This window comes from Cydia strobilella, chromosome 9, assembly GCF_947568885.1.
Source record: "Cydia strobilella chromosome 9, ilCydStro3.1, whole genome shotgun sequence".
Lineage (NCBI taxonomy): Eukaryota > Metazoa > Arthropoda > Insecta > Lepidoptera > Tortricidae > Cydia > Cydia strobilella.
The window spans coordinates 9,548,933-9,670,288 of NC_086049.1; the positions used below are offsets into that span (position 1 = coordinate 9,548,933).

The window sequence follows — 121,356 nt, forward strand, 5'->3', positions numbered from 1 at the left end:
ATATGTCGGTGTCTCACGGATGTTTTTGTTATTAAAGATAGTCTTATTGCGATTCCTATAAGAGGAAAGAGAAAATAGTGCCATGCTTTGTCCTTATTACCGACCGGGTTTTTTTTCATGGTCGGGTTACGGTAGCATAGGTAGGAGGCGATGGCGAAATACCGAAATTTATAAGAGTGAAGGAGAAAAAGGATTATGCTGCCATACATTAACCTATCAATACATGAATATGTCTTTATCTTACCCCGGGTCGCTCGGTTTCATGTTTATAACTACTATACTATGTCTATGATGACAACATACAAAAAACAACCTACGTAATTTGGTCGGGTTATTTGTTGCCACTCCTCCCACCCCATTTCATCTCTATATTATTATATATATGGTTTTTTGATGGACACTTTTCATATAGAGATTGAAATCCTTTCTATACCATCCATAGCTGAAAGCTGGTCACTTTATATTATAAAGGGTCCTCCACACTCATGCGCGAATCACGGCGCGAAGCCACGAACGTAAAGCCCGCTCCAGATTTCGCTGATTAGCGAACTAGACCCCACACTCGCGTTCGCGGCTTCGCGCCGTGGTTCGCGAATGAGTGTGGAGGCCCCTTTACGGTTTTACAACAAAACAAAATGGAAAAATAGCTAAATCACGTATAATGCCATAGATAACTAGCAGTTAAGCTCGATCAACTGATGCTTTTACGCCATTTTGGCGCGAACCAAACTGTGAAATCGCCGTGAAGTTTGCGTGTGGAGTCATACGGCGTGAACAATCTGCCAAATCGACGCCACATTTACGTTCGCGGCTTCGCGCCGTGATTCGCGCATGAGTGTGGAGGGCCCTTAAGAGATTGTCGTCCATCTGTCGTCCTTTCTATACTGTCCATAGGAAAACTTTTTAAATTGCATAGACAATATATAGGCAATTACCCGGTACCATGGAGACTATATAAAGGAGCCAAATCTCTATGTATGAAAAGTATCCATCAAAACACAGTAATTAGGCAGCGCCACCATACACCGAAATACTACCAAAAACAACCTACGTAATTTGGTCGGGTTATTTGTTGCCTTATATGGTTCATGTTATACTTATGTCCCAGAGCCAAACTAGCGCCACTGGAGAGATTAGCAACTATTATTTACAGCTGAAAGCGGTCACTTTTGCAACAATTCTGCCATAAGAAATTGGCATCCTTTCTAAACCATCCATAGTTTTACGTTTTCTGCTAAGTATTTTTTTAAGGTAAGTAATTTTGAAAACAACACTAACCTTTTTGGAACATATAAGTGAGCCTTTTAAGAAATACAACAGTTGCTTGTTCTATGGGAAATCAACCCTTTTTTCAATATAGAGAGGCAGTCTAAGAAAAAAAACGTGCCCCTTAATTTGACATCCAAAACAGATGGCGCTGTACTGCGCCCACACTGCGCCATATGTTTTGCAGTCACTCTTGACAATCAGAGTTACCGCAAAATCATGGAGACTATATAAAGGAGCCAAATCTCTATGTATGAAAAGTGTCGATCAAAAAACAGTAATTAGGCGGCGCCACCATACACCGAAATACTACCAAAAACAACCTACGTAATTTGGTCGGGTTATTTGTTGCCTGTATGTGAAACGCAGGACATCGCTTATTAAAGGTAGGTAACGAACAAGGTATATTTTGTAAATTTACTGTCTATCACTACCGCATATTGAATTACCTTTTCAACGACGCCCCTAACGTGTGAGGGGAGCAACTAAACCCCATTTACACGATTATACAAATCTAGGTACGTTCGTAGCCTAGCTAAACTGAAAGATTTGACACAAATTTGAGTCCAAATAAATAATAATATAGGTCTTCTTCGTTAACATCACACTGTGTCTGACCACTCTGGTCGTGGTCATCATTTTAGCGATTGGTGACGAGCTTCACAACACGCCTATCTAATAGAAGTAGTAATAGTATTAGTAGTATATTCAATGCCCATTATTTCGTTTCCTAGTACAGGTATAGCCATAAAAATTATACGTCCATGGTGTAGGTTCCACGTGCATCATTTCACCATAGAAAACAGTTGATTTTCATTATGGTGGCGCCGTGGCAGAGCAGCACACGAATATTATGCATAATAGTAGTTTATGTGACTGCTACATAATGAAAGGCATTAAAACTCGAGTGTGGGTTTATGAAACGAACGTAGTGAGTTTCATAATAGAATCACACGAGTGTTTTAATGCCTAATTATGTACAGTTACATACACTGCTTTATCTACACACATATTATAAAAAAAATATATTATATTTACTAACTTCATATTACAGCCGACATTGGGGCATCTTTATCGCACATTTTACACGAAACTTCAATAGTTACTTTAAAAACAACAAAACAAATTATTTTTTACTTACAAACTAATTAAAAGATAAACTGCACGTCAAATGGCGGCAAAGAAAACTTTTTTCACGCATGTCACGCATCCGTAGTTTTTTTTTTTAATTCAGAGACAAACTAGAGTGGGGGTCGATTGCCATATCGTTCGATACCAACTAACAAGCGAGATTTGTCAAATTTGTATGCAATTGACATTTCATTTCGAATAAAACGTCATCTCGACTGATATTAGAATAGAGGTCAAATCAAATTTCTTTGTTTTTCAGAGATGTTCGAAATTTGAATAAAATTATGTTATCGATATCGATGTTTTTATTTAGCAATAATAACATTTTCACTGATATAAAATTTGCTGTAACAAAACAGTTTATCTTAATGTTGGCCATTATTTACGGATTTTGAAGGCATTATAGAGGGTTTATGATATGTGTGTAGATAAAATTGTTTAACCATCTTAGCGAGAGTGGCATTCAAACTTTAACAAATCTCATTTTGAATTAGGTATATTATTATGATTATGTTATCCGGCCGGCGTACACCTCGCTCGAACAATTATTATATAATATTAGTAGAATTTAAGGCACAAGTTGTTTATGATTACTTAGAGTTTTGAATGATTCACGGTTATGATTACATACTTATTTACTAATTATAAAATTTTGTGTCAGGCAACAAGGCTCACATTACAGACGAACCTTACACCTTATAGACGAACATACATGTAAATTTTATAAACTTAAAAACTAAACACTTTTGGCGACAGAACAGCGTGGTTCCGTTGAATCGTCGGCTTTTGTTGTTATTGTCGTTGTATTGTGCTTATAGGAAAAAGGTTTTTTTAGGGTTCCGTACCTCAAAAGGAAAAAACGGAATCCTTATAGGATGACTCGTGCGTCTGTCTGTCCGTCTGTCACAGCCTATTTTCTCCGAAACTACTGGACCAATTAAGTTTAAAATTTGCTACACATATGTAAGTTTGTGACCCAAAGACAATTTTAAACATGGAGGCCACTTTTGGGGGGTAAATGAGAATTTAAAAAAATAAAATTTTCAAACTATATCGTGATATCAAAGATAGATATAACTCCGTAATAGATGGATACAGTCTAAGGAAAAAACGTGCCTCGAAAATCACGATAATTTGATTCTCGATCAGATGGCGCCACTAGTTTTGGCCAACTCTCGTATAGAGGGCGTTGACTGTCTCGTTTGTTATTTATAATTTAAACGCATACCAGTGAAAGAACATAGGTCAAAATCATATAAAAATAATTAATGCAAATAAAAAAATCATTTATCCATATTTAAATACATTTTAACGTATTTTTATAAATCTTCATTTTTAGTTTTAAAGTATGTCGATAGATGGCAGTGAATTTACAGTGGTTACAAAATTTACTATGACAGTACCGCTCTATCTTATTATATCCTCATTGGTGTTATATATCAAATGAAAGAGCTCATTGTGAAAATCTCAAATATATTTTTTTATAATTTTGAGATAAACATTTTAGAAGTTATTCAAGAAAATAGGCAAAAAATTACCATTTCCCCCCTTTATCTCCGAAACTACTGGTTCTAAAATTTTGAATAAAATACACAAAATAGATCTTTACCTATAGATTACAGGAAAACCTATTAGAAATTGCAGTCAAGCGTGAGTCGGACTTAATTACTTAGTTTTTGATCCGACCCCCACGGGTTTTTTAAAGACGTTTCACTTACATTTCACATAAAAAATACATTATTTAAATTGTGTAATGTACGGAACCCTTGGAACGCGAGTCCGACTCGCACTTGGCCGGTTTTTATGAGGCAAACGAACAGATGAAATCCCTGATGGTAAGCGATTACCGTCGCCCATGTGCACCCAACAAAACTAGAAGGGTTGTAAGTGTCTTGCCTTGCCAGCCTTTAAGATGCGAGGGAGACCGAGGTGAATTGTGACCTCTAGGAGAGTTGTGACATTGTCGATTTTTTGGAACCTCTTAAGTGTTAGCGAGCTCGCAACAGTGTGCGTTTGTTATAGCTAATAACTTGAACTATCAAACGCGCGCTATTGCGAGCTCGTTATTAGTTAATAGATTCCAAAAAATCGACGATGTCACTACTCTCCTCTGTCACAACTCACCTTGGTTTCCCCTACGCTCTGATGATGAAGTTCGGGCAATATTAACTTATTTAAGCTATGCTACATTAATAATAATGCCATAACCTACTTAGAATTAGCTCTTTGAACTCACCGCATTTCATGCACTGTTTGCTAAACGAAAAGCGCTTTCTCCACGTTTATACAATAGATAAATCGATTCACTATTCTAATATTTCTTACCCGCATAGTTTGATCGGATATTCACACTTCAACTTCAAACTCTTTTCTCATTCCGTTCACTGATTCTCACTCACACGTATCTTCCTAATCTATATTATGTTTACTTACACGAATAAAAATGAATATCTTTGAATGCAGTTTATTCTATCTCCAAAACCGGCGTCATCGTTGATAAGACCTTCATTTATTCTATAGTTTTTTATGTGCCTCAATACTCTGTTTACCTACAACATATCTACAATACGCTGTTTAAATACTTACAACTAATGCTCGTTTAATTTAATAACATATAGGGTAAGTTTGTAAATGTACCTACCTCTACACTTACTCTACATAGTATATTATGTACGACGATACATACGACTGCCAATACGCAAGCCTGATAATAGCAAGACTATTAGATAAGTGTTATTTTTGCAATCGCTTCCCCCGCACACGAGAGTTTAGTTTCCTCCCAAATAGATGCACACAAATAATAAAGATGTCGATGTCCAATTTAGTTATTTTAGAATAAGGGACTAGTCTATAGGTATAAGCGTTTGACACGCCTAAGCTCGCTAACCGAATGGAATACGGGCCAAGCCACCAAGCTAATGAACACCGGCTAACGAACTGATATTTAGCCTAAACTTGTTAGCCTCTTCATGGGTTTTCGGATAATCTGGTTATCACGTCCAATTCCCAGGTTCTACTAGTACAGATTGCAATGTTACTATCGAGGAGTCCCTACCCAGTTAGTTAAATTTCCAGGGCAAAACTTGCCGAGGCCGCATTAAGATCCGACAAAAGTAACCCGTTTCCGCTGAGGTGAGGATAATATAGGTAGTCGTTTAAAAAAATGTGGCCAAATGGAATAAAAATACAAGTAAGTAGGTACATTGCAAACTACAGGGGTCGGAAACCGGTATTTGCTCCATACAAAAATACCGGTATTATTACGTTCTTTTTCGTTCTTTTGTTTATAATTTCATTTTTAATGGGACGTTTTAATAATGCAAAATTGTTTCCTAAATACGTGATTCAGTCCTACGTAATGAGCATCAAAAAATTCAAAATATTGGGCTATTTCGGGGTTTTTTAAAAATACCGGTTCCGAGCCCTGGCAAACTACATTTTGTGACATTCCGGAACCTGCAGTGGTATGGCATTATAGTTCAATATGATTTTAGTTTCACATGCACACCGACAGGTGGAAAACTGTTTTGGGTACTACGTCGGCGGACAGTGTGGACGAACCATTAGCGAATGACGTAGTGAGTGTTGTGTGCAACCCATCATTTGACAATAATGCCGTAAACGAGGGTAGTTTATCGCCCCCCCTGCCGCCACCGGCGCCCGCGCCGAGTCATCGGGCGCGGAGGGCTGCAACCCTGCGCCGGTCCGTCACCGTCGACGCAAGCTCCTGATGACGCTTCTCGGTACGGGGTGAAACATGTCAAGCGTTTTCGACTTAAAATACGTGAGTGACCCGTTATTAATATGCTTAATATGTCGGTGTCTCACGGATGTTTTTGTTATTAAAGATAGTCTTATTGCGATTCCTATAAGAGGAAAGAGAAAATAGTGCCATGCTTTGTCCTTATTACCGACCGGGTTTTTTTTCATGGTCGGGTTACGGTAGCATAGGTAGGAGGCGATGGCGAAATACCGAAATTTATAAGAGTGAAGGAGAAAAAGGATTATGCTGCCATACATTAACCTATCAATACATGAATATGTCTTTATCTTACCCCGGGTCGCTCGGTTTCATGTTTATAACTACTATACTATGTCTATGATGACAACATACAAAAAACAACCTACGTAATTTGGTCGGGTTATTTGTTGCCACTCCTCCCACCCCATTTCATCTCTATATTATTATATATATGGTTTTTTGATGGACACTTTTCATATAGAGATTGAAATCCTTTCTATACCATCCATAGCTGAAAGCTGGTCACTTTATATTATAAAGGGTCCTCCACACTCATGCGCGAATCACGGCGCGAAGCCACGAACGTAAAGCCCGCTCCAGATTTCGCTGATTAGCGAACTAGACCCCACACTCGCGTTCGCGGCTTCGCGCCGTGGTTCGCGAATGAGTGTGGAGGCCCCTTTACGGTTTTACAACAAAACAAAATGGAAAAATAGCTAAATCACGTATAATGCCATAGATAACTAGCAGTTAAGCTCGATCAACTGATGCTTTTACGCCATTTTGGCGCGAACCAAACTGTGAAATCGCCGTGAAGTTTGCGTGTGGAGTCATACGGCGTGAACAATCTGCCAAATCGACGCCACATTTACGTTCGCGGCTTCGCGCCGTGATTCGCGCATGAGTGTGGAGGGCCCTTAAGAGATTGTCGTCCATCTGTCGTCCTTTCTATACTGTCCATAGGAAAACTTTTTAAATTGCATAGACAATATATAGGCAATTACCCGGTACCATGGAGACTATATAAAGGAGCCAAATCTCTATGTATGAAAAGTATCCATCAAAACACAGTAATTAGGCAGCGCCACCATACACCGAAATACTACCAAAAACAACCTACGTAATTTGGTCGGGTTATTTGTTGCCTTATATGGTTCATGTTATACTTATGTCCCAGAGCCAAACTAGCGCCACTGGAGAGATTAGCAACTATTATTTACAGCTGAAAGCGGTCACTTTTGCAACAATTCTGCCATAAGAAATTGGCATCCTTTCTAAACCATCCATAGTTTTACGTTTTCTGCTAAGTATTTTTTTAAGGTAAGTAATTTTGAAAACAACACTAACCTTTTTGGAACATATAAGTGAGCCTTTTAAGAAATACAACAGTTGCTTGTTCTATGGGAAATCAACCCTTTTTTCAATATAGAGAGGCAGTCTAAGAAAAAAAACGTGCCCCTTAATTTGACATCCAAAACAGATGGCGCTGTACTGCGCCCACACTGCGCCATATGTTTTGCAGTCACTCTTGACAATCAGAGTTACCGCAAAATCATGGAGACTATATAAAGGAGCCAAATCTCTATGTATGAAAAGTGTCGATCAAAAAACAGTAATTAGGCGGCGCCACCATACACCGAAATACTACCAAAAACAACCTACGTAATTTGGTCGGGTTATTTGTTGCCTTATATGGTTCCTGTTATACTCATGTCCCAGAGCCTAACTAGCGCCACCGGAGAGATTAGTAACTATTATTTAAAGCTGAAAGCGGTCACTTTTGCAACAATTCTGCCATAAGAGATTGGCATCCTTTCTATACCATCCATACGCAAAATGTATGGAGCTGTACAGCGCCATCTCGTTTACCTGTCAAATTTGAAGCACGAAATTGTCTTAGATTTTAAGCATCGTAATCAATGTCTTTGGCATTAGGTCTCTTTTACCCAATTAGGCTTCTCTAACGAATGCAGACACCTGTCGCCTATCTGATTATAATTATATGCTTTCTGAAACGACACATGAGCCTAGCGGGTGTCGACCTACTTGTTTAGTAATAGGAGAATATTACGCAAAACTCTGCGTAGAGAGCGCCACTAGCACACAATAGAAATTTCGTTATATGCCTCTCTATTCTCTATTACACTTGCATATTTGAGCGGTAGATAAGCAGATAAGCTCTTTGTAAACAATCTGCCTTGATTTATCAATGTCAAAGTGAAACTTTTCAAAAAACTGTTGAAGGCATAGTATGTAATATAAGTTACTCTAATGGTTTACAATGTGTGCTAGTGCTGCACTCTGGCGGCAGCACATTGCAGTAATACTCCCTATTCTACTTTACTGACACATATACCTTCTTTGATTATTTGGCAAAGAAAAATGAAATGAAAGTTTTCAAATTAAACAAAAATTGTTTTAATTATCTCATACAAAAGCGCAAATTCGCGCCAACTGTGCTCAAACACCCAGGATCCGGAGCCCCTTCTCTTCTTCTTAACGCGCGTTAAAAAGACGTCAAATGGAAATATGTGTATTTATTTACACGATGGCGATAGTGCTTTTTATCAAGCGTTGTTGGATTTTCAACTTTAAGCCTTGGTCTTTGAATCGAATTTAGCGTGCGGGCAGGTTCAAGCGCTTTTTTAACGCGCGTTACTCAACATAGCGTTTCCAATTGCTCCGAAACGGAGAATCCACCTTTCTTTACCCGAAAATCCGTATAATTAAAAGATTGTGGATTAAAGATACAAGGAAGGCTTTTGACTAAGAAAATCCTTTTTGACTGCAGGTATATGGTTTCCGTACATAGAGAACGACCATTCGATTCTCTCTCTCAACAACAGTGCTTACCTTTTTGTTTACCCATTTGATACTAAAAGAGGGCTTTATTAATTTTAATGTAACCTGAGTTATACGGGTCCCGTTTTGTCTCTAGCGACGGCTATTATCATAAATAATATTTTCGACTCGAGAAGTTCTCAGTAACTCGTAGTGGGAAGTGGGAACTGGGAACTGTAAAGCGCAGTCGCGTAACGTTAGCACATACCTATTTATTTATAGTATTTCTGCCGAGCTCGTGACTCACTAATGCCTATAGTTCGTTTTTTTAGCATTAGAAAAAAGGTAAACAGTCTTGACGTGTTTTTTATTGAAAAATATTGAAAAACGCTTTTAAAAAAATAGGTTATACTACTTATGAAAGCAAAAGAATGTAAAAGATCGTATATGATTTATAATTGTAACATATTTGTGACTGTGACTTATTTTTCAAAAATGATTTTTAATAAAAGGCACGGCAAGATCGCTTACCTTCTTTCTAATGCTAAAAAACGAACTATAGGTAACAGTAAGGTTGAAAGACAACTGCAAATCTCTTGCCATTAACATAGTGCTTACGTCCTCCAAAATTTAGGTATATACTTACAACTTTCGGTAGGTACACCATTACATACCTATAAAACAATCATTAATTAATTTTAAAAGAAAACGGTGTTTTTATGTCACCAATAGATATGCAGCTAGGATACTAGAGAGATAAGTAGGTACCTGTGGGAGTTTGTCAAGGGTATAATATAAATAAAAAACATTAATATTCTTGTAGACTTTAATACATACAAGCATATAGCTACACATAAAACGATATTCAGTCTTACTTTTAAATAAATTACCTAACTGTAAGATATAAATAAAATTTAAATAAGTCATGTCACAAGCAGATAATGATTGTGAGACAGCATTTATTACAAAACTGGGATCAATTAAATTCTTCGTAGAATTATTTATACGGATTGTAGTTATAGCTAGGAGGATAGCTTTGAGTAGGATAGCTTGGAGCGTGATAGGACGGCTTCGGTGCGTATCCATTGGATGGGTGGTGGTACACCGGCTGGGGGCAGTCCTCTTCCCACAACCACCAAATAGTTATCAACACTTCCAAATTTATCAAGAACAGAGAAATCACTGGAATGCTGAACTTACTGATCAAAGACTTCAGACCACCTTTAGCAGTCAGCAAAGGCTTCACTATCCCGTTAATAACAATATCCTTGAAACCTTTTAGCTCCAAATCGTTGGAGGCAGATCCTGACAGCAATGCAAGGCCCAGCTCAATCAAACCGCTGATCTTACTTGCCGCCTTCGTAGCCACTGGTTTCACTAGAAGATCTGGCTTTAACAGTGATAGTTTGGGAGATTGTTCGTGTTTGTATTGAGGCACGTAAGAAGGAGACCACGGTCCATAGTTCTGTGGGCTTGCGGGGTATCCATAAGTAGGGCGGTGATACAATCCATATTCGTCCGCCCGCTCAGCGGCACGAGACTCCTGATTTTCGTCCATCCTGTTTTCTGTCATCCTGTTCTCTGTCAACTGATTCAAAGATTCGATGATTTCGTTGATTTCAGAGTTCAAGTTTTTTCTTATGAGCGAGGTATCCGTTGGAACTTTTGGAGGAGACGGCTGTAACTGCCTAATGTTGCGCTGTTCAGGTATTTGCGGAACTTCCAGAATATTCGTAATTGGCTGATACGCTGGCGCACTTGCTTCCGGGTAGAACGAGACTCCATCGTTAGGTAACAAAGTTCCCACTTCGTATTGATATCCATTAGGGTCGACTATTAATGTACATATACTATATGGAAATAAAACTGACGTCAAGAATGCTACCGCCAGCGACATTGTGGATAACTAAACTTGTATAAAATGCATCATCGCGCTTTATAAGGTAAAAATAACAAATATCCGCAAGTTGGCACTTTTTCATGTTACAATTATGTAGGTTATGTTTAGCAATTGAGTCATGCATTTTACTTTATTAGTGTTATAAGTGTCAGCTAATATTGATTCCGGAACCGCAGTCCAGTGACATACATTGTGCAATCTTATCGCCAGCCAAAACACTGAGTAGAACCTTGGCAAATGGAGCGTCTTCCTCGATGTCGTTTATCATGGAAAAAGTAGCAGCCGCACCCAAGTGGCTTGCCCAGCCGTTCCTCGAAGCTCTCTGAATAACACAAGCGATTCTTTCCGAACAATCCATGATCATTCTTGATTTGTGACCTTTTTTCTTTTTCTTATTAAAATATTTGATCATCTTCGATATCATGGGCCACAACAGGAACGCCTTTAATCCTGCCTTGGCGATAATCATCACTGTGAGCGGTAGCAACAACATTTTACCAGCCGCCACTTTAAGGAACACTATAACAGCAGCGGACATCATTATTTTAGCGGCACTTCCTAAAACACTAGCCAACGAAGAGAGAGAATCGGACTTCGGACACGACACATGATAAGAGTATCCAGGATCAGAATATGTCTTCCGAACCTGTTCCGAGTAATAATTTGATGGTGCAGTAAACAAATCCATGAACGGTATAGGGAGCGCACTTGTGGGCGTTGCGGGACCTAACGCTTGGTTCTCCTGACCGAACACAGGAGACACAAAAACAACAAAAAGAAGTGCGTTTAATACGATCATGACTGAGAAACTGTTACGCTTCAAATACAACATTTTACTTAAAACCTCTGCCATGAAATTCAAATTTGTAGTCTTAAATGCATGAACAAACAATTAACTGTTTAACGGTATCAATGTCAACAGGTCATGTAATTTGTACAATTTTATGGATTATTTAAGGTCAATAAGCAAACAAATTAAGAACACTTTTGAAACGAAGTTTATTTTTACTTTCACTTCGGATCATGATTAGGAATACTTTTTGTCGGTCAATAATTTTAAGAAACAAAATATAGCCGGTCAAACAACTTTGTTAGTAGAAAAAGGCGCGAAATTCAAATTTTCTATGGGACGATAACCCTTCGCGCCTATTTTTTTTTTAAATTTGCCGGTTTTTCCTACTGCCGGAAATGGCATGACAGGCTATCATAAATTTGGTAGCTATGGTTGGCATTATTGTAAACAACCTTTGCCTTTTTTCTTTGAATAGTAAAGGCGGGAAAATTGTTAAGTGAGAAATATTCTTACATTTTCTTTTCATTTACGTTGCATGCCTTGCTCTCAACAGTCACCATATTCTCTTGTCATCTTATTATTAATGCCACTAAACATATTATTGCAGACATATTATTGAAATTAAATATAACTGACTAGTAAAAGCTATGGCGAGTTACACGCGTAAGATTTCAATAAATTTTGACAAAAGCGGCGCATCGTTGTTTCATAACTGTGTCGTACATTCGCGATATTCTACGGCCGGTAAGTGTCAATGTACATTTCTTAAATAATAAATATTTTGTTTTAAACCTTAGCTTTTAGCAAGGATGTTACTTCTCTAGTATGTATTAAATTATTACTAGTATTGTAAAAAACTATATTTACAGTAAGTTAATGAAAAATATCCTTAAGAGTCCGCAGCAAGCTCAGTTCTTCATACAAACGTAGTTACGCTCTCATTTTAAAACAATTTGCTAGATTGCTCTGAAATTTTTGTACTTGCGTGAGAATAACCTTCGGATTTTAGAAAGATACGTCGGGTATCGGCGGTAACACGCAATGGTGATACTTACTGCTGTTCTGCTTTCTTATTAACTCACAAAAAGTGTTAAACTTACCGCAAAAAGTTAAGGATACCTATTGTTTCAATGTAAAATAAGCCCTAATTTAATGACATTATGCTTAATATTCGGTCGATGACTATATTGCGATTTGACTTTTTGTCATAATCTAAATAAAATAGAATCAGAATTTGAAATTAGTCCGGAGGTAATTTGAAAACAGAACGTCACACCGTCATTTACTACTTCTGGCGGAAATTATATAGAGTTGTTAATACCAGTCACATATTTCAATTCATATGGCAAAATTATACAATTTTTCAAATTCGGGAGATCTTAGAATCTTAATATTTTTCTTAATGTATTTTTTGAAATTCCTGTTACTTACTTCTATCACCCGGTCTTGAATGTTATTAAAATATTTACAATTATCACTTTTCTTAAGAGTTTCCGCTTCTTTTCAAAAATATTTATAATTACCCTTTTTGAGATGAGTCCCCATTAAATTAATTGCCGAAAAATATGAAATTAAATATTTACCTACTAGTTATGGTGGTATTAACTACTCTATATAGTTTAAGGCTGAAAAGACGACTGCAGTCTAGGTGTTGAATTGTAACTAAATCAGTGAGACTGTCATTTTCTATTACGCGATTACGTCCGATTTTACCCGAAAAACGAATGTCATTCTGAGAGTTAACGGACTGTACATTAGGATAAAGTATATCTAGTCCTGTAATTAGTTTATTGTAGCTTCAATACCATAGTTAAAAAAACACAGCGAATTTAAGTTTTTTATACAAAACTTGTTTTTGTTTTATTTCGTGTTTTATAAACTTGAGCTATATAAACTAATTACAGGACTAGATATACCTCATGTTATTGTATTTGCAAAGTTTCATTACAATCCAACACGTAGTTTTAAAATGAGAACGAAACTCCGTTTGTATGGGAAGGTGAAATTCGGCCGAGCTTGCTGGGGACTCGATTACAACAACGAGCCTATTATTGGGTATCCCTCTGGGATGGGATGAAGGTTCCCAATTAGGGGTAAACAAATCTCCCTGACATAGGGGACACATGGTAAAAGTCTAGGTACAGTATGGCATTTCATTAAATAATTGTCTAATTTGTTGCACAAATCTGTTCTTATTCAAACTATTAATGGATATATAAATTCTGAATCGTATGGTCCATAAAGTTTTTCAATACTGAAAAAAATTAAGAAAATTTTGTGTAAAAAGAAAAGGGGTGATCATTGTGATCAACCATCCCTAGTTTCCCTATTACCTATTAAAGCATACCGCCCGCTTAAAGCGATAATATTGTGAGCGGGATAACCGCGCGGTCAGCGTTCCGCTCTGACCCAACTCACGCCGCGTCATCAAATAAACAAGCTGGCTAAGAATGTTTTACGACCTCCGCTTGACAACCGTCTTACGTATCTCTTATTTATGGGTACCTAATGATTCTCCGAATAATTTTTAGCAGATTATCGATTCGCAGACAACGATTCGCCGAACATCGGTTCGCAGTGATTTATTTGCAGATGTAACTTTTGGTCGACTAACGTTATACGTACTTATCTACCAAAAAAACCTTTGGTGACGGACGGGACGCGTCACTATACGGATACGGAACCCTACACTGAGCATGGCCCGACATGCTCTTGGCCGGTTTTTTGTATATTCCTATATATGTAAACTATAGACGTGTTACCGTAACAACTCAAACTACTACCTACTTTCTTTGTTGTATAAGCGAGCCTTCTAATTTTATTCATATACCTAAATCAAGTCAAGTCTTCTATCAGCATTGTGTCAAAATCGCTTAAATTTATCAAAGCAGATGAAAAAATTAAAATAGGCATTTGCCGATGCAGTTAGAGTTAGACAGGAGCTATATTAAAATATTAGTTAAGTACCTATATATATCCGTCCTAGTACTAATTTACGCGACCTGGAAACCGAATCACAGCGAGCTACATAATGCAATTGGAGCATGCCACCTGCCACTGTGAATAATAATTAAAGTAGGAAATAAATATTTGATGAAGCCATCTTAGGTACCTCACCGGTACATACCTATAGGTACTTGTTCTAATATACTAAGAGCTCGTAACCGAGAGAGAGAGAACAAAGATCGATTTGAGCCCTCAAATAAACTACATTTGTTAAAAAAAAATTAAATTAGGTAGATACACTTGACATGTCTTGATCGTTTATACTTCAAAGCGAGTAAAATATATCCCACCAAAAACATTTCATGTAAAGTGTTGCCAAGACTAGGCGCATAAAGCTTTTACACTCAAAAGCTATCAGATCCCGTAGTAGGTACCAAGACTTTTACTCTGTAAGTCCTAACTTTATTAGCTCTAACTGTATAAAGCCAACATCTTGGTCAAACGTACAGTACGGCTTGGCCGTTTCGTTGCTGTCAAATGGACAAATTGGACAATCCCTTAATGACACTCAGAATTTGAAAGACTTGTGTAACTACTTTGTACAACAAGTCCACCGAGTGAGTGTTTATGACGGACAGACGGACTAAATAAAACTGTAAGGATTCCGTTTTTGCCATTTTGGCTACTGAAGTCCGAATGCCCGGAGCGTATGACAGGTACACGCTACCCGCAACGTCTCCAAGTATCTTCATGGCGAACGGTTTGGCCGAAGGTCGAGCTCCGCGAAGATATTAAGGTCAGAAGTGACCAAGAGAGGCGCGCTTGTGCTCGCCATCGGCCTTCGCGTTCAGACAATTTAACTGCTAATCAAGTTCGGTAAAATAATTTTTGTATCAATACAGTTTTGTATTTTTTTCTAATAGGCTACACTTATTTAGGCTTTGTTCGCGAGGTTGTACAGCTCACAGAACCTCCCTTGTGCTTAAAGTTCATCATCTTCCTCGCGTTATCCCGGCATTTTTAGCTACGCCACGGCTCATGGGAGCCAGGGGTCCGCTTGGCAAGTTGGCAACTAATATCAAGGCACAATTTTTTACGAAAGCGACTGCCATTATTAGGATTAGTCCCGTTTCCTCGCGATGTTTTCCTTTCCGGAAAAGCGACTGTTAAAACCTATCTTAACAAGGTACAATAAGTAGGTATTAGTCCATACAAATACCTATTACTTACCTAATCTAGATAGATTAAGTCTCTCAATTCTATGATATAATAATTAAACTAATTAAGGTGACATCTACCGAAACTCTTGTGTACTTCCAGAAGTACTCTATGAGCTTAGTTTAGCTATGTCATTATATGTAATAGTTCATTACCAATCCGTAGTGTCATAGTGTGGCACTGCACTTAGCTATATAAGCTTCTACATGTATGTAGATACGATCACTTTTTTCAACCAGCCTTTGTTAACATTAAGCCGGGCCGGGGTTTGAACCCGCGACCTCCGGATTGAAAGTCGCACGCTCTTACCGCTAGGCCACCAGCGCTTGTGTTTGAAGTAAGGTTTTGAAAAGTTTACGACAAGAAACAGTGCCAATATAGAGGGCGCTATTTGGCTGGTTTACGTGAACCTGGTTCAAATCGGTACTTCGAAAACTTTTAGGTTTTTTTTACTGTTGTTTTTGTATTAGCATTCCGATCACTGCTACCACACAAAATTTCACGATTCTAGGACTTCAGGAACCAATGTTTTCAGGATTAGAGGTATTTTTAGGTACCCCCATTTCAAGGGGTTGCAGGGCGAAAGTTACAGATTTCTGGTCACCATATGTGTCTGAATACAGACCCATCCCTACATGCCAAATTTCAGCCTTCTAAGACTTCAGGAAGTAGTCTGTATTTTCTATGACGCGAATTTCATGTGTTTTGGACAGTGAAAATTAAGGTACTATAAAAGTATAATAGGTAGCTTAATAAAACTTGGTGTTTTTGATAAGTCTACTGAGTACATGGTATACAAAAAATTACAGCTCTCTAGAATTGTCCAAGACGAAGCTACGAGAGTTCGAAAATACGGCGAAACGTGCCGAGAAAAGATATGCACTGCCTTTTGCCCTTTGTCTCGTCTTGGCGGGGGCACGGCCGTGCCCCCAGATTCAAGCAAATTCGAAATATTTTAGCGTGGCATGGTAAAAAACCGGCCAAATGCGAGTCGGATTCGCGCACGAAGGGTTCCGTACCATTACGCTAAAAACGGCAAAAATATCACGTTTGTTGTATGGGAGCACCACTTAAATACTTCCTTTCCTACTTCATCGTAATTATCGCGACACGCATTATCTGAGATGGACTTGAGATATTAGAGTACGAAAACAGACATATAGACAACGTAAACGTTCGTGAACTATTTTGTGTGCCAATACCAATAGACCGCGAGCCAGGAACAGATTTCCATGACCAATCGCCTCCCGGGCGATAACTCGTATAGTGGTTAACGGCTATATATATTATGATGAACCCTCGTGGACGTCAGCTGCCGCTCCGTTGGTAGGTTGAGGAAAGGCAGCAACCGAAACACGTAAAAAAATTGTCATCGCCTCCCGTTTGATACTTTGTCAGATGATAGTTAAGATACTATTGTGAATTTAAAAAATCGTCAGCCGGTTGTATCGCTGTGAAAAGAACGTCAGCTGGTAGCATGAACATGTAAAAACAATAAGCGCTTTACCTTTTTATGATAGTGATAACAAAATCATTTTATTTATTTATTATTTTTATTTTATTATTCAAATTAGTTACACAGCATTACAGTATTACTACCAAGGCACTGCGAACTACAAAATAAATAAAAATACAAAGATACAATACAATTTTAGTATTTAAGATTTGGGCGACGACATAACAGCGTGGCTCCGTTGCGTCGTCTGACTTGGTGTAGAATGATGAAACTTTGCATGTAGCATTCCATCACGCGTTTCAATAAACGGATTACGCATTACGCATACTTTGCGGACAAGGTAAGGCGTATATTTTTTACATTTTTATGTGACGCTGACTTCCCACCGCAATACAACCGGCTGACGGTTTCTTTTATTTAAAAGACGGTTGTTTTTTTTTACATGTTCATGTCATCAACTGACGGTCGTTCCTCCGCGCTACAACCGGCTGACTATTTTTTTAAATTCATGATATCATCTTAACTATCATCAGACAAAGTATTAGCCGGGAGGCGATGACTGACGATATATATTCCTGGCCCGCGGTCTACAACGATCACGCTGAGCAAATCACACTACATTTTTTTTGTATTAAGTTCATATACCTATGTATTCCTTCAAACGTTAAACAAAGAGTTATTTTGTACTTAATTGTACCCGAATTACTCCCTTTATACGATTTTTGTGTGTTATTATCTAAATCTGAATTTAATATGATATTAAATGTAAATTTAAAATATCCGCCTAGTGCGTGTCGAACCACGTACCTCAGTATTGGCATACCTAATTGTTCAAAATAATTTTCGTGGAAAGTATATGTATATGTAAAATGGCTGTGACTGACGGACATGACGAAACTATAAGGTTCCGTTTTCCCTAAAAGGAATCAGTAATAAATATTTCATGTTTAATTTTCGCATTAGATGCGACGTCTACTTAGTTACATATCTGTGATTGCGACCAACCTTTCTGGCGGCACTCATTAAGCGCGAAAGCATTTCAAACGAGAAGTAAATTGCAGTGCGCGGGCAGGTAGCTCAAGTTACCGTCCGTTTGCCCATATTTTCGCCAGGCAATGTTGCCAGACTTTAACAATTTTCTTAACCTGAAGAGAAATACAAAGATCGATATTTTTCACAAATAAATGAAATAAGTGATTGAGTAAGGAAGTAAACACTTTATTGTACGAAAAAGAAAGGAATCATGGTTACATCAGATAAAAGTAGTACAAAGGCGAACATATCCCTAAGAGGGATCTCTTCAAATTAACCTAAATACTTGGTCTACTTTTGAGATACTACCTACGTACATACAGGTTTTCGGTTAAGTCAGAATTTATTCAAGATGTTGTTGTTATTTAGGACAAACCCTACTATCTTCATCATGGTCACCACTGCTTATGCCCGGTTCACATCTATTCCAGTGGCATTCCAGTCCATTGATCGTATCCAGCGCTGGAATGCGACTGGAATAATGTGAACCGGCACTGGAATATAATCATTCCAGTAAGCATTCCAGTCCAGTGACTGGAATGATGGTCTACTTTTGATTTCGACTCGCCCAATCCAGCCAGCGCCACTGGAATAATGTAGACCGTCAATCCAGTGCTGGATTAAACGTTAAATAGTGAAAACGTATTGTTTTTTGGTAACAGTCTCCATAAATTCACTGGATGTTGAAAATGACTGGAATTAATGTAAACGATCGGATCCAGTTCAGTGCTGGATTTGATCACTGGACTGGAATGCTACTGGAATAGATGTGAACGGGACATTATACTAACCGCAATATCATCTGAAGGTATAATGTCATCCCTTTCAGTCTTGCCATGTCTTAGCATGCGTGAAAGGGATATAATTCACTTCAGTTGCCAGATAGTATTGAGAGAAACGTATAAATTTATGATCTTTTTTACAAGATATAATTTAAAACAATGTAGTTTTGACGTGCTCGTGTCTTTTCTAATTTATATCCGGTAATCATACCCACAGGAAAAGTTTACGAAAGGAAGCAACCGCTAAAAGTCGCGTCGCCACGAGAAATGCGATCCGCCTATCCTTTGCGAGAAAACATCTGGGAGTATCTAAATGAAGATAAGAGCGCTGGGAACTTTAACTCCAGTTGTAAAAGGAGGAATAGAATACAGTGTAAACAAACGAACGGGAAGCCTGCTGAGCACAATATGATTTGGCTGGTTTTGATGTTTTTCTTAGTCATTTTTATTATACGTGAGTTTTTTTTAAACATTAATATAGGTAAAATAAGATCTCCTGTGATCAATTTGCGAAGTCAGTAGACAGAGGAACTCCGAAAATGTGTAATAAGGTAATAACCACTAAGAACTAAATCTTATTGACCATCATTTCATTTTAATAGCCAATCAACAAAGCAAAGAGGAGTCTTGAAATACCCAATTGTCTAAATAATACCTAACTAAAGTGTTTTGCCCCGAATTTATTACTTTACTAGTGCATGTTTCTGGTTTTACCGAGATATATAGGCTATATTCAGTATTATAATGAACGAATAGTTGGCTACATGAGCACAATTTATTAAATCCCTAAACTGTTTTCAGTGACCTACTCAAGACTGTCTAGCTTTATTGCGCAATCCAAATTTATAACCAAAGTTGTTCCGAAAACAAGGTTAATCTCTCTGTGTAAGTACCTTTTATGATATACTCTCTATTTGTTCTATATGAGTTACCTACTTATTCCTTTTTGTTACTAGGTATTTATTTGTTAAACTAGGATCTGTGTAACATACAGATTTAATTATGGATTGTCTGTAATAGTTAAAAAGATATGAAACATTTATGATTACGAAATAAAACTATGAAAACGGATTATATCGCGTATATAGTCACCCGTTGACCACGAACGCTGTAAAGGGTGCGAAACGTCGGGATGTATTATAAATTCAATATACGCGATATAATCCGTTTTCATAATTTTATTTCATGAGTAACTATCGCGGTAACCGAAGACATTTATGATTACGTTCAAATATTTACCATTTCAATTTCATTTCATACCCCTATCAGTAGGAGGTACACAGGCAGGCTGCACGTCAAAAGTACCTATCTAGTATCAATCTCTAACAGCTTAACAAAAAGAGATATGTCTCGATCATGAAGTTATACCCTAAACAGGAGCGAGCTGTCACTTTTTTTGCCATACTAAATTGAACCTTATCACCGAGCCAGAAAGGTGTTCGTAGCAGACTAGAGAAAACGGTCCACATGAGATAGCAAAAGTGGGTCTCGGTGTCCCACTCGCACATGTTGCCAATGTTAAAAAAAATACCATTTTGGTAGTATTTATATCAATAACTACTAAAATTAAATACCTTCTTATATTATTTAAGTGCTATATTCAGGGTGCGGTTCTGATATCTTTTACGTAATTTGTAAATAGTTATAATGTCAATATTATTAACTGATTTAACCAAGCATGTGCACAACAAAAAATACATTAATTTTAATATGGTAGACATTGTAGTAACTTTGAATATTAATTGGTATCCCCAACTTGATAAAGAAATTTTCAAAATACATGAATGGCAGCGCTCAAGATTTATTTGCGAAATAAAGTATAAAATGGGTAAAAGATATTGTGTGAAAGGTTGCAGAAGTGAAAGTTTTGTTGATTGTGGTATATCTTTTCACAGGTAAGCCTCAACTATTAAAGTTTACGATAAAAATAAAAGAAAACATTGTCAAACTCATTAGGGTGACTATGATGTCGGCACGATGTGAATCGGCCTTACAGAGTTCTTATTACCTACGTACTTACTTAATGTAAAAATAAGTTTACCTAAATAAGTATATCTTTATTTCGGCATGTTTAATTATTTGGTTGATAGATAGATAGATAAATGATTTATTTGTGCACGTAATGAGAGCTATATAATTGCCAAAATTTAAATCCAAAATCCTTAAATATTACAGACACATTTATACATAATATTCTATATAAGTTGAGCACACATTTCCGTCAGTACACGAAGGCGGCAAATTAAAAAAAATGGTGCAATTAACTACGATGACGCTTAAAGAATAGCTGAAGTGTGCAAAAGAGAAGCCATTACGTATATGAACATACCATGAGTGCGAAAGAGGCAGACTACAAATGAAAAAAGTGACCATTTTTAGGGTTCCGTACCCAAAGGGTAAAAACGGGACCCTATCACTAAGACTCCGCTGTCCGTCTGTCAGTCTGTCTGTCATCAGTAACAGCTTTTATAACGACTAAATTAAGTAAGGTTTTGAGAAGCGTTTTACAGAGGAGAAAAAAACTATATCCATTCTCTCTGACTTCCTATGCATGAATGAAAAAAGATCTTGGCCAAACTGTACATTCCAACTTATCCTAATATCCCACATACATATGACTTATGGTCACCCTAATTAGAAAGAGATGCAACCGCCCACTTTGACTTCTCATGTGGACACACTTTTTGGCCCGTGTACTCCATCCGGTTTATTAAAATCTAAATCCGTGGTCTCGATATGTTCAACAATTAGATGGCAACAGACAGATAGGTACTTCTGAACGCGAACTGTAAAGATTTATCTCCATTTGGAAAAGTATTCCAGGCTGGCAGATTCTTTTGGTGTGTGGTTTCATCCGCTACTGTTGATGCTGACTGTACTAGACAGTCACTTTATATGTAAAGTTTTTAACGTACCCATTTATTACGGAACTCATGATCATTATTATGGTCATAATAACTTAGTCAACCAAAAAATACAAAGCACGCAAAATTAGCTGCAGGTGTTGCACTAATGCTAATGACTCGTTAACACTAAACATTGAGAACATGACCCACATTAATGCACCTCGGCTCGTGCAAGCTACATACGTAAGTCTGATGCTAGCTCAACAAATTTTTCAGAGATTAACGGTGTAGCATTGTACAATAATGTAAGTATGTAGGTATGTACTTACATTTCGGCAGGAATGTGCAAAAGTACAGTTACTCTACTTTTGCACATTCCTGTCGATATGATATGTGGCCTGTTTACACATTGATTAGTGTTTAGTGCGAGCTAAATATGTGGTTAATAATTAATAAATTAACAAATTAAATAATTAACAATTATAATCATTCTATTATAATATTATATTATAATAATTTCTCTATTATGATGATGATGATGATATTATTTTTAATATCCACATTATTCCGATAAATTGCTCATTTGCTATCTACTTTACTAGATTTCGATATAAAATTCAACATGTGTCATTATCCCTATTGTTGCCGTATTTTCACCTGTCCAATTTCTTTGTCCAATGTGCATTGCGTCTCATTCTCTTATTAAGCAAAATGTGAGACGCAAATACATATTGGACCGTTATTTGGACAGACGGAATACGTTACCAATTACCATCCTTAATGAAAGTGACAATCTTCATTCTAGTCCGTTCAGAGACATCAGTAGAAGAAGAGTGCTACTATGTGACGAAGAGTCTCTCAGCATCTCTGTTAAGAGGGGAACAGGCACTAAGGTACTTATTTAAATTTATTTACACACATTATATCATAAACCCTCTATGATGCCTTCAAAATCCCAACAGATGCCTCCATTAAGATAAACTGTTTTGTTACAGCAAATTTCTTATCTGTGAAAATGTTGTAAAGTTAAACCAAGAAAAGTGCAACGATTTTGACAGCACATGCAGTGCAAGTGTTATTTAACGTCATAATTTCATAGAAGTTTGACGTTTAAAATAACACTTGCACTGCGTGTGCTATCAAAATCGTTGCAAACTTTTCTTGGTCTAACATATCAAAATCGATTTGGTAATGACATTCAAATTTCGGACTTCTCTGAAAAAAAAAGCAATTTGATTTGACCCCTATTCTAATATCAGTCGAGATGACGTTTAATTCGAAATGAAATGTCATACAATTTTGACAAATCTCGCATGTTGGTATCGAACAAGGGCCTGACACTCTTTGATAGAGAAAGATAGTCTTATTGCGATTCCTATAAGAGGAAAGAGAAAATAGTGCCATGCTTTGTCCTTATCACCGACCGGGTGGCATCATATGTAGGAGGCGATGGCGAAATACCGAAATTTATAAGAGTGAAAGAGAAAAAATCCTATGCTGCCCTAATTTTATATGAATATTCTTTCTCTTACCCCCGGTCGCTCGGTGGCGCTTCTATAACTACTTGTATGTCTAGGTATGGTATCGAACGATATAGCAATCGACCCTGACTAGTGTGTCTGAATAAAAAAAACTACGGATGCGTGACATGCAAGGGCCTGACACTCTTTGATAGAAAAAGATAGTCTTATTGCGATTCCTATAAGAGGAAAGAGAAAATAGTGACATGCTTTGTCCTTATTACCGACCGGGTGGCATCATAGGTAGGAGGCGATGGCTAAATACCGCAATTTAAAGAGTGAAGGAGAAAAAATCCTATGCTGCCCAAATTTAATACGAATATTCTTTCTCTTACCCCCGGTCGCTCGGTGGCGCGTCTATAACTATTTGTATAGGTATATACTATGTCTATGGTGTCATGCGTGAAAAAATTTATAATTTGCCGCCATTTGACGTACAGCGTAGTTTATCTTTTAATTAGTTTGTAACTAAAAAAAAAAATTTCTTTTGTTTTTTTTTTATAGCAAAAGTTTCGTGTAAAAATGAATAATAATCCATGAGTTCCTACAGAGAGCAACGACACCCCAATGTCGGCTGTAATAAGAGGTGGCTGGATATCATAGAAAGTTTATAATAGGTGTAGATAAAATAGAGTATTTAACTGTACATAATTAGGGATTAAAACACTCGTGTGGTCCTTTTAAGAAACTTCGCTTCGTTCGTTTCTTAAACCTACACTCGTATTTTAATGCCGTTCATTATGTAGCAGGTACATAAACTACTATTATTATATAAAAAATCCATACTAATATCCATACTATCCATACTAATACCCATACTATCCATACTACCCATACTTTAATATCATAAATGCGAAAGTCTGTCTGTCTGTCTGTCTGTCTGTGTGTTCCCTCTTCACGCTTAAACCGCTGAATCGATTTAGATGAAATTTGGCATAGAGATAGGTTGAGTCCCTGAGAAGGACATAGCATAGTTTTTATCCCGAAAATCATCCCTTAAGAAAGTAAAAAGCGGGGTGGAATTGAGATATTTAATGAAGTGTCTGCTATTTTGTGTGCATAATATGCTTAAATTGAATAATTGCTATAAGACTTTCTCCAGGCGCTATTCTTACTCTAGCTGGGGTTACTAAGTCCACGCAGACGAAGTCGCGGGCAAAAGCTTGTACTTACGATAGGAAAAAACCAGGTATTTCTAGTCCTAGAAGGATATAACCAAACGGAGTAGCCATTAACAGGCGTTCCCTGTCGAAAATAGTCGGCCAATGGTCATACACAACGTATGGACTGGCGTTTATCTGACATGGCTATTTTGACGTTACGTATACATTTGACGTTCCCCTCCCCCGCAAAAATTGGCAGACTTTTTTTGTACAGCAAATTACAGACGTGGCGTCTCCGTTTGGTTATATCCTCCTAGATCTAGTCCTGTAATTAGTTTATGTAGCTTCAGATACCATAGTTAAAAAAATACAGCGAATTTAAGTTTATCATACGATACTTTTTTTGCTCTATTTCGTTTGTTTTATAAACTAGAGCTATATAAACTAATTACAAGACTAGATATACCTCATGTCATTGTAAGTGCAAAGGAAATTCGGCTTGTATGGGAAGTGGAAATTCGGCCGAGCCTGCCGGGGACCCTTATAACTATTACAACAACGAGCCCCATTTGATTTTAACAATACCTACTAGTTACTGGTTGAAATTTTAAATATATTCCAAATACAATAAAGACATGAACAATGCTATTAAACCGTCGAAACATAGGATTTTCACTCGTCAAGGATAGCTTTTACAAAAAGGATTGAAAGACCTAGAATGCCTAAGCATTATTGCATAAATTGCTTACATGTTTGCAGAATAAATTAATTGTTTTCAGAAATACGCAGCGGCTTCGTCGGCTGATAATAAGGTCACGAACATTTAAAGCTGGTAAGCAAAAAATAACTTATAACATTTATCACTTTAGACAGAAATATCAAGTTTCGCGACAGTAGGTATATATACTTACCTATAAAAATGCATTCAAGTCAAGACCAATGAAAGTGGGTCATTTCGCTGTGCATTCTCATCCATCATCCAAATCATCATTCAAAACGGATTATGAATAAATAATAATAGAAGACTTAAGATTTCTTAGCAAGAACAAAAAACAATATGATTACAATCTATACGAGGTTTGAACTTTAAAAGTTAGTAAGTAATTCGTTTTGCACGACACCAGCTTATAAAGGCTCTCTTGATTTAATTGTTCAAAAACTGATGAGAAAGTTGCATTTTATCCACATGTGTGGCAAACTAATCAAATGCAAATTTTGAGTAGTTTCCTTATGTTGGCTGGTAGAATTGACTTTTAAATGATGATTGACTGTAAAATATGAAACAAAATGAAACCAATCAATTCAAAATTAATGATAAATATTTTTCCCCTCACTAGCTCGGAAAGCCGCCTATTATCCTTTAAAACAAGCGGGGAAAAACGCATTTTATCCACTAGTGGGGAAAGTAATTTGACCTTGGATGGAGCGAGTTTAAGTAGCTTGACAGATAACAAAACGTAAAACGCTCATGATAATGGTTCGTTCGATATTAATTATCATTAAATAAATGTTTGAGAATCTAATAAAAAATACCAAGTTTAGCTTTATTTAATAATTTTAAGTCATAAACCTTAAAATTCCATAAGAAACGTTAGATTTTTTGTAATGATGTTAAATATAATTCTGAACGCACAAGTTGAGTCGATGCAATTTCAAAACGCATCGTTGACATTTCATACGTCAGAACAGAAATGTCAACATTGTCAACAAAATTTTTACTGTTCTTCTCACCGACTCACGTAAAAATCAGAATTTCTAGTGTTTTCTGTTATAATATCGTAAAAAAATTAGTGATTCCAGTGATGACGATGATCTAACGCCTGTGGATGTTGCACTTTCCTCGCTATAGTGAGGGGAAAAGTTTTGTGTTACACACGGGTGCAAATGTATTTTACTTCTCGTGTGTTGAAACACTCGCTACGTTCAGGATTCTATTTTAGAACCACTCGCTTCGCTCGTGGTTCAACTATAGAATCCTTTCGCTTGCTCATGTTTCAATTCCACACTCGCGGGTAAAATACAACTTTGCACCCTTGTATAACAAATAACTATAATAACATTCATTTTTAATTGATTTGGTTTGATATTTTACAGTTAGTATTTTCCTTGCGTTGGTGAGGTAAAACATTTTGTGTTTCACTCGGGGGCCAAATTTGTTTAAATCGTGTCTTGAAACCCTCGCAACGCTCAAAATTCCACTTTCGAATCACGAGCGTAGCGAGTCTTTCGCTTCGCTTGCGCTCGGGTATCAATATTAGCGCGAGTTGCCCGCCCCTTAAACAAATAACTATTTCTTGCCATTCAAAATAAACAATCCAAAAAAGTATAATAAAGAGTAGTCCAACAGGAAAAGATCCTTTATAATTGGGCCAAACGACCACAGACCACCGCCATATTTCATTTCCAAAGCGAAATGTCGTGTACTGGTCGTTGTTAAAACACCCACAACGCAGAAAATTATATGCAGAAACGGTACCTACGTTATAATTAATCATTACACATGTAATTTACACCGCTGCCATTATGGGGAGAAACTTTAGACTTGTATTTACTTTGATATTTCACCAATCCGAAACTGAAAACCACACTAGCTCGTAAAGGCTCTCTTGACTGTTCAAGAAACTGATGAGAATTTTTGAAGCTTATTTCAAATTTCAATATTAGACTTTGTAAAACAAATAACTATTGTTAGCGGCCACAGGTAAAAACGAGTACTTAGCTTAGTTTGTGTAACTGTTTAGTTTCTTAGTTGGAAGTTAAAAACATCGTTTTTTTTTCTTATTAGATATACTTATTCAAATAGATGCATATAGATAGTGATATAGGTCATATAGGTAATTACCAAAATAACTCTTTCCTTCCTAAAACGTAGCTAGCTTCACTACATAGTATAAAACAAAGTCGCTTTCCGCTGTCTTCCGTCTGTCCCTATGTATATCTTTAAAACTACGCAACGGATCTTGATGCGGTTTTTTCAATTCAAGAGGAAGGTTTATATGTGTATAATTTGTAAAGGTTTTGTGTAAATTAGTTGAACTACCAGTGCGAAGCCGGGGCGGGTCGCTAGTTAAGTATAAATCCAAGTCACTGCAAAGTGTAACTACTTACCTACCTATTCCTAACCGCATGCGAAGAAAGCAAGAAAGAATCTGAACAAATCCATCCAGTATATAGTTGTGAGAAATAGCCAGGCACAATATTGCATAGAAACTTCGCCTGCTTATTACCCCCTTAGGATTCTCTTAGCCAATTGCACTGTAAAAGCCGTAACAGACTACCGCACTGCACCGCGACCCAGATGCGGTGCGGTAGTCTGTTACAGATATAAGACAAGAGGCAGTTATAATAATTTCTGATGGCTTCTATTCCTGAGAAACTGTGATGGCCCATTTTACACGTAGGTAACGCTGTTTTTACTAACAATTCTACATGGCAGCTATATACGTAGATATAGCTTGTAGGTTGGTTGTATGTATGTATGTACATTATTTATTTATTTCAAAGAAATTAATTATGTACCTACAGTAGACAGTAACTGGTGAACCCGAACTCAGTGGGGCGCAGTAAATGTCTGAGAGTACCTACAACATATTTAATTAATTTGAATCAAGTACCTAATACCTAGTTGTAGTTGTATGAAGCCCCAAGCGAAGTATCTTGGATTATGGCTACCTATAAGTGTCGGTTATTGTAAACTGAAATAGATATCATACACTAAAGAAAAATTGACCCAGTCCACCGGTGACCAAGTGTCGGTTATCGGTTCTTGTCGGTCATTGGTGCCTCTAAGTTACCTACCTACCTCCTAGCTATCGAACTTTTATGAATTCTTCTAGTATCTCAGTAAATCACGGCTCTAAATTAATTAAAGTATCTATCCTACAATCTTACTTAAAAAAATATTTTTCATTAGATACCGCTACCACCTCGCAGCTCGAAAAAGATTATATCGAGGATGCAACAGTTACTCAAGGCAGCCATACGTTGCCGTGGATGTCACGCGTCGCCCTTTGGGGGGTTCTGCCTCTGTGGCGGGCTAGCCCCCCCACAAGCATTGTGCTGGCCAAACGAAACGCCGTGCCTTCTGACTGCTGGCCTTTTAGGTAAGTAACACAGACCTTCACAACACATGATTTCGCATGTCGACGATGCAACAAACAATCACGGCAACTATAGCATCTAGTAGTAGGACATAAGCGGTAGCGGATATGTAGATGCCATCTACATCTCCGCTACCGCTTATGTCCTTGTAGTAGTAGGCAACTAGGTACCTATTACACACATAGCACAGGCTCTGACAGATTATCCTACATCGATTAAAAATGAGCAGATACGTTGGAAAACCAATGTCGTCGACATTCGACATGGCACAGAGTTGTCAGGCAGTGGCAGTGTACGAGGCAAATTGCTCGTAGAATCGACGACGCCGCTAGGGCAGAAAGGTTCGTGTCAACAACGTAACGGTTAACACAGCGTGGGAAAGCCCCCAACAAAATGGATCGGCCATTTGGTCGAGATGACAGGGAAATATTTAATTAGGATATATCGTACACGGTGCGCTATCGGTCGTTATAGGAATCACCTTTAGGGTTATCATCTCACATACACGAAACATAACATGAAACGTTTTATTTCAGTGGTTCGCGTGGAGAAATTGACATTCAGCTGAAAGATCTCACAGAAGTAAAAAACATCGGCATTGAGCACGTTCGGCCTGACACTGCGAAAAGTGCTCTGAAGAACTTCGTCCTTTTCGTAAGTTTATCTTTCGTAGGCACTATTATCTCCTAAAATTCAGTTAAACAGACAAAAACACTACATAATCCTAACTTATTGTTTATTACTGCGAGTTACCCATCTTTGTCCTAAGCTGAGAATTTAGTATATTTAGGTAGGTACTTACATACACGGGTGGGGTCCAAAAAAATGACCAATACACGAATCACTAACACACCGACAAATACTATGTACTAATAATACTACTATTCTAATACAACAAAATGCACTTGACAACCGATTTCTCATACATTTTACTTTCAGATTTTGCCAGTCGATAAAAAACAGTGTCAACATCTTTTTTTTTTTTAAAGTAGGTATATAAGGTTTCTTTCATCGAAATATGCAAAGAGGCCGCTTGTGACTTTAGGTACTACCTACCAGGTACCTACGTAGTATTTGAGGTATTTGCAGTACAAGAAAACAAAGTTTTTTTCGCTGCGGCAAGTAACGAACTCGAAATTCATGAGGTCCTTAATAACTATGATCTCTTGAGGCATTATAACTTCTCATACAACAGGGTAGTGGTATGAGAACAGTTAATGTATGTAAGTTGAAAAAATAAAAATACTGAGGAATTAGAACTCGCCTATAAAGTGACAAAGTGCTTGAAAAAACCAACTGAGCATAGTGAGTGTAATGCAGCTTTGCTCGCTGTTTTGTAGGTATCAGAAACGTATGCTTGTTTGAACAGTTCACATGAAAAAACTTTTTTAATCTTTTCAGGGTATGTTAGAAAATGGAACACGAATAAAATCCTTAGAAGCAGAATACCTTAATCAGGGACCAGCCAAGCAATTCTTCAAAGTGGCCAGTATCACTCCCCTGAAGAAGATGATTTTAAGAATATTAACAAATCAAGGCAACCCGAAATACACCTGTGTTTATAGGATTCATCTGTATAGACAGTAGACACATAAATTAAAAACTATAGAATTTCCACTTTAGCATTCCGATTTAAGGTTCAACAGATTAGACTTTCAGGATCTTCAAATATTCATCATCTTCCTCGCGTCGTCCCGGATTTTTTGCCACGGCTCATGGGAGCCTGGGGTCAGCTCGACAACTAATCCCGAGAATTGGCGTAGGCACTAGTTTTTACGAAAGCGACTGTCATGATGATCTTCCAACCCAGAGGGGTTACCTTATTGACCGAAAAGCGTCTGGTAAAATAAATATCAAACGGGTAAATCCAACTGTCAGGTTTTGCGATTTTGGTATTAAGAAAAGGTAAGGTAGGTAGGTTAGATATTTCCTAAGAGGGTGGAATGGATTTACCCGAGTTTGAAGTTAAGTTAAGCGACACATTGGCCAATGGAATTGTCATTTCATCGAGACAGACACAATAAAAACCGCTCTTTGTACCTCACTAGCAGTCCCCATAAAGTTTTAAAGCCTGACCAGGAATATATGATAACGCGCCGTGTTGCGGAATTTCACTGGAACTAATTTTTTCATACTATACTAAACTGTCACCCTATACATGAAAGAACAGCGCCCTCTTGACAATGATCATATATTACTGGTCAGGCTTTAATTTCCTCGTAAGTCTAGGCAAATTACTTCAATCACACGTCTATGCTCCATGTATGGGTTACTAGGATGCCTAGCCAAGCTGACAATAGTTTGCGCGGCTCAATTGCACTTTAGCTGACGCGGAGTTCAGGGCTCATATTGTTTTAATAGAAAGTACTCATCATAAGGGATCTCCCCACCAAGTCTTATGGTGCGGAACCCCATAGTTTTCGAGAAAAAAAAATGTTTAAGTTCCCATACAAATTTCCTTCAACACACTTTCTTTTAACCTGGATAGGTTAGTTAGGTTTCTACTGTCCCTCAGAGCGAAAGTAAAGCCCCGCGACAGCGGCGCTTCGTCGACTGGTTACCAGCTCCTAACCTATCCAGATTAAAAATAACTATCTTATGGTGTCTTAATTAAAATAAATTAAAAAGCTTTTATTTCGGATTAATTACATCCATAGAATTACATATTATTAAAATTAAAAAATTCATTCAATATTGAACTTAAAACTAACTTAAACTAAACATATTTAACAAAATTACTTTAATGCGGGGGGCTTCGCCCCTCGAGTCCCCCTCTTAGAGGCAAAGAGTATAATAGTATATGTATTTAGAGGGCTTCCCCCCCCCCCAGTCCCCCCTTTTGTCACTCTTCTTGTCCTAAACTGCATAGCTAGGAACGTATTCATCAGTTTTGACAACTGAATGCGCCAGAGCCGTGTTGAAGGAAATTTGTATGGGAACTTTAACATTTTTTTTCTCAAAAACTATGGGGTTCCGCAACATAAGACTTGGTGGGGAGATTCCTTATGATAAGTACTTTCTATAAAAAAAAATATGAGCCCTGAACTCCGCGTCAGCTAAAGTGCAGTTGAGCCAATTTGTATGGGAACTTTAATATTTTTTTTCTCGAAAACTATGGGGTTCCGCACCATAAGACATGGTGGGGAGATTCCTTATGATGAGTACTTTCTATAAAAAAAATGAGCCCTGAACTCCGCGTCAGCTAAAGTGCAGTTGAGCCAATTTGTATGGGAACTTTAATTTTTTTTTTCTCGAAAACTATGGGGTTCCGCACCATAAGACATGGTGGGGAGATTCCTTATGATGAGTACTTTCTATAAAAAAAATATGAGCCCTGAACTCCGCGTCAGCTAAAGTGCAGTCCTTCCGTTTGCGCTAGGATAACTCTTTGTCCCTCTATTACTCTTCCATCCTTATTAGTGCGCCAGTGACAGTAGTTTTGTTCACTACGGAGCGTAAACGATTGGCGTGTTGGCTACGCACCCAGATACGCACTCGGATTAGTTCAATATTTTTTCTGATTGCACTCTGTTTGAAGAATCAAAAGAAAGGCCGATTGAAAAATGTCATAATATATCGATTAGGTTTGTTTAGGCGTGTTTGTCGTATCCAAAGATAGATATAACTCCGTAATAGATGGATACAGTCTAAGGAAAAAACGTGCCTCGAAAATCACGAAAATTTAACTCTCGATCAGATGGCGCCACTAGTTTTGGCCTACACTCGTATAGAGGGCGTTGACTGTTTCGTTTGTTATTTATAATTTTAACGCATACCAGTGAAAGAACATGGGTCAAAATCATATAAAAATAATTAATGCAAATAAAATAAAAAAATATCCATATTTAAATACATTTTAACGTATTTTTTTAAATCTTCATTTTTAGTTTTAAAGTATGTCGATAGATGGCAGTGAATTTACAGTGGTTACAAAATTTACTATGACAGTACGCGCTCTATCTTATTATATCCTCATTGTCGTATCTAAGGGACCCATATGTTGGGCACGGACTTGTGGAGATAGTTCGTCGTGACCCATATATGAGGCACTGGACTGTGAAGGTGTTAAAAGAGCGTTAATTAAAATAAAAGTGTTTAGATATGTTTGAGTGAGTTTATTTAGCCGATAAACCGTTTAGGACGCGGTCCAGTCCTGGCCGGTGCCGCCCCACGACGGCGCGGCCGCCGGCGCAGGCGCAGGCGCAGGCGCCGCCGCCACCCCCGCGGGCGCCGCCCACTCGTCTTGTACCTGCAAATTACATTATACTTAATAACCAGATTCATCTTCGCTAAGCTGCATACGAAGCGCTTCCTATACGAAACCTCTACACCCCCTATTTTCGACTTATACATTTTGTATGAAACCGCGTGTGAGATACTGCATCTGTGTCATGCTGTCTGTGTGGAAATTTTACAAGACAAATCCTTTTTAACCTCACTGAATATCAAGTGCATTAGACCATAGTTTAAGTGTCCACATTAGCTGGCCAACTTCGAGCCTTGTGATTTGGCAGTGAGGTCATGCCCGTGGCGAACCAGCCCGTTGGCTTGGCGTAGAAACTTAACAGTTTGGTTAAAACTTAGAGTAAGTACCTGAGCAGCCCAGTCCTCCTGCGCGGGCGCAGCGCCGAAGGCAGGCGGCGCGGCGGCAGCAGCGGCAGCGGCGGGAGCGCCGTCGTCGGCCCACGACGCCACCGGCTCCACAGCCTCCGCCCAGTCCTCGTGCGCCGGAGCAGGCACCTCGGGCTTGGCGGCCACAACAGCCTACAAAATTATATCCACGTTTATATATCTGGCCGAAACAAGGGAACCTACCTTAAATATCCTATACAAATCATAAATACTGAAAATTAATTTAGTCTTATCTGTCCTTTTCACAAAGGAAGAAACTTAACTAAAGAATATCTATGATATGAAACATCTATAAATTGTATATACGGATATCAATCACAATGATATGATATGATGATTTATAGATTGTAATAATTTGGTACGTCCCACAATAAAAAAGGAAAAAAATATATTAAAATTTAAGTTGATATGAAACATCTACTGAGCAGGATAGAACAGGTATCTGTATGATTCTTTCCACTTGGCTTGGTGATCCCCTTCCCTCTTACTGGGCTCAACTCTATGTATAAAAACAATTTCAATGAAATAGATCTACCAACCATGTATGCCTAATGACTGCAACAATCAGTAGTCTTAGTGCAAGTTATAACAGTACTAAAAACCCACTTGTTCCTTAGCCTGTTGCTCCTCCTTGTCGGTCTCTTCAGGGTCCCTGTAGAAGAAGAGATCCACCACAACATCCCAGCGCTGGTCGCGGGCCAGCACGCCGCGGAGGCGGAGCACCTCGCGCGCAAGCAGCCACCACATCAGACCAATCGAGTGGGATGACTGTAATTGCACAAAAACACTTATTTATTTATGGAATTTACTACAAATTTTTATGTCCAAGGTACTGAAATGATGTATTGAATTACAAATATTCCAAATGAAGGGCTGCTACAATATCACTTTAGATAGTTTAAACCACTGCTTCAACTCACTGAATCTAGCAAAATTAAAATATCAAAAAATCTAAAATGTTGCATGATAAATAGAAGTAGGTCTTCACATGATTTTACTACTGAGAGGGGAAAGTATGTAAATAATTGGATGTAGTTCTGCAAATAGGAACCAACCCTTGCTAAATCTCCATTATTATTAAGGCCGCCTGTTGTTTACCTCTGTCTTCATGTATTATTTGTGTTTCCATGTACATTTATTCTGAGGTTGTACAATAAAGAGGATTTGTATTGTATTATATTGTATTATTTTTACTTCTAACACTTTCCATTTAAAAAAAAATACTGTGGGGTTAGTTACTATTTGCCAAATTATGTCCAATTTTAAACACAAATTAAAATCTACAGCTGAATGTACAAGAAGTAACTTACCTTGGTGTTGCATGGGATAGCAATGTCAACAAATCTGAGAGGAGAGTCAGTGTTGCAGAAAGCAATGACCGGAATGTTGACATATGAAGCCTCAGTGATGGGCTGGTGGTCCTGGGCAGGGTCCAGCACAATCAGGAGACGGGGCTCACGGAAAGCGGCTTGGATCTGTTAAACATCATTACTTGTTAGACAGAGTATAAGTAAATAGAAAAATACTAGATTAACATGTAGTTAAGAATATCAGATAAAGTTTAATCAACCTGCTGATAGCAGTCAGTGGTTCCTTAGTTATATTATCATCATTTAGTAATACACTTCACTCGACAATCTCATCAACATAATCACAACATAATAATGTCTTCGGTTACTGCGATAGTTACTCATGAAATAAAACTATGAAAACGGATTATATTGCGTATATTATCGCGTATTATAAATTTAATATACGCGATATAATCAGTTTTCATATTTTTATTTCATAATCACAACACATTAGCAACAGAGAAAATATAATCTTATTTCTTTATAAAATTCTACTCAGAATTAAAATCAAATACTTGTAGTTATTGGAATTCTGTTATTTTATTAAATTTCAAGTAGACATGTCCCACCGTGGGAGTTTGCCATGCAAAGAATAATATTGGTGAAAATTGGGTATCATCTCTTATATGCTCATTCTTCTGTACTTATTTATTAGCTAAGCAGTCAGTCTAAGAAACCCTCATTAACCACTGTATCCCAACTCAGCCAGCCACTTTGCAGCAAATGCTGTGTAGAACAACCCAAATAACAAATTAAATTTCAAAAATTACCTGATTGGTGAAAGCACCAGGGGTGAAACGTCCAGCAATAGGGGTGGCGCCAGTGTGTGCCGCGAACTTCAGCACAGCGCGCTGTCCGAAGGGACGGGAAGAGATGACGAACACGTCAGCGGGGTTCTCGATGGCGACGACAGCGCGAGCAGCCAGCACCAGCTTCTCCCAGGTGCGCCGCAGATTAATCACGTGGGTACCATCAGCACGGCGCTTGTACACGTATGTTTCCATCTAAAATGCACAATATATTAAGTACCGGCACGCGACATTATAATCACATGTTTGAGTGTTATATCTTCAGTTGGGAGAATAGATCGTCAGTATTCATCAGACAAGATATGGAACGGATTCTTATATCATCACGAAAAACCTTAGGATATACGAAATTATAGGTTATGTAGCGGCTTACCTGGAAGTGTACATTGTCTGCCCCAAGGTGGGTGGTAGCAGCCAACATCTTGGTGACATCCTCCTCGTTGAGGGCCAATACATCTAATCCTCCCGACATCGTTGCGTTTATTAGAGTTACGACTAAACCTGTGAAAGAAGGTTCACAACTTAAAACAAAGACACTTTTTCTTGAATTGTTCAAAAATAACACTCGACCAAAAATACAACATATAAGGGCTTATAATTTTACACACATTTTAGAATTTAAAACTAAAGATTGCTAAAATAAATATTGATTTGTAGAGAAAAATATCTTACGCGTGTAATGCCACTGGGAGCGAATGGACTTAAAAGAACTGTCAAACTTGACAGCTTGTGTATTTGGCCGGCTTCGGTCCTAATTGGACGTTCATATTTTTAAAGCTCGTAACTATATATGGATGGTATAGAAAGGATGCCAATCTCTCTTTAAATAATAGTTCCTAATCTCTCCGGTGGCGCTAGGTAGGCTCTGAGACCAAAGAGTATTGTAATATATAGGAGACTCTATGGAGGTATAATGATGTAGAGATGAAATGGAGGGGCAGCAAATAACCCGACCAAATTACGTAGGTTGTTTTTGGTATGTTGTCAGGAATGTTAAAACGTGTTTTTAATTTTATCGCATTGTGTATGTTCTGTCCCTCACGGTCGCACGGGCGCACATCTATACAAAATACTAGGTGTATGGTCTAGGTACTTCAGTGTATGGTGGCGCCGCCTATTTACTGTTTTTTACGGTCACTTTTTGATACATGAAGATTCATTTCCTTACCTCTACCTTCCATATATTATAACTATCCTCGAGTATTGCTAAGCAACGAAAACAAAATATATTTTTCTCTCTGTCTAGCACCTGCATTGTGAGAGAGACGAAACATACCAACCGATACATCGCAAGGCATCTTATCTTAAGTGATCGCTAAGCACCACACACGCCAACGATACCAAAATATATATCGCTCTCTGTCTAGCACCGCACCTACATTGTGAGAGAGACCAAATATACCAAAATATACCCGTTGCCAGGGAGATTTTGGGATTATACTGAGCAACTTTTACTATGGGATTGGTGTGAACTCATGTGAAGTCGTTTTCGCAGAACTGCGACGCTCGCTCCACACTCGCGTTCGCGAATTCCCGCCGCGATTCGCGCACGAGTGTGGAGCGGCTTATCGATATCGGCAGATACCGTAAGATACGACATCTTAATGGCATCTTACGATATATTTTACGTACTATTAGACAGAGTGCACACACGAAGCTGTAAAGTTTACTCCAGACTACGCGGCTTCGCGCCGTGAATCGCGCATGAGTGTGGAGGGCCCTTAATATATATAATAAAACTATGAAAACGGATTATATCGCGTATATTGAATTTATAAAGGGCCCTCCACACTCGTGCGCGAAACTCGAGTGTGGAGTCTAGTTTGATAATCAGCGAAATCGACTCCACACTCGCGTTCGCGGCTTCGCGCCGCGTAGTCTGGAACGGCTTAATACATCCCGACGTTTCAAACCCTTTACAGCGTTCGTGGTCAACGGGTGACGGGAGTCGGGAGTGTAAAGGGTTCGAAACGTCGGGATGTATTATAAATTCAATATACGCGATCAATACGCGATATAATCCGTTTTCATAGTTTTATTTCAACTATAATTTACTTTACTTTAAGATGTTATAGCTCGGTATATACAGAGTGGCCAAAAAATATGTGCATTCCCGTTGCCAGGGGGTTTTGGGATTATCTGACTATACTGAGCAACCTTTACTATAGGACCAACCACGAAATAGCGAAAAAAAAATTTACCCTCCCATAGAAAATGGACCAGCCAAAATGTGTGAATGTGTGTGTGCGCGAATCGAGGCGCGAAGCCGCGAACGCGATTGTGAAGTCTAGTTCGCTAATCAATTAAATCGACTCCACACTCGCGTTCGCGGCTTCATGCCGCGTAGTCTGGAGTGGTCTGGAGCGCTTAAGGTTATTTCACTGTGGTAACATTAGTTTTTGATGTGTGGCTGTGGGTGAAGATCGAACGAAAGAATAAATAAATTGTTCCAACTATTTTTACAGTATCAAATTATTTTAAATCAGTTTATAAGATAATTCATACATTATGATTACTCTACTGCCTTGACCCCAAGTACTGTGAATATAGCATAATACTTTGTGAGTTATTTTGGTAATCGGTGACATTTCAGTGAAGTGCCTAATTTGATCATGGAGGCTATAGCAAAACACGATTTCACTGCTACCGCTGATGATGAACTGAGTTTTAGGAAAAACCAGGTCCTAAAAGTAAGTTTTGAACACGATAACCTAGTTTCCGAATTGTTATGTAAAATACTGACACATATTCTATCTAGAACTTGGTTCTTTCAGATACTAAATATGGAGGAAGACATGAATTGGTACAGGGCAGAATTAGACGGCAGAGAAGGACTAATACCTAGCAACTATATTCAAATGAAAAACCACAGGTTCGTAAACAGTTCTTAAAGCTCATCCACTTAAATACTTGCACGAATTTCACTTTTTCTATTGTTACAAAATTCCCATACAATTTCTCAGCCAACTGTAACTGTAGGCTTGCTTTAGTTTCTAGAAAAATTTGCTACATAAGTGAGTACATTACTTTGTATTTGTTATGTGATCAAAAGTTGATGCTGATTATTAAAACATTAACCTTTTTATACTAGCATGATTGTGTCAACTTAAATGGTTTATTAATAAACAAACACTGTTTAACTTCTAGCCGCCCAGAAACCCAAACAGGCCTTCCATTCCATTGTATTTTTAATATTTTATTCAGAGAAATCAAAATTTATGATGTTTTCGGTCAGCCATGAACTTATTTATTTATTTATTACAGACATGGAAAACCAACATTTAAACGTTTCTATAAGCTACAATAGAATTGCAGAGCCAATTACAGGTTCTCACATAAACTTATCTTAAATTATCAACTATTTTCCTTGAAGTTGTATTCATATGAACCAATAAACACAACAGTATATTATTGGTCCTGTTGTCAATATTTTCATACTCTGATAATAGAAGTAATTTTTCTCATCTACATAGAAGTTTCTGCAAATGCTTGTATGCTTATACCGGGTGTTTCCTGTAACAGGAGCATTAAATTAAACTGGAGGCTGTACGCCTCAAACTGACCAAGTATAGTTGAAATTATTCAGATAAAAACATTTTACACAATAATTTGATACTTTAACTCTTACTACTAAATCTATCCAATTCAAATTGCCAAAACAAGCTTTAGCCAAAAATTATAACAATCCGTGTAAGTTAAAACATATAAGGAAACATTTTAATTGCTGTGCTAGCAATATAGATTGACATTTTTGTATGAGAAAGAGTAGAAAGGTAACATAAATACATCAATTTATTTATTTCCAGTTGGTATTATGGAAGGATCACAAGAGCAGATGCTGAGAGACTATTAGCAAATAAGCCAGAGGGTGGATTTCTTATAAGGATCAGTGAATCAAGTCCTGGAGACTTCTCCTTATCTGTCAAGTAAGTTCTTATTGTTGATGCTTGTGTACCAGTCAAATTGTTCTCATAGCAAGTTTTTATGCCTTCATCTGGGTTGCGTTTTTTTCTATGATTAAATTAGGCTCCCTGGGTTCCCTGGATTTGTCGTCATTGTTTGGACTCTGTTTGTTTGGAGTTTGGACTCTGTCTGGGGAGCCTCCAGTCAAGGCAGGCTTTTGTAAAGCTTTCAAGTAAAGTCTATGGCAGGCATATCATTACAAACAATTTTGTTTTTTTTTTTAAATAAAAACCATTTTTCTGGGGAAATACCCAAATTTTACTTCAGCTTAGGTAATGGTAGCCCTAATTGCAGGGTTTACTAGGTTACTTGACTAGAAGCAATTATTTTGTTTATTTGTTGTATGTATATCTTTTTTAGGGTAAAAACAGGAACTAAGACTCAGCTGTCCGTCCGTCTGTCACCAGGCTGTATCTCATGAACCGTCATAGCTAGACAGTTGAAATTTTCACAGATGATGTATTTCTGTTGCTGTTAATACAACAAATACTAAAAACAGGATAAAATAAATATTTAAGTGGGTCTCCCACAACAACAAACGTGATGTTTTGCCGTTTTTTGCGTAATGGTATGGGACCCCTTCGTGCGCGAGTCCGCCACGCACTTGGCCGGTTTTTTCTGAATATAAATATATTCAGAAAAAACGGTAAAAAAAATAAGTTCATTGACCCTAGGAACATTTGAGTTACGTAATAAATTTCCAGGAAGGCAAGCCCTTTCATCCTTTTAGGTAATGTTTTATTTTACTATCATGTTAAGGAACAATGTACTTAATTGATAACAGAAACTGTTAGTAGTTCAATGAATGAATCATGTTGACATCCATACAATTTTATGTCAACCTTATCAAGAAAGATTCTATTAAGGAACTTTAAACAAGTTATTAAACAATAACAGAGCAGAATAATAATATGGGCTTTACCAAAGTACTCAATTTTGATTACTAATTTGCTGATGAGTGTTTTATTTATCATAAGATGATTCACCACAGACCACATATGATTTACCAATGACAACTTACATTTAGCTAATTATTTGTAATATTCGACCAAAACAGTTTTTTTGCCAAATTCGATGGTTCGGTTTTGCTCTGGCCGAAACTGAACCATCGGCTAAAACATGATTTTTATGCCGAAACCAAAACTTCGGTCGCTCACTACCAAAAATACAGTTTAGGTGCGACTGAAAAGTTGGGCAGTGTTTTGGCCTAAACCGGTCGGAGACTAATTATTATTTATGTTTGTGTCTATGTCAATATGATTTACTAATGGCCAATCAAGTGTGTTGCTTTAGGACATGAATACATTATAACAGTAAATTCCTTATCGTTAATTTTGCTACTAAATGGTTTCCTTGTATAATTCCCAGTCTCAAGCATTTGTTAGTTCCTACTTCCCATGTCATCCTCATTGATGAAACCTGTTATTCCCCTAACGTAACGTAAATATCCCAGTGCTGGCCTGCTGGGCAGTGTTTGTAATAGTTGACTTACTTTCCTAGCAATAAAGGTGACAAACAGTCTGTCAACTATTGGAATAAAGCTGTCAAGCACTAGGGTTTTATACCTTTTGATATGTACGGTGTCCCGTTCGCGGCCCGCAACCAGCAACATGAGTTCAGGGCTGAGAGCTTATCGTGAACATCGAAAATTGTAACTTGTTACACCTATTATGCTTCTCTATCTTGCGAATTCGAACGATAGAGAGACGGATTAAACTAGATTTAGATTATCGACGTTCACGGTAAGCCCACAGAAAACAAGACAGAATTTTGTCCTATTTCATGATAAATATGCTTGGTGAAAATCTATTGACAATACATATGGTGCTACTTTCTCGCACTAGTGCGTAAAAGAGCACTGCGTGCATATGTCGAAAGTTTAAAGGGCCATATGTACTGTAAAACGTTGTTACGATACACGTGCGAAAAGGTAATTCGCAACTCGTGTCGATTTAAAACACTCCCTGCGGTCGTGTTTTAATTTATCGCCACTAGTTTCGAATTTCCTCTTTTCCGCACTTATATCGTAAACCAGACCACCAGAACCAACCAGACTATTCTTGACCAGAGGAAAACGTACAACGTACTATTTTTTAGGTACTGGTGACGGTAGTTAAACAAAACTACGGATCTTATATTTTTCGCATTTGTTCTCGACCTGGGCAACAACAACAGGCGCGTCCGTAGGCTACGATAATCGCTTACCATCAGGTACATCCTGGCTACGACATTGCGCGCCTGACTTCGGCTAGGGCGAAAACCATAGGTGGGAACGAAAGGTCCGATCGCTGTGTCTCGATCCAACCTATTGTTTGGTTTCAGTATCTACATATATCCACTCCTAATAAAAAGGTGTGGGTGGTGTATATACTGTTTAATTTCTTTTCTTTTAATTTATTTTGATTTAAATTGGATGATATTAAAATTGATGAACAAAATAATCCTTTTGACATTGTCTTTTCTACTGTGGAAATATGGTTCTAATTAAATTTTAACGTTTTTAAATCCTTATTTCCACCGGCGTTTCTATTTTAAGAGAGTTAAGCAGTTCCTGGTCTGTCTTAACAAAACAATAAGACTAATTACTTCGTTTTACCTACTGATAATACCTTCCTACACTCCTTTTTAGTTTAGTCTGTGCTTATTCTAATTTTGTTATGGCACCAAATATAATGACCACCAAAAAATACTTTGGTACCCTAAATAAAGAAATCTCTTTCACCAAAAAAAAATACTAAACACCAAAAAAATAAGGTCTAAAATTACAAAACTACCACCTGCTTAAATCACGACTGCACTTCAAATTGTATTCAAACACCAAAAATCATGAATGATCACCAAATATAATGAATGTCCACCAAATCTTGAAGATCAAATTAATGCGATATTTTTACCTAAATAAACCGCTATGATTATTGATTACCAAAAAATGTATACATATTACCAAATAAAGTAAAATGATGCCAAAATTACTAGCCCCTATCGCTCAACCCCCCGTACCCCGCACCGTACGTTAGAACTGCGACCCTTACAGACACGAAATGCTACTTACTATAAAAGTGGATTAGGTTAGAACTGCGACCCTTACAGAAACGAAATGCTAGAAGAAAAGTGGGTTAGATTAGGTTAGAAGTGCGACCCTTACAGAAACAAAATGTACTATAAAAGTTGGTTAGGTTAAAACTGCGACCCTGACACAAACGAAATGCTACTATAAAAGGGGGTTAGGTTAGAACTGCGACCCTTACAGAAACGAAATGCTACTAGAAAAAGGTGACGAAGTGGATTAATTAATTTAATGAAATAACGAGATGATAAATATTTGCACATTTTTAATAAAATGTGGTTAAAATTTTGGTGGTATTTATTATTTTTGGGTTTACAATTATTAATTAGGAGTCATTTGCTTTAATAGGATAGCAAAATTAAAAAAAATTGGTTATAATTTCACATTAAAATGGAGTTCTAAGTTTGGTGATGATTGACTATTTTTGGATTAATAATTATTATTTTGGTGTTATTTGTTTTAAAAGGATGAAAAAGTGGTACAAATTTGGTAATCATTTCTCATTAAATAGGAGTTCTTATTTTGGTGATCATTCATTATTTTTGGTGGTAAAAACGATTTTTTTGGTGTTAAATTTTACTAAATCTGATGATCTGTTAAATACATGCCTTTTGTTATTATCTATAGGTGAAGTTATTTATTATGAAATCTAGGATCTATTCTAGGCTATTGGATTGGACGCCGAATCCAACACGGATAACACAGTAAACATTTTCTGCCTCTGTTTGCCTTGGCACAGAAAAAAGCACGCTGTTCGAGTGAGTCATAGTTTGGATGCAAGCAATATAGTAGTTGCTGCGGCAGCTTTATATTTTATTTTTCGATATCTCTCGCTCGGCCTCTGTATTAGTCATGAATTGCTCGTGTGGTTCTATCGCTATTTTTATAATATTTTGTTTTCGATATATTGAGAAACTTGAGAAAGTACGTATCTAGATAAACTTTTCGAGTAGTTGTAAAAGATCCTTTATAAAAATCGTCAAAAAATATATATGTATAGGTATAAAAAGTATACGTTTAGCCATATGCAGAGTAATTAAGAAGCTTATATGTATCTACATAATCGCTTAATGGTTGTATCAAAATACAAAAATTCATATGGAATCTAACGAAATAACGACATAAATTTATTAATTTTGTCTGGAAGAGATCGCTTTTTAGCGATAAGACCGCCTGTTGTTTAACCTGTTCTTTTCTGTATTCTTTGTATATTTTCTGTAATTAAGGTGTGCAATAAAGAATATTTGTATTGTATTGTATTGATATTTCTTGTCCGCGGCCGGCCTACTTTTCATTAAATCCTGTGCCGCTTTTCGCGACATTCACAATCAAATTTCTACTCTTTTTCCGTCGTTTCACTTAAACCAGCCCGTCGAAAATAGTGAGTCAGCCTAAGTAGGAGATCGTACCAAACTCGTTTACTACACATTCTTAATATAGATAGGGCCTATGTCAGAATTAGTCATTGACTTATTGATCGTGTTTGTAGTTCATTAGCACTTTGACGAGTAATTTTGGCGATAATTGATCGAAACTATGATGTTTAATTTTAATGTACTTTTAGTACTGACATAATAACAGACAAGATACCTAATGCTCTAGTATTAGTATGTATGCGTGCCATAATAGAAATAATTTAAGACACGTCGAGTGTACTTGCACCCAAAAAGTGCGTGCGTGCGTGTGAATGCGTAAGATAGTAATATTGAACGTCTTTTTTCACCACACCAGCTGGTAAAATACTCTCTTGATTGTTCAAAAACTGATAAGAATGCATTTTATCCACATGTAAGGCAAATTAATCAAATGCAAATTTTGAGTTGTTTTCTTATGTTTGCTGGTAGATAACATTAATTTTGAATCGATTTGCTTTGATTTTATTTGATATTTTACAGTTAGTATTTTCCTGTGTTGGTGTGGTGAAAATTTTTGTGTTTCACTCGGTGGCAAAATTTGTTTAACCCTCGTGCTTTGAAACCCTCGCAACGCTTAACATTCATATTTTCGAACCACTCTACGTTCGTGGTTCAATTTTGGAATCTTTCGCATGCTCCGGGATCAATATTAGCACGAGAGGGTAAACAACAACTTTGCTTTGCCCTCTTAAATAACTATTGTCATTCCGGATTAAAAGCAAAATCATCAAGTATTATATATAAAATGACTTTTACATAAATTACAACCCACGAGGCTACACAATTAACGTCCAACATCAAAGACTTAACGGACAATTAACGACAACCCATAGACATATATATTACTTCGTAAAGACCGGCCTTACGAGCACACGAATGGGGCCGATACATTGGAGTCAAAATCGCATTTAGTTACACCAGCGCGCTCAGTCGTGTGGCGAATTGGAAGTGGAAATTCGTCACCATTGGTGTTAACAAAGTATTGCGTATGCATACAATTCCGACCGAACACCGACGCCTTTCCACTGCGCAATTCGCCACACGAATGAGCGCGCTGTGTAACTAAACTAACTAAATGCTATTTTGACTCCAATGTATCGGCCCCATTCGTAGTGCTCTTAAGGCCGGTCTTTACGAAGTAATCCATATATGTAATATCAAAGACTTGACGGACAATTAACGACAACCATATATGTAACATCAAAGACTTGACGGACAATTTAAAGCAAACCTATTCTCCGCTCTCCAAGGCCATAATAGAATGAATTAAAGGTGGGACTGCTGAACTGCGAATTCGAATAGGCACTTCTGTGTCGCCTCTATGTTTTCTCGAGGTTGATGAAATCCATTACAACCACGTGACGACAATCTTATTCAAATACAATATGTATTTACTAGTTCGTTCTATTTATGTTTCTCAATGAACAGACAAAGAAAGAAAGCCACACTTACGAGACTTTTTCATAAATCTAGTAAAACATGAAATTACTGTTTTGCGCATCTCTCATAATTCTCAATTGACTGCAACGGAAAAAACAATTTGTTTACTGTTTGAACACACTGGATTAAGTAAGTGTGATGTTAACGCACTGGTTTCAAACGTGACTCATTGGATATGGTCCTTGGAACTTGATTTATTTTTTATAACCGTTTATTTACTTTGATTAGCAGTCATAGTCATAGTGTAACTGATTTTAGCAAAGTCGAAGGTTTAACAGCAAACTCGTATCATGAGCTGCTCGGCAGTAGCAATGATGCTTGTTAAATGTAGGTATGAGGGAAGGAATTTCCGGACCGATACGACCTTCAAGAATAGAGCGTACTCCCATCGGCAACGCACTTACAACCCCTCTGGTGTTGTGGGTGTCCATGGGCGGCGGTAATCGCTTACCATCAGGTGATCCGTCTGCTCGTTTGCCTCCTATATCATAAAAAAGGAAATTCGTCTCATTTATTCAGGATAAAAAGTAAAACTGAGTTTTAATATAAATAATTTCCTGAAATTGGTATAATCGCTTCGATGAACTATATTTTATTGTTATCCTTTCCTGTCAGTCAGGACACAGGTTTTTTTGTTACTATTGTTCAGATTGCTGATGGAGGACGGAGAATAGGGATGATGACACATGTTGAATTTTATAACAAAATCTAGTGAAATAGATACCAAATTAGCAATTTATCATAATAATGTGGATATTAAAATAATATTTGGAAATGATAAAAAATACAGGATCTAAAAGTTTCAAAATTTAAAGATTTTTTTAACGTCCAAGTTTAAAAAAGGAATAAAGTAAAGATTCACCTTACCTATGGAAATGACTAGAGGACGGCGTAAATGTAATGTAAGAAATTCCATAAACATAACAAATATAAACTTACTTGTAAAGTTCAGGTTTCAGTTGACGTATATAATATTTGACGTAGGTACTTAACTCTGTTAGAGTATCTAATTTCTTTTTGATCCCTTATACAAATGTAGACATATGATATATTATGATAATAATTGCATCATTTAGACGTATTTGAGGTGACCGCATTCGTGTCATATGCATTTATGATTAAATCGATATTTATCCATCAATTTGTCCTGTAAAGATTGGTTACTCTGTTACATTTAACTTATTTTTTAAATGTGTGACACGGTTGACAAACGATTCCACATTTTATAACTACCATTACCTTGGATGAGAGTGCTCTTATAGCATAATGAGATTAATGACTATTTTGCTATACTAGCTAGACAATAAATGTTAATATATATTACAATAGGAACTTTGGATCCTGATAGCCGTAAAGGAAGATGGGGCATAATGGGTTATAAGTTTTCTGTTTATTCTTTTGTTACAAACGTAAAATAGAATTGCATTTAGTTTACCGTAAATGGTATATAAAACTGCAATAAGACCGGCACCACAGGTTATATAATAGTTCTTACGAACAGATACTTATCTCTCAAAGAAAACGCAAATACCTACCGTTTTGATACCTACATAAAAATACAATGGAGTGACCTTCGGCGGGCCGCTCCCCACACCGCGCGCACCGGCACAACGCTAGGGTTGCCGACGCTTAGAAATGATAAACACCTATAGGTATTTATCATGAGAATCATTAGAAATGATAAATACCAATAGGTATTTATCATTTCTAACAGCGGAGTGAAATAAAATGAAATCTAAATCTTAAATTATGTATTTTAGTCATTCATTTACAACTGTTTTACTTTGTAACTATAAATTTGCCGTAATAAACACTTAAAACACTACATGTTTAATGAAAGAAATTCAATAGTAAGTACCTACGTAGCTTGTAACTATCGTAAAAATTGCAAGTGCGGCGCGCGGTGCCGTGCGTGCGTGAGCGCGTGTGGCAACCATCTGGCTTGCTTTTCTACCGTGAACGGGAGGCGATTCGTAGGTATAAATCCGAGCTCGCGCGGAGAGTTCCATAGGCTTTCCGGCACGAACGGTATGTAAGTAAATAACAAAATATTCTTTACTGTGCACCAAAAAGTAAAAAATAAACAGAAAACGAAATACTAGTTTGCGCACGGTAAGCTTGCATACTTCCATACAATATGTGCCCGAATAAGCGCTGTAGTGTTAGTGGTACGGCAAAAAAATTGTGTTAAAAGCATGAAAATCAGTACGATTGATCTTTGGGCCATTTAAATCAATTTGACCCATAGCACCAAAAAAAAGAAGAGGAGTTATGACGTCACCTGTTATATTATAAATATATTGTGGATCAGTGCATTCCGTATTCTATCGGCGCTACAGCTCATTAAGTTTCCTCAAATTCCGTATGATATTTACTGTGTACAGCGTTTACTATGAGGGTGATCTTGTTTCTGTTAACTAGTTGTCGCTGTGCACTGTTAGGTTTTTAGGGTTCCGTACCCAAAGGGTAAAAACGGGACCCTATTACTATGACTACTGTCTGTCTGTTTGTCACCAGGCTGTATCTCATGAACCATGATAGCTAGACAGTTGAAATTTTCACAGATGATGTATTTCTGTTGCCGCTATAACAACAAATACTAAAAAGTACGGAACCCTCGGTGGGCGAGTCCGACTCGCACTTGTCCGGTTTTTTTTTTTTTTTTTCAGGATGACCGTAGGACCATTAATAAGCTTCTTGCTACACTATTAGCACTCGCGCGACGAATTAGACCCAGAACCCCTCATTGCTTTAATACGATTAACTGTTTGCACCTCAACTACAGCTAGTTTGTTTTCAACAGATGTCCGGACGGCGTCCAACACTTCAAAGTACTGCGCGATGCGTCGAGCAAATTTTTCCTCTGGGTAGTGAAGTTCAACTCCCTCAACGAACTGGTGGACTACCATCGCACAGCGTCCGTCAGTCGCCTCCAGGACGTCAAGCTCAAAGATGTCGTGCCAGAAGAGGTAAGAATATCTTACTATAGCAAAGGTTAATAAATAAATAAATAAATATAAGCACAGCTTTAACTATCGGTACTAGGTATAAAGAGTACCTACAAGTTACAGATTTCGAGATATGCATTACAAACGATAGCCCTTGTTCACGAACAAAAGTCTCTTGAGTGGAACCCATCATAATGGAAAACGCTGCGTTAACAGCAGGCTTCCAAAAACAAGGATCGGAACCGGTTTTTTTTTTTTTTTTTTTATCTGGTTTTTATGGAGGCTTTGGACACTCTAGGTGAACATGTCAGCCTCATGGGTGCTATCATAGTTCCCTACTCAAGGGAGAGGTCAATAAAGTAGTAAACACTGATTGCTTTGTCCGATATAGGCTCTGCCAACCAACAATTGATCTGTCCATTGTGCATGGAGCCCAGACTACCAAAAATTCTTTTTCTCAAGTCCGAATTCCGGACGCATTCCAACAACACGTGAAGGTTTTTTCTTCATACAAAAAAATACCGGCATTATTACCTTATTTTTCGTTCTGTCGTTTATTATTTAATTTTTAATGAGACAATCTAATAAATACGAAGTAGTTACCTAAATACTTGATTCAGTCCTACGTGAAGAGCATAAAATAATTAAAAATATTAGGCTATTTCGGGTTTTACAAAAAAAACAGTTCCGGTGACAATCCAGTCCATAGTTTTTATTAATTTATTTAATAATGTAATATATGTAAATAATGTTGATAATCATAATATTAATTCTTATATATTAATTTAGGATCATTCATATTATGAAATAATATTGTTATTTAATATAATGAGTATTAAAATCTAAATCTATCGCAATCCCAGACTGGCCGAAAAGTTTTCCGAACTGGAAAAACCACAGAATAAAACGCACTTTACGTATGTATATGTCTTCTGTCCCGTTTGTTGTTGAGGTCTTTGAAAGAGGCCTTGTCCAGTACTGGACGGCTGCACTAATATGATATGATATACTAGGTCTTATGCATCAGACAAACAAATTTGGTATAGAAATAAATTTAACGCGTCGAGGCACATAGGAATTAGTTCCCAACTCCGACGTTAGTCTACAAACTAGTTCCAGAAAGTCGTTTCAATCAATATCAGTTTGTCCATGTTAAAGGCGCGCCGATGTCAGAGTAAATAGTGCGGCGTTGACCCTGATGAAATAACGAAAATAACCCGGTCAGGACTCATTCCAATAGCCATCGAGCGCACTGCTTCAACCACACTTGTTCTCCAAAAAATGTTGGTCACCTCTCGGCCTACTTACTGTGAAGATTTCGATTCTCGTAAGCCACGGGAATTCTTAAATATGTAGGTATATAGTTGAATTGACCATTAGGTAGAGTAGGCCCTAAGGGCCCGCGCGTGCTCAAAAGCAATTGAAAACATAAAAAACTGGTGGGCATGGGAAAAAACTGGCCCAGAGAATTGCATTTACTCTGCTTCTCTGCATGCCACAAGGCTTGCGGCTGGCCGTAAACCGTTTGCCACCGTCGTGGTAAAAAAAATAATTATAACCTGTACTATAATTATAACGTTTAGCTGTGTTTAGATGTCAAGTTACGGGACGGGATGAATAGGGATGAAAATAGGAAATGACATTTACCTAATAATTTCTTAAAAACTACCCACACAAATTGTATCAAGCTAGTTAAAATAATAGTAGATTTTGCATGATACAATATGTGTACCTAGTTTTTAAGAAATTATTAGGTAAATGTCATTCTCGGGTTTTATCCCTATCCACCCAGGTTGACGGTATATGTTGTTTTGCTAGAGGCGTGACGCTCGGTAAGGACAGTAGGCAACGGGAATAATGTTCCAGTTTTATGCTATAATCTCTGGTTGCAAATAGCAGTCCGACACGAGAACACATGGGCCTCCATTATTATTTATTTATATTACGTTACGGGGAATATTTGCGTACTTAGTCTAATCAAAAACTAATGTTTTGACATTAATGCCTATGTTGTACGCACAGAAACATATAAAAAAAACAAGATTCTAACGACATTCATTTGATAACTGTAAAAATAGGACGTAGAGTCTACAAAACTTGTTCTTTAGTACACTAAGAAGAGCGTTTAGGTTATTTGATCATCAATTTATCAACTTCTTGCTTGACAGACGTTCATGAGTTGGTACCCCAGGGACGAGGAATAAATGTTACCCAGTTTGAATTTATTTCAATTATTCACTTAGTCAGGTTAAAAATATACAGTAACAGTTTGGATTAGTAATCTATTCGATGACTAATCCAAATGTACATTAGATGTGTTATAAATATTTGTTAATAAATAATGTTCAAGACACAACACCTGCTAAACTTGATTCAAGAGCGAAAATTAATTGGAATGCCGATACGTTGGATGCGCGAGAATGTTTTACGAATTTAAATAAAAATGTAGGCAGTCTTACATAAATAATTCATGAGTACCTGAGAAAGTGTTTTTGGCTGATACGGTAATTAAGTACATAATAAGTTATAAAAAGGTTCGACCACGATGGAGTTAAGGGAAGCGTCCACAACCCCACAGTTAACATCATCGGCATTGGATATAACGTATAATAACATAGTGTGTAAATTCAATACGGAAGAATATTTAAACGTGGTTAGCATAGGACCTAAGTATAATATTGAAATAGATATACAATGCTTAGATATACAATGAAAATTTTAACCATACAAAATCATTTGGCCCGCGATGTAATACACCACACAAGACACAAGTTACGGGATACGAGTTTTTTTAAGTAACTGTCAACGCTTGTTGGCAGTTACTATTAAAAAGCTCGTATCTCGTAATGTCATGTCATCTTATGTTTCTTAATGTTTGCAGTACATTGCTGCTCGGTAAATTAAAAAATAATAATAATTACGGGGTCATAATTAAGTGAAACTTAAAAAAACTTCTTAATTAATGATTAGATGGATAAATTCTATATCTGGTTTAATTTATTGCCCGTATTGGATTTACACACTGTATAATATAATAGAGCTACACTACAGAGTGGGCAAAAAAGAACCGCGGCATATTGTTTGCAAATGTAAATATGTGTCATAGAAAAAGACGGTCATAAACACAGAACTATATCAAGATAGAAGTAAAGAGCTCGGCAAATTGTAGGGAGACCGAGCGTGTAACATTTTGCGTAGGTACTTTGACGTCACGAGCGCAATTTAGTGATGAGAAACATAAGCTGCGCGAAACGATTCAAAAGCATCGATTCACAGATCGATTAGAACACGGCATCGATTCTAAAATATCGATAGGAACCGACAGAAGAAATGATAATTATTTTCGACAGAGGAAATGATAATTCACGTTGACGATTCAACGGAGCCACGACGTTCTATTGCCAAAATAGTGTTTAGTTTTTAAGATTATGAAATTTATATGTATGTTAGTCTATAAGGTATATGTAATATGGGCCTTGTTGCCCGAATTAAATTTTAAAATAAAAATCACAGAACTATATCAAGATAGAAGGAAAGAGTTCAACAATTTGTAGAGAGACCGAGCGTGTAACATTTTGCGTAGGAAACCATTTTTTACGACCAGTTGCTTAAATCCATTTATTTTTAATATTAGGATCATTCGGAAAACTAAAACAAAATTGCAATATAGAAGTAACCATAAGCTGTTTGTTAATAATATTTGCTTTGCACTACGTACATTATATAGCTGCATAATTTATAAGAACGTAATTATCATTTCGTCTGTTTTCAAAATCGATTTTAATAATCGAGTAAGAAAATCGCAGTGTACAGCACTATTCTTACTTTTGACAGAAAAAATGAGAAATCGACCTTGAACGTCACTCGACAGTGCTCGACAGTTTGAATAGCTTATTTTTACATCGCTGGTTTTAAACGCACGCCAAGTCTGGCTCGTCAAATTTAAGCCGCAATGGAAAGCTAGCGTTGGCACACAATCGCCCGCTACTGTTTTGATGAAAATAATAAAATAAATAGTTTTTTAATCAATATGGATGGAAATACCTCCATGAACAGCTCCAACTTTATTGGTAGTGATTGAACAGTTAACTATTGCGCAAGAAACCATTTTGTTTTTAAAACCTGACGTCACAAGCAGACATCGATCGGGAGCAGACTGAAGTTCGCGGCGAGCAATTGAGTCACCGGGTCGTAGTTTCGCCACGCGAGGCACATACACTCTTTTCTTCTATCTTGATATAGTTCTGTGGTCATAAAGAAGATAATTAGATTTTTTATCAAAAAAAAAGAGTTTCATTTGTTAATAGCATTTTGTGTAATTCATGTGACAGGAAAATAACATAATCATTTCTTCTTATCGTATTTTTGGGTCGTACTGATTTTGCTCAGCCCTAACGTATTTTTTGCACTTGGGTTTGAAAATTGTATATGTTAAAAACGTGACAAGGTGATTCACCGGATTCGTCACTGCATAAATGGTGCGTCAACGGATTTTTATCTTTGGTCTAATCATTATGTTTGACAACATTGCCTGAAACAAGATTAAATAATGACACGAATAGGATATTTGACTGTTTTTAATAGTAGATTGTACACCAAGGGGATAAAGCACTGTTTTATGTCACGGGCGCGACATTGAATACTGGACGTAACGAAGGACTCCCAGTTTTACTTCCGAGCGCAGCGAGGCTGAGTCCTGAGTGCAGTGAGGGATTCAAGCGCCCAAGACTGTTGGCCACGACCGCTAATTACCTGGCCGCAAGCGGGTGCAACACATTTTGCTTAACGGAATTAGACTTTATCGTCATAGCAATAAGGATTATGAAAAGTGAAAATTACGTTATTGACCGGCGGGTTATAATGAAATTCCTTACAACATCATAACCCAGCTAAAGCCAAGGGATATAATGTCTTGCTTTCGGTGAGGTTTATATGATATATAATCCGGCTTTGTCGAGCATGTGGTGTGAAAAATAAATTATTTTACACCATGCATGAAATAAAGCACCAGAAGATTAACAGAGAAACGTACACAGCAGTTATTTTAAGACAGAATTTCTATTTTATCACCCGTATAAAACTATAAAGAGTAGGTAATTTGATTGTGACGTCACATGCTAGTGTTTCATATAAACTCCATAGTAGCAAAATCGTTTTGACAGTTCGAAAAAAGAAACTGATTTGACTAGTAGTCAAATACCCTATTGCGATTTAATATTAGGTTTAGCATTCATAACTCCCTACTGCCTAACTCAATATAATGAGTTAGTCTGTTTAAATATCATCGTTGTTACGTAAACAACGTGATCTTATGTATTCAAACTGTAAACTAACAATAACTTTAAACTACGTCAAAACAATAATGATGTGATGAACTAATTTTATCCCTTGAAGGTTTAAAAAGCTTACACAAATGTAATCCCACAAATATATTGTAATTAACACCATTTTGCACAAAATAACACAATTGTAATATGTAAACATTTTGTAAATGTCAATGTCATCTTGTTACCGTGCGATTGCTACACCGCGAAAAGTCCTTTATTGGTTTAAACCACTTGACATAATTTAATAATTCAGTTAATCCAAATCCCGTACCCGCTACGTGTGTGCACGACGCGTGTTTAATTGCCATTTTACACCATGCCATTATCTATAGGTTAATTACATTCACATTTTAGCTCGACAACCGTTTGAATATATTCCTACTTTTTAAAGTAATCAAACTTTTTAGGTAAATATTGAAGCCTTTTTTTAACTTTGAAGGCTGCCGGGCGGAAAGAAGTTAACTTGCTGACTCATTCATTTGACACAATTCCAAGGTTTAAATTTCCGCTGTGGGTTGGAATTGGAAGCTCTAGGTATAAATCTATGCTGTACTCAAAATTAGAGTTAAATTACTTAAATACGAAAACACGAGTTATCTAGGGTGACTTAGTAATATTATCAATCACTAACACTGTTCATCATACGTATTGTATCATAACGTCTAGCTAGACGTGGACAGCCCACAAATCAAAATTTGCCAAGACAAATGTAATTTTGAATTGTCAAAATAAAGATTCAAAATACCATGGCAGGCCACCCGTTTGGAGGTTAAAGATATTTTCGTCAAACTACATTAGTAAAATAAATCAAAAACTAGCCCGATTGATGACCAACCTTCCTCCAGTTCCTCTTTTCTAATTACTGGACGACCAACCGTTGACCATGTCTCAGGTCTCGGGCAACTTGCGAACGGCTACGTTCTAAGAAAATGAGGACGACTGAAGCATATGTTTTTACAGTACATCTGGTGCTACTTTACCGCCCTAGTGCGGTAATTAGCACAATATGTGCCTATGTCGAAAATTTAAAGGGCCATATGTACTGTACCACTTTGTACAATACTCCCTTCAGTCGTGTTTCAATTTATCGCCACTCGTTGCGAATTTCCTACTTTTCGCACTTGTATCCTAATGTACTATTTCTCTATATATAAGTATGCCCGTAGTCCACCTACCTCGTGCTACCTAATTGACGATATCATGTTGTTACAGACGTTGGTGCAAGCGCTATACGACTTCACCCCGCAGGAAGCCGGCGAGCTAGAGTTCCGACGCGGTGACGTCATCACCGTCACGGACCGCTCCGACCAGCACTGGTGGCAGGTATGTCGACAATGTTGACACTTCAGCCAATTACCAATTTATCAGTAGGAAGGTAGTGTAGTAGTTTTTTTTAAGACTGGCAACAAATTTATCAGTAGAAAAGTAGTGTAGTAGTTTTTTGTAGACTGGCAACCAATTTATCAGTAGAAAAGGCGCGAAAATCTAAATTTGTATGGGAGCTCGACCCTTCGCACATACATTTTTAACCCCCAACGCAAAAAGAGGGGTGTAATATAATAATAAAATAAGAAAAATAATAAATAAAGAATAATAAAATTATTTATTTAAGACCATAAGAAAAATAATAAATAAAGAGAATAATAAAATTATTTATTTAAGACCATCGGGGATCATTGGGTTAGTATTGGGTTGGGTATGTTTGACGCCAATATGTCTGTGGCATCGTAGCTCTCTAACGGATGGGCCGATTTCGATGCGGTTTTTTACGTGAAAGCGAGCGAGCGAAATCGATCTAGCAGTTTGAAGTGTCAGCTGTTTTCCAAAATGATGTAAGGAATTTTTTGTATAAAATTGATTTTGTTGGCATATAGCGTAGTAGGGTTTTATTTTAATTTAATAGTTATTCAAATTTTTCTCCTTGCCAAAAAAATTTGTTTTCCAGACTATAGGTACTTACTTTTTTCATTGATTTGAGCATGTATATTTCCTTATGGTATTTTCGATTGCTCACTTCGTCATAATCTCCGGCAAACCCGCTGCGTCACATAACGCTTATCCTCGTGTTGCAGGGGGAGATCGCGCACCGCCGCGGCCTGTTCCCCGCCTCGTATGTGACCGCCTACCACTCATAGTGCACCCCCGCTCCGCCCGCGCCCGTACCGTGACACCACCACCGGTAATAGGTAATACCACTTCTACATTGCGTTCGCTTACCGTTACTGGTTATTTATATGCCAATATTTTATTGGCCGACTACTATTACGTCCTCACTGTGTTACGATAAAATTCTCCGTATAGTAAAATTCATGGAAATATGGCCATCAACATCAACTCCGATAGCCGAACTTACCGAGGGATTCTAAAACGAAGTAGAATACTGTTCTTGCATTAAACGGAAACCCCTTGTGAGACGCTCTACCAGATGTGACACCAGCCCCTAAAATCCAATTATGTCGGCGGTCTCAATAACAGGCTTTATATCGGACCGGAGTGGCCACTACTTGCTTAGGTATAATTGTAAACAGTCAAATTATGTCACGATCAAACCATAATTTACGAACTCGTAACGTTTTAAATATATTAAACCGGGTCACTCACGTAGTTTAAGTCGACGATTGCTCGTGAAGATGCATTACAGAGCGAAATCTGTCGAGCAATCGTCGACTTAAATACTTGAGTGACCCTGTTTATTATATTTAATATCTGTGTATCACAGAAGTTTTGTTATTAAAATATAACTCGTAACGTATTTAACGGTAACCGAACGCACCTCTACGGTCCGCGCGAGGGATATGCCTGGATAACTCGTGCGCGGATTGGTCTCTATCGTTTATTACGTATCTTTCCGGGCGATAGTTCTCTTATCGACCAGTGGGCATATAAAATATGACCATTTTGTCCGGTCCAATCACATAATATTGATAAGACCGTCCGTCTAGCTCTAACAAGCATTGAAATGCGAAATAGACGGATTGTTCTTACACCAATACACAATTATGTCGCCTAGCTAATGTAAAATGTAACTAAGAGACAGGCAAAGTCAAACAAGATTTTGTGCGAAATTAATGCTAACATTATATCTAATGGAAAGTAGTAATAGTTGACATTGTTGTCAATTTAAGCGCGCAAAATACCTTGTTCGGCATTGCATGTAGTCAAAGTTAGTTGATAAGTTTGACAATATATGTAAGTAGAAGGATCCATCAGTCAAATCGCGAGCATTATTTTGACAATATCTACCGATTATGACGACTAGGTTATGTCTGGTGTATTCTTTTACAAACCAATAAACCATGGCCTCGGCAATGAGCCTAAAATGTCTGAAGCGAATGACTTAACAACCGATGCTAGTATATGGTCAATATGGTGACTTTTCACTTATCAGGCAAATCATCCTAGATGCGTGGGTTCTACATACTGAAGTGACTATGGGTGACAAGGACATAATCAAATTTTCAAAACCTGATAAATACATATTTAAAATTATTTAGCATTTACAATGTAAATTGAATTTAAATTCTGATAGAAAGGCCGTGCATAAGAATAATAGTGTTAAAGCCGTCTAGAATTAAGTTAAGGGCAAGTTACGTGCATGCATATGTGGAGCACCAATCTTGGTGGATAAGTCGGTAGAAAGAGCTACGTTCTTTCTTACGTTAGCAACTGCCCTTAATTCAGCACTGCTCACTAACAACAACTAGGCAATAACTGTGACCAGGTCATTTTTGCAGGATTTATTGTAGAAACTTGGCAAATACCACAACATATCTTGGATTTTATACTTAAAGTACTTCGTACAGCGAATGTAAATAATCCGGAAGTGTTTCGGCGTGTTGTGGTCTCCGCCAGGCCAGACTCAAATATCATACAACTTTATTGTAAGGGCATTGCAAACCCCACTTTCATAACTTTATGACGTATCTCATCCTTATGTGACGCATCTCAGCTTAATAAGAAATCTATTATATGCCTTCGAATTTGGCTCATCAATTAAACCTAATTCTAGTACGACATTTGTAAATCAAAAATCTAATATACCATCTAGTTACATGCAACGTGTCACTTCTATGCAGTTTGAACTTGTAAACTAGTCTTAATACATCCTCTCCTAAACTGATTAATACACAAAGAAGAGTATCTTGTCCCTATCACATTTTACGTGACGTCTTTAAGGTTATATATCCAAAATTTGGATTCCAAATAACCGAAAGAAGTGATATTTAGTGTGTGACCTTGCCATATGCAAAAGTGACTATTGGATATGTAAGGATAGATTCTCACTGGGATATATATTCTCAGTGCAAGTGGAGTCATCTCATAGCTCGTAACGTAATTTTCTAGTGTTCCATACTAATAATAAAGGCAAGCTGTAAGTGTCGTAGCGTCGAGGTCCGTAGCGTTTGGTTTATGTAATGTTCAACATGGTGCTTCGAGTCCAGTCAGTCGGTCAATGAGTGGTTTTATATACACATAATTAATTGTCGTATTAATTGTTAACGTAACGCCGTATGTCCATGGAACTCAATAGAGTTCGCAACTGCCTTGTTTTGCAATACTATTTTGTAGTACGAATTGTCATCGGGAGTACAAAACTTCGTTTCGTGTCGTGTTTTTATCTGTGTAGTGTTCTGTGTGACGAATTTATTGACTACTTTCCATATCTTAATTATTGTGACAACTCTAAGGATGAATACCTGTTTTTTGTCCTCAAATACGTGCCAGAATGTTATTTGTAGTGTTTTTAATGCCTGTGTTTAGTGTAAAGGTAATAGGGATCAACTCTGTAATTACTGAATTCCCCCACAATATGATTATAATGATTTGGTTTTAAAATACGTTTATGACCATTATTTATCCTTTTTATTAGTATATTGCTCATTTTAAATATTTACCATTTACATGTTAAGGAATAGAGTTTAAGTTCTTTTTACATGTTTTGATCTTATGTTTATCACGCCTATACAAAAATTATATAATCTGGTACCATAGTCAAGTAGGATATACAATTGTAGCGTCCTCAAACAGCTTAGCTCTCGATCAGACTATAGTTTGTGTTGTGTAAGTTGTGTTACGCACAAATTGTAACGCCGGTACATTTTGTATTACCTAATTACCTATCCACGAATTAGTTTTATGAATCGACAATGTTTTTGATAGACGGATGTACAGCGAGGATTTTATATGAATATACAAATTGTGTAACACTACGCTTTTTACCGCTTTTGATGTGTTTATTTTAAAATTTTGTTACCCATCTTAGTCTTAATAGGGATGTGAACGAAAATTTAATATCTAAATAATTCGAATTAATAATAATAAATTATTATAAAATCTAAATAATATAGTGACATATGACTCGGCTACTGCAGTAATTACGATTCGTTTAGTTTCCTGTGAGAATAATGTGTCATTGTACTTACTTAGCGTTTAACATGACATTAGTCAAGACTTTGAAATTAATAAAACTTTGAGTGCTCGTTGATCCAATGTAGATATTTATTTTTGTTGAGATATACCCAAAATAACTATATTTATGGAAGTATACCTGGTAGACTTTTTAATGAGGCGTTCGAGCTCCATGAGCCTCCCGCTGCCTTTTTGATTTCCCCCGCATGTTTGTGTGCGAAATGCCACGCCGGTGTGACGCCGGTGAGCGCACATGTGATGTGAGCAGACGAAGCCGTGTGCACGAGATATTATTTAACGCCAATTGATAAAAACGCAGCAAAGATATAGTTTCATCAAAGTCTCGTATTCATATCTCCGCTCATCGCATACGCGCCAGCGGCATTCGCCTTAGAAGTTCCCCTTGAGCAGAGCATTTAACTGTGCGGCGTCCCTCCGCCGGGATGTGTTTGACGCTGACGCTTCCCGCTGTAGTAGTAAGTGCATGACGGAAAATTAAGAAATCAGAAGTGCTATAATCTATGATAATCAAATATTTAATTAATTAAGTTATAATTCTCCAATATTGTGGAAGATGTATAATATTTTTACTAATAAATTTAATATTGTAAATTCGTGTTTTTCTTTTATGTATAAAGGTAAATTGACGAAAGCTGACTGAAACAGAATGAATTAGAATTATGTCATTTATTTTACAAGTTCTATCATACTAACATGGTCGTTTTGATTCAATGCATAGACTTTTCTTCGCTATTTAAATGCGTTTGCGCTTGCTTTCCAAAAATTACCTGGCGCCCATTTATTGGACGGTATTAATTAGTCTAATATTATTAGTGTTGCCACGGTAACCCATACGACTAGGCAGTTCGTGGAACTAATAATATTAGTCTAAAACCGTTCGAGAAATGGACCCCTGACTGCACCCATTATTCGGAAGTCATTTTCGCTGAGTTTTGCAGGTTTTACTGGCAGACCTGCGCATGCAACCTTCTATGATCTGGGGCCCATATCTCGAACGGTATTAGACTAATATTATTAGCCCACGAACTGTCAAATCGTATAGGTTGCCATGACAACACACTAATAATATTAGACTAATATCGTTCGAGAAATGGGGCCCCTGATCTTGAGTGCGCAATCCAGGTTGTATGGGGTGCCAAATTGGCACTGCCAATTTATACATTTTTTTTAGACTGCGATGTTTATTACTTACTAAAACGGGACTTAATCGCGTACACTTAAGTCCCGTTTTAGTCATTAACGGTACTTTAGGTAGGTACTTACGTTAACAGCGAAGACAATAGAAACAATAATGATTCTCAACAATTTAATAATTTATTACACCTAAATAACATCACATTTAGTAAACGGCATTCCTATAAAATATACAAGGAAAAAAAAACATTTATGAAGGCTTATAATATTATGATGTAATAAGTACTACCAAAGATAGATATAACTCCGTAATAGATGGATACAATCTAAGGAAAAAACGTGCCTCGAAAATCACGAAAATTTGATTCTCGATCAGATGGCGCCACTAGCTTTGGCCTACTCTCGTATAGAGGGCGTTGACGGTCTCGTTTGTTATTTATAATTTTAACGCTTATCAGTGAAAGAACATAGGTCAAAATCATATTTAAATACATTTTAACGTATTTTTATAAATCTTCATTTTTAGTTTTAAAGTATGTCAATAGATGGCAGTGAATTTATAGTGGTTACAGACATGACAGTATCGCTCTATCTTATTATATCCTCTTTGGTACTACCTAAGATTTCGAAACATCTGACGATACGACTAAGTGCCAGTTGCACCATCCGCACTTGACAGACTGATCAACGTCACCCGGCACGCCGCGGCGGTTTACTATGAAACTTTTCATACAATAAAATTTAGCGACGCAACCGACCCTTAGTTTATCAGCAGTTTTGCGCAATAACGTACTTTTTACACGTGTCTGATACGTGTTTACGTCTTTTATCCATTTGAGCAGTTACATCAGATTAGATGGTGTAATATTATACGAAGTGTATTTTAAAACAGATAAAATTAAGTTAATTTTAATGACAATATTTTATATCGTACTGAAGTGTCGGAAAATCGCACATCTTTACTATTTTATAACAATTACCTATAACATAAATGTTTTAGTTACAACATTGTGAGGAGGCAATTGTGGACTCCTTATATCGAATCAGTTTCACCACGTTGTTTGTACAACAGCATTTGGTAAAACGAAAGTTGTGACGTTCTCGAGAATGTTCGAGAATAAGAACGTAACCCATACAAAATGAAATTAACTAATCCTTATTTATTTTGTTTAATTAGGTTAATTCCGGGGTAGTTGGCCATAGTTTTTTAGAACGCTATAAAAAAGATTACATGTAATTAAATAAATCTTTATTTCTTCATAAACCTTGATCAATTGACTTTCGAAAATGAAACACCAAAAAATAATTTATATTGCGATCAGCTTGAAAAATATTTAAAAAAAAATTACAATTGGCCATCTCTCCCGAGGTGTCCGGGATGATTATACCATTACAGGATTGATAAAATAAATAAGTAAAATCATTAACGGGGGGAGTACGGGAAGGCCAGTCGTCAAAGAAATCTAGATATTCGATCTGATTTACTAGTGAAATGGTCTGAAATATGATTTCTGTTTACACATATGGCTGACCCTAGATAAGAATTCTGGACTGGGATTCCATACCGTATAAGTACGCTGTGAGAAAGCCGTTTCTAATGCAGACTATGAACAAGAATTAGTATTGTAATAGTACCTACATAACAAATAGAGCATAAAATCAAACTTTGGTATGAAATTAAGTTAGTAGGGTAAACCGCCAATAACTGGCTATATGACATTTTTGGCGGTAAAATTTTGGGCCATCGTGTAGAGGAGCCATAACCATCGCATGGCCATCTCGCTGGTCTAGCGCTGGGCCATCGTGTAGAGGAGCTATAACCATCGCATGGCCATCTCGCTGGTCTAGCGCTGGGCCATCGTGTACAGGAGCCATTTAACTTGACGGCATAAGTATACGGCATTAATCAAATGGTTAATGTAATGTTCCAGTTATCAGATGTTTGCCCTTCATTACACTAGATTCAATATGATTTATACATATATACCTAACTTAAAATAGAATTATAGCACCTAATTGTCTAGTTTGCTTCATAAAAGTGTTTCAAATTAAATAATAATAAATAAATATTTGGGGACATCTTACACAGATCAACCTAGCCCTAATTGGCCCCAAACTAAGCAAAGCTTGTACTATGGGTGCTAGGCGACGATATACATACTTATATAGATAAATACATACGTATATAGATATAAATACATACTTATATACATAGAAAACACCCATGACTCAGGAACAAATATTTGTGTTCATCACACAAATAAAAGCCCTTACCGGGATTCGAACCTTGGACCATCGGCTTCACAGGCAGGGTCACTACCCACTAGGCCAGACCGGTCGTCAATTCAATTAATTCATCGTTATATGGTTCTATATTTAAGTACTATGTATTACTTATGTCTATTTTACTAAATTCACGCCTTGCGCTTAATCCTAGGGATATTTTTATGCGTGTTTTGGTGTTTTCATTGAAATATGTATTTTAACTATAAGCAGAATATCTTACGAATAAAATTGGTTGGTCGCAAAGACTCAAAGACAACACCAAAACAAACGTAAATAAACATCGGTAGAATAAATAGAGGCCTCACAATATCACTTAAACTAAAACTGTCACATTAAAATACCTATATTAATTAATAAAATAACTAATATAATAAATAAATAAAATATAAAAATTGTGCTACGCAATCAAAATAGTTTGGGTTGGCATATTTCTACACTTGATGAAATGTAAAGAGTATTTCTAAAGGAAGCTACACATTAAGCTTAGCTTCTTACATTAAGTTTAGAGTTAGGTACCTATCAGTTTTTATGGTTCTCTTCCCAAAATTCTAGTAAGCTTCTAATAAAACTGACGCCAGCCCGCAGAGTACCCTGACTTCACGTTACCTAAATCATTGCCTTGCTTATTTTTATTAACTTCAGCAACTGTTGTTCTGTTTTCTAAAATGTCTTTCCTCCTAAGGCAAGCATGATATTTTCAAAAGCCATCCAGTTAATCAGTGCCCACGGGCCTAATCGCATCCAGAGGGGCAAGAAGCCCTTATACAAGGTCAAAATGCCTTCGTTCTTCACTGATTGCTGAAGACAATCGATCATGCCACGGTACAGGACTCCCCTGGAATAGATACAAACACAGTCGATTAGGTTATCATATCAGCAATATAATTTTCACATTAACCCTTTTTTTGGCAAATTAAAAAAAAGTGAGTTACATAAAAGCCTAGCTTGTGCCTGATAGAGCAAAAAAAAGAGGAGTGGGTGTAAAATTGCTGATTACTGATTATTTTGTAAGATACGTTGCCAAGAAAAGGGTTAAAAGGCAAAGGCATGCGTATAAGTTATGCGTTCCTAGGCATGATTCGCTAGGTCAGTCATAAAAAAAGTGCTACTAGTTAACATGATAGTTACTGAAATGGGCTTTGGTAGCATACGAAAAAGTGGTAAGCACAATCAGATTAAGACATTTAAGACTAACTGCGAAATCTCTAAAACAGTCCTGAAATTTGGTATGTATATAAATTAAAGGCCCCTTTTTCATGTCCACACCATTTGACATTTAGGGACCTCGAGGAATCGCAGCCATCTTGGAAAATGTGTACCATCCTGGAGAAGTTCGCGTTTTACTCTAAATCTAAGTTATCTATGAAAATATGGTGCAAGGCAACATTAAAGCTTATTAAATTCTACACAAAGCGTCCCAGATATTTTTGCGGAAAAAATACATCTTGTTATTGAATCCAGATTTAGCGCTTATGTCCTTTCAGGGGATATTTTCTTAATTCTGTAGCTTAGGAGACTGAACGGAATTTTTTAAATGACATATCGGTAGATTCCTCTTGTCCTTCACAACCTGTTTACACTTGTTTTATTAACCCTTAAATGCATGATTTTTTGTATAACTTTTTAATAAATTGAAATAGATGTGTCATGCTGTATAAAAGTAATAAATGTGATTTTGGATAGCTGCATATTGAGCCACGGACCATCAAATATACGATGCATATATACATCATTATGCATTTAAGGGTTAAAGAAAAATCAATACAGCCGCCTGGAAAGGATACCGAAAATTAAATCATATTTTTTCTTCTAGCGCCTAAACGTATTTAACGAATTTCAATAAAATAGACATCAGTAGATACATAATTAGAGTTTTTAATGATTCACGGTTAGTTTCACTAGACTTATATTAACCGGGATATAGACCGTGATTACCTTTTGAATTGTTTATGAGCTCCCGATAGATATTTCGACGCAGTTACATGCATCTTGTTCACGGGTGACCCGTGAAGCTCAAATTTTAAGACACAATTCAAAAGTTAATCACGGTCTGTATCCCGGTCAATATAAGTCTAGTGAAACTAACCGTGAATCGTGAATCATTCAAAACTCTAATTAATGATCTACTGATGTTTATTGTATTGAAATCCGTGAAATAACTTAGGCGCTAGAAGAAAAAATATGATTTAACTTTCGGTGTCCCCTCAAGGCGGCTGTATTGTTTTTTTTTTTTTAACAAGTGTAAACAGGTTGTTAAGAACAAGAGGAATCTACCGATACCGCATTAAAAAAACCGTCCAGTATCTTAAGCTACAGGATGTACTGAATCATCAGTACTTAAACCCATAAGCCCATAACCCTACTTTTTGGTCTGGTTGGTGGTCTGGTCTGGTGGTTCGCAGTCGAGTAAAATGTTGATATTGGGGTAAGACGTGTACAAATGTATAAACAATAGTGGAATTCATATTCCTCAAAGTTTCCTATTAAGAAAATATCCTCTGAAAGGACATAGCGCAAAAAATTCGATTCAGCAAGTATTTTCTAACAAGGTGTATTTTATCCGCAAAGATATCTAGAACTTTTTTGTGTACAATTTAATAAGCTTTAATGTTGCCTTACACCATATTTTCATAGAGAACGTAGATTTAGAGTAAAACGCGAATTTCTCCATAATGGTACATATTTTCCAAGATGGCTGCAATTCCTCGAGGTTCCCAAATGTCAAATGGTGTGGACATGAAAAAGGGGCCGGTCGGGGTTTATTTATAATTAACATGAATGAATTGACAACGACGATATGTTTGGCAAAATTGGCTGACTGGGTACTTGTCGTGTTGATTTTGATGATGATTGGGTACCAATCAGTGTGGGTCCTTGTCGAAAGTTTCCATTTAGTTACGTAACTAAAGCTCTGCCCCAAGGAAGCTCGTAACTTAATTAAAGAAACCCATCTAATCAAATCTATTGGACGAAGCCGTTTAAGTTGTCAGAGAATTCATAAACTCGGACTCTCCAGTAATCGTATTTATTGTATGGGATTTACTTTTACAATGTTTACAAGTTTGTTTAGAGATAACGTTTAAAATTGAAGTGGATTGAAGTGTTGTTTGAACTATACCCACTTCAGTGTAAATCATGTTGGATTAGTTTTTGGACACTTCATTTTTAGGGTTCCGTACCCAAAAGGTAAAAACGGGACCCTATTACTTAAGACTCCACTGTCTGTCTGTCTGTCACCAGTAGGTACACACACAATATTCATTCCCAAACATACATTTTAAATTTGGGGCAACAATCTCCAAAACCTCGGTTTTATAGTAAAGTGCGTAAATTTTAACGCCTTTATCTATAACTAGCGACCCGCCCCGGCTTCGCACGGGTGCAATGCTGATGTAGCATACATCATATAAACCTTACTCTTGAATCACTCTTATCTATTTAAAAAAAAACATCAAAATCTGTTGCGTAGTTTTAAAGATCTAAGCATACATAGGGACTAGACATGTGCGCCGCGCCGGCGCGGCGCCGCCGCGCCGTAGACCCCACGCCGCCGCCGCCGCCGCGATTTTAAAAATTCGCGCCGTAAGCTAAATTTCGAAAAATTGAATTCACCGCTAGGTCGCGTACGACGGCGATCAAGGACACAGGCGGCAATTGACGCTTTCCTCGAAAAAGAGCACACCACGCGTGCAGTTTTTCTTTCGGAAATGATCAAGCGATTTGTCGACCCTACTGACATAGCTTCACCAGATCCAGTCACAATGCCAAGTACTTCAAAGACCGATACAACTTCCAGCCTTTTGAATAAACTGTCATTAAAACACAGCAGTTTCAGTTACGATGAGTACACAGATCCCGCTTTTCAGGAGTGCTAGAAATATCTGGCTACTGCGGTTTATTTGTTACTAGCTTTTGCCCGCGACTTCGTTTGCGTGGAATTAGTAATTTGGGTACCTTAATTCTTAAACAAATCTGCTTTTTAATCCGTCCTTTTTTCACCCCCAAATTGCTCCACACTATACATTTCCACCCCATTTTTTACACCCTTAAAGAAACATTTCAGAGATAAAAGTTATTCTATATCCTTTCCCACAGCTCAAAATATCCCCATACCAAGTTTCATCTAAATCGGATTCAGCGGTTATTGATTCCCCATACAAATTTCCACCCCCCTTTTCACCCCCTTGAGGGGTGAGTTCTGGGATAAAAAGTATCCTATGTCCTTCCCCGGGACTCAAACTATCTGTATACCAAATTTCAACTAAATCGGTTCAGCGGTTTAAGCGTGAAGAGCTAACACACAGACAGACAGACTTTCGCATTTTTAATATTAGTATGGATTCTCTTCCTTGGATCGCTGCACTAGCCAGAGCTGTACTGGCAACACCTGCCAGCAGTACGCCCAGTGAACGGGTGTTTTCAGTGGCAGGATTGATTCTCAACGCTAAACGATCGCGATTAGACGCGAGTAAATAAAATTCAATCGCCAATAGGGTTCGAAACGCCGGGATGTATTATATATTCAATATACGCGATATAATCCGTTTTCATAGTTTTATTTCATGAATTATGAGACCTAAAAAAGCTAAAAACTCCACTTTGTTTTTAATAAGAACCATCGAACAACACCCGACGACCTTGACGCCGGCGTGGTCCAGCCACGCCGCGAAAAATCTGCGGCGCGCCGCCGCCGCGAATTTTTATGGCGGCGCACACGTCTAATAGGGACTAGGGACAGACTTTGTTTTATACTATGTAGTGACTAAAGGTAGGTAGTACCCCTCTTACATACTTACTGCACCCCACACCATGACCGATGGTGAGCTCTGGAACCTAAGAACACTTTTCTGGTTGTACGGAATGTCTTCTATCCGTGGTGCCCATAATCGATCATATTGGGCATTATGAGGCTGTTCTAACACAAACAGTTTCTCGTCAGAAAAAACAAACTCGTCACCTGCGTGCCAAGAAAGTATCTTATGTTAGATCTGCACTCTTTTTTGTGGAAATACCATGTACTTTGCGTTTTTTATAAGCATGGCATCCAAGATCCACCCTCAAAATATTGTTAACCGATCGTCATAAAATAACAATTTGATGGCCTGTAATCCGTATGTCTTTAGAGCCAAGGTACTAAGATGTGTATTCAGACTTATTGGACACGGTGTAAGTTCCCGGAACCATTAACAACAGACCATCGTTTTCAGTTTAAACAATGCCCCATATCTAACGATATTAATTTCGTTGCCCTAAGTACTACGTAACTAGTAGCGCGGTAACCAGACAGAAAAGTTTGCATTTACCATCGATATTTTTGAATTATATGAACATTCAAAAGGTATGGGTACCTTTTGAATGTCTATAAACTATTCGGAGTGACGCCGTTAAAGAGCTAAACTCGATAAAATATATATTTTCTGATTCTGAAAGTAGTAGTATTTGAAAAGGCACGCCGATAGCGCAACGTCGGCGGCGGCGGCGCGAAAATTTTGTCGGCGGCTGCGGCGCGCCGCAGGGACCGGCCCGCTATCCCTTATCGGGGTTTTATAAGGGTATTGCATAAGGCTTAACTCACCATACCCTTTGCCAGACGAAACCCTTTGTTTTGGTTTTAAAAACCCTTATATAAAGCTACCACATTTGAGTAATCGGTAGCCCAAATACCCTTACAAAACCCTTATCATCCGTTCACCAACACCTTGCATATTGCTTATAAGGGTTAGCCTTATAAAGGGCTTCCCTTTTAGCATATAAGCGTGCTAATTTAAGTCGTCTACCTTGTTCATAAAGCACACATTAGAGGGGTGGAGTGGTGTGATGACCTCCCCGAGCGGGAGACGGGGGGAAGTTTGGGTGGGCTTCGGCCCGCCCAAAGGTCCGTCTGTCTCCTCTGGTCCACCCTGGGCAACGTCACTAGCGACTGGCATTCGTGCCTCTTTCTAGTCACGGCTAACATCCACACTGGTGTTGTCAGCAGGAGTGGGTTACTGCTGACAACCTACACACAACCCACCTGTGCTAGGACCTGCACAGTTGAGCGCCGTAAGCAAGGATGACGGGATCCTGGCGATTGAGCCATTGCCAACCCGCGTGGCAACACGTCTGCTTCGGCCCGAATTTCGGGCGAAACGGTGGCCCGGGCTACTAGCCACAGTCCGGGAAATGGTCTAGTGAGGTACCGTAGGTGGACTCACGGCAAGAAGTGGGAGGGCCGCAGAGGTAGTTTCGGCTGCTGATGTGGTGGTGAAAGGCCATGCTGAGGAGATTCGTTTAGGTGATTCTGGCGGAGGGCGTCTGACCTGGGCGACCCTACGTCCCACCTTCACAAATTTCCGATGTCGCGCAACTAGCCAACTTCTCACTTCTATACCCGAGTCGGTGTCCTAACGACTGAAAGCACCTTTTATATGTGCCGGTAAGCGTTCCCAATGTTGTGGGCCCTTGTAGGGTGGGAGCCGATGAGGATGAAGATAAAACGTACGAACTATGGATAACAGGTCGAACGAAAACCCCCAAGCTGATCCAGCAGCGTTCATCGCTAATGGTGAAGCCACACATGCGAGACAAGCTGTCCCAGAGACAGTGCGTCAAGCAAACCACCCGGCTGGTCAGCAACCTAGTTCATCTGGGGAGCAGACTGGCCCAAACACATTCCAGGACTGGCAGGTAGTGGACCGCAGGCCCAAGAAGCGACCCACTAGTGGGAAGCCTCACCCAGCCAGAGCCGGGACTTCTTCCTCTTCCAACCCACCCCCCCCTGTTCAACGTCAAGGTGGGGTGGCTAAGAAGAAGAAGAAAAATAAGAACCAGAGGCGCGCGGCTCGGCTAGCACGAGAGCAGCAACTGGGCACCACACAGACACACACACACACACAGACACACAACCCTGCAACCGAGGAGGGAGCACGGGCTTCTCAGAAGCCGGCACCCGAACCGGCGCCGAACAAGCAGGATGCTGCTGGCAAGCCTCCGCCGAAGGGGAAAGGTTCCATCCTACCCCCTAAGGCAGGAAGGTCGGCCAGTAGCCCTGCTGTTCCGACTGCAGTTCCACCCAAACGACGGCCAGGCAAGTTCGCACGAGCCACTGCTAAAAGGACGCGAGAAGAGTCCTTCTCCCCGCAAGGAGATAACAAAAAGCAGCGACTAGTGAGCCCCAGCCAACCGAAAGCGTCGTACGCACAAGCAGCGGCATCTGACCTGACGATCGTCATCACGGACGCAAAGTCGGGTAAGATCTCCGCTGAAACATCCCACGCCATTCTCCGCGGGTTGCACCAAGCAATCGTGGTGGAGGCGAGGAAGAACATCGTGGGAGCCCGGCCACCTAAATTCAAGGGTAAACCGGTTTTCGCTGAGGGGCAGCTGAGGGTCTTCGCAGAGGACGAATACTCGGCCGCCTGGTCTCAGCGATGCATCCAGTCCCTAACCTTGCCAGACATCTCCCTAACGGCAGTTCGCCAGTCGGAGATGGCAAGGAGAGTTAAGTGCGGGCTCCTTATACCCAACATCAACAACTCGTCCTGGGAAGACGTCCGTCAGGCAGCTGACGGACTGAAGTACCAGAATGAATGGGCCAAGGTCGGCACTTGGTCCATCATTGAGATACTGCGGCAAGACCAGGGGTGGTTTGTCGCCTTCACAATCCCCGAAGACCTCGTCCCCGCCTTTATGGAGAGGGGGAGATCCCTGAACTGTGGAGTGGGTAATGTCTACCTCAGGTTCAGGGGTCCCGGAGGCAAATACCTGGACCAGCCTCCCACCCTGCAGGACTCCACCCTAAGGGTAACGGGAGCACAGGTCCCTAGTCGACAGGCCCCGGGCACCCCCGGTCAGAGTAAATCTGCCTCCGGAGAGGAAGTTGCCCCCCCATCGATGCCCAAGCCAACGACAGCCGAACCCTCGGAGGATGAACTCCTTGGCACTGGTGACGAACCAGCCGGGACATCATCCGACGGTGAGTACCTGTCGGCTTGGATAGAGACGGGGCTGGCCGACATGTTGAAGGAGGGAGGGGAGATGCAAGACGGAGACCCCACCACCGACAACATGGACACCGGCTAGTGTCCTACAAGCAAACCTCCAGCACAGCGTGGCCGCTACGGCCCAACTGAGACGCTGCCTGGTAGGTTTGCCAACAGCCGTTGCCCTCCTACAAGAACCATGGGTGGGCAACGGTCACATACGCGGGCTCTCCGACACGAAAGGTAAGCTCTATTACTCCACGGTACACGCCGTCCCTAGGGCTTGTATCCTAACCACTAACAATATCATTGCACAACCGCTCACTGAGTTCTGTTCCAGAGACCTGTGTGCGATTAAACTACAAGTTCCACTGCCAACAGGCTGTCGCGACCTAGTCCTTGCCTCGGCGTACATGCCCGGAGAGGACGAGCCGCCGCCCGCCGAACTACAACGACTGGTCAGCCACTGCGAGAGAGCGGGCCTCGCATTAATCATCGGGGCCGACTCCAACGCACACCACCCGCTGTGGGGAATGGAGACCAGTAACAACAGAGGTAAGACACTTGTTGAATATCTTGTGACTACTAATCTAAACATTTTAAATGTAGGTGCCGAACCAACATTCGTAAACAAACGATGCAGGACGATTATTGACCTGACTCTGGCTTCGGAGGAGGTCAGTGAACTAGTCATGGGATGGCACGTCTCCCAGGAGGCCTCTTGCTCAGACCATAGATGGATTCGCTTCAATCTACTAGCATCTAGTGACACACCAACCGCCCGAAGGAATCCCAGGAAAACGGACCGAGCCACTTTCAGGAAGGTCCTAGGTGAAAGCCTCGACCTGCTTCCTCCGAGGGACGACTTCCGGGAACCGACTGAAATAGAACAGCAGGTAAACATCTTAACCGATGCCCTCGTAGACAGCTACCACAAGGCGTGTCCCTTAAAACCACCGGCAAGGACTGCCATAACGGGACACAAGTGGTGGGGTCCAGAACTGGAGAGACTCCGACGGAAAACCAGGAGACTCTTCAACAGGGCCATGAACACAATGGCCGAGGTAGACTGGGACAACTACTATGAAGCCAAGGCCAATTACAAAAAAAGACTGCGGTACTGGAGATCCTTATCATGGAGGAACTTCTGCAGCAGCATCGAAACACTAGACCACGCCAACCGTGTAAGGAAAACATTAGCGTACAAGACCACATCGCAATTGGGCTCACTCCGGAAACCCGATGGCACGTACACATCTTCCCCTGTAGAGACCCAACGCCTTCTCCTGGAAACTCACTTTCCAGGATGCGTAAGTCTCGCCGATGAAGATCAGCAGGATGAGGTATACAGTACAGCAGACAACAACTGGCAAATGGCGCACAGAGTCGTCACCGCTGAGAAACTCAGGTGGGCTATAAACAGTTTCCATCCCTTCAAGGCGGCTGGTCCGGATGGGATCTTCCCTGCTCTCCTACAGTGGGGTCTAGAGCCCATCCAGCAAACCCTGACCAGCATCATGGCAGCATGCCTAGCCTGGGGGTACGTGCCCAGGAGATGGAGGGATGTGAACGTGATATTCATACCAAAACCAGGTAAGAATGACTACACGGCGGCTAAATCCTTCAGGCCCATCAGTCTCACATCATTCCTGCTGAAAACACTGGAAAAACTGTGCGACAGGGATTTGAGGGATCGAACGCTAAAGAACACACCGATGCACAACAACCAGCACGCGTACAGCTCAGGTAAATCCACAGAATCGGCACTACACATGGTCGTCAGCCGCATTGAGAGAGCCATCCATGCCAAAGAACTGTGCCTTGGCACCTTCATTGACATCGAGGGCGCTTTCGACAAGACCCACTTTACCAGCATAGGGAATGCCTTGGATAGCCACGGCGCGGAACCCGGACTAACAAAGTGGATTATGAACATGCTAAACAAAAGAACTATAAGGTATGCAGGTGAACCGCAGGCCGTGGCGGCGGTGCGAGGATGCCCTCAAGGGGGAGTCCTGTCACCTCTGCTGTGGAACCTAGTAGTCAACAACCTTATAACCAAACTGAACGAGAAACACTTCTACACAATAGGCTACGCTGATGATCTGGCAATATTAATATCAGGTAAATTTGCCAGTACAGTCTGCGATCTCACCCAGGCTGCTCTTCGGATTGTAGAACGCTGGTGTAGAGAATTCGACCTATCAGTCAACCCCACCAAAACAGAAATGGTAATGTTCACCAATAAAAGAGCGCTTGGCAACTTTACCAGACCAACACTTTTCCAAACCGAGCTACAGCTGACCGATGAAGTTAAGTACTTAGGGCTAACTCTCGACAGTAAACTCAACTGGAACAATCACATCAACAAACGTATAGACAAGGCGGGAGTTGTCTTTTGGCAATGCAGAAGGATGATTGGTAAGAGGTGGGGACTCAACCCAAAAATTACTCTCTGGCTCTATAAGACCATAATCCGCCCCTTACTCTGTTACGGTGCTCTGGTTTGGTGGCCAAGAACAAACCTAGGCAACGTACGAGACAAGCTACAAAGACTCCAAAGGCTCGCATGCGCGGCCACCACTGGCTGTACGAGGTCCACACCGACTGCAGCCATGGAGGTCATGTTAAGCCTTCCACCGCTGCACCTACACATACAACAAGAGGCCAGTCTCTCAGCGGTAAGGCTGCGAGCCCTTAACATATGGTCCAACATCATAGGAGCTCTTCACACAACTTGCCTGGATAAGGTATATGACGAATTTCCAGTGCTCAATTCGGGCACGGATCGGATTCATAAACAAGCTATCTTCGACAAAAGGTACAAAATACAGTTATACGAGGACGACAATTACGAAGGACTCAATCCTCGGGAGCTCAGAATCTTCACTGATGGGTCCAAAACAGACAGCGGATCGGGCTCTGGAACCTTCTCAGAAGACCTGAACATGTCAATCACCACTCCGCTAGGAGCCCATAACTCGGTATTCCAGGCTGAGTGCATGGGCATCATAAACGCGGCGGCTGCCATTACTGCAAGGAAGGTAGTAGGATCCTCCATCCGCATACTCTCCGACAGTAGAGCAGTCTTGATGGCTCTAAAAAGCCATATAGTCACATCCAAACTTATACACGAATGCCACGAACGACTAATGGAGGTATGTCATAACAATAAGATCACCCTACAATGGATCAAAGGACACAGCGGATCCCGGGGTAACGATGCTGCGGACGAGCTTGCCAGGCAAGGATCGAGTGCGGGAGCGATTGGCCCAGAACCGATCCTCCCGATACCGTTTAGCAAGGTACGTTCAATGCTGCTGGCACGTACAGGGAAACTACACACAGAACATTGGCTAAACCAGACTGGATGCAGACAGGCCAAACAAGCCATGCCTGGCATCAACGGAAAGCTCACAAGGGTGCTCCTTCAATTAGGAAAGACCCGACTGAGCATGGTAACCAGTGTCATAACAGGTCATGGACTATTTAACAAACATCTTTTTATAACAGGTGTCACAGACAGTCCCCTATGCAGAGGATGCATGGAGACAGAAGAAACAGCCTCTCACGTGGTGCTGGAGTGCAGCGGAGTGGCCCCATACAGGGCAAAACATCTCGGATCCCCGAGAGACCTCCCCGAGGTCCTACTCAACATCAAAGGTTTGATAGGTTTCCTCGAGGAGCTGGGCTGGCAGGACTAGCCCACCCCCATGTCACGCAAAATAGGCGCCAGTCGTCGAGTTGCGGAAAATCGCCCGAACTACAATACAATACAATACAAGCACACATTACTTCGAATCCGAGCGATCGTCGGCGGCGACGGCGGCGTTCTTTGACTAGACACGTATTTTCTTTCCTTTTCATACACTACCGTAGATATATACTAATCCTGTCTCTTTCACGCAAAGGGAAACCTTTATAAAAAGCGCTTAAAGATAAGGGTAACCCTTATTAAGAGCTAGCCTTATTTTTGGTTAGCTTTTCGGTAAGGGTTAGTCAAAGGTAAGGGTATGAATGGGCTTGCAGTTCAATAGGGAAAGTCTTTCAATGTGTTAGCCGTGTTTAAGTGTCGCCCATTGAAAGGGTTTTATCGCGGAAAGGGTTGTCCGGTCCCTGGCGCGCCGGCGCGGCGCTCATATCTACACGGCGTATCTCATGAACCATGATAGCTACGACACTTGAAATTTTCACAGATAATGTATTTCTGTTGCCGCTATAACAACAAATACCTACTAAAAAGTACGGAAACCTCGGTGGGCGAATCCGACTCGCACTTGTCTGGTTTTTGTTTTCACGTATGCGCATAATATATATAAATTAATTAGTGATATCCTTTTCTATTCCGTATCATATTCTTATAATCGTAACACACATATATTATTTATACAGCACGGATACCACGTAGCATATCTCGAATCCAAGAGGGTTAGAATTACAAGCTATTAGCGAAGTGTTTGTGTTGGTACGAGTAGGATGGTGACTCACGATATACCAGTGTTGCGTGAGTCTAAAATTGCCGAGCAAAGTAAAACTTGGCTCACGGTCAAACAAAAACCCGCCTTAAGTTCTTTCCAAGACGTTTGTAAGGTCAACTATAGCCTAACAGGTACAGACTCGGAACAGTGGACAGCTGAAGCTCTATGTGACGTATGCTACCGACCAATGCGCCCAGAGATCTTCGAACTACGCCCAGACTCCAAAAACAGGAGAGCAAAACGCCATACAAATCCGGCCCGCAAAAAGGAAGCGAGAAAGCTGAAAGCTTTGCCGTGGCCATTGGGTATAAAATTTTGGAGACCCCAGACATAGTGCAACGGTGTATATTCATACCTCCCATCCGGACCGACGGGCTGATTCATCAGACGGGTCTTCATCACGTCTGCCGGCGTGCCCACAACGGCAGCTACAAAACCGGCCGCGAACGCCGCTCCGGCATGCACCAGCGCGTTGTCTGCCATGCCGAATTCCCGCATCAGGAATTGTTTGCTATAGTCATAGGCTGCCAAGTCGCCCATGTTGACTAGCGCTGCTCGTTGCACGTTTGGGACGGCTCCTAATAGACATAGACAGACACACAGCTGAGACATTTTAATGACAGAACTAACGTCTAACTTAATTATGTTTTGACACAATGAATATGCAATTTACAGGCAATTTAGCATACATCGAAAATTACCTAACCCCGGGACTCGAGGGATATTAAGTGATGTGATTTACTCTATATTCAAAAGTACCTAGGTTTAAATTCGTAATTAGGGACCTACTTTTGTATATGAAGTAGCCTGAAGTAGGTAACCCAAGAGGTTAATCAAAGAGAAGTCCTTCCCCTCATTTCATTCATTTCACCCCCTTAACCCGTGTAGCGCCCTACTGACACATGTGTCAGTAGTTAGTATAGGAATTCCATACTGCTGTGAAACTGGGGCGCTCCAGGGGTTAAAGAATGATTACCAGGATCAAACTCTCCAGAGTCCTTTCCTGTGACTTACATACCATACTATCTACTTACATACCAAATTTTTAAATTCGGTTCAGCGTTTCAAGCGTGAAGAGGAACCAGCCACACAAAGTTACTATCGCTTTAATATTAAATAAATATTGTATTTATGTTATAATTTTTATATATTAGGTATAATAAATTAGGTACCTCTCCAGAAGCCCAAAATCCCGCTCTCCCTATAGAGCAGCTTGTACGTCTGCCAGCAGCCAGTATACTTCGGCGGCTTGCCCTGCAGAACCCGCCGACCCTCGGCTTGCATCTGCACCTTCACCAGGTCCGTGGGCGACGCCACGAGCTGCGCCAGCGCGCCCGCCGCCAGCCCGCCTTCGCTTCAACAACACACGCGTTTAAACAAACAACACGTAATAAGGTAATGAGTTTTAATATAATTTTCACCACTCGCTCGGAAAACCTTAGTTTATAGCGCGAAATCTGCGTGCAAAAGTCTATTTTATCCGCTAGCAGGCAAAAGTCATTTGAATTTCGAACACGATGAATATGTGTGCTCTTGTTTATTTTGTTTTTTCTTGCTTCTCGCATTTTTCTCGCTGTAGTAAGGTGAAAAGTTGTGTGTTCCGCACGGCTGCAAAATTATTTGGCGTCTCGTGTCTTGAACGATATTTTATTTTACATGCTGTGTTATTTTTCATGCAAATCTGATTCTCAATACGCGTCAATTGTTTTCGAACACAATGCTTTTACTTGTGTTTTGTGTTCTCCGGAATTCATTGTTTGATGCTCAACAACGAAACGACAAAACGTATCGGCTTTATTTATAGTCCATTCAAAGTATGAAAATAATACAGAACTCTACCAAAGACGAACCAGTTACAGAACTTTGCAGTCGAATTTGTGCTTTAACATTCAAGAAATAAAAATTTTATTGGAAAATCTAAACCCACCCAAAGACGCGGTTTTCAGAGACGTTTTTCCATCTTCATCCTTGAACCTGTTTCTGAATTCTTCATAGACGATGAGACGGCTGCCCGAGTATATGATGTGTCGTTGGAACATGGGCATCAGGCCGCTCCATAGTTTTAGAACGCCTTCTTGTTTTGCGATGCCTACTGCTGTTTTTATCATGCCATGGTTCTCGATCTACAAGATAAAACGTTTTGTTAGGGGTCCCTTTGTTTGACATAATTATTGAAAGTCATAATGTAATGATTTTCATATTATCATTAGTCATAATTCTGAAACCGTTAACTTTTCAGGATTTTCCTCAGGTTATCCTGTAGATAGGTTGCGTTAGGTTAGGTTTCTTTTATAGCAATCCTGAAAAGTTACGCGTTTCTGAGAAAAACCAAATTATATGACTAACGATAATGTGGACAAACAAAACATTATGACTTAAAATATGGGAAACGATAGAGACCCGTTTTGTTATGGGATGCTTTTAGGGCTAAAAATGCGACGATGCGGTGAAATTGAATTTTACCACACCAGCTGGTAACGGCTCTCTTGATTGTTCAAAAACTGATGAAAAAGGTTTCATTTTATCATTTTATTCACATCGTGTATGTAGTAATCAAATGCAAATTTTGAGTTGTTTCCTTATGTTGGCTGGTAGAATTGACTTTTAAATGATTTTAAATGATATAGTACATTTCGATGCTAGTGCGGAAAGTACATATCCGCACGTGTATCGAACGACGTTTTTTAATACAGTTGCGAAAAAATAAGAAAAACAACAAATAAGGAATTCGAAACTTTTATATTATTAATTCTGTGACACTGACATCATTGACATTGACATTATGAAGGTTATATGAAGGTTTTTCTAGCTTTTATTCAACTAGAATAGATTTTGTTATTATTATTATTGAACCCACTTCAATGAAAGTTTTTTTTTTTCAAATGCATGTTCTATAAGATAGAAACAATTGTAAATATTAAAATATTGTACTATTATTACCTAAATATCGTTATTTACGATTATTGGTGTATCGTATATTTATAAAAACAATATCGAATGTTGCCTTTGGAAACTTAAAACATTCTTGCATTAAGAAAATACGACTCTTCTTTGACAGGCGTTCCGTTCCATTCAGACAACGGTTTTTCAACATTAAAAAATAAACGTGTTATAATACTTATAATGATGAAGAGGCGTAAAACCAACTTTCCGCACGCTAAACAGCCACGTAAAGTAGCACTTTTTGAGCAACTGTATTAAAAATTCATTTTGAATCAATTTAAATTTTACAGTTAGTATTTTCCTTGTGATGGTGTGGTGAAAAATTTGGTGTTTCACTCGGTGGCAAAATTTGTTTAACCCTCGTGCCTTGAAACCCCTGTGGCAACGCTCAAGATTCCATTTTTCGAATTATGGAATCTTTCGCTTGCTCGGGTATAAATATTAGCACGAGAGGTTAAATAACAACTTTGCCCCCTTGTAAAACAAATACTTAACTATTTGATAGCTAATAAATGTGTGTTAAATTATAATTATAGTACCTTATATCCGGCTTTGTTAGCAGCTGCGACTTCAGACTGAATTTGCAGCCGCGTCTTCGTCAAGTCAAAGGGGTACGTTGCTGCAAAAGACAGTATCTAAAGGACACTTTTATATTATTAAATATTATTTATTTTCTTAAAATATGGCAATCAATCGAAAATAGTTAACTGGTAGGGTATCCTACTGTTACTGTTAGATCCTACATCCTACCTATAGTACTGCTACTGGTAGAATACATTTCTTTTATCTAAGCCGGGGATGGACAGACAGACTGACTAACAAGACGGAACCACAATTTTTCCAACGTTTTAAAAATTCCCCAGCTTTTCCCGCAATTTCATTTAAATGTACATCCGAGCCGAGGCTTTGCTGATTGCATCTCTAATTATTTACCAAAAGTTCAACATCGTCATGCTTCTTTAGAAAACATATTATGACTAATATGACGTTAGCGACGTTGTCGTCTCTTGGAAACCGAGGTTTATGTACATGTCAACTCTATAAGAGACGTATTAAGGTCGCATTTAAGACGATTAATTAAAATAGGTTTGTAATGTAAAGGCAAGGTAGTCGTGCCTACTTACGTCAGTGGAATAGAACCCATCGGCGGCGGGGCGTTTAATGGAACCTACACCGGCGGCACTCAGCGGGGCGTTTCTTGCATGTCTAATAGGATTTTGAACTTGATATTCTTGATAGCAACGAGTAAAAAAGTAGAGTACTTTCGTCGTACCCGGATCGGTGACGCGTAGTAGAACCGCCTGGCATATACTTAAGATAATAGTAGTAGTAGTAGTAGTAGTAGTAAACTCTTTATTGTACAAATATACACATTAAAAATTACATGGTACAAATAATAAAATGTACAAAGGCGAACTTATCCCTTTGAGGGATCTCTTCCAGTTAACCTTTGAGTAGATGATATACGGAGGATGATTTGAGTAGATAATATACGGAGTGTTGGACTGCAGGACTGTTGACGTACTTCCATCGAGCTCAGGCTCCGAGCACGGCTACCGCGTAGCGCAGGCTCACCGAGTTCGGTCAGCGTTTTGTTCGTAGTATGTACCGACTGACATGGCTTGCTGTATGGCATAATAAAATTGGCCTAGCATATAGGAGAATATACGGTACGGAGTGTTAGACTGTTGACGTACCTCCTTCGGCGGCCCAGGCCCCCAGCACTGCAACCGCGTAGCGCAGGCTCACCGAGTCGGTGGCCTGCGACGCGGGGTGATCAGCGTTGCGTAGAACCGGCATGGCGACTTGATGTCACGTCGCCCATACCTGCCGACAAAATTAAAGTCAATAGGTACTTAATAAATCCCGAGTGCTATATACGTAATGGTAATGGTAACTACTAATTACCACACTTGACATTACTTTAAAAGTACAAAACTATAGGCCTTGGCTAAGAAGGATGCGTGACTTGGGAGAGAGCGCTCAGTCTCAGACCCTATACATAGTCTCCGGACCCAGACCACTGAACTAGGTACGTTAGTACCTATCGACTATTCGCTTTCGATTGAAGAGTAACCGGCGGTCGATATCCGCATGTTATGTAAACTAAACGACCTCGGTAACTACATACATTATACATATGACAGCTTCTATTCCAAGTATCCATTGTTTCAGTGCCCTTCTATTAGCTGTAATTTACGGAACGCTAAAACTAACAAGTTTATTGTTTTTCATCACACAGCTGGTAAATATTTTTAAAGGTTCTCTTAATTGTTCAAAAACTGATAAGTTGCATTTTATTTGTGAATAAAATAAAATGCAACTTTCTTATCAGTTTTTGGATAATCACTTGTGAGGCAAAGTAGGTAATCAAATGAAAATTTTGAGTTGTTATGTTGTGTTTTGTATCGACTATTCTCTTTCGATTGAAGAATAACCGGCGGTCGATATCCGCATGTTATGTAAACTAAACGACTTCGGTAACTACATGCATTATACATATGACAGCTTCCATTCCATGTATCCGTTGTTTCAGTGGCCTTCTATTAGCTGTAATTTACGGAACGCTAAAACTAACAACTTTATTGTTTTTCATCACTCAGCTGGTAAATATTTATAAAGGTTCTCTTGATTGTTCAAAAACTGATAAGAAAGTTGCATTTTATCTGTGAATAAAATAAAATGCAACTTTCTTATCAGTTTTTGGACAATCATTTGTGAGGCAAAGTAGGTAATCAAATGAAAATTTTGAGTTGTTTTCTTATGTTTGCTGGTAGAATTTACTTTTCAATGATGACTGAAAGATAAATGTTTAATAACTTTGCTTTGCTTTGCTTTGATTTTGTTTAATATTTTACAATTAGAATTTTCCTTGCGTTGGTGTGGTGAAAAATTTATAAGAACCTAATTTTTATCTACCTCTTAAACGAAAGAATTCGCGTATCAAGAATATCAAGATACGTAGGTAAGAGTATGTCTTATAAACTGAAATAGATTTCATGTAGGTAACTACTGTAACTAGTAAAATCGGCGTCTTCAGCTGAAACTGAAGAAGCCGGTTCAAATCCGAAAGATAAGTAAGCAGGTAAACTACATGTAATTAGTATGTATATAATTGTACTCGTAATCGTCTAATAATTAACATTACAGATGTGCAAGTTGCGGAAAGTTTCAAAAAAGTTCAGGATTTTTTTTGTAAAAATTTCATAGGAAATTAAGGAAACTTTCATTTTAAAACGGAAAATTTCGGGCCCTATAAAAAATATGAGATGTTTCCAAAATGAATCAATGCGGAACTTTCGCAATTATGGGAAATTTTCGACGGCACATCAGTACAATAACGTGTCACAAGAAGGAAAATAGAATTCAATACGGAAAAACTACAAAGTGGCTGATCACGAATGTTCTAATTCTACTTCACGAATGGCCGGTTTCACGATTTTGGGAGATGGCCAGATGTGTAGGTATCTAATGCTGGGCATCGGTACTGCGCTGTCAGATACGGCCTAACCTGACCGAAATTGGTATTTTATGCAATAGGTACCTATATACTTTCGCAACAAACGGACATACAGATGTAGGGGAAACTGTCGTACCTTGGACCTAGTTTTACCTCGGACACATGGCAATATTTCCACATTGCCACGGTTGTTAAAATATTTCATTTATATTATTTGAAACTTTATTAGTATAAAAACCGGCCAAATGCGAGTCGGACTCGCGCAAGAACGAGTTCCGTACCATTACGCAAAAAACGGCAAAATAAACCACGTTTGTTGTATGGGAGCCCCTCATAAATATTTATTTTATTCTGTTTTTAGTAGCCATTCCTAGGGGTAGCCTGATTCCCTACAGGACGCGTCCCCAGGCGGCGGAATATCTAATCTAGCGCGACTTCAAGTATGGACTCGCGTGCGAGACAGAGGTGTTGTTTCTTGGACACTTTTCCCTTTTTTTTCGTCAACGTATCCCATCAAAATAAATAACCCACTCTTTAAATTTTATATCGTATAAGATAGTTTATTAATGTATCTTATGATATTCGAATCCAGGGTGTATCGAGGGTCGGGTATCCATTCTGACCACTTCCTGGTAATGTGCCGATTAAGTGGCTTGTTTAAAGGATGGAGACAAAGACCCCGTACAGTTACTGCCGATTTAAAAAGAATAAAAGTGGAGAATTTGCAAGAAGAAGGAGTAAATGATGAGTATAGGAGTAGATTAAAAACCGAATTCAATGGTATGGATGAGATTAGTGAAACTGAACAATTGTGGAATAGTTTTAAAAATAAAGTAGTAAGTGTGGCAAGTGAAGTACGTGGAGTAAGGAAGAGGCACAAAGGAAAAAAGGAGAAGAATGTTTGGTGGGATAAAGAAGTGCAAGAAGCAGTGTGTAAGAAGAAAAAGTTGTGGTTGGATTGGTTAGCCACAAGAGCTAACCAAAGAAATCACACGGCTTCATTTGTCGAAGTCAGTGAAGCGAAAAAGGATTATAGAAGAATGAAAGTGTTAGTAAAGGAATTAGTAGACAGAAAGAAAGACGAACAGAAAGATAAAATGGAAGAAAGGCTCTCTCAAGATTTCCAAACAAATATAAAGTTTTTCTGGAAATCCGTTCGTTTAGCCAGGGGTAACACCCAGAATTCTGAGCTAAAGTCAATAAAAGACAAGAATGGAAGATTAGTGAATGAGGAAGAATGCATCTTAGAAAGACGGAAAGAGTATTTTGAAAGTTTGTTTGATAAAGAGGAGGCAAGCACGTCAATTTCGGAGTTGAATGAAAGCATTGAAAATGTGTCGTAGTATTAGCATGGATGAAATTGTGAAAGCGTTGAAAGGAATGAAATCAGGAAAGGCTGCAGGGTATGATAGAATTTCTGTCGAGATGCTGAAAGCTGGACAAGGCATTGTAGCAAGTCAGTTGTACCGCCTTTTCAATATGTGCTTCAGAACCGGTCAAGTGCCCAGGGACTGGTGCAAGGCCGTCATTGTACCTCTTTACAAAGGAAAGGGATCACAACTGGATTGCAAAAACTACAGAGGCATTAGCTTACTCAGCGTCGTCGGCAAATTGTATGCAAAGATATTGATTAAAAGAGTAGTGAAAGAAACCGATGAGAAAGTATGGGATGCACAAGCGGGATTCCGAAAGGGTATGGGATGTACGGATCAAGTCTTTTCCTTGCGATGCATAGCCGAAAAGTATTTGGCCAAAGGTCAGAAGGTCTATTGCGCTTTCGTGGATTTGGAAAAGGCTTATGACAGAGTGGTGAGGAATGAACTTTGGTCGGTACTGTCGGTGTATGGATTGAGCGGCCGTCTCATTCAGGCACTGAAATCGCTCTATGAGGATTCCAGTGCTTGTGTGAGAGTAAACGGGTCGTACACTGAGTGGTTTAGCATCGAAAAGGGTGTTAGGCAGGGATGTGTAGCGTCACCGTGGCTGTTTAATCTGTTCATGGACAGTAGTTTGCATGATTTGAGAAATGATGAATGTGGGCTGAGAATGAGTGGGCTACCCGTCAAATGTCTTCTTTACGCTGATGACCTGGTATTGCTAGCGTCATCGGGTGAAGAGTTGCAGGAGATGGTAACTAGAATGCATGGATCTTTTGAAAGGAAAGGAATGAAAATAAATGTAAGTAAGACGAAAGTTATGGTATTTGAAAAGGAGGAATATATGACAAACTGTGGAATTTTGATTGGTCAAGAAAAAGTAGAACAAGTGAGAGAGTTTGTGTATCTGGGAACATTATTCACTAGGGACGGTAAGCATGATAAAGATATTGAAAGGAGAGTGAGTGCTGGAAATCGCGTGAATGGGGCACTTAACGCTTTTATGAGCAGCCAGAAGGTGTCGCAAAAGGCACGTTTGGCTGTGCATAGAGGGGTGCTGGTGCCTACACTTATGTATGGTAGCGAAAGTTGGGTATGGCAGAAGAGGCATCAGAGCCAAGTGAATGCAGTGGAAATGAGAGCGTTGAGAAGTGTGTGTGGTGTGAGATTACAAGATAGAATTAGGAACAGTGTGATAAGGGAAAAGTGTGGACTGAGCGAAGAAGTAGTGACAAAAATTGAGAAAGGTATGTTGAGATGGTTTGGACACGTGGAAAGAATGAGTGAAAGAAGGCTAACAAAGAGAGTGTATATGGGAGAGGTAGAAACGGGAGTTGGAAGGGGCAGACCTCGGCGGACTTTCTCTGATCAGATCGGGGAAATCCTAAAGAAAGGCCAGGTCAAGAGCACCCTAAACCGGCGAGCGTGTATGAGGAATGTTATGAAAGTGAAGGAAGCGAAAGAGGTATGTCAGGATCGTAGCAAGTGGAAATCCGTGGTCTCTGCCTACCCCTCCGGGAAATAGGCGTGATTATATGTATGTATGTATGTATTCGAATAAACAATAGGTACTTAATTCTGCAGCCTTTTTTTTTTCTAAAAATCATAAAAGAAAAAACAGCTTCCGTCAGGTACTGGCTCATACACATTTTTTTATAGTATGCTTAACTCGTTCGCCTCTTCTTTGTAGACATCGCTAACTTAAGGGAATCTCAAGCAAATCTTTTGATACTTGAGACTCAAATAAGAAAAACGGGTCGTTTCGTTACCTTTAATCGTACCACAGAAGTGAACTTTTTCTAAAATGGGTTGACCTAACGAAATAATATCAAAACAGGATAATTCCCACTTTTATTTAACTAACTCTTAGAATTCGTAATGAGTGTATAAAACGACGTGATTGAGTGGGTGGTGTAGGTATAGAGCCGGAGCTATCATCCCGCCGCTGCCTTTGCTGATTGCATGAGTGATTATCAAGAATGACTTTGTCGATAATTTATCACAAATGGCCAACATTAAGAAAGGTAAGTGCTCAATAGGCAAGCCAGTAGGAATCAAGTTCTCATCTATCTCTCGGGAGTCTCGGGCAACTTAAGCATACTATTACTTATTCTGTGACTTAAGTAGGCAATTAAAAACGTGACATCAAATTCAATAAACATGTCTTATTATATTATATTATATCTTAATCAACTTATTGATAAACAGAAGTTAGTGCGTTTGTTAATGATAATGATACACAGATCCGGTCACAAAATCCTTAATATATATGTTTACCTACCTACTTAATTAACTATTAATTGTTACTAAGTAAATAAAATAGTACTATTTACTCATTTTGCATTCGACAGACAGTACTGTCGAAGGCAAAGATATCGATCTAGACAAATGGCTCTAAAATATGTGAACGCGACTTTATTGTCTAAGGTGTAAAAGCGTACACATATTTTTGAAACTTTGGGAATGTATATATATTTATGCCCTTGACTGTAACTACTAGCTACTCTCTGATCAGTCGAAACAGCGATTTCTTTTTTTATTAATTTCCGGTTGGTGTCATATTTGTTCAGTACCAATCACCTCGTGCACTATGTCAAGGGGTTGAAAAACACACCTGGATAAGCTTGCTTAGACAATAAATGTGACGTTTTCAAGTAAAAGGTACCACATTGTCGCTTACCATAAGGACGAAATTTGCTAGTATCTTTATAAGAATAACCTGTCAGAGCATCCTTATATCAAGCGACAAAGTGGTACCTTTTGCTTGAAGACGACACAAATATTGAAAAACCGGCCAAGCGTTATGGCCGGCGTTTCAAGGGTTCCGTACATTACACAATTTAAACAATTTATTTTTTCTACTCGTCGAGTATAATCTGTGTATAACGACTTCATATGCAACACTACAACCTTACTCTTTTCAACGTCGGATAGTCTATGGCACTTCCGACTTAAGCATAAGAATTTTATCGATATGGTTTAGTCAAGTATAAAATTTTTGAAAATAGAACTTCATACATTTCAGTAAAATATTTCTTGTTTAAGGAGACTCGATTCAATGCAAATTAGCCTACTTAAACACGCTGCTGCGTCGCATCTGCTTTGTGATTGGTTGGCCAACAATTGCTTCATAAGTCATAAACGCGCATGTGACACCCTTCGTATAGCAACATCCATATCCTACGAAAACCGATTAGCGTTGCTTGTTAGTCTCCATAGGCTACGGTGGCCAAAATCGAGAAAAAAACTGTCTTAAAATTGAATTTAGCGCGGAGCAGGTACCAGGGCCTCATGAGTTACGAGGAGGTGTCGTTGACCAACCCGCCGGGGGCGCCGGGCCCGGCGGCCGGTGCGCGTACGAGTATGAAGGTATCCCGGGCTGCGGCAGCTCGCGTATCTTAGCTGTATACTTTTGGTTTGTTTACCTAAGTATATGATTCTACTAGTTGAAAGTATTATTTTTTTGTCTCGTAGAAAAAGTATTGTATACAATAGTGATATAATCAAGCTTTTCAATCTCGTACCTTAACTTAAGCAACTCAGCAAGCTTCGTTGCTTAAACACGGTACTCGACTGAAAAGCTCTATTATATCACCATTGTATAAAATACTATTTTATGTGAAATGTCGTTAAAAAAACCCGTAGGGGTCGGATAAAAAACTAAGTAATTAAGTCCGACTCACGCTTGACTGCACATTTCTAATAGGTTTTCCGGTGATAAACATCTATTTTGTGTATTTTTTTCAGAATTTTTGACACAGTAGTTTCGGAGATAAAGGGGGGAATGGTCATTGTTTGCCTATTTTATTGAATAACTTCTAAACTATTTATCTTAAAATTATAAAAAAAATATATTTGAGATTGTCACAATGAGCTCTTTCATTTGATATGTAACACGATATAGTTTGACAAACTTTATTTTTTTATTTTCTCATTTACCCCCCAAAAGTGGCCCCCGTGTTTAAAATTAATATGTTTACATTACATGTCCATCTTTGGGTCACAAACTTACATGTGTACCAAATTTCAACTTAATTGGTCAAGTAGTTTCGGAGAAAATAGGCTGTGACAGACGGACAGACAGACAGACAGACGCACGAGTGATCCTATAAGGGTTCCGTTTTTTCTTTTGAGGTACGGAACCCTAAAAATAAACCAAGACCTACTGACCTATGTACCAAAATCGGAAGTTAAGTGTCATATACCTTTAACCTGAACATTTACACAACACTTAATAAATTAATTGATATTCATCAATATTAAGCAAAATAATCTACTTAATCGTTTAATGATTATGTGAGACCTGTACTTATGTACCTTACCTATGTTGAACAAATAAATGCTTTTGACTTTTTGACTTGATAATATCCTTAATCTTACAGCCCATTTTGATAACGCTTACTTACAAGCCGACTTTTCAAATATTTGAAAATATGTAAAAAAATATACAAAATAAGTACCTTGGTCGACCAGAGATTGAGATCACCACTCGTTGCGATAGCGACGCCGCTACTGATAGCGAAGTGCGTTACACCAGTAACACGCTAATTCTGTGTCACGCTTTTATATTATACATAATATGTATTATACACAGTATATTGTGTGACATCGGTTAGTAGTAATTGAGTGCGTTCTAGATCGAGCAAAGTCGGAGATGTTGTGGTAAAGTCCGTAACTGGCGTGGCGTTTAGAATGCATTTGGGTCAAACACAAAACTGTGTTTGCGTCTTTCCTGTAGACCTACCCAAAAGTTAGGGGCTATAAAGTTTAATTTTCTTATTTAACCCAGACCTTTACTACATAAAAAGGTACGTACTCCTTTTATTTGGATAAGTATAATAAAATCATTACCTACATGCCCACAAGCTATTGCCCACAGGAGAGAAAACTTGTGTGCTCGTCCGAACTGTACAGTGAGTCGCGAAATTGCATAGAGATATACCTATTATAAATGAATTCATTGATTAAGCGCTATGCACTTTTACGGCAGACGGTACATTTATCTCTCCTGTGGGTATATATTTACATAGGTAATCATTTTATCATACGAGTACTTATCCAAATAAAAGGAGTACGTACCTTTTCATGTGGATAAGGGTTAAATAAGAAAATTAACCTTTATAGTCCTTAACTTTTGGGTATGTCTACAGGAAAGACGCGAACACAGTTTGACCCATTTTTGACCAAGCTGAAAAGGAGACGCTTTACTCGCGCTTCGGGCTATTTCATATTTTGTACTCAATGGTTTGCCCCAAGGATCTGTGCTCGCTCCCCTGCTCTTGTGACTTACCTGCCACGACCTCGCGAAAGTTTGGCTACGCTGACGACCTGGCCCTAATAACTCAGACAAAGCGTCTAGAAGCAGCAGGTCATCTTGCAAAGAGACCTAGAGGTGATGGACGAATATTTCCAGCGCTGGCGCCTGTACATGCCCGAATTCCAGCAAGACAGACCTGACAGAAGTCTGGTTGTTTTCATCTGTCAAATAGGCTAGCGAAAAAGCAACTGGAAGTTAAGTTCAGAGGTACAGTCCTACGTCATAACTTCTGCCCAAAATACCTCGGCGTAACCCTTGATAGGAGCACCACCACCACCACCTTGATAAGTTGTCTGGAAAGCTGAAGACTAGGAACAACATCATCCAGAAGCTCACAGGAACGTCATGGGGCGCCAGCGCTGCCTGCCTAAAAACCACTGCTATGGCCCTCGTCCATTCGACGGCAGAATACTGTGCACCTGTATGGATGAACAGTGCACACGTGGCCAGAGTTGACGTCGAGCTCAACCATACAATGAGGATCATCTCGGGCTGCATCATGCCTACGCCTATTTGCTGGTTACCGGCTCTAAGCAGCATTACGCCACCAGGAATTCGCAGACAAAAATGCCTATCACGGGAGATCATTAAAATGTCTGGAAACTTATTGCTGCCTATCCATCAAGACCTGGAGAACCTCAAAAATAGCCGACTTAAGTCGCGAAATCCACCAGCCAAAGCCACAAGCATGGATACACATAACCTGGCATGGAATGATAAACAAGCGTGGGAAAAAGAATGGGAATCCCAGCAGCAGCATGATGTAGACAACACCATCTTAGAGTTTACCACACAGGAACGGCTCATAGGATTCAACGAAAGCCGACAAATATGGTGTGCATTAAACCGTCTAAGGACTGGTATCGGCAACTGTGCGTACCTCTGGCACAAGTGGGGGTGGAGCGAGTCGGCGGCGTGCGAGTGTGGAGATCCGAAACAGACCATACATCATATGGTATTTCAGTGCCCTGTTACCAGATATAATGGCCCAGTTGAGGATTTTAAAAATCTGACAGAGAGCGCAAGTTTGTATCTGCGGAAGTGTAAATTTTGATGTTAAGTTTAATTTAAGAAGTGTGTGTATTGATTGCCATACGATAAATAAATACTCAATACTAATTCAACTACTTCAATACTACGATACTACTACAAGTACTACAACTACCTATACAATACAACTACTACAATACTAGTTCATACTACGATTACTACGTGCCGTTAATTTAAGACTTCTAAAAACTTACAACCAAATTAACTCATACTAAACAATGACAAAAAACGGCAAACTTTTACTTTAATAAATATCTAAAGTAAACATTTGAGCACGCATTGTAATAGAGCTGAATTACTCTAATTTTTCATTTACCCAACTATACACGCTTACTCATTGTGCTAATGAGGAAGTGCTTTAACTGGTTGCTTGGACTGTGGAGTGTGGACCGTGCAGCCCGTGCAGGGGTTAAATTGAGCATAATGAACGATCAAGTGTGCATTGTGAACTATGCCACCAGGCGTTGTCACACCGGGGCCGCGATATTTTTGAAGGTACCTACATGTATCCTTTTGCCGCCAAAAACGTTTCGTGAGGTCATATTTTGAACACACCATAGTGAAATTCGTGAACCTGATCTGAACATTCGGAACTTCCGGATGTTCCGATCAGGTTCACGATGGTGTGTTGTTATAATAGGCGTGGCGTTCAAAAGATGCTAAATGTGTAGTAACTCGAGCGTCGTAGAGCTATTGGAATCGATAGAGATGATAAAAGGTTATATCATATTTTCTTTTTTAGCGAGCAGGAAAACGCCTACAGATTTTTAAAAATGTAAATAAACCACGATGTGGAGTTACTCGAGCGCGTCAGATATATATTGGTAGTGTCAGTCAGACATCATGTCTCTGATGATGTCCTCCCAGACGTATCCGTCGACGGCGACATCCCGACAAGCGTTTTATTTTTATATTATTAATGTTATTATTTTTAAAAGGGTTTTTATTAACTATTACACGCATGGGCGCGAGCGTGACTAGCAAATCCAAATTTGTTTTTGAAAGTCAGACAGCACGAAGCACAGTAGAGCTGGCCAGATGAGTTGTAGGTGTAGTTGTAGGAGGGCTTGGGCCGACTTTTTCGGAGCTGACGTTTGGCGTCAAGACCTTCATGTCTCTGATAACAAGGGTATATGATGCAAGGTATCCCCCCTATCTTAATCTGACGCGCTCGAGTAACTACAAAAATCCCCTCCAATATTCGTGGTTCTTCGTCATTGAAATTGAGGACTTTTACAAATTTAACTGCGGCCAGATCTTTTGCTTAAAAGTTTGTCGACCCCTGCATTAGATGATAGTATGTGTAGGTATCTAGAGTTATTTATAGTCAGGCAATTGATGAAGTAAAATAAATATTAGGCACCCTCTTATATCGCTGCACTTTTTAAGGTTCCGTACCCAAAGGGTAAAAACGGGACCCTATTACTAAGACTCCTGTCCGTCTGTCTGTCACCAGGCTGTATCTCAGGAACCGTGATAGCTAGACAGTTGAAATTTTCAGATGATGTATTTCTGTTGCCGCTATAACAACAAATAGGTACTAAAAAGTACGGAACCCTCGGTGGGCGAGTCCGACTCGCACTTGGCCGGTTTTTGCATTATTTTTGTACCTATCTATAATTGACTTATCACCTTAGCTTTTTCTTAGTAGCTGTACGTCTCAGTGTCCTTTTTTATGTGCGCATAAAGCCCTGTATATGACTTCAAAGATGAGACAGAAAATAATACATTTTAACACATACCTACAATACAATACAAATATTCTTTAACACATATATGTATCACACATATATGTGTGTGTGTGTGTAAGTGTGTATGTAAGTTAAGTATGTATCTTTCACTACTAATACTACTACAGTCCAGGGTTCTTCAAACTAAACTACAGCCGGCCGGAATTCCTGCCGGGGCTGCCGGATTCCCCGAATGCCTGCCAATTTGGCCCGCAAAAGGAGGCAAATTCCATACAGCATACAATCCGAACTGCAAAAAAACCAACCGGCCTGCAAAAACGAAACAAAGTCCTGGTGGTGCCCTCGGGTCAAAGAGTTTGGAGATTTCTGCTATATATCGTTATTTTCGGTGATCCAACAAAGTCGGAACAATCTACCCTAAGAACGTCCAGCCCCGGTCTCCCATAGCTTTTAGGCCCCCTAAATCCATAAACCCCAAATCGATACTGCTCATGTTATAACTTGAAATCTTGAAAAAGCTATTGTCACTATACTTATATGCTCTTGTCACATTGTGTCACGTGTCCCAAGTTTTATTAAGACCTTCGTTTGCTCCGCTATATCGAATACTGAATGTCAACAAACTTTGTTTTGTGTTATCTGATTAGAACAATATTGTTTCTCTACATATACATACCACACACATACATACGTAGCTACACCTCGATATAGGTCGATAACACTTCTGCCGTCTTCTGTGAACAAAAACAAAATTTAATGTTCTAAGAAGACTGGCCTTATTAAGCGCACGTCCCAATCGATAAGTTGGCACCGTGCGAAGTGCATGGTGGGGGTAAGTCAAACGATCGCAGCACATAAGGTAGTAAAAATTGGCAACCAATGGATATTAGCGTCTTTAACATTTCATACTTACAAGTTATATGACTCAAAATGGAACTTTACCTACCTTATTTACGATTACTTCTGAGATATTCATTAAATTGTATGGTGTATGAGACCATTGTAAACTGTAATTTGATAATTATTATTATTATTGTATCCGTGTAAATAGCTTTGTAAATACCACATACTATTATGAAATCTTTTTGTAGAAGATAAGAATGGGTATAATAAGTTATCCTTAAAAGATAGACAATATATAGACATACACTATCGCGGACTTTTTAGGGTTCCGTATTCAAATGGCAAAAAACGGAACCCTTATGGATTCGTCACGTCTGTCTGTCTGCCTGTCTGTCTGTCTGTCCGTCCGTATGTCACAGCCACTTTTTTCCGAAATCATAATAAGAACTATACTGTTGAAACTTGGTAATACGTAGATGTATTCTGTGAACCGCATTAAGATTTTCACACAAAAATAGAAAAATAAAACAATACATTTTGGGGGTTCCCCAATACTTAGAACTGAAACTAAAAAAACATTTACCCTCACTAGCTCGGAAAGCCGTCTCTTATCCCTTAAAACAAGCGGAGAAAAACGCATCTTATCCACTAGTGGGGAAAGTAATTTGACCTTGGATGGAGCGTGTTTAAGAGCTTGACAGATAACAAAACGTAAAACGCTCATAATAATGGTTCGTTCGATATTCATTATCATAAATAAATGGTTTGAGAATTTAATACAAAATACCAAATTTAGCTTTATTCAATGATTTTAAGTACCTTAAACCTTAAACCTTAAATTCCATAAGAAACATTTGTTTTTTAAAATGATTTTGAATGTAATTCTAAACGCACAAGTTGAGTCGATGCAATTTCAAAACGCATCGTCAGAAATGCCAACATTGTCAACAAAACATTTCTCATCGACTCCGACACGTAAAAATACACAACTTCCAGAGTTTTCTGTTGTAATATCGTATTATCGTAAAAAATTAGTGATTCCAGTGATGAAGATGATCTAACGCCTGTGGATGTTGCACTTTCCTTGCTATAGTGAGGGGAAAAGTTTTGTGTTACACACGGGTGCAAATGTATTTTTCAACACACTTGCTCAAAACGACGTTTTTATTCCACCGATTTTTGGCTCATAAACCTAGATATAAAACACGCGTGCTCTTTCAGTGTATTATTCCACTCGCGCTTTTTCATTATATTATCCGACTAAGTTAAGAAGGTAACTGATTGCTAATAATATGCATGGAAAGGGAGCCTTCTTTAATTGGTCGGACTGGCGGGCACCGGAGCGCCCGAGCGCCCGACCGCCTGCGCGGTGCGCGGCCCGCGGCCGCCCGCCGCGGTATTGCATAAGGCTTAACTCACCATACCCTTTGCCAGACGAAACCCTTTGTTTTGGTTTTAAAAACCCTTATATAAAGCTACCACATTTGAGTAATCGGTAGCCCAAATCAGGGACCGGCCCGCTATCCCTTATCGGGGTTTTATAAGGGTATTGCATAAGGCTTAACTCACCATACCCTTTGCCAGACGAAACCCTTTGTTTTGGTTTTAAAAACCCTTATATAAAGCTACCACATTTGAGTAATCGGTAGCCCAAATACCCTTACAAAACCCTTATCATCCGCTCACCAACACCTTGCATATTGCTTATAAGGGTTAGCCTTATAAAGGGCTTCCCTTTTAGCATATAAGCGTGCTAATTTAAGTCGTCTACCTTGTTCATAAAGCACACATTACTTCGAATCCGAGCGATCGTCGGCGGCGACGGCGGCGTTCTTTGACTAGGCACGTATTTTCTTTCCTTTTCATACACTACCGTAGATATATACTAATCCTGTCTCTTTCACGCAAAGGGAAACCTTTATAAAAAGCGCTTAAAGATAAGGGTAACCCTTATTAAGGGCTAGCCTTATTTTTGGTTAGCTTTTCGGTAAGGGTTAGTCAAAGGTAAGGGTATGAATGGGCTTGCAGTTCAAAATGGAAAGTCTTTCAATGTGTTAGCCGTGTTTAAGTGTTGCCCATTGAAAGGGTTTTATCGCGGAAAGGGTTGTCCGGTCCCTGGCCCAAATACCCTTACAAAACCCTTATCATCCGCTCACCAACACCTTGCATATTGCTTATAAGGGTTAGCCTTATAAAGGGCTTCCCTTTTAGCATATAAGTGTGCTAATTTAAGTCGTCTACCTTGTTCATAAAGCACACATTACTTCGAATCCGAGCGATCGTCGGCGGCGACGGCGGCGTTCTTTGACTAGACACGTATTTTCTTTCCTTTTCATACACTACCGTAGATATATACTAATCCTGTCTCTTTCACGCAAAGGGAAACCTTTATAAAAAGCGCTTAAAGATAAGGGTAACCCTTATTAAGAGCTAGCCTTATTTTTGGTTAGCTCTTCGGTAAGGGTTAGTCAAAGGTAAGGGTATGAATGGGCTTGCAGTTCAATAGGGAAAGTCTTTCAATGTGTTAGCCGTGTTTAAGTGTCGCCCATTGAAAGGGTTTTATCGCGGAAAGGGTTGTCCGGTCCCTGGGGCCGGCCGGCAGTATGACAGATGCAACACACAATACTAACTGTTTTAACTATTAAAATTTGATTAATATGAAAGTTTCTTTTTTTTCCGGCAAGTGTGTTAAAAAACGTCGTATGAAACGCGTGTGCATTGGTCATTACACACATCGGCTTTCTTATTGCGCGCTCGCTTACAGCTCGCGCGCACAATATCGCCTCGTGTGTAATGACCAACTTAGCACACTTGTATCATAATGTACTATTACTTCTTGTGTGTTGAAACACTCGCTACACTCAGGATTCTATTTTAGAACCACTTGCTTCGCTCGTGGTTCATCTATAGAATCCTTTCGCTTGCTCGTGTTTCAATTCCACACTCGCGGGTAAAATACAACTTTGCACCCTTCTATAACAAAATAATAAAAGTTTCCTTTTTTGCGTAATGGTACGGAACCCTTAGTGCGCGAGCCCGACTCGCACTTGGCCGGTTTTTTCTCGACTTTGGCACTAAGAAATGAATGTGCATTTCAGAGCAGTGTAGGCAAGGCACAAAGGCCATCCAGTAACAGACTTGGAGCTGTGCCATTTTTGGTTGACATGCAAAGTCGCTCCGAGTGTTGTTTACTTGGAATTCCAGGGATTGCTTCTTTTCTCACGTATTTAGATCTTATAAGTACAAAGTCAAAAGCGATATTTAACCCAAGGTTATCATATAGGTAAATATAATACCTATTAGATATTATATTTGCTTTTAATCAGTTTGTTGGTATACCTACAGATTAATCTTACAGTTGGTACGGATGAGTTTTACAAAACACATAATTCAGATGGGTAGCAAATAACAGTGTACTTACCTACACCTATCGTACATCAAAATCCGTTGCGTAGTTTTAAAGATCTAAGCAGTCATAGGGACAGCCGTCCATCCAGACAGCAGGAAGCGACTTTGTTTTATACTATGTAGTGATATGTACCTAATACCTATCAAAAATCCCCTAAGTAATATTTTTTTTAATACAGTTGCTCAAAAAGTGCTACTTTTCGTGGCTGTTTAGCGTGCGGAAATTTGGTTTTCGCAAACTAGTGCATTTTACTTTTCCAATTTTTTAAAATTTTTACTGGTTCCAATTCATGACTACTTATTGATGAGTGTTAATATTAGTTTCCTTTAAACGTCGTAATCAACATAAAAACCTACTGTTAATGTAAGAATACGAAAAATATGCATATTTCATATTTTATTACTTACCTCTTCATCATTATAAATATTACAACACGTTTATTTTTTAATGTTGAAAAACCGTTCTTAATAAGTTAATTGTCTGAATGGAACGGAACACCTGTCAAAGAAGAGGCGTTTTTTCTTACTGCAAGAATGTTTTAAGTTTCCAAAGGCAACATTCGATATGGTTTTTATAAATATAAGATACACAAATAATCGTAAATAACGATATTTAGGTAATAATAGTACAATGTTTTATATTTACAATTGTTTCTGTCTTATAGAACATGCATTTGAAAAAAAAAACTTTCATTGAAGTGGGTTCAATAATAATAACAAAATCTATTCTAGTCGAACAAAAGCAAAAAAACACCTCTTCGTAATGTCAATGTCAATGATGTCACAGAATATAAAAGTTTCGAATTCCTTACTTGTTGTTTTTCTTATTTTTTTCGCAACTGTATTAAAAAACGTCGTTCGATACACGTGCGGAAATGTCATTCTTCATTCGTCTCGAGTCTTGCCACTCACCTACGGCTCGTGCCAAGATATCTAGGTATTCGTGAAGTTATGACATACTTTTCGCACTAGCATCGAAATATAATTTTATTTACTTATTGGCAACATGCCCCTTCTCGATTGGCAAAACACAATAAAATTTGTGTAGTTATTAGTGTAAAAATATATAACAGAATACCGGTCGAATTCCGCACAATAAATATCGTTTTATTTTTATTTAAAAATAAATTACATGAATGGCAAAAACGACAAAAAAAAATTATACTGTGCGTGAATTTTTTGACACGGGATAAATTTATTAGAAATACCACTTATGTAGATAATAAGAACCAAATAATACCTGCTTACATCTATTTATTTGTTAAATATTCGTTTTTAATTACCCTTTTGCATACCAAATGAGGTTAAACATGTTAACCTTTTTTTTATTTCCCCATCCGCGACCGCAGTCGCCCGGCCCAAAGGCCCCCCTCCCGCACGCACTCAGGTGAACTCTCCCTCATTGAGAGGCCACCCTGTGCGGAACTTTTGTGTTAATTAGTTTAAAATTAAAACCTTAGACAATTTTTTAGAGACGAAATAATATAGTGTAACCCGTTCGAATTAAAAAACCGCAAATCGATGTACAGGTTAGCCGTCTGGCACACGCATACTAGAGGTCAAAATAAATTTTTTGACCCGCAGTTCCTAAAAAAAATTCCCAGGGGGGGAGTGGTAAAACATTATTATTTTTTGTATGGAAAAGAAAAATTGATGAAAAAGCGCAGTTAAAGGGTTAAAGAGGTAATTCCCGTTGGATATATGGATATTACGTATCATTTTATGATTAATATGTAGCGTATCTGCAGTACAGTTCCATAAGTCTCGTTAAATAGGTATTGAAGTAGAACTGTGTCACTTCGTAAAATTTAAAAAAAATTGTTAATGATATTATTTTCAAAATTGCTTTCTTGGGGTTGGATATGAGGATATCACGTATCATTTGTGATATATTGTACAAGAAAAAATCAGCCATATCGTATCTGGACTGGAGGAGCCCAAACTTGGTATGTTTCGAAAATTATTTGTGTTTAAATAAAAATGGCTAAAATGTAACGATGTGATATATTTTTAGAATCGCCTCAAAAAGCCCTTTCGTATGATACCACACACGATAGGTTTTGGATTTTTTTTCCATACAAAAATAAAGTTTTACCACTCCCCCCCCCCCCCCCCGGGAAATTTTTTTAGGAACTGCGGATCAAAAATTTGTTTTGACCTCTAGTATGCGTGTGCCAAACGGCTAATCTGTACATCGATTTGCGGTTTTTCTTTGTAATTGGGGTCGAGCGGCTTCCGCTAATATGTAAATTTCGTATATGTACCTAAATCTTCCACAGCAATCGAGATACGAAAAAAGCATTTTTTAAACAGTTTAAAAAAAAAAACAAATAAATATGCATTCATTTCTTTCAAAATCCTTGAGACAAAAATGGAAATAAAAGATTGAAGAACCGATAGCCGTGTGTCTTATTATAATTCTATAGGTAGGTACTGCAAATTTGCAAAAGTAGGAGATACGATTCAAAACTTGTCAAAAATCAATGAAAACCTCGGGTCCCCCTAGCCCCCTAACTGTAATACAGTAATAACAATAAGGTAAATTCTCTAAAAACTGTATGTTGAAGTTTATTATAATACTTATAGGTATTTCTGTTCTGTCTAACTGCACTAGTTTAATGAAGAAGTTAAATAACTAAATAGGTAGGTATTCGTAACTGTTCTTGATGGTACTTGAAGTAATCAAACGAGGTTTATCTTAATCGACCAACTAATTTACCCAATAGCCCAATACGTATACCTATTTAAGTTATGCAATTTAACTATAATGTGGAACTACAAGAGAAACATGGTGAATCTATCAGAACTATCAAAATATATAATAAACGTTTATTCTGCTCGAAGATTCATTAAACAGGTAGGTAAATAAGATCCAATAACATTACATAAAAATCTGTTACACAACATTAAATTTACGAAACCAATAACAACGGACGTATTTTCTGTTATCTATACGACAGTCAACGTACTTACCTCAGCATGTGGCCAATGACAGCAACGCAACGAAAATATACTCATTCCCCACAAAACCCTGTAATTTCCTAATCGATACTAGAAGATTATACCTACATAAAGCTCAGCAACCAGCAACCAGCTGAGAAATCCTTTATCAGCATTCAAAACACAATGAATTTTCATCACCTGATATTTAAATGTAAACATTGAACTGATTACATCAATGAAAGTAGCACTAGGAGAAAGGGATAGAGTTACGTTTGTGGCCAGGAAGGAAAGAGAAGCACTTGGCCTAAATCCGCGGGGAACCGGCCGCGGCGCGAAAGAGCGCGAAGGCAAGCAAAGAGCGTAGCGTCCGGCTTACATCGCTACCGACTTGTGACTAATTCGTGATTTCATTTCATGTTGAACAGAATATCTGACGCCAGAAAGAACCCAATCATCTATACTATAATCCTACATAATACAATAGCTGTAACCGTACGTAGCGTAGTGACGTCATTTCATTCAAGAAAGCATCGTGTTGGTGAAACCTTTTCATTGAGCTGAGTGGTTGCTTCCATTCCAATGATAACTATTGCAAATTAGATGAACATACTGTGTGATACTGTGCCGCGATCGATCGCGACGTGGAAATAGTTATTTGTTATACAAAGGGTGCAAAGTTGTATTTTACCCGCGAGTGTAGAATTGAAACACGAGAAGTAAAATACATTTGCGCCCGTGTGTAACACAAAACTTTTCACCTCACTATAGCGAGAAAAGTGCAACATCCACAGGCGTTAGATCATCTTCATCACTGGAATCACTCATTTCTTTACGATATTATTACAGAAAACTCTGGAAGTTGTGTATTTTTACGCGAGTCGGTGAAAAAAGGTTTTAAGTAAAAAAATTGTTGACAATGTTGACATTTCTGATGTATGAATAACATTTCTGATGTATGAAATGTCAACGATGCGTTTTGAAATTGCTTCGACTCAACTTGTGCGTTCAGAATTATATTTATCATCATTATAAAAAAAACAAACGTTTCTTATGGAATTTTTTAAGGTTTATGACTTAAAATCATTAAATAAAGCTAAATTTCGTATTTTTTATTAGATTCTCAAACCATTTATTTAATGATAATTAATATCGAACGAACCATTATCATGAGCGTTTTACGTTTTGTTATCTGTACATCTACATCTACATCTACATAAACACGCTCCATCCAAGGTCAAATTACTTTCCCCACTAGTGGATAAAACGCGTTTTTCCCCGCTTGTATTGAAGGATAAACGACAACTTTCCGAGCTAGTGAGGGGAAAATATCTTTTATAAAAACCTTACAAGTTTAATATAAGAAGAACCTACTTTACAGTTAACACTGTTAAGTGTTAACACATTCAATATTAGCTAATAATATTTTGGTAGGGAATCTATTAAAAATACCTACTAAATTCTATTCGTATTTTTGCTAGGTACTTATTGTTTTCAGAAACCCACATTTTCTCTACTAAATATGGGCTAAAGAATGTAAACTAACTACAACAATAAAAAAATCTAATTGAAGGTCATACTTATTTTGAAATAATGAACACAAATAGAACCCTATTGCTTTTGGTCACACATTTCAAGTCACCCTGTATAATTTCATACACCTGTCAACTGTCACGTGTAAAGGTTGTCGAATCCACACAGGGCGACGTTTTTCGGGCATTAGGCGCCATTTATTTATTACGTAAAACGATTTTTGCCAGATTTGGACCCCTCCCTCGCCTATGTAAGAAAAGATAAGAATAGGCCGACCCCACCCCCCTGTTTAATATTCTTACTTGCCCATTTTTGTGATCTTACGTAAGAACTATCAAGACTCCCTCATACCCCCCTGTAAGAAAAAGTAAGACACGGTCGACCCCCCTCCCCCCTAAATTGCCTTACGTAATAAATGATTGGCGCCTTAGGCATCATCGATATTTTGATTCGCATTTCCAAGCATTTCGTTTACGAGCAGCTTACAACATATTAAGACTTGCATTCTAAACGTGTGATAATTTTGAATTAAAAGACTGTTGCGAAGGACATAATTATTACACAAAATTATTACATGTTAATATATTTTTCCTTTTTTATTGTGGAACGTACCACATTATTACAATCTACAAATTGTGTATTATATACAGATGTCAATCACAATGAAAAAATCAACGATGATCAACGATGGTGGTTGTAAGCTTTAAAATGCAGATGTCGCTAGTGACGTTGTTACAGTTGCAATGACTAAAATTGACTAAATTCGCGTTGATTATTGACCAAATTGACGGATGGTCAGTTGGTGGAATTGGTAACGCATTAGACCTGCAATGGCTGCAATCCAAGGCAAGGATGTGGGTTGAGTAAGTTGAGTTCCACGTTGGCCAGTTAATTATCGTTGAATTTTTCATTGTTGACATCTGTAATATGTATACAATTTGTATAATTATGATATGCCTCAAAGAATCAATTTTCTAAGGTTGATGGTATTATTCTACCTGTACAATTTCTTGGTCCAATGTGCGTTGTGTCTCACTCTGTCACTAAGCAAAATGTCAAAAATGTGAGACGCGAATACACATTGCACAAATAAATTGGACAGTGTGGAATACCACCCTAAGGAAGAATAGTGTAACTGGTGGTGTTTTGCATTTTCATTCAAAATCATTTGAAAAACAAGAAATTCCCTCCAAATCACTTAGTACCGAATGGTACCGATCAAAGATAGATATAACTCCGTAATAGATGAATACAGTCTAAGGAAAAAACGTGCCTCGAAAATCACGAAAATTTGATTCTCGATCAGAGGGCGCCACTAGCTTTGGCCTACTGTCGTATAGATGGCGTTGACGGTTTCGTTTGTTATTCAACAATTTTAACGCATATCAGTGAAAGAACATGGGTCAAAATCATATAAAAATAATTAATGCAAATAAAAAAACATTTATCCATATTTAAATACATTTTAACGTATTTTTATACATCTTCATTTTTAGTTTTAAAGTATGTCGATAGATGGCAGTGAATTTACAGTGGTTACAAAATTTACTATGACAGTACCGCTCTATCTTATTATATCCTCTTTGGTACCGATGTACCGATGGAGGTCGCTTCGCAAGCATATCCATACCAACGATCGGCAACAGATGGCGCTAGCAGTCTGATGTAAAATTAACTCGCTTCTCCGTATCGCCCGGCCGCGCAGCCCGTAGCCGAGCCGCCTACCTACTCGATTCACTAACATTGTGTCGATTATGAACTCGTCCCACGTACACCTTGACCTCACGATTCGTAACAATGCTTTGGCTCGAAATCACATTGACACTGGTACGCCCGAGGCGACAGTGGTTAAGCGTCATGACTACTGCTCAGTCGGAACATTGTGATTAGGTAGGTACTTACCGTACTTATCGCAACTCGCCGGCCTTGGCGCAAAAGAAACGATTTTAATTCCCACTGCGATAGTGTGTTCGTTGCGTTGCTTGACATACTAATGACCTAATGAAATGAGGGGCTTTTGGAAGCATTTGGTTGTTTTTTAAACACGTCAGTATTTGTAAGGTTAGATATAGGGATGTTGTATAGCCACTCACCTTGCATAAAAATGAAGTTTTTATTGAAATTTTAAGTTTGTAAATCAGTTGAGCAAGATGTTGAGCAGTAGTTTTTTTCTTAAATGCGGAAAGTTCTTATTGTTAACAAAATAAATAGTCTACTACTTAGGATTGTACCTATAGCTATTTGTAAATCAGTGTGTGTAATTATTTTTAATTGTATAATTTACCTCCACATTGTGACATTATCTTAAACTATTTTAGCAGGTACTTATGCGACTAAAGCCCGTATCGTTACAATAAGTACATTACTTAAGTACCTAGATAGGTAGGTAAATTATCTATACGAATTATACGATACGTAGAAAATTAAAATGATTTTAACATCATATTTGATCATATTATAATTATTTATAGCCAAATCCAAATCTATAGGAATTTACAAAAAAATATCCCTTAAATCGCTTATATGTACAGTGAAACTTGGTTAAGTGGGACCTGGATTAAGTGGGAAACCTCTATATATAGTTGGGACTCATGGTGCGGTCCCGACACTTATTAGCACTAAATTACCTCTGTTAGTGAGACAAAACAAACTGGGATTGATACTTTCGATTTTACCGTCATATTTACCTCTATAATTGAGACATGAGTTGAAAAATATTTTTTTTAGAATGTTATAGGATTGATCTCTGTATCTGAGATAACGACCTCTCTTACTCGAACTTTATTTCAGATAAATTTTCGTGTTTTTTTACTAATTCTTAGTCCGCCCGCAAATTATACGCATTTGGTTAATAGTGTTTAAACTTCTTCAAGTTTTATTTATTTCGTAGTTAAAACCTTTGAAATGAAAGCTAAAATCTTGATAAGTATTAACACGAAAAACAAAAACAAAATTACCATTTATTAATACTTTAATAAATGGTAATTTTGTTTTTGTTTTTACTACTACTGTAAGGCGCAATAAAGTCTTTATCAAATTTAATGTGAGTCTATCCTTTGTAGAATTTAAAAATCACTCAATGTTTTGAATAACAAAGATTATTTTACCTTTTTTATTGTTACAGATTACGACATTTACTTACAACTTATACATAATATTTACAAAATACCTATATAAATATATAAATACCTAAATATCACCACCTCTATAACTGAAATAATCTCTAGTCTCACCTCTATTAATGGAACCCTCTGTGAATGAGACAATTTTATTTATACTTGGCTAACTGAGACACTGGGTAAGTGGAATACCTCTTTAAGCAAGACATATTTGCTGGCCTCTCGATGTCCCACTTATCTAGGTTTCACTGTATTTTTTAAAACATGAATTTGCTTATAACCAATTCCTTCCAATCAAACAGACGGTCGGCTGTTCGCTCGCATTTTCGGTCCCGCTCGCATAAAAAAATTAAACCTCACCGAAAACCGGCGAACCCTCGGCGCGTTTGTTCCCTTCGTAGATCCTTTTTTGTGTCGTCCCTCGTAACGAAACTTAACATCTTTTAGGGGCTGGGTATTGCCAGTCCGCACCCTTTTGAAGCCATAATAATTTCGTCGGAACTCGGGTTGTAAAGCGACACAAATAGTTCGTTTGCGGCACGTTATATATCTTCGAATACAGAACAAAGTGCTTTTGATAACAGGATGGGATTACAGAACCCTCACCTTGTTCTTTTGTTTCATGTTTTGTTATTGAGCAAGTTTTAAGATTCGCTGCTGAAACGGGATCCGGATGATAATTATTTAGCAAAGGAAGGGTCGACAATTTTATCCCAGAATCTATTCTCAAGGGTGCAAACACAGGTGGTCGTTTGTATGGGGGTGCGAATGCTGAGTTCTATGGTAGGTACAGGTACCTAGACAAAGGTAATTATAACAATATTGTAGTGTAGGGATAAGTATAATTTTTTTCATTTGTACTTAGTGTTTAAACGGAAATCTAGAGAGTCTTAGTTACTTATTCCGGCACTGGCCATGTTTCTTCGTTTTATCGCAGGGTGGATTTCAAAATCCGGCGAAAAATTATGTCTTGGTCTTAAAGAACTGGTACGTAGCGCGTGTTGCAACTTTCTTATTTGTATTTAAGAACAATCTGCTGATCTTAATGTTCCTTTAATTAACATCTCCAATTTTTTTTAAATAAAATGTTTCTTTTGTCTAAAAAATCGTCACCGTCTACCGGAAAAATCTCAAACTTTTTGTTTGCAAAGAAAATTATCGCGTACCTAAATATAGTACGATTGTGATTTTTCTTTTAAATAGTTATATCTTTTCCATATTGAAAGAAAGAAGAAAGATAGGACCCCCTCAGCATAGTACAGCTATATATATAGTTATATATTGTTGTTTAACACATGCAAAATATGCAATAATTCCTTCACCGAGAAAGTAAATTTAATAGTACATTGTGATACAAGTGTCAAGCTACGTTGGTCATTACACACGAGGCGATATTGTAATAAGAAAACTGATGTGTGATGTGTGTAATGACCAATGCACACGCGTTTCATACGACGTTTTTCAACACACTTGCGAGGAATAAAGGAAACTTTCATATTCATTAAATTCGCTCGGCAGGCGATTGGCGGGGCGTTACAATTAAAAAAAGTTCTTTTAGTGTTTTTAATATATATGTAAATTAGTTCACAAACCGTCTTTGCCAATTTACCATACATGCAGTATATCATTACCGTCCATAAAAAACTCATTACCATAGCTTGGTTGTCATCATCAATCCACCATCTTACGTTCTTATTTTCCGAAAGCTATAACTTCAAATTTGACACGAATGATTGTATAAATACCATAAATATATATACTCAATATACAGCCACCTATTACTTTAGATAGCTTGATTCGTTTTAAATTACACATTTAAAAAATAAAAGATTTGTATAGTGAAATTTTTAGTGATGAAATCCACCCCGGTATAAAATGGAACAGAAGAGAGCTTGGTTTCATTAATAACGTGCCCTCGTCGGAGTACGAGGGGCTACGCTACGGATTCCCGCTGCGATCCACATCTTATACTTGGTCGACTATTTATTCTTTTTTCACGAACACAGACGTGAATAGCGTGATGGATATCATCAGAAATCTTCGCCTAACTATTTCTTTTCAATAAGTAGTCAGCTTAAGAAAAAAAATTAAAACAAATATAAGTACCTACATGCCAATCAGCACAAACTAGCTGATATACCTACAGCTACAGGTAATTATATAGCTAAACTTATATAGCTTCTGCGACATAAATGCCGGATGAAATTCCAACAGAAATTCTGATAAAAAAGGCCTTATTGCACTCATGTGCAAGCATAAAGGACCCTTCTTTAATAGTTGCTTCCGCGAGTCAATAATGAGTAGATTTTATGTGTGAAAATTTATTTGGGTAATGAAACCATTTAAGGTTTAAAATGGGTATTAGAGTTACGTAGAGTAATTTATGAGCAAATACCCTAAGCTCCCAGCTATTATTAATAGATTTATTTAAGATATATGATAATGATCACTGTATTCCAGTATGCTGATTATCACTATATCTGGATGGTAATGAGTTTCGTCGGAAAATTAATGAACATAGACGGGATGCATAATGACAGAGAGTTTATTTTATTCCAAACCGTACTTATTGATCAAATAAAAAAACTTGACCCAATCGTTAGATTTAAAATATTATAAGTGATAATGGGCTGGTCATATAGCACGAAAAACCAATTCGTGGAGTAAACGACTACTGGATTGGCGACCATGGGGGGAAGAGCGTCCTCAAAGTAGACCCCGGATGCGTTGGGACGACGACATCAAAAGGACAGCGGGGAAGTGGCTCCAGGTCGAAGGGTAGAAAAGGGCTAAAGAGATAGAGAGAGAGATGTGACGTTGGTCGCTGGGATGGTAATGAAATGTTTAAGGATGCTATTAATCGCTATCTGGGTGGCAATGTGTCTCGGTAGAAAATGAATAAAATAAGACAGGATTGCGCATGTAAAAAATTGTGACTATAAAATAAAAATAATCAAAAGTGAAAAGTGATGAACACACGACAGAGTAATATTTGTTTTCATAATTTTTGAATATCTTTCTAATATGACGTAGGTCTATCCTCAATTTGATGCGGTGGAACACTAAAGAGCCAATAACCATATAGCGTAGAGCATAACTTTGGGAAAAGTTGAGCGTTTTTGTTGATATAATAGCAAAGTTTATCCGTATGATTTGGAATTAGAACAGGAGACTAAGGGCCTGGGCCCGGGCAAGCGCGGTCTGAAGGTGAAGAGGCAAAGTACGGATGAGGGTCGCTCAGAGCGTCCCCCGGCGAAGCGCCCCAACCAAGGCAAGGCAGCCGCTGACGGACCACGGAGCGCAGCTAAGGCGTACCGTGGTCTGGCAGTGGCTGTGTGCCGAGAGGATGGTGCTTCGGTGGACGAGGCTCTGGCGAAGCTCATCAGGAAGAGGCTTACGCACCTGATCGAGGTGGTCGTCCTAAAGGTAGTGAGGGGGGAGCCTGGCTTAGTAGCACCGAGATTTGCTACGTCGGGGTTGGTGTCAGAAGGGTTTTTCCTGGTGACACCAAAAACGGCGGAGTCGAGGGAGTGGCTACTAAGTCAGGACTTCGGAGAGTTGGACGGCCACCGGATCATCTCGCGTAAGCTGGAGCAGAATAGGGTGCAGGTTTGGGTTCCGGGAGATACGGACACTGAACACGTAAAGGAGTTCCTTTACGCGCAGAATCCCGATCGGCCGGAACTCAAAATTCTGGACTGGAAGGCAGTAGGTAGGGAGGCTCTAGAGCTGGGGACCAGTCTGACCTATACGGTTCCTGATGGAGTCGAGGAGAGCTGGGGGCCGGAAAAGACCAAGGTACTGGACTTTTCGGCTACCAGTGTACGAGTTCGGATTCTGAGGGCCAATACAAATCAACAACCCTCAGAATCCAAACCAGAAGGGACGACAGGAGAACCCGTGCTGAAGCAGGAGAGCGCAAAAACCGGCGATGTCTATACAGGAGGAGAGGAGAGTATGGATGTCGCCGGCGTTGAACTCTCCGAGTAGCAGCTCGGGGACAACTACACTACACACTGAATGAAAAAGAAGGGCGACACAAAAGGAACACTACACAATAACACACACACAAAGACACACACAAGAATATGCCAAGTAAACCTCCAACATTGCAAGGACGCAATGTCCGAGTTAGGACAGTATGTTAGGAGGGCCAAAGTAGACATAGCACTGCTGCAAGAACCGTATGCATGGAGGAATCAGGTGTCAGGCCTGGGACATCTGGGGGGAGCTCTCTACTATGAACATAATGGTGAGCTACCTCCTAGAGCATGCATATATGTGAGCAATAATGTGAGAAACATGGGTTGTGTCATGACCTTATGTTACAGAGACCTTGTTGCGGTGGAAACTCACTTCATAGAGGATGATGGGAGAAGATACAAGGTGGCGCTAGCGTCCTGCTACCTGCCGGGCGATGGAGTGGCACCAACAAAGGAACTAGAAGAAATGGTACTGTGGTACAGAGGTAAGGGAATTCCCCTGATTATTGGCTGCGATGCTAACGCACATGACGAGGTGTGGGGTAGCACCGACACCAATGAAAGGGGGGAATCAGTAATAGAATTTATAATCAGCAATGACCTAGAGATTATGAATACTGGTAACACACCAACGTTCGTAACGAGGGCTAGAAAAGAAGTACTTGACATCACCATGGCAACGAAAGAGATGAGCGATAAGGTAAGGGGCTGGAGGGTGGATGCGGAGGATAGCATGTCTGACCACCGCAGAATACTCTACAGCATCGAAAGCCGAGTAGAAAAGATGAAGGTAAGAAATCCACGCAAAACCGACTGGGCGAAGTATGAAGAGGAGCTAAGGGAATTGGCTGACTCGGAAGTCAGGTATGAGAATGTGGACGACCTAGAATATGGGGCGCGCAGACTGAAAGAGATTATAATAGGAGCTTACCACAAGGCATGCCCGGAGAAGCTGGTACAAACTGGCAAAGGGCAGCCATGGTGGAACAGAGAACTACAAAAGGTAAGAAAGAAGGTGCGCAGGGCAATGAGAGTAGCGACAAAGAGGGACGACTCTCAGAGCTGGGAAGCGTACAGAGAGGTCAGGAACAAATACACCAGACTGAGAGAGAAAGCTAGACAAGAGGGTTGGAGAAGGTTCACGGGAGACATAAACAGCTACTCGGAGGGGGCGCGAGTGGTAAAACTGCTGGCGGGAGACCGAGCGAGTCAACTGGGCAGCCTGAGAGTGAATGGAGACCTAGTCACAGAACCGGAAGAGATATTAAGCGTCATGTTGAAATCTCATTTTCCGGACTGCAAGGAGTCGACAGAAGGAGAGGAACAGAGTGGTCGGGGGGGGGGGGGGTCCGACTGGGCGGCGGCATTGGAGGTGGTGGAGGAGGAAAGGGTAGAATGGGCGATCGGCTCCTTTGCGTCCTTCAAGGCTGCGGGCCCGGACGGAGTCCTACCGATACTACTGCAGAAGGGTTACAGATTCATAAAAGAGGACCTGGTGAAATTATACAGGGCAAGCATAGCACTAGGGTAGATTCCGAGGGTATGGAGAGAGGTGAGGGTGGTCTTTCTGCCAAAACCGGGTAAGAAATCGTACCAAGAAGCGAAGTCATTTAGAAGCATAAGTCTATCGTCGTTTGTTCTGAAGGCTTTAGAGAAAGTGATAGATAGGCATATAAGAGAGAAAGTGGAAAGCAGTGGGGACCCACTGCACGGGAACCAGCATGCTTACATGGCAGGAAAGTCAACGGAGACCGCTCTACACAACCTAACGGTAAGGGTGGAGAGGGCACTAGAAACGAAACAATATGCATTAGGTTGTTTCTTCGACGTAGAGGGGGCCTTTGACAAGGCAACTTTCGAGGCCGTGGAGGAAAGCCTTAAGAGAGAGGGCATCCGACCGACTATAGCACAATGGATTGAGAGAATGCTCAAAGGAAGATCCATAACGGCGGAGCTAGGAGGAGTAGTAAAGACGATTAGTCCAAGGAGAGGATTCCCACAAGGGGGATGTCTGTCCCCCCTAATGTGGTGTCTTCTGCTAGACTCAATGGTGAAAGAGCTGAACAGAGGAGGTGTGTACATGCAGGCATACTCTGACGATGGAGTGCTGCTAGTGAGAGGGACGGTTATCAGCGTCATGAGAGATATAATGATAAGAGGTCTCAGACAGGTACTGGGATGGTGCAGAGAGAGAGGACTGGATCTTAATCCGTCGAAAACAAAGCTAGTGCTATTCACTAATAAAAGGGTAAAGGAGATAAGACCCATAAAGATACAAGGCACGGAATTAGAATTGGTGGAGGAGCTAAGATATCTGGGCGTTACTCTTGATAGTAAACTCAGGTATAAGACTCACATCAAGGAACAAACGGCAAAAGCTATAAGAACACTGTTTCAATGCAAAAGGGCAGTGGGAAAGAACTGGGGATTGAAGCCGGGAATGATGCACTGGATCTACAAGGCGGTAATATTACCCAGGGTGCTATATAGAGCCGTGATATGGTGGCATAGGGCACAAGTAAAAGAATACCAAAAAGAACTAACCAAAATACAGAGACTAGCGTGCCTCATGATGACGGGGGCGATGAGAACGACCCCGACACACGCGATGGAGGTAATGCTAGGTTTGAAGCCTCTATGGACTGAAGTGGAGAAAAGAGCCATGGAACAGTGGTATAGAATGAAAGCGTGCAAGGAATGGAGAGGAAGCTGCGTGGACAAGAGACACGCACTGATACAAAGAGAGGCGCTATCAAAATTCGAGATGCTGATGGCCAATAATGACCTTATAAGGAGGCAGGAGATATTTGACAAAAAATACAGAGTACATATAGGAGAGAGGGACAACTGGAAGGTGGAAGTCAGGCACCCAACGACTATCTGCTTTACGGATGGGTCAAGAAGAAGCTCGACGAAACTAGCAGGGGCGGGCATAGTTATCCCTAAACTGGGAGAGAAGGTATCGGTACCACTGGGTAGGTATGCCAGCGTGTTCCAAGCAGAGGTATGTGCTATAGCGCGCTGTGCGCGTATAGTGAATGAGAGTATACAGCAAGAGGGCGCTGTTGTAATATATACAGACAGCCAGGCAGCACTGAAAGCACTAAAGAAAATATCGGTCACCTCCTCTCTAGTGAGAGAATGTCGAGAGGAGCTGAACTCGCTAGGCAAGCATAGAAATGTCACGGTGGCATGGGTACCAGGACACCAGGGGGTGACAGGAAATGAGAAAGCGGACGAGCTAGCGAGGATAGGGGCGGAGACGGAATATATAGGTCCGGAACCGGCTCTGCCTATGTCAGCGGATGTCACAAAGGGAGTCATCGAGAAGGTAAAAGAGATGGAAGCACAGAGAGAATGGGTAGAAGAAACTGGATGCAGACAGTCGAAGATGATGATTAAAGGGATAGACCACAGGAGAACCAGGTATCTCTTGAAACTAGGTAAGAGCAGTTTGAGACTGTTAACAGGTATTATTACAGGTAATAATACTCTCAATAGACAGCTTAAGATAATGAGAATCAGTGTAGACGCCTCCTGTCCACACTGTGGTAGGGAGGAAACTAGCTTGCACTTACTAGCAGAATGTACTATGTACGCGGCACCGCGTTATAATACATTTGGTAGAGACATACTAGAAGAAAACGAACTAAAGGATATCGAAAAATCTACACTGGACTGGCCGGGCCATTGTTTTCAGGTCTTGTGTGTAATTTGTCTTCACACCTTTTAAGAATTACGATAACTCATATATTATTTTAATATTAGGTAGGTACATGGTAGGTACTGCAGTAGGTAGGTATATTAAAATTTTAGTGGACGGCAATTCTTTTAACAACCTTAGGGTGGTATTCTAACTGTCCAATATATTTCTAAGTCCAATTTGCAAAATGTGAAACGCAAATACACATTGGACCAAGTGTTTGGACAGATGGAATACCTACCATCCTTAGCTACAATACTTTGAATTAAACGGTTGGTAGGTACCGACTACCGACACCTACTTATCGTAGGTAGTAAAGGAAAACTTGAAGTTCAATTAGAAAACTAATGTATTAGTTAAGTGGGTACTCATTAAATAATTAAAACATAATTAATTATATACTGTACATGTCCGACCATTTAACAAAGTCCACACCGCTCTAATATCCAAATCTCAATAAATCGTAATCCATCTGAATTCTAAGAGGGAGTAAAGCACATGGCGATCTAGATATAAACAAAACAACAAAGCCGATTGGTGTGGTGACGTTCCACCCCGGTGATATGTACGTCCTACTACCTAAATGCCTTATGTACACGCTAGTTACTACTTCATGACTACTCGGAGCTCAGTGTGTACTGCAATGCAACGGAAAATATGCGTGTTTACCAAAGTCGTTTCGGTGGAACGGTGTCGTGTGTTGCGTCACGTTTAAGGAAATTGTGATAAAGCCCCGAGGTCGACGTGACTAAATTGTGAACACTGTGTTCATTTCTACCAGTGATTTTGATGCTTGATAATTATCTACAGTGCTGTGATTTGAAGGCAAAATGAAGTTTATTTTTTCCTATCCCGATGTTCCCTGGGGCCAGGCAAATGTCCGCTGCCACGACTTGAAGAGTAGCCGATATGACCTTGTAATGTCGAGTAAGTGTATTTTTGCACTTTGAATTAGCACTCTGGAACGCCCTACTTTATAAAGAGGACTTAATTAGGTCTTCTTTGATAAGTTATATTCATTCTGTAGAGGTTTTAATATAATGTTTTAACAAATATCTAAAAAAAGGCAATTTCAAATAATAATATTGAACGTCATAACGAGGTTCACTCGACAAGATGGCGTCGAGTGGGGAGAGGGCGCCCAGTTTGCCAGGTGCTGCCGCCGCGTCGAGTTCGGCGCTATAGCTAACTAAATAACGCAGTGTTGAGTACTGTACATTTAGAACGTTCACAATGGCTGCCGCGAAAGACACGTCTACTTTCTTTCTGGAGGCAGATGCAAAACAATTTGACACTATTTTGAAGTTATACCCACAAGCGATTAAACTAAAAGCTGAACAGAAAACAAAGAAACCAGAGGAGCTCATAAAATTAGACAACTGGTAAGTGTGTTCGTCTTTGAGAAGAGAAAATGCGGCCGTGGCGTGTCAATGAACTTGTATTGTGTGTGTATCCGTGCAAACTGATTTGATAGCTACCTCCCTCGCGGACTGCATCTCTAGTTCGCGGACCGCTCATTAGAATCACTGCGTCACGTGGGATCGATGTCAAATTGACACTATCGTTTTTCCTGAAGCAGTAGTGAGGGAAAATATCTGCGTGCTCGGGCGTTATAAAATGGTGGCTGCCTTTAATATCATGACGTGCAATTAACTCTAATGTTAAAGCATTAACTGTAAATTCTGTAAAGTCCTCTGCTAATTAGGACTTCAGATAAAGCGTATAATCATATTAATATAATAAAATATGCTAACTTTATGTTATATTCTCTATTGAGAATGCTTTGTTTGGTACGCTAACATCCGCTCAAAATGGTGACTGCCTTTTATTTTGTATCTACTTCGTCGGGATGTTATTTCAACCAAGTATTTAGTTATTTCTTTTGCAATTGGTTACTTCTAGAAGGATATCTAAATGTAGCTTAAGGTCCTTTTATGTCACAAATTTTGATTTTAAGACCACAATGAGTCATCATTTTATTAACGACTAACTTTGCAGGTTTCAAGAAACAGTTGGTTTGACGAAATTTCTTCCTATACAATGTTTGTTTTCATTGAGTTTCCTTTGTCGTTTTCTTTTCTTGCTCTTGTGGATTAAGTTCTAATTTTCAAGGTCACATTTATTAAATTTTTTAACACATGTTATAAATAAGTAACATTATACGATTTATAAGTGACTACCATGTGACTATGAGAAATAAAACAAACTTGGAAATTCTCCCAAGTAGCACAGTAGCTGTATAGCAGCCGAATAATGTCTGGGTAATATACTATTTTCTTGTACAGTTTGTTTCAGCCTTTCTGGCATAATATTATGTACCAGCACATTAATAGCTATTTGTTTTATAAGGGGGCAAAGTTGTTTAACCGCTCATGCTAATATAGTAATATTGACACCCAAGCAAGCGAAACATTCCAAAATTGAACCACAAGCGTAGCAAGTGGTACAAAAAACGGGATTTCAAGGCACGAGGGTTAAACAATTTTTGCCATTGAGTGAAACACAAACATTTTCACCACACCAACGTGACAAAAATACTACTTAACTAAAATATCAAACAAAATCAAATCCAAATCAACATTATTAAATATTTATCATTCAGGTCAGTCAATTCTACCAGCCAACATAATGAAACAACTCACAATTTGCATCTGACCCATCCCACTTGCCCCACTGATAAAATGAAACTTTCTCATCAGTTTTTAGACAAATAAGAGAGCCTTTACCAGTTGGTGTAGTGAAAAATTCATTTACCCAATGAAGGTCCCCACTATTTTATCAGTTATCACCACTGTTAGCAATTTGATTAGTTGCAATAGTTAACTTTAGCAATTTATATTACCCCGCATAGTTACACCAGTATTTTGTGTTTTATAAATTTCGTTTGGTTATATTTTAAATAATAAAATAACCCAGATATACAAAAAAATAAAATAAAAAAACAAATAAATAATATAGCTTATACAAAATTATTATGAACAAATATATATATATCTATATTTGTATTGGTTCCCCCATTTGTGAGCTGCAATATCATAGTAACTTACTTTTTCAAAGAAAGCTGAAATTTTTAGCCTGTCTTCTAATAAGCGGTTTTGCTTTAATTCCAGGTACCAGAATGAATTACCAAAGAAGATCAAGTCGAGGGGCAAGGACGCGCACATGATACATGAAGAGCTGGTGCAGCTCATGAAATGGAAACAAGCGGTGAGTGTTTGTAAACTGCTACATCATAACATGAAACTCATCATGTAGCTGAAATAAAACAGCTGGTGACCATCATATTCTCTTCAGAGCAGTCATTGTTCAATACTTCAACAGCATAAACAGGTATTATATCTACATGTAGTTTTTAAATTAAATTTCATAATAATTGCAATAATTGCACTGTGAATTCTATCAAGATGACTAGGAAATTTGTTATCCATCACTACTTAAAAGTCATAATCCATGTTTGTAATAAGAAAAAAGCACTACAAGGTATGGATATTATCAATAAGGAACTGTAACCCGCTATAATAAATTAATGTGAACTTAATATTATAATAAAATGTGCCATTTAAACAAAAGTTTACACTCGCTCATCACTTGTAATCAAGGTGCTGCTATTAAAGATGCACTTTATTAGAATTTGACCTTATTGACAACTGACAATATGGTACATTTCAGTTGAAAATATCTCAAATGTATAGCCATAGTTGATTTCAGAGGTGCAATAATGAGTGTTTAATTGGGTTTTACAGCAAAAAAGTAAAATTAATCAAAAAACCTATAGCAATTTACAAGACTTTTAATAATAAAAAAACAACACTAAATTGGTTTAGGAGCCATGTAGCATCATTTTCATATTATGTTAGAAAGTTACAAGTAGATCAATAAACATTCTACATTTTACCATTGCAGAGAGGGAGGTTTTATCCACAACTATCATATCTGATAAAAGTGAACACACCGCGAGCTGTGATGGCCGAGACAAAGAAAGCATTCCGTAAACTGCCCAACATCGAATCAGCTATGACGGCACTCAGCAACTTAAAAGGAGTAGGCACGGCCACAGCATCGGCTCTACTAGCGGCGGCGAGCCCGGAAATAGCACCTTTCATGGCCGACGAGTGCCTACAAGCTATCCCTGAGATGGAGGGAAGCGACTTCACTGCCAAGGAATACCTCAATTTTGTTACACATATACAGAGCGTCTGTGATAGGTTAAATAAGGTATGTAGTCTAATAATGTAACCTGTCTGGAAATGCATAGTATTTGTCCAAGCAAATGCTAATTAAAGTTCACTGTACACTACACTTTCTGCCGCACTATTTCAACATTGTCGATCTTATAGTAGCATCTGTGTGCCAGTATAAAGCTCCAAACACATTGGCAAGGGTAGCGGCAGCAGAGTCGTTTGTATTAAGACTCGAATCACTCGAATTCAATTGTCTCCGCGCCACTATTGTTGCCTGTATATAAAATAAAACCATTAGTTGTCATGTTCTCAAAACAAACTTATCTAACAGGAGACAAATGGCTGTGGCACAAAATGGTCCCCACACATGGTTGAGTTGGCGTTATGGACACACAACATCGTGTCAGACCTACGGCCAGAACTACTCGGAAAGTCCCCTAGCTCAACGCCTGCACCCACAAATGGAGGCTCACCACTGCCTAGCGACGAAAGTAATCTTGAACCACCCACCAATGGCAATGGTGAGTACCAAACTAAAGTGTGTTTGATTTGAGTTTAACAAGTGTACACTTGCTATTTAAGTATCTACGCTATCTTGAATGCCTGGAGTTTAGTTAAGGCGCCGTGGAGTCTGTAGATTAAAATTCTCTAGGTCAAAAATTGAGCTTATAACTACATTCAGCTTCTAGGTTTTAATATATTTTCGTAATAAAAAACTTTGTGTGCACCAAAACTTCATAATTTTGTCACGTCAAGTGCGCAGATTGCTTTGTCTCAGGATCCCGCCTGAGGGTCCCATTTCAACCAAAAAAATCGCCACTGTTGCGATTACCAACCAAACCTAGGATAGGTCAATTATAATTATATTATAATATGAATGGGCTTACTGGCGAGCATATACAAACTGTTCTCCTCAATAATGTTAAGGCGAATATCCAAGACAATTGACGACTCACAACCAAGAGAGCAGGCTGGTTTCAGGGCAGGTTTCAGCACCACTGATCACATACAAGCACTAGAACAGATAATAGAGAAGTATAAAGAGTTCAATAGGAACCTATACGTGGCCTTTATAGATTATAGCAAGGCATTTGATAGCATCAATCACAGCGCAATCTGGAATGCATTGAAACAGCTTAATGTGGACCAAAAATACATTAATATTATTAAGAATATATACGCGAAAAGCACTAGCCGAGTCAAGCTGGAGACAAGAGGGAAACAGATAATGATAGAAAGGGGAATCCGACAAGGAGATCCCTTATCACCCAAGATCTTTATTGCTGTCCTGGAAATCATATTTCGGAATCTCAAATGGGAATCAAAAGCCATCAATCTGGAGGGCCAGTTAATAAACCATTTGAGATTTGCAGACGACATAGTCATAGTAGCTGAAACTGCAACAGAACTAAGAGAGCTTATTGTATTGTAGTTCGGGCGATTTTCCGCAACTCGACGACTGGCGCCTATTTTGCGTGAAAGAGAGCTTATAAACCAACTAGACGAAGAAAGCACCAAAGCAGGCTTACAAATGAACACAAATAAAACCAAAATAATGACAAACAGCAAACAAATACAAATAAATATCAACGGTAACAACATAGACTATGTAGACCAATATATATATCTAGGAAAGCAACTGTCCTTCACAACAACAAACAACGAAGAAGAGGTAGAAAGGAGAGCCAACATAACCTGGAGGAAATTCTGGTCACTGCAAGAAATCCTAAAAGGCAAATACAGCTTAAACCTAAAAAAGATAGTGGCAGATACATGCCTTCTACCGAGCCTGCTCTATGGGTGCCAAACATGGACTTTTACAGATAAAATAAAGAAAAAGATAAGAACCACCAAAATAGCCATGGAGAGGAGCATGCTCAACATAAAAAAGATACAAAAAATAAAGAGTACATCTATAAGAGAAAAAACAAAGTTACAAGACGCACTAACTCAAGCCCTCAAATTAAAATGGCGGTGGGCAGGACACATCGCACGGTATAAAGACCATAGATGGACAATATTGGCAACGAAATGGAAAGGCCCTATCGGCAAAAGGAAAGTAGGAAAGCCATATAAACGATGGCTGGACGATATAAAAGAAACTGCAGGGAAAGACTGGCTAAACAAAGCAGAAGACAGGCAGAAATGGAGAGAATTGGAGGAGGCCTACGCCTGAAGAGGGGTCCAAATTAAATAAATAGATAGTAATTAGAATACATAAACCTAACACTAACTATAAGAAACTTACTAACCAATACGCCAAAACTTCTAATGTAAAAAAATTGTAAATTGGAAATAAAAGGCTTTTTTATTTTATTTAATATGAATGGGTATCCCAACATTTAGGCCATACGTACAGGTGTTATGGGCGATGTATCGTTTGCAGGCAAGCTAGCAGCCGACTCTGTGCACGAGGACACGCCGACGTCCTGCACGGAGGACTCGCTGGACGCCAAGCCCGCGTCGCCCGCCACCCCCGCCACGCCCGCCTCGCCCAGCGACAACTCCGACTCGGCCTTCAGCACGCCGCGCGCCAAACGGTAACTAAGCAATACATGTTCCATAGCCTGACTTGGTGACACTGACACCGACGGTGCCATAACTATAGTGCAAACTGAGACAAAATGCCTGCTGGTCCACCGGGGGATTAAACCCTCAATCGATGAATTTGCCACAAAGGCTTCAGTTGGGATACTGGTGCCGCTTCTTGGCGAGCAGCCTCGCCGAGACCCCTTTAGGGCTTTGGCTTTCTTATTCTGGACATCTTGGCGGATTTTATATATATCCTAACCTGGTCTTTGCTCTGTATGTAATAATAGAAAATTTAACTAATTCGATTATAGCACATTCGCTCAAGCGTTCCCATGTATTACGATTTACGTGGCAACAGCTTAGGTGTCCAATAATAAGATAAATTGATGCCGGTTGGCACTTTCGACTGCAGATCCTTTACTAGTTTATTTTATGAGTAAAAAAGTATAATACGAGTAATAAACTCTTTATTACTCACGCTAGCTAAACGCTAACGCCAATTTTTTTTTAGATTTTGAAAATATCTAGTGCGTCATTAAAAATGTTAAAATGCATATTCAAATCAGCATTGTTTTGTTTATTTTTTTAAGCCATAGCTTTTGGTCAACCATTGCACTGAAGTGTATGCCATTACAGGCTCGCTCATCCATAAAGCGAAGATTCAACAAACTTATTTGAATAATGACATCCGCCTACAAAGCCAGCCGCCCACGCGGCGCAAATATAAACTATGCTGTTGGCCAACAAATCGTGATCGGCTCGTCTAAGCACCCGCTCTTTCTTATGATCGGTTCGCATGCGGTTTGATCGTAAAAGACAATCGTAATTTAGGCGATTTCTAATGTTATAACAATATTTATACATGTAATGGGTGTTTGCACTTTGAAGAGATTTATGTGACACTAAAACAGTGTCGTTCATTAGATAATTTTATATAATCTTTATATAAATAATCTTTTCTAATTTAGTAGACAGGAAACGGCAATGGAATCGTATTCTTCTATTGTCCACTTAGAAATTGATTCAGCCAGTTCTATCCCCTATTACTTATTGTAAGTTTCAAATGTGTAAGGTGCGTATCGTTGTTGACACTTGACACTTTGACAGGCAACTAGAGGAGGCGAGTTCGGCGGAAGAGAACTCTCTGGGAGACTCGCTCGACGCGCCGGCGGTGGCGGTGGCGGTGGCGGCGCCGCCCGTGGCCAAGAAGCTGCGAGAAGCCACCCACTGACACGCGCATCCCACCAAACCCCCGTGCGCCTATAAATAACTTTCTAGACTAAGCTATTGTACCTAGGTAATTTATTTTGAATTCCGTTTAATTTTAACTTAGCCCTAAGTTTAAGATTACCGGTCGGTTTTGTAAGTTTTATAGGGTATTGATATTTTGGATGCGTATCGACGGACTATGCCGGGCGCACTCAGTGTACTGTGCGACGCGAGTGTTCGGCGGCTCGAGATCGACTCGAGCCTAGTGTTAGGTTTTGTTTTGTAATAATTTTAATGTTTGAACGTTCGCATCCCGCGTGACATTCCAATAATTGTAACAAGTACGTTTAGGCGGCCGCAGCCGCAGCCGCTACCGGACCAGATGCCTTGACGACAACTCACCATTGCCTTATGACACAGTCTGCCCGCAGAGTTTATATGCAACAAGATAATACAAAGGACGTGTTACCCGGGCGCCGGGTGTTACACGGGCCCACAATGTAGTTTTTATTGAACAAATATAAAATATTAATTTTATAATGTCGCATTTTCATTCTAAACAAACACAATTCCTTTATCCTGTGTATTTGCAAAAAAATCGTATCACCTAGGGGATATTACTGCAATGTTCTGCCACCAGAGTGCAGCACTAGCCTTTTTAGTAAACCATAGAGTGACATACATACTGTGCCTTTAACAGTTTTTTGACAAGTTTTCAGAGATAATATAATATGACATTTATCACTGGATTTGTCACATATTTTTCCCGCTAACTTTACCTTCCGAGATGCCAACTAGACTTGCTACTGCGAATACGCTACAGAACCATTCGCCAAGGAACATAGAACCTTTTGTTCGTGCCTGCTCTTTAAACATTAAATTTTTCTTAATTCTTATTAACCGACTTCAATTTCATAGAAGGAGGAGGTTCTGTATTCGGTTTGGTGTTTTTTTATGTATGTTCATCACTGATTACACCGAGACTCTGGTCCGATTTGAATAATTCTTTTTTTGTTCGAAAGTAACTACCTCCAAGGTCGTCCCACATTAATCTGGTGCTGTTCTGATGATGGGATCCACTGTCAAATCCCATTTGTCATCTTTTCATGGTTAAACAACTGAACCGCTTTAGGTGAAATTTGGCATGAAGGTAAATTCCTTGAATTGTTTTATATTTTGAAATGGATAAGGGACGGAAAATAACTCTGTCCCAATCCCACACTTGCGTGCTATGGACTGTTCGAAAATTTGTAAGAAATGCTCTTTAAAAAAATACGACGGCAAATAAACGCATTCTATTTACATACTAATGCGGCGACAAACATGGTACGGACTGCGCAAAGAAGGTTTGGCCGTGAGTTCTTAGGTACCTACAGAAAGTACGTTCATTGTCGTGTAAGGCAATCCAACGTACATACTTATATATAGCCACATTCTTATCGAATCGCACCAAAATCATGGTATGCTTCAAAATTTGGCTTGGCACCGACTTCAAACATATAAGTTGGTGACGCATATACTTAAAAAAACCGGCCAAGTGCGAGTCGGACTCGCGCACGAAGGGTTCCGTACCATTACGGAAAAAAACAGCAAAAAATCACGTTTGTTGTATGGGAGCCTCATTTAAATATTTATATTATCCTGTTTTTAGTATTTGTTGTTATAGTGGCAACAGAAATACATCATCTGTGAAAATTTCTACTGTCTAGCTATCACGGTTCATGAGATACAGCCTGGTGACAGACAGACAGACGGACGGACAGCGGAGTCTTAGTAATAGGGTCCCGTTTTTACCCTTTGGGTACGGAACCCTAAAAAGGATAATATTTCGTTCATCCCTTTTGAAGTCAGTTTTCTTTTTTATGTAATAAGTTTTTTACAGTACATATGGTGCTACTTTCTCGCACTAGTGCATAAAAGAGCACTTTTCGTGCATATGTCGAAAGTTTAACCCTTAAATGCATAATGATGTATATATGCATCGTATATTTGATGGTTTTTTTAAATACTATGATTTTTTTCTTTATTTTTCCCTCAATCTATACAACATGACACATCTATTTCAATTTATTAAAAAGTTATACAAAAAATCATGCATTTAAGGGTTAAAAGGCCATATGTACTGTAAAACGTTGTACGATACACGTGCGAATAGGTAATTCGCAACTCGTGTCGATTTAAAACACTCCCTGCGGTCGTGTTTTAATTTATCGCCACTCGTTTCGAATTTCCTCTTTTCCGCACTTGTATCGTAAATAACTATATTTAACAGGTGTCTATTTACTCCCCAACCTACCCTATCAAATTGACAGCGCGACGAGATTGCAGACGTTATTTATGCATTTGAAATTAAAAACATGAGATGCAAAATATAATTCTTTATTACTAACTTACACGCCTACACGGACATAAAACAAGCACACACACAATACACTCATTGTTTTCATTTTCATCATTTTTCCCTTACAATTTACAATAGCATAGCATTGTCTGATTACCGCACAATCGATGAACATTTCCACAGGTTATTTACACGCATGATTTATACAAAATTCTACGTCAGTCTTAAAAAGTTTTAGAATGACGATTTACCATCAATAATACAAACTATCTACACGTGGTACAATCTCCTTGACACTGGAATCTGACATTTCATAGCGTACGTATTGAACACGAACAACCACATTAGTTCATCGCAAATGGTAAGAAATTAAATTCAGTAATCGTACCATTACGTTTGTACGATTCGAAAATTTTACTATTTTCGCGAATAAGCTTTTTTATGAAACAAGGAAATCCCATCTGTAGCCGAAGGTGTTTTGATTTATGTCAATCAGTTATATTGTAATGCCGAGGAGGATACGGGACATAGCGCCGTCGGAACAGAGTTTAGGTAAGTGACGCAACGAGATAAGCCTAGCTAGGAACAGGTGAGAAAGAAAATTTTGGTTGTTACCACCGGTAATAACTCGGTGGTAAGTAGTTGTGCTGTAAATAGTGCTTATTATTATTCACTCCACCGGAAGGCGTAGTTTTAGCATTATATACGATAAGTACTCATCAACACAGCTAATAGTCTAACCCGTTCGTATAAAAATACCGCAAAATATTTTCATAGAAAATAATTTAATTTGTTCTTAGAGAAAAATACCGCAAATCGATGTACATGGATATTACGTATCATTTTATGATTAATATGTACCGTATCT

General features: G+C 38.8%; 7 protein-coding genes across 11 annotated transcripts; 3 read left to right on the top strand and 4 right to left on the bottom strand.

Moving 5' to 3' along the window:
- Nucleotides 1-9,732: 9,732 nt before the first annotated feature.
- Nucleotides 9,733-10,845, bottom strand: LOC134744214 (uncharacterized). Its single transcript, XM_063677935.1, has one exon. It carries the CDS (start codon nucleotides 10,815-10,817, stop codon nucleotides 9,918-9,920), a length of 900 nt encoding a protein of 299 aa, XP_063534005.1. The 5' UTR covers nucleotides 10,818-10,845; the 3' UTR covers nucleotides 9,733-9,917.
- A 94-nt stretch (nucleotides 10,846-10,939) lies between these two features.
- On the bottom strand, nucleotides 10,940-11,814 carry LOC134744215 (uncharacterized). The gene has a single exon (XM_063677936.1). It carries the CDS (start codon nucleotides 11,671-11,673, stop codon nucleotides 10,969-10,971), a length of 705 nt encoding a protein of 234 aa, XP_063534006.1. The 5' UTR covers nucleotides 11,674-11,814; the 3' UTR covers nucleotides 10,940-10,968.
- Nucleotides 11,815-19,233: 7,419 nt separating this feature from the next.
- LOC134743991 (uncharacterized) lies at nucleotides 19,234-30,207 on the top strand (the record flags this gene model as incomplete). Its single annotated transcript, XM_063677623.1, has 7 exons — nucleotides 19,234-19,501; nucleotides 19,849-19,932; nucleotides 22,699-22,786; nucleotides 25,296-25,348; nucleotides 28,430-28,619; nucleotides 29,154-29,271; nucleotides 30,019-30,207. Coding segments are annotated over 7 exons (987 nt in total), but the record flags the coding sequence as incomplete, so codon positions are not given.
- Nucleotides 30,208-32,717: 2,510 nt separating this feature from the next.
- LOC134744216 (small ribosomal subunit protein uS2) lies at nucleotides 32,718-36,187 on the bottom strand. The gene is made up of 7 exons (XM_063677937.1): nucleotides 36,083-36,187; nucleotides 35,784-35,911; nucleotides 35,372-35,605; nucleotides 34,560-34,724; nucleotides 33,856-34,017; nucleotides 33,211-33,381; nucleotides 32,718-32,866 (listed from the first exon to the last, which is right to left on the bottom strand). The coding sequence occupies exons 2-7, from the start codon at nucleotides 35,880-35,882 to the stop codon at nucleotides 32,753-32,755; spliced, it is 945 nt and encodes a 314-aa protein (XP_063534007.1). The 5' UTR covers nucleotides 35,883-35,911; nucleotides 36,083-36,187; the 3' UTR covers nucleotides 32,718-32,752.
- A 1,610-nt stretch (nucleotides 36,188-37,797) lies between these two features.
- Nucleotides 37,798-59,591, top strand: LOC134744245 (growth factor receptor-bound protein 2). Its single transcript, XM_063677993.1, has 6 exons — nucleotides 37,798-38,100; nucleotides 38,185-38,282; nucleotides 39,217-39,336; nucleotides 48,099-48,264; nucleotides 54,783-54,893; nucleotides 55,643-59,591. The coding sequence occupies exons 1-6, from the start codon at nucleotides 38,023-38,025 to the stop codon at nucleotides 55,703-55,705; spliced, it is 636 nt and encodes a 211-aa protein (XP_063534063.1). The 5' UTR covers nucleotides 37,798-38,022; the 3' UTR covers nucleotides 55,706-59,591.
- Nucleotides 59,592-60,295: 704 nt separating this feature from the next.
- On the bottom strand, nucleotides 60,296-98,312 carry LOC134744217 (mitochondrial uncoupling protein 4). Of its 5 annotated transcripts, none has more exons than XM_063677942.1 (7): nucleotides 98,089-98,312; nucleotides 79,500-79,629; nucleotides 78,342-78,421; nucleotides 76,787-76,982; nucleotides 76,032-76,208; nucleotides 75,215-75,437; nucleotides 60,296-63,255 (listed from the first exon to the last, which is right to left on the bottom strand). In XM_063677942.1, the coding sequence occupies exons 2-7, from the start codon at nucleotides 79,600-79,602 to the stop codon at nucleotides 63,081-63,083; spliced, it is 954 nt and encodes a 317-aa protein (XP_063534012.1). In that variant the 5' UTR covers nucleotides 79,603-79,629; nucleotides 98,089-98,312; the 3' UTR covers nucleotides 60,296-63,080. The 5 variants fall into 5 exon arrangements, with proteins under 5 accessions (XP_063534012.1, XP_063534011.1, XP_063534008.1 ...); XM_063677941.1 differs by having other exon boundaries at nucleotides 98,017-98,312; XM_063677938.1 differs by having other exon boundaries at nucleotides 98,013-98,312.
- Nucleotides 98,313-111,352: 13,040 nt separating this feature from the next.
- LOC134744219 (uncharacterized) lies at nucleotides 111,353-118,687 on the top strand. The gene is made up of 6 exons (XM_063677943.1): nucleotides 111,353-111,607; nucleotides 113,336-113,432; nucleotides 114,129-114,440; nucleotides 114,738-114,927; nucleotides 116,793-116,946; nucleotides 118,046-118,687. Exons 1-6 carry the CDS (start codon nucleotides 111,459-111,461, stop codon nucleotides 118,167-118,169), a joined length of 1,026 nt encoding a protein of 341 aa, XP_063534013.1. The 5' UTR covers nucleotides 111,353-111,458; the 3' UTR covers nucleotides 118,170-118,687.
- The last annotated feature ends 2,669 nt before the right edge of the window (nucleotides 118,688-121,356 follow it).

Coding starts and splice junctions, on each gene's coding strand:
- LOC134744219 (XM_063677943.1), top strand. CDS start 111,459: ATGGCTGCCGCGAAAGACACGTCTACTTTCTTTCTGGAGGCAGATGCA. Junction 114,928..116,792: donor ACCACCCACCAATGGCAATG/GTGAGTACCAAA, acceptor TATCGTTTGCAG/GCAAGCTAGCAGCCGACTCT. Junction 116,947..118,045: donor AGCACGCCGCGCGCCAAACG/GTAACTAAGCAA, acceptor ACACTTTGACAG/GCAACTAGAGGAGGCGAGTT.
- LOC134744245 (XM_063677993.1), top strand. CDS start 38,023: ATGGAGGCTATAGCAAAACACGATTTCACTGCTACCGCTGATGATGAA. Junction 38,283..39,216: donor ATTCAAATGAAAAACCACAG/GTTCGTAAACAG, acceptor ATTTATTTCCAG/TTGGTATTATGGAAGGATCA. Junction 54,894..55,642: donor CCGACCAGCACTGGTGGCAG/GTATGTCGACAA, acceptor CTCGTGTTGCAG/GGGGAGATCGCGCACCGCCG.
- LOC134744217 (XM_063677942.1), bottom strand. CDS start 79,602: ATGCCGGTTCTACGCAACGCTGATCACCCCGCGTCGCAGGCCACCGAC. Junction 76,983..78,341: donor CTAACAAAGCCGGATATAAG/GTACTATAATTA, acceptor TTTATCTTGTAG/ATCGAGAACCATGGCATGAT. Junction 75,438..76,031: donor GATTTTGGGCTTCTGGAGAG/GTACCTAATTTA, acceptor TATGTCTATTAG/GAGCCGTCCCAAACGTGCAA.
- LOC134744216 (XM_063677937.1), bottom strand. CDS start 35,882: ATGTCGGGAGGATTAGATGTATTGGCCCTCAACGAGGAGGATGTCACC. Junction 35,606..35,783: donor CAGACAATGTACACTTCCAG/GTAAGCCGCTAC, acceptor TGTGCATTTTAG/ATGGAAACATACGTGTACAA. Junction 34,725..35,371: donor CTGGTGCTTTCACCAATCAG/GTAATTTTTGAA, acceptor GATGTTTAACAG/ATCCAAGCCGCTTTCCGTGA.
- LOC134744215 (XM_063677936.1), bottom strand. CDS start 11,673: ATGGCAGAGGTTTTAAGTAAAATGTTGTATTTGAAGCGTAACAGTTTC.
- LOC134744214 (XM_063677935.1), bottom strand. CDS start 10,817: ATGTCGCTGGCGGTAGCATTCTTGACGTCAGTTTTATTTCCATATAGT.